This window comes from Salvelinus alpinus, chromosome 7 (genome assembly GCF_045679555.1).
Source record: "Salvelinus alpinus chromosome 7, SLU_Salpinus.1, whole genome shotgun sequence".
NCBI classification, from domain to species: domain Eukaryota; kingdom Metazoa; phylum Chordata; class Actinopteri; order Salmoniformes; family Salmonidae; genus Salvelinus; species Salvelinus alpinus.
In genome coordinates this window covers 34,716,058-34,860,236 of record NC_092092.1, presented here as the reverse complement: position 1 = coordinate 34,860,236, position 144,179 = coordinate 34,716,058, and the positions used below count along the sequence as shown (strand labels likewise).

Genomic DNA, 144,179 nt, shown 5'->3' with positions numbered 1-144,179 from the left:
GTTGTCCTCACCTGACTGAGTGGCCCCCACAGAGGGTATTGATGGAGCCCTCTGTGCAGCCAAGGAAATGCAGCACAGAGAGAGTCATCAGAACAAAACAGTCTGTCCAAAGAGAGACGACGATTTGTCTTTGGCCACCAATAAAACGGTCTCTCGCACGCTTTCTTTCTCTCTGTATTTCAGTTTCTCCTTCCCTGTCTCTCTCATGATCGGTGCCTTTCAAAAATCTATTTACAGTGTCTCGCTCTTCACTTTGGTAAACACTGTATCACCCTCTTGACGATTGTAACTTATTTTATTATGGGTCGTAAAAGTGTGAAAAGTCAGCCAAAGGAGAGCGCTCTTGTTAATGTAAACAGCCTTGCAACTTATGGCCATTAGTGTCTTGGTATTACAGCTTCTGTTTTAATTGCTGAAGGTATGGTTGCACTGTTTTATCATTACCCTTGTAGATGAGGGGCAATTCTCTTTTTCAAACTCTTCTGAGGCAGAGACTAATTAGTGCTTCTGTATGGGAAAGGAGCAGAGCAGAGCTTGGGAGCTGTTTTCGAATTCTCCTGCCTGCCTCTCTCTCTCTCTAGTGGGTAAACATCTAGACTCCAGATATTTTGTGCTGTAAATGTTCATTTATTATTAAGCGTCACAGAGTTGAAACTTCAGCACCTTTTGAGTTTAGTTAATTGATAAGGAGGTGATTTTATTCAGACAAAGCTATGGTTTTGCATAACTATACATTTGTCTGCTATGTTTGAGGCTACAAATATACACTAGATATCCAAAAGTATGTCGACTCCCCTTCAAATTAGTGGATTCAGCTATTTCAGCCACACCTGTTGCTAACAGGTGTAAAAATCAAGCACACAGCCATGCAATCTCCATCGACAAACATTGGCAGTAGAATGGCCTTACTGAAGAACTCAGTGACTTTCAACGTGACACTGTCATAGGATACCACCTTTACAACAAGTCAGTTCATCAAATGTAGAGCTGCTCCGGTAAGTAAGTGCTGTTATTGTGAAGCGAAACCTTGAGGAGCGACAACGGCTCAGCCTCAGCCTGGGAGGCTACACAAGCTCACAGAATGGGACCACCGAGTGCTGAAGCGTGTAGTGTGTAAAGATCGTCTGTCCTCGGTTGCAACACTCACTACCGAGTTCCAAACTTCCTCTGAAAGCAACCGTCAGCACAAGAACTGTTCATCGGAAGCTTCATGAAATGGGTTTCCATGGCTGAGCAGCCACACACAAGCCTAAGATTACCATGCGTAATGCCAAGCTTCGGCTGGAGTGGTGTAAAGCTCGCTGTCATTGGACTCTGGAGCAGTTGAAACGGGTTCTCTGGAGTGATGATTCACACTTCACCATCTGGCAGTCCGATGGAAAAAATCTGGGTTTGACGGATGTCAGCAGATTGCTACCTGCTCCAATACATAGCGCCTACTGTAAAGTTTGGTGGAGGAGGAATAATAGTCTGGGGCTGTTTTTCATGGTTCAGGCCCCTTAGTTCCAGTGAAGGGAAATCTACAGCAAACAATGACATTCTAGACCAGGGGTCGGGAACCTATGGCTCCCGAGCCAGGTGTGGCTCTTTTGATGATTGCATCTGGCTCGCAGATAAAACAAAATATTCTCACTTGTTTTAATCCATCCATCGATTTTTCACTGCTCATGTCCTGTTCAGGGCTGCAGGAGCAATTGTCCATTATTTTAATTAAATGATACTGGCCTACGTTGGCCGTTGCTAGGTAAAACACCTCCTTCGCCTCCTTTTGAATCAGTCTGCTCGGTCATTAGCTCAAAGCTAACCCTTCGACGAAGAAGATGGCGAAAAGAAAAAAAGATGACGAGTATCGTACATTTCAGGACGAATGGACCGAAGAATTCGCCTTTGTGGAGAGAGCAGGTTCTGCGGTGTGTCTAATTTGCAATGACAAAATTACATCGATGAAACGGTCGAATGTAAAGCGGCACTTCGACACGCGCCATGCTACCTTTGCATCAAAATACCCTGCGGGAGACAGCAGAAAGAAAGCGTGCCAAGAGCTACTGAGCAGGGTGCAAGCTAGCCAGCAGCAACTCCGCGTATGGACCCGGCAAGGTGACTATAATTCCGCTAGCTTTGCTGGATCTTTAGCAATAGTGAGGAACGGAAAACCATTCACAGATGGCGAGTATGCTAAAACGTGCTGGATGTAGCCAATTAACTTTTTGATGATCTTCCGAACAAAGACAAGATAATTAAACGGATACAAGACATGCCTCTGTCGGCAAGAACTGTTCATGATCGTACCATCGTGATGGCAAACAAAGTGGAGGAAACGCAAGTGAAGGACATAAATGCAGCGCCGTTCTTTTCCCTGGCTTTGGATGAGTCAACAGACGTGAGCCATTTGTCGCAGTTCAGCGTGATTGCAAGATATGCTGTTGGTGACACACTGCGCGAAGAAAGTCTTGCAGTTCTGCCATTAAAAGGGTCCACAAGAGGTGAGGATTTATTTAAGTCTTTCATGGAGTTTGCTCAAGAAAAAAATCTACCTATGGATAAACTTCTCTCAGTGTGTACTGATGGTGCTCCGTGTATGGTGGGGAATAAAAAAGGATTTGTGGCGCTTCTCCGTGAACATGAAAATAGACCCATCCTAAGTTTCCATTGCATTCTACACCAGGAGGCACTTTGTGCTCAGATGTGTGACAGGCAGTTTGGGGAAGTGATGTCGCTGGTCATTCGTGTGATCAACTTTATTGTTGCTCGAGCCTTAAATGATCGCCAGTTTAAAACACTGCTGGATGAAGTTGGAAATAACTATCCTGGTCTGCTTTTGCACAGCAATGTGCGTTGGTTGTCAAGAGGGAAGGTGCTTAGCCGTTTTGCGGCTTGCCTGAAAGAAATCCGGACTTTCCTTGAAATGAAAGGCATCGAGCATCCTGAGCTAGCCGAAACTGAGTGGCTCCTCAAGTTTTACTATCTCGTAGATATGACTGAACATCTGAACCAGCTCAACGTGAAAATGCAAGGCATTGGAAATACAGTGTTATCGCTTCAACAAGCTGTGTTTGCTTTTGAAAACAAGCTAGAACTTTTCATCATGGATCTTGAAACAGGTCGTTTACTACATTTTGAAAAACTGAGCCAATTTAAAGATGCATGCACAGCAAGTGAGCCTATTCAAAACTTTGATCTCCACCAGCTAGCTCGCTGCACATCCAGTCTCCTACAGTCCTTCAAAGCACGCTTTGGAGAATTTCGTGAGCACACTCGTCTTTTTAAGTTCATCACCCTTCCAAACGAGTGTTCACTGAACACAGCCGACCTGAGTTACATTCCTGGTGTCTCCGTCAGAGATTTTGAAGCAGAAGTGGCTGACCTGAAGGCCTCAGACATGTGGGTGAATAAGTTCAAGTCACTGAATGAAGATTTGGAAAGAATCACACGACAGAAAGCGGAGTTGGCGAGCAAGCACATGTGGACAGAAATGAAAAAACTTCAACCCGAAGACCAGCTGATTCTCAAAACTTGGAACGCGCTTCCTGTCACATACCACACACTGCAGCGTGTGAGTATTGCTGTATTGACCATGTTTGGATCTACGTATGCATGTGAGCAGTCATTCTCACATCTTAAAAACATCAAGTCCAACCTACGATCACGTTTAATGGATGAAAGCCTCAACGCTTGCATGAAGCTTAACCTCACCAAGTACCAACCAGACTACAAAGACATCAGCAAATACATGCAGCACCAGAAGTCGCATTAATGGTGAGTATTATAACAACATTATTTAAGAATAAATTCAGAGGCTTATTATACTGACATTTAGTTGAATTCACTTTTAAAATATATTATATGGCTCTCACTGAAATAAATTTCCAAATGTTTTGCTTTCATGGCTCTCTTAGTCAAAAAGGTTCCCGACCCCTGTTCTAGACGATTCTGTGCTTCCAACTTTGTGGCAACAGTTTTGGGAAAGCCCTTTCCTGTTTCAGCATGACAATGCCCCCGTGCACAAAGCGAGGTCCATAAAGAAATGGTGTGTTGAGATCAGTGTGGAAGAACTTGACTGGCCTGCAAAGAGCCCTGACCTCAACCCCATCAAACACCTTTGGCCTAATCGCCCAACATCAGCGCCCGACCTCACTAATTCTCTTGTGGCTGAATGGAAGCAAGTCCCCGCAGCAATGTTCCAACATCTAGTGGAATGCCTTCCCAGAAGAGTGGAGGCTGTTATAGCAGCAAAGGGGGGGACCAACTCCATATTAATGCCCAGGATTTTGAAATGAGATGTTCGACGAGCATGTGTCCACATACCTTTGTCATGTACTGTATGTGTGTTTGAGGCTACCACCTCTTCCTTCATTTGGCCATACAGTTGCCATTGTGTCCATAGTGACCGTAGATGTTTCCAGAGTGGTGGGTTTACTGATTTCCATAGTTGTCTTTGGCCCTGGTAATGACCTTTGTTCTCTGAGGCGAAACTTGAACCTCATCTGTCACTCCCTGCAGGACGTGCCTACTAGAAAATGAATTGAAAATGCCACATGTAAGAATGGTTTATTGATTTTTTATCATCTTTACAATGACATTCAGCTCCATAAGTATCTGGGGAAATTCCAAGTGCCATTTATTTTTAAAATGTCATGATCAGTAATTTTTTCCATCAGGGAATAGAATGTTATTACACTGAACAAAAATATAAATGCAACATGTAAAGTGTTGGTCCAATGTTTCATGAGCTGAAATGAAGGGTCCCAGAAATGTTCCATAAGCACAAAACATTTATTTCTCTCAAATTTTGGGTACACATTTGTTTACATCCCTGTTAGTGAACATTTCTCCATTGACAAGATAATCCATCCACCTGACGTGTGGCATATCAAGAAGCAGATGAAACAGCATGATAATTACACAGGTGCAGCTTGTGCTGGGGACAATAAAAGGCCACTCTAAAATGTGCAGTTTTGTCACACAACACAATGCCACAGATGTCTCAAGTTTTGAGGGAGCGTGCAATTGCCATGCTGACTGCAGGAATGTCCAACAGAGCTGTTGCCAAAGAATTGAATGTTCATGTCTCTACCATAAGCTGCCTCCAACGTCGCTTTAGAGAATTTGTCAGTATGTCCAACTGGCCTCACAACCACAGACCACGTGTATGGCGTTGTGTTGGCGAGTGGTTTGCTGATGTCAACGTTGTGAACAGAGTGCCCCATGGTGGCGGTGGGGTTATGGTATGGGCAGGCAATAGCTACGGACAACGAACACAATTGCATTTTATCGATGGATTTGAATGCAAAGAAATACCGTGACGAGATCCTGAGGACATTGTCATTCAATTCATCCGTCGCCATCACCTCATGTTTCAACATGATAATGCACGGCCTCATGTCACAAGGATCTGTACACCTACACAAATTATTCATGATACAAAAGAAATTAGCAAGACCTGCTCTAATTACCTGGCTCCATCTGCACCTTTGTTTAAGAAACTCAATATCATGTCTATTTACGACATTAATGTAAGCCAATTATGCACTTTCATCTACAAATACTCGTACCTCCTAGACAGTTTACCTAAACCCTTCAATTGATTCTTCCAGGTTAATTCTGAAATCCATCTATATAACACAAGACACTGAGATAACCTTCTCCTTCCCCACAGCCGCACCTCACATAGTCAATTGTCTGTCAGATACAGAGGTACAATACTCTGGAATTCTTATCTTCACATTGCCAAAACATCATCAATAACTTCAAGCAAAGACTGGGAGTCAGCCTGATGAACCAAACTATTCAGTAATCTCCTTCTTATAGGCTGACTCTCACACACTCACATGCACACAGACATTAAACTTCTTTTTATTTTGCGATCACTGATCAATTCATTTATACAGTTGTACATTTAATGAACCTTTTTTATTTTTGTACTTATGTATTGTATATTTTGTTTGTGGTGTGGTTTTCATATAAGCCCTTGGGCTTCCAACCACACCTGCACACCATACTTAAAAAAAACATTATCTGTATTTTTGTCTATGACTTTCTTTGATGCAAATATATAAAACGTTCAAATAAACATTTCCGGAAGCTGAAAATGTCCCAGTTCCTCCATTGCCTGCATACTCACCAGACATGTCACCCGTTGAGCATGTTTGGGATGCTCTGGATTGACATGTATGGCAGCGGGTTCCAGTTCCCGCCAATATCCAGCAACTTTGCACATCCATTGAAGGGGAGCGAGACAGCATTCCACAGGCCACAATCAACAGCCTGATCAACTCAATGCGAAGGAGATGTGTCACGCGATATGACTGGTTTTCTGGTCCATGCCCCTATTTTTTTTTTAAGGTATGTGTGACCCACAGATCCATATCTGTACAGCACTCTGTGACATCAGCTGATGTAAGAAGGGCTTTATAAATACATTTGATTTGATTTGTATTCCCAGTCATGTCAAATCCATAGATTAGGGCCTAATTCATTTATTTAAATTGACTGATTTCCTTATATATGAACTGTTGACTTAGTAAAATCGTAGAAATTGTTGCATGTTGCATTTATGTTTTTGTTCAGTATAATTTTGAGAGGCATAAAACAGCTGACTGCTCAGAAGCCCTTCTTCTGAATTATGTTATTAATTAACCTCTGTCATTATAGGACCCCAGTTTCACTGGGATCTCTGGATGAGGAGGGGGGTGGCACTCCACTAAGCATTTACCAAAAGGTGTCTTATTTTGGTACTGTCTGGAACATAAGCAGTGGTGGAAAAAGTACAAAATTGTCATACTTGAGTAAAAGTAAAGATACCTTCATAGAAAATTACTCAAGTAAAAGTGAACGTCACCCAGTAAAATACTACTTGAGTAAAAGTCTACAAGTATTTGGTTTTAAATATACTTGTATTAAAAGTACATGTAATTGCTAAAATATACTTAAGTATTGAGAGTAAAAGTATAAATCATTTCAAATTCCCTATATTAAGCAAACCTGAAGGCATAATTTTCTTGTTTTTTTATTTACGGATACCCAGGGGCACACTCCAAAACTCAGACATACTTTACAAATGAAGCGTTTGTGTTTAGTGAGTCCACCAGATCAGAGGCAATAGGAATGACCAGGGATGTTCTCTTGATAAGTGCATGAATTTGACCATTTTCCTGTCCTGCTGTAACGATCGTTGTTGGAAGGATGGTCGGACCAAGATGCAGCGTGGGGTAGGTTAATCATTTTTATTTCTGATAACCGGCACAAAACAAGAAAAAAGATACAAACGAACCGTACAGCTTTGTAGGGCTAAAAAGCAACAATACAAAATCAAGATCCCACAAACAACAAGTGGGAAAAGGCTGCCTAAATATGATCCCCAATCAGACAAACGATAGACAGCTGCCTCTGATTGGGAACCATACCAGGCCAACGTAGAAATACAAAAACTAGAGTACTCACCCTAGTCACACCCTGACCTAACCAAAATAGAGAATAAACAGGCTCTCTAAGGTCAGGGCGTGACACCTGCTAGCCATTCAAAATGTAACAAGTACTTTTGGGTGTCATTGGAAAGATGTGTGTAGTAAAAGGTACATTATTTTCTTTAGGAATGTAGTGAAGTAAAAGTAAAAGTTGTCAAAAATATAAATAGTAAAGTACAGATACCCCAAAAAACTACTTAAGTAGTACTTTAAATTATTTTTACTTAAGTACTTTACACCACTGAACATATAAGTCTTTTTTTTGTCTTCTTTTGGTGCAGTCCCAACTGTCCTAGATTTCAACGTCCATGGATGTAGATTTTCTGAACCAATCATAGACGTCCATGTTCGGTTCAGATTTGGTCCAGTCCGGACCGGCCTATATATGGCCCAAACATAGACATTTGGGACAAATAGACGACCGCACAGCACAATACAGTACAGTAGAGCACAGCAGAGTACAATGCATTACAGTACAGAAAAGTAGAGTATGGTACAGTAGAGTACAGTAGAGCACAGTAAATACAATACAATAAAGAAAAGTACTGTATCCTACTAAACTGTACCGTACTCTACGTAATGCAACTCTACTGTACTGTACTAAATTAAACTATACTGCACTGTACTCTACTGTACTGAATTAAACTATACTGCACTTTACTCTACCATACTCTACTGAATTAAACTCTAATGTACTGTATGTACTCTACTCTACTTAATTAAACTATACTGCACTGTACTCTACTGTACTGAATTAAACCACACTGTACTCTACTCTACTGAATTAAACCATACTGCACTACTCTACTGTACTCTACTCTACTGAATTAAACTATACTGCACTGTACTCTACTGTACTGAATTAAACCACACTGCACTCTACTCTACTGAATTAAACCATACTGCACTACTCTACTGTACTCTACTCGACTGAATTAAACTATACTGCACTATACTCTACTCTACTGAATTAAACTATACTGCACTGTACTCTACTGTACTGAATTAAACCACACTGCACTCTACTGCACTCTACTCTACTGAATTAAACTATACTGCACTATACTCTACTGTACTGAATTAAACTATAGTGCACGGTACTCTACTGTACTCTACTGAATTAAACTCTAATATACTGTATGTACTCTACTCTACTGAATTAAACTCTAATGTACTGTATGTACTCTACTGAATTAAACTCTAATTTACTGTATGTACTCTACTCTACTGAATTAAACTCTAATAGAGCACAGCAGAGTATGTACTCTAATCTACTGAATTAAACTCTAATATACTGTATGCACTCTACTCTACTGAATAAAACTCTAATGTACTGTATGTACTCTACTCTACTGAATAAAACTCTAATGTACTGTATGTACTCTACTCTACTTAATTAAATTATAATATACTGTATGTACTCTACTCTACTGAATTAAAATCTAATGTACTGTATGTACTCTACTCTACTGAATTAAACTCTAATGTACTGTATGTACTCTACTTAATTAAACTCTAATGTACTGTATGTACTCTACTCTACTGAATAAAACTTTAATGTACTGGATGTACTCTACTCTACTGAATAAAACTCTACTGTCCTGTACCGTACCGTATCATACCATACTCTTGTCTGAGTCGTGTGTATAGGTGGCAGGGAAGTCAGGCGCAGGAGAGTCAAACGGAGTGTAAATGGAGTCTTTTAATATATGTCCACTTAACATGCTACAAACACTAAAATGTACATACATAAAATAAACATGGGTACGAGGACCCGTCGCACACCTATACAACAAGAAACAACACTGACATAAAACAATCTCTGACAAAGACATGAGGGGAAACAGAGGGTTAAATACACAACAGGTAATGAATGGGATTGAAACCAGGTGTGTGGGAAGACAAGACAAAACCAATGGAAAATGAAAAATAGATCAATGATGGCTAGAAGACCGGTGACGTCGACCGCCGAGCACCGCCCGAACAAGGAGAGGCAACGACTTCGGTAGAAGTTGTGACAACTCTACTGCTTTGCACGTGTTTGTTATACAGTCAGTGTATTCATCTAAGGTAGATAAACAACATATCATAGTCATAGCAAGAGTAAAAATATCTGTAACCGTTACTGAGAATGTTATTGTAGTTAAAGTGTTCTGTTAGTTTATGCTCTAGGTTTTAAACATGCTGTAGGTTTTAAACATGCTATAGGTTTTAAAGCTTTTGAAAAAGCTAACGTAAGTGCATGCGGAGGGAGCAGGCCACAGGGGAGTACCATCACCGACCTCTGGGTCCTGGGCTTCCAAGTGTCTGCTCGTTCTGCAGATCCAACACCAGTTCCAGCACCAGACCCAGTCACAGCACCAGAACACTGGAAGAGGCGTGGCGGAGGGACCAAACAACAGAACTTCCCCCAGCACGAGCAGACCATAGGGGAGTTCCACCACGGAGCCCCAGGTCAAGGGCTCCCTTCTGTGCCTGCTTGCTCCTCAGGTTGTCCTTCTTCCCCTCTGCAGATCCAGCAACAGTCCCAGCACTAGCATCTACCCAGTGACCGGTTTCCAGCACAAGCCCCAGCACCAGACCACCAGATGAGGCGCGGAGGAGGGGTCACAGATAAGGCCTTCACCCGGAGCGAGCAGGCCACAGGGAAGTACCACCATTGATCTCTAGGTCTAAGGCTCCATTGTGTGTCTGCTTGCTCCTCAGGTTGTCCTTCCTCCCCTCTCAGCCCCAGAGCCCAACGAGCACCTGCAGCAGCCCCAGTTACCAGCACCAACCCCTGGTTTCAAGCCCTGGTCTCTGCTGGACACAGCACCGACCAACCACAACTGCCACTTCCATCGAGCAACTGCCAGCCCAGACCCCCTTCCCCTCCAATAACACAAAGACAGACACATTGTGGACTGACTGGCGGACTGATTGACTGACGGACTGATTGACTGACGGACTGAATGACAGATTCAATGGATTGCTTATTGTCGGAATTATTTATTATTTGGAATTTTAAATGAATGATGTATTGAGTTTAAACGTATTTAATATTTTACCTATAATTTTTTTTTAAATGAAAGTGCATGTGAAAGATGGCGTAATAATAAATATTCTGTTGCAATCTTTAGTTGGCTCCACTTACCTATATTAAGAGCCTTGGAAATGATTGTGATATAATGCTTACTTCATTGAGAATGTACAGGTAACTGCCAAAATAAAGGAAACACCAACATAAGGTGTCTTAATAGGGCATTGGACCACCACGAGCAAGAACAGCTTCAATGCACCTTGGCATAAATTCTATTTGTATTTATTTATTTAACCTTTATTTAACTAGGCAAGTCAGTTAAGAACAAATTCTTATTTACAACGACAGCCTGCCAAAAGGAAAAGGCCTCCTGCGGGGATGGGGGCTAATAAAAATAAATGTCATTAAAATATAGGACAAAAAACACATCACGACAAGAGAGTCAACACAACACTACATAAACAGAGACCTAAGACAACAACCTACCATGGCAGCAACACATGATAACACAGCATGGTAGCAACACAACATGACAACAACATGGTATCAACACAGCATGGCAGCAGCAGCACAACAGCAGCACAACATGGTAGCAGCACAAAACGGGGTATAAACATTATTGGACACAGACAACAGCACAAAGGGCAAGAAGGTAGAGACAACAATACATCACGCAAAGCAGCCACAACTGTCAGTAAGAGTGTCCATGATTGAGTCTTTGAATGAAGAGATTGAGATAAAACTGTCCAGTTTGAGTGTTTGTTGCAGCTCGTTTCAGTCGCTCGCTGCAGCGAACTGAAAAGACGAGCGACCTAGGGATGTGTGTGCTTTGGGAACTTTTAACAGAATGTGACTGGCAGAACGGGTGTTGTATGTGGAGGATGAAGGCTGCAGTAGATACCTCAGATCGGGGGGAGTGAGGCCTAACAGGGTTTTATAAATAAGCATCAACCAGTGGGTCTTGCGACAGGTATACAGAGATGACCAGTTTACAGAGGAGTATAGAGTGCAGTGAGGTGTCCTATAAGGAGCATTGGTGGCAAATCTGATGGCCGAATGGTAAAGAACATCTAGGCACTCGAGAGCACCCTTACCTTAGGCTTTATTTTCCAGGTCTTTAACCTTTTTCCAGATCTCCTTGGGGTTAGACCCACAGAGAGAGAACTGCTCCTTAAAGTAACTAACTTTGGCCTTCCAGGTAGCCTGAGTGCATTTGCCTGAACGAGAGCCAGTCTTGAAGTGGAGTAACTCTGCAAGATCACAGTCGAACCAGGGGCTGAACCTGTTTTAATTCTCTTTTTTTTTATGGGGGCGTGTTTGCTAACAATATCAATTAAAATATAAAAAAAGAAGGTCCGTATTCGACAGAGGGGATCAAGCTGATTCTATACCAATTTACAGAGGCCAGGTCATGAAGGAAGGCTTGCTCATAAAATAAAATGTGCAAGCGTCTATAACAAATCAGGACAGGTCGTTTCACTGAGCAGCCATTACGAACACAGGCTGTAAAACAGTGATCACTAAGGTCATTACGGAAAACACCAGACTGATACCGATTTCCCCTTATTTGTGAGGATAACATAGTAGCCTTTTTTGGGTGTTTGGAGTCATACCTTGTGGGATTGGTAATAATCTGAGAAAGATTGAGGGCATCCAATTGCTTTAGGACTTGGTCAGGTGGTTTAAGCATGACCCAGTTTAGGTCACCTAGCAGGACAAATTCAGACTTAGTGTAAGGGGCCAGGAGAGAGCTTAGGGCAGGTAAGGTAAAGGCCGGTGCTGATGGAGGACGATAGCACCCAGCAACAGTCAATGAAGAGCTATTTGAAAGTTTAATGCTTAAAACCAGCAAATCAAATTGTTTGGGGACAGACTTGGTGGAGACAACCGAGCATTGAAGGTGATCCTTGGTAAAGATTGTCACTCCCCCACCTTTGGAAGATCTGTCTTGCCGAAAAAGGTTAAAACCAGAAAGGTTAACATCAGTATTCAAAACACTCTTCCTTAACCACATCTCAGTAATGACCAACACATCTGGATTGGAGCTGTGAACCAACACTTTCAATTGATCCATTTTATTTATTAATAAGCTTCTAGTGTTAACGTGCAGAAAACCCAGGCTTTTACGAGAGCAGAAATCAGTGAAACAGATATCAGAGTACAAGTCAGAACTGGGGCTAGCAACTGTAGATGGGTCAGGGTGTACATGCACATTTACAGATATCATCAACTGTAATACAATCAAGGCACGACAGAGTACAGGGAGAGCTCTGCAGTGTTGATTTATGACATTTGAATGTGCAATAGATGGCAACAAGATCATATTACACAGCAATTTCATCAGATAACATGAATACAAAGCCGGCGAGAGGTGGTTAGAATAGGATGGGAGGCCAAAAGTCTGTGTAACCAATAGAGAGTCAGAGTCCCGAGTGTGGGAACAAACATAGTCTGTCCCACTGTTGGGTAAACAAGAAAGTTCATAGTCAACAAAGCATGCAGGAGTCATGAGGCAAATAGCAAAATGCACAAGAAAAAAAATATAACGACTTGGGACTGTGTGCTGTGTGCTGGAGGCGAACAAAATCTCAGGGAGTGGGGTGGGGGTACCTGTACCAGACAGGGGGAGACAACCAGGGCAGACAGTGAACAGAGGGGGGAGTGTGGTGGGGGTACTTGTACCAGACAGGGGGAGACAACCAGGGCAGACAGTGAACAGAGGGGGGAGTGTGGTGAGAGTACTTGTACCAGACAGGGGGAGACAACCAGGGCAGACAGTGAACAGAGAGGGGGGAGTGTGGTGGGAGTACTTGTACCAGACAGGGGGAGACAACCGGGGCAGACAGTGAACAGAGAGGGGGGAGTGTGGTGAGAGTACTTGTACCAGACAGGGGGAGACAACCAGGGCAGACAGTGAACAGAGAGGGGGGAGTGTGGTGAGAGTACTTGTACCAGACAGGGGGAGACAACCAGGGCAGACAGTGAACAGGGAGGGGGGAGTGTGGTGGGAGTACTTGTACCAGACAGGGGGAGACAACCAGGGCAGACAGTGAACAGAGAGGGGGGAGTGTGGTGGGGGTACTTGTACCAGACAGGGGGAGACAACCAGGGCAGACAGTGAACAGAGAGGGGGGAGTGTGGTGGGAGTACTTGTACCAGACAAGGGGAGATAGACCAGGGCAGACAGTGAACAGAGAGGGGGGAGTGTGGTGGGGGTACTTGTACCAGACAGGGGGAGACAACCAGGGCAGACAGTGAACAGAGAGGGGGGAGTGTGGTGGGAGTACTTGTACCAGACAAGGGGAGATAGACCAGGGCAGACAGTGAACAGAGAGGGGGGAGTGTGGTGGGGGTAACTGTACCAGACAAGGGGAGACAACCAGGGCAGACAGTGAACAGAGAGGGGGAGTGTGGTGGGGGTAACTGTACCAACCAGGACAGACAGTGAACAGATCGCCAGGTGGAATCCAAGCAGCAGTGCAGCAGGTAACGGGAGTAGGGATACGACACCATTCTTCCACAATACATTTTATAATTTGGTGTTTTGTTGATGGCTGGTGGAAAACGCTGTCTCAGGCGCTGCTCCAGAATCTCCCATAAGTGTTCAAATGAGTTGAGATCTGGTAACTGAGACGGCCATAGCATATGGTTTACATTGTTTTCACGCTCGTCAAATCATTCAGTGGCCACTAGTGCCTGTGGATGGTAGCCAACATAATGCCCAAAATAATGGCCTGCCCAGCATTTTTATACATGACCCTAAGCATGATGGGATGTTAATTACTTAATTACATCAGGACACACACCTTTGTGGAAGCCAACTTCCTCGTTTACTCAATTGTTTCAATTATTTTGTCAGTTACCTGTACGAGCAGTCGAAATTTGGCCATAGAATTAATGACCGAAAAATACGTATTTTTTACGCCCGGAATATAGATATTTTTAACGTTCGGGAAAATATGTCTCTCGATGTCCAGAAAATATGTATTTTCGAAGTCTGGAAAACACGTATTTTCACCTTTCATTCAGCACCTAAAATGCACCTGACGTCAACATCTGGAGAATACGTTGAAAATACATATTTTTTGCTTACTGGGACTGGCTCACTGTTTTCCATCTGTGGCTGAACACTACTGGGTGTTCACATTCTAATCATCTTCAAAAATATTTCAATTTCATTCATCGCCTCTCGCTTCCCATTCAGTGTCTTGAAAATGTGATCGCACACATTTATTTGAGAACAATGTTGACTGATCCTATGCCAACAATCATTCCCCTTTTGTCTGGCAACCGATTCATCACCCAATGAATGTACTGTAACAAAACAAACGGCACAACACATTGAAATGCCCAATCACACACACAACAAACAAACACATATGGATGCACACAAACACACACGCACACACAGCAGCAGCATCTCGGAAGCAAAGTCCACAGCCTATCTTTGGGGGAAAACTAGTAAACGTCTACTCCATTCTTCCTGTCACATTTTCCCTGGTGCTGTGGTTTCCCCACAAGGCCTCGCTCTCTTTCTGACAGGTCACTTGATTTTTGAAGTTCAACATGAACATCTCTGACAGAATTAGAACGTTACCCTTATTTCTCGTGACAAATCACCTCATCAGTGAGGTAAATGCCGTACCTTGCTTTTCATCCCGTCTCAACAGAACAGACTGAAGGAAGCAGCCACGGCCTCATGCTCTCTCTGTCTCCAAACAAGGAGATTTGGGGGGGGAACACGAGTTCAGTGGGGCAATCATTTACAAGAGCTTGAATGTGATATTTTGAAATGCAGAATGTAACAAATAACTTCATTTCACATCATAATTCATATCTGCTAGTACAGCTGGGTAGAGGTACATGAAAGGGGTCAGGTTATGATATATATTCAATATACTTTGTTCTGGAGTCAGACAACAACATGTAGGCCTGCTGTCATTTCATGGGAACTAAAGTAGGGTTATTTCCTGGCCTAGGATGATATGCATATTTTCAGTTTAGTGGTGAAGCACAAAACCCTTGAAACAATATGACAAAATGGAATTTCCTCTTCACATATCTTTGATATAGCATCATGCATACTGTATATACACGCATACCGTATATAGTCAAGCATGCTGTGCTTGACTATAAACCAGAGGGTCATAAAATGTGATAAACGTTCTGATAGCCATAATATGCTTTACATGTCAGATACAGTGTTTGAATTGGCGTTCTAAAAGCGATATGGTGAGAGGTCAATCAGACTAAACACAAACAGAAACACAAATCAGACGACACTTGAGGTTGTAGAATTCAGCGATATCAGTCCAAGACAAATAGCAGCCTGACAGTTTGGCATTGCTGATTTGCTAAGTCCAGACATTAATGAATCACTTTGTCCTCATAGCTGGGTGATTAAAGTGATGAAAGGAGAACAAAGGCAAAGCACTGGTACGTCCGCCTCACCTCTCAATACGGACTGATTGACAACCACCGCTTTGATGGATTGGAGAGGTCAGAGAAAAGCGGCAGGATCGATAAATATTAAAGTTGATGGCTCGTTTTTCCTCAGGCCAAGTCCTGTACAATAGGAAAGTCTAGGTATGATTCCATCTCACAGTGTTAGATTGGTTCTCTGTCTAGAGGACCAAACCTGAGTCTCCATCAAATTAATACCAGTAGTTGTTTTTGAGGGATAGCGAAAGACTATATCTCCCTAGATCTCAATAACACTTCATATTTTATCCCAATCAAATCATTTGAATGTCCAAATATCTGCTCAAGGAGCCATTTTAATAATTTGGGGCTATATCTGTGTTGTTTGTGTCGGGGAACACGAGGATTGCCTTTGACCTTATTGTGGATTCTGACTGTTTGACATTTGAGAGGGGAACTCAAGGGGTGTGCCAGGGTCCACAGAACTTTTTTTTCACTCAGCGCCACACTGAATTAGAGCTGTGTTACTGGCTTACATGCATTTTCCATGGCTCCTGTGATTGTGACGGTACAGTAGAGCAGAAACAAAAGCCCTTACGGGATGACGGATGGACAGTTCTGGAGCACGTCACTGGCAGAGGGCCAAGCACGCCTGACCCATAGCATCATGTCATATCACACATGTTCAGGCACATTTAAATAACACGTAAACAAATGACTGTCTAAAACATAGCCTTTATAAGCTACACAATCAGGAAGTTGCATAGATACGTCTCTAAGGGTGCCTGAGTGCCTGATCACCTGTCCTTTTGCTTTTCTATAGAAAAGTGTCCTTTCAGATTGGTAGCATTTTTGTAATTAATACATTTTTATTTTACTTCTAGTCTCTTTTCTCTCCTGTTCTGTAAATAATTGCCAATCAGACTAGCTAATTTCTCATTTTAGAATCTTGGGAAATTCCTCCTTCCCCGGTTCCTCTTCCCGCACGCGAGCGCCAACTGCTCTCGTTCTGCTATTGCACATGCAGAAACTACTGGTGGCTAGCGGTGGTATGAGTAGTAGCACTGGCACACTGGATACAGTCAATATGGGGAAGGAAAAACCCTGAGTATTCTGTACCAGGATCAGGGAACACCACACAGGAAGGTATGACCACTCTGACATGTTTGCCAAGGTAGCCCCATTACCACCAGACAAAATGTCAATAGGCACAGTATCTGTATCAGCTGGGAATGACAAACAGCTCTTACACAAAAAAAAGGGCATTGTCATCATTTTCACAATTTCACAGTATTATTCCAACCTCATAGTGTGGAAATATATATACAATGCATGACTGTTCTATTCTACACTGTAGTTCCTGGTCTGATCCTCTTGGCAATGAGCGACCGTTCTCCTGTTTGCATGATTAGCATGCCAGGGTTGCTTAGCCAGTGGCGGTGCCAGTCCCTGGCTCACTGCTGTCTCATCACATTGTTCCTTCCTGGTGGAGGGAGGCTGAGGATGAAGCTGAGGCTGTTGACAACTAAACTGTTAAGATAGAAAGACTCAGAACACCATCATTGTGTAGTAAAACCATGAAAAGTAGTGCACCTAAGCTGAGATCTAGTGTTTGGAGGTTGTTTGAATGTAAACCCTATGTAAGTGTCATGATATACTCAATGTATTTCAAAGCAGAATGGAAGTATTCTAAAACAACCAAAGGGGCTCGTCAATCTGAATACGTGTGTTTATGAAAGAGTGTTGTGAAAGGTGTTGGTGTTTCAGTGCATGTCCAGTAAAAGTCTCATATAATCAAATGTTTTTTTAAATGCATATGATTTATAGCATACATTTTGATTGATTATAAATATTGATTGAGAAGGTGGATGTGAACCTGGATCTCCTGCTTATCAAAACACTGCCATAGTCCACTCAACCAGTCTTCAGGACTAAACTGTTTTGCTGAACCACCCTTGTTACACTCAGCACATGGGGCTCCATTCAGATTTGAGATAAGTAGACTTAATATGGACTATATAAAAAATGTACTATAGCAAAAAAAAATGTATATGTCCATGTTAAATCAACTTATCTCATGTCTAAATAGGGCCTAGGGAGAATGTTATTTTGTGAAAATTAACATTTGTTTTTTTTATACCTTCACATCAGAAGACAAATGTTTAGATTAAAGGCTAAATGTGAACATCAAACATTGTTCTGCTGTACTGTTCAGAAATCCCACAATCTGAAGCATGGAGGTGGAGAGAGGGCATTCGTGGCAGGTGTGCCCTCTAACAAACTCTATGGTCAAGTGTAAAAACAGGCAAGTTTGCTGTTGACTCGTCTATATTCGTGTCCTTCACGACAGATGAAAGCACACCGGACGCTCAGATGAAACGCTCCAAAACAATCCAAAAAAGTACATGTCAATGAAAATGTGAGTACAAAATGATATCACATTGAAGAAGGAAATAGAAAAGGAATTCACTCAATAAGATCATTTGTTTTGTGTAGCATTTTCGCCCGCTAATGCTAATATTCCAAGTAAAACAGCCATTTTGTTTAATTGATGAGTTATCTTGATGCTATATTTGCATAGCTTAATCACATACATGCTTTCTGCATATTGGTATTGATTTGTACTTGTATTCATATTGCAATTTATTAATATTATAGCATTTAAAATGTAGTTATACATTCATGTACTATCATTATTGTTAATTATTTGCTATTTCTGTCTCCCTGCAGAAAAACACGCAGACATACTACGTTACTCACCGGCTGGCCAATCCTAACCAAAGCCAATCAAGACCAGGATCACTAGACTAATGTCAACTGAACTGTCAACTGTCAAGCATATCATCTAACTCAACTGTACTGTGATTCAATTCATCTGAACAACCTTCCATGACATGTACCATCACCATCTGAATGTAAAGACTCAGGTCAGGACATTAGCATAACGGATGATTGGTGGACCGCATTGAGCCATTGGGCTGTTTTGTATGTGTGCTAGCAGTCGTTGCCTTTTTTTTTTTCTTCATGAATGTGAAATATGCCACATTTCTGTTGATTTTGAAGAATAACATGATAAATACCTTACAGATCTTTGAACGGTTTGTTTCAATATAAAATGTGAAAGACCTCATTTGCGAAGAAAAGATAAAGCATTTCAAGCTTCAATTATGTCTTGAAACATTTTTTTTTTTACCCATGAATCATTATTTAGAAACTTATAAGAGTATTTGGAAACTTGAGAAGAAGGGATCTAATTCTGCATTAGACAGGACTTGAAACACACTAATAGTCTTTTCAGACTTTAATTACTGCTCCCAGTCTCTGGCAAGGTGGTGCACAACTCTTGATTAAGTGGCGTTACAACTATTGGAGGCTGCTGAGGGAGGACGGCTCATAACAATGGTTGGAATGGTATCAAACACATGAATGTGAAATATATTTTTAATAACCAAAAATATTGTATTTTCACCGTTTCAAGCCAGTGTACAAAACTGAAAGTAAAAGAAAAATGAAACTAAAGAACATGAAGAATATACATTTTGCACATAGAACAGATCTACCGCTTCTTAGACTTGCTTGAAAATGAGTATGACAGATCTATAACTCCTATTTCTATATGAATTTGGTCAGGTCACCAAAAAAGTTACATATTGCAGCTTTAACTAAATGTAATCCTAACAATGGTCCTTTGGAGGAAGGATTGTTGACATATATTTGACATTTGTAACTAAAAGTATAATTGAGAAATAATTATTCAAAGTCAGCATATTTTGAATTATTTTCACATTTAAAACTAGCAGAGATCCCACTCGGGAACTTCGATATGCCCATAGAGTATATTATGTTCAATATATAGAAAAATGTGCCAAATCAAACATTTAATATTTTCAATATTCATGTGTATTTATTTCAATATTCATAAATTAATGTCAATATTTTGGGGGGGATATCAAAATACTAATATTTCAGAGAAACCGTACAGCTTCATATGAAACATTTGTAGCAGATGAAACATGGACTCTTAAAGGAGGTTTGGGTAAAGCCAAAATGTCATAAATATGCCAAGTTTGATTAATTATTTCTCAATTCTGCTTTTAGAGACAAATGTCAAATATATAAAATGTCAAATGTAATTTTCCACACTGAGGTCGAAATAACACTGACATTGTGAACATTTTGATAATGCCCTTTTAGTGTAATAGCTTTAGGAAAAAAAATTAAACATACAGCGATGATAAAATATAGATATACAGTACTGCATTGGGGCTTTAATAATTCTTCCTCCAAAGGACCATTCCATGGATAGTGAAAATCCTGATATTCTTTGGTCATGGTTTCGTATGGGAATCACATTTATAAGAAAGTGTCTGGTGTTGACCGATCTGGACACCCCTACCAGAAGTCCAATATGACTTCAGGCACGTTCCTCTGGCCAGAAGTTGCTTACACATGCCAGATCTTACAACTCCTGGATAGATATTTTAATTATCAGTTTAACCACATCACATGTTATAGCAATCTGTCAGTCGATGACGTGGCACGCAACCATTGGTTGATGCATGCAACGTCTGAGCAGGGAAACATTACCCTTATCTGGAAGGGAGGACTGCTCAAGGCTGACCTCTGACCTCTATTGCCTCTGACACCAGCCAATAGAAGGCATCATACTTCTATCCCAGCATCATGCTCCCTCCAGGTCTTCAACACATGAATAACACCACAACCTTCTGGGACATTTTATGGCACACAGTAGATCATTTGTCATATCATGCCTGTTATTGGGATAATGGATAACAGAAACAGGGGAGTCATTTGAGTTGAAGTACTCCAGGGGTCTACATGATTATTCAATAAGATATAGCTCGGTTTGTACAAATGTATGCGTCAAAAGTCTCCTACGTGTGTGTCAAAAGTGCATCTGCTGGGAAAGGATTTGACTGCAAAACTGAAGTGCAGGTGCGTAAATACATTTCTCTCTAACCTGCTGTTCAACTGAAGGCTAACAACCTAGCTAGCCGATTGTAACGGGCTAATGTGATGCTACATTAGCCGTTACAGGTTAGCTTATACAAGACTCCTGTTAGGATTTATGTTTATGCACTATAGCCTGTTAGCATATTGTTTGAAGATGAATATTGTTTTGTTACACACACACACAAACAATACAGAGGGGGGTGTGTGTGTAGGTGTAAGGACTGACCAACACAGGCCATAAAAGCTGTGGACAGTCTGGAGAGGGGAGGGGTGCATCTCTCTAGGGCAACCAGGAGGTTAGAATACTGGACAATACCATATTAGGAACTGTTTCAGTGTAGAATCGACAGACACAAGACGGATCTAATCTACCCAGCAACCAGATGTGGACAAAGGGAAGCGTCAAGGGGCTTGGACAAATCCGAGGGCCAGCAAAGGCGGGGCAAAGTCTAAACCGCGCCCAGCCTCTACTGTGATAGGCCAACAGGCGCGTTGGAACTACGTCATCACGGTATAAGAACAGCTGTTTACGTACTTCCTGCCAGTTCCCTGTTAACCCTGCGTGGTGATACAGCGAACCCGTATATACGAAAATTGCATCTGCCATTCATTGTTTGCGGTAATTAAACATAATTAAAGAAAGTTAGCAGACCTTGCTTTTTATTTATCCTGACACCGGATGTGTTACACGCAGCGTTCACACCACCATAGATTTTCAACTAACCTGCCCTTGGCAATACTGTGTCCAGTTGCAGGTGGTTCTACAAAAACCAGAGAAAACTCAAAGATATGAAATCCATGTTTAGTATCAAGTGATTAATGTCTCTTGCCTCTTGCCTTGTGTAGATCTTAGATTTGGTCGCACTGTGTGACACACTGTCCTCTACTTCTACACGTGGCCGCACATCGAAATTACTAGTTCCTGCAAAGATGCTGGGAAATTCTAGATGTGCGGCAGCTAACGTGTCAAGGAACCTCCTCGCATGGTAAAAAACATGTTTAATATCTTTTAGATTTTTTTTCTGGTTTGTCTAGTACAGTACGTGCCGGTAATGCACCGTCCATAACGTTGGATGCCAACCGCTGATAAACCTGACAGAAGAAGAAGAAGTGATGGTGACAGTAGCTAACAAGCTAGGACACCGGTAGTCAGTGTCCTTTGCCAGCATGCAAGAACCAATGAAATGCTTGAGGGGGAACGCCTACATGCAGGAACGTCACGAATTGCGAACAGTAATCACACATTCTTGAAATGTATCAGTAATGCAAAAAAATATGTTTCTAGCAAAGCGAGATGTTTTACTCTGCCCAATATCTGTCCATAAAAATAAGCCAAGAAGGAAGGACTTTTTGTATGGAGGTCAATGAGAGTGTGTCGCATTTGGTCAACAAAAAATTGTAATTGCTCATTTCTTACGTGAGGCTTATTTGATTGAATAGATGTTTCGTCATGATTAGGTTGTTAAGAATGCACTGATCTAAGTGGAGGCACGTGGCATTTTGGCAACTTAGAAAAAACATCTTTATACCGGAGTTGTGTCTGTTGTCATAGAGATAGATAGAGGACTCATCATGGATATAACCTGTTTTAGCTTGGACAATGCCACTGAGGGCTTCCACCATTTTAAAGTAGTCAACTGGGTGGGGATGTACTATTTTAAAATGGAGATAGCATGGGCAGTGTCATTGAGGCAGTGTCATTGAGGCAATCACAGAGCTACAATGGCACAGGAGTCCTCTATCTATCTTTATGACCTGTTGTTCACGTATCTGCCCTCTCATTGACTAGAATGGTCCCACCTGATATTGCCTCCTCCCGCCTGCCTTCCATCTTTGAGGACATGTATTTTAATTGTTAGTGGTCACCCAAATATCTTGTCCATATAATAGACCATCTTTGATGAAAGTTCATCTACCTGCCATTGTGTTGAAAGGCAACTTCTGGATTTTCAATTGGTGGCCATGTTGGTTTTCGACAGTTAACGTTGGAGAAACCCATAAGTTGCCTTTCAAAACAATGGCGTGTAGATTGGGGGAGAGAAAATCTGTCCAAAACATTGACTGTATGGTATGACTTTAATTGGACAATTTATGCCATTACTTGATGCTGATCTACCAAGAATCATAATTGAAAGTGTGCCTAGTTAGCTTTTTTTTGAGTAGGCTAATACAACAATACTCCAGCAGTTCAGTTCACATAGTGAAATCACCCCCACTACCTTTCCAAACACAGACAAACACAGAGCCAGTAATTGGACTGTTGCATTTGTTTCCCCATGAAGATTCAAGGTCTCGCCACAAAACGAAAAAAAACACAACATAAAACACATTTAAGAAATTAAATTCCTGAGCATGTTTGTCAACACATTTTGAAGGCAAGGCGAGGGAGTTGGGATATTGTACAAAGTCACTGGCAGTACAATGTTCCCCTGGAGACCCGCGCCTGAGAGTAAAGCAGGCAGCGGACGGCCTCCATAATTCTGAAACGTTCAATTAAATCAGACAGAATCATTACATAAGAGCTGTCAGGAGGTGATACGTATTTGTCAAATGTCATTCTTGGGGGCTCAGAGGGCACACTGAGTGAATTAAAACGCTTGGCTTTAAAGAGCAGGGGAATAATAAAATATCACCCCCACAGCGAATTTCTAAACTATATCATATGCATTCCTTGTTGTCCATTTAGCCAGGCTTGCAGTAGATGGAATCATTCCCCAACAGTACAGATATTTCCCCTTCTTACTTACAGAGACAGCATTAGGATTCTAATATGTGCATTCTTAAGGCCTGTTTGTGCTCACAGTTAGGTTGTGAATAGGCCAATAAGACTACACATCACCATCCATCTGCATTTAAAAACATCTTAAGTGTATTACATGTTCCACTGGCACTGACTAAACTAATCAACTATCTTGGGTCTGATTGATACTGTATGTTTACTCTGGTTTCAGTGTTCTGGCGCCACCAAGTGGATACACCCTACAGAGCACTTTCAAAACACAGAAATCATCCCCACATGATGTATTATAAAATCAAGTCAAATCCAATTGTATTGGTCACATGTTATTGCGGGTGTAGCGAAATGCTTGTGTTCCTAGCTCCAACAGTGCAGTAGTATCTAACAATTCACAACAATACACAAGTCTGAAAGTAAAAGAATGGAATTAATAAAATATATCAATATTAGGACGAGCAACGTTAGATTGGCATTGACTAAAATACAGTAGAATACATTCTATACATATGAAATTAGTAAAACAGTCTGTAAACATTATCAAAGTGACTAGTGTTCCATTATTAAAGGGGCCAGTGATTCCAAGTCTATGTATATAGGGCAGCAGACTCTTAAGGTGCAGGGTTGAGTAACCGGGTGGAAGCCGGCTAGTGATGGCTATTTAACAGTCTGATGGCCTTGAGATAGAAGCTGTTATTCAGTCTCTCGGTCCCAGGTTTGATGAACCTGTACTGACCTCGCCTTCGGGATGATAGAGGGGTGAACAGGCCGTGGCTCAGGTGGTTGATGTCCTTGATGATCTTGTTGGCCTTCCCGTGACATCGGGTGCTGTAGCTGTCCTGGAGGGCAGGCAGTGTGACCCTGGTGATGCGTTGGGCAGACCGCACCACCCTCTGGAGAGCCCTGCGGTTTGGGCGCTGTAGTTGCCGTGCCAGGCGGTGATACAGGATGTTCTCAATTGTGCATCTGTAAAGGTTTGAGGGTCTTAGGGGCCAAGCAAATGTCTTTGTCAGTGATGGGTACGCCGAAGAACTTGAAGCTTTTCACCTTCTCCACTGCTGTCCCGTCGATGTGGATGGGGGAGTGCTCCCTCTGCTGTCTCCTGAAGTCCATGATCATCTCCTTTGTTTAGTTGACGTTGAGGTGATTTTCTTGGCACCACTCCACCAGGGCCCTCACCACCTCCCTGTAGGCTGTCTCGTTATTGTTGGTAATCAGGCCTACTACTGTTGTGTCGTCTGCAAACTTGATGATTGAGTTGGAGGCGTGCGTGGCCATGCAGTCATGGGTGAACAGGGAGTACAGGAGGGGGCTGAGCACGCACCCTTGTGGGGCCCACGTGTTGAGGATCAGCGTAGTGGAGGTGTTGTTTCCTACCTTCACCACTTGGGGGTGGCCCGTCAGGAAGTCCAGGACCCAGTTGCACAGGGCGGGGTTCAGAGCCATGAATATTTGTGCAAAATATAATTTCCAGACAGAATATTAAAGTTATGTCTGTATCCGGTGGATAGTTATCAGAACTGTTTTACAGAAGAAGAAAAAAATGTCCAATCTGGTCTCTGAATACAGACATAATTTAGAATTACTGAAAGATAAGTATTCTAATGGCACTATTTATGTGCTTCAGTTACTTTGTATACCCAAATTTGTGTATCAGGAATGCACTAGGCTATAATTAACATTGCAATAGCGCTTCAGAAAGCATCTCGTCTGAATGGTGGAAGCAGTTAACTGTCAGTTAAACTGTGGTTTGTCTCCCTAAAAGCGCCTCATTTCTTCTGACTGAATGGGAGTACTGTAATCGTCCTAGTCTGGGGCGGGAAAGAAAACCCCAACAACTTGAAGACGAGTCCTATGACGCAATGTCATTCAAGGCAGCCTACAGCAACATTAAACATCTTGCAGGGGAATTTCAGAACAGCTGACTTCATGCTAAAAACAGATATTACAGCGCTACTAACAATACATTTAATTAACAGATTCAAAAATATGACATGGCAATTGTATATTAAGCTTACTCGTGTGTTGCATCAAGGTCCAAATGAAACTGGTACGATGAAATATTCACCTTAATCTCCGCTCCTCATAAATAGCTAAACCCCAACCGGCAGGCAGGTAGCACCTGCAGACGGTGACTATATAAGGCCAGACAGTTCGCCAGCCACAAGTTGGGTTCACAAGTCTGGCTAATCATTAACCTCCACAGCTCTCTGGTACTGTATCTGGTGACGCATTTCACCGACTGACCCACTTGTGAGAATCATGTCTTCATATGACTTTGAGCCTATGCATGCATTGAAAAAAGATCACCCAGTCATGTCTGTGCTGTCTGTGTTCTGTCACAATCCGGATTCCATGGCTTCCAAGCATAATGCATCTTGGACTTAAAACATCTCTGCCCAGTGAATTGAGAGAGAGAGTGATCGTATCATTGCTCTGGGGTTGCGTGTCGTGGCATGGCTGTGGTGACATAAAGCAGGGTGCGTGTCACTGTCACTTCTCTCCTCCCAGCGACATGTCAGGGCTAAGACCCGGATTCTGTTGCTCCTTCCCCCCTCAGTGGTAAGACCCTGGCTGTCTGGAGGAAACATGGTCACCTCTGACCCTTAACATGCTGCGAGAAGACTATTCAACCTTCAGGAGCACCAACTCCTCCGGCGGTAACCTACTTCTGTCACATTCACAGTTCTCTGTTGTATACTGTTCATTCGTGTAATTTCATTTAATGTCTTTTTTTGATGGTGCTGAAACCAGAGAATTGCTATATTGTATTATATGGTAGCTATAGAGACAAGGTAATAGCAGTAAATAAAAAAAAATGTCATTGAGCTAGAGACGGAAGCCAAACCCGAGGCTCTAGTCAACAATTCCCTCCTTTTCGGCACCTCCGTTACACTGTAAGCTACAGGTTATTCTTTATTCAGTCTGCACATGAAGGAAAATAGAAGTGGGGAGAACATACATGGATTCAAAGACCACAACAAAAAGATAAAAGAACCCGAATTTCATTGGGAATTTTATTAGTAATAATAATAATCTGCCAAATATACAGCCATTATTGAATCTCTCTACCTATTATACATTCTCATATAAGTCATTTACAAAAAGTAGTAATTAGTCATCAATTTCGATCCGATCAGATATGAGAGAAAAACAGCAGATACACGTCATCATTTCCCCTGCATATCATGTTACTGTATACGTCAGAACTGAAGAACAGATCAGCCTTCCCCCGGGATGGACAGACAGCAGAACCAACGGGAGGAGGAGATACAACATTCGGACACCACTGATAGTATACTCTACTATACTGGTGCTCCTGAAGGAAGAAGCATGAGACCAGCCAAGGCTCAATGAAACCCAGGACCTGTATTTACAAAGTGTCTCAGAGTAGGAGTGTTGATCTAGGTTCAGGTCCCACATAATCTTATTAATTATGCCAAATGTAGGCAGAACTGATCCTATGTCAGGGCTGCGTTTAGTAGGTTTTGGAACGTTCAATTGAACGGAAACGGTGCTGTACTGAACGACCAGTTCAAACGGGGAGGGGTTGGGTTGTGGAATGCTGTCAGCATGGCCACTGCTCTTTAAATACGTCACTCATTGCTACAAGCCACACCTCACCACACCCACCAAACGGGAGCAAGCGTACCGGCCTTTTTAAAAGCGTACAATAATGTTTTGGGGAAATGTGTTGTTTAGTACAAACCGTTCCGCAACGTAGCAAACGTTCAAGCGAACTGAATACGCCTCCGCACTCATACTCTGAGAATATGGCTGCGTTTAAACAGGCAGCCCAATTCAGATGTTTTTCCACCAACTGGTCTTTTGACTAATCACGTCAGATAATTTTTCAGGACTGATCTGATTGGTTAAAAGACCAATTTGTAAATAAAATTCTGAATTGGGCCAACTGTCTATATGCAGCCTTTGTAAATAAGGGTTCAGAACAATAATTACAACAAGCTGGAAAATAAGTTGTTGATTCACTACCAAATCAATCTGATTACTTAGCTACAGTTTGTTGAAAAAAAATCTGAGAGAAATTGAGTTTGTCCTGTATATACAATAATGATAACTCACTTCTGATTAGCTCAAGTCGAAAGACAAAATCCAGTCTTGCCAAATGCCACACGAGTGTTTCAATACACCAACTTAAACATTTCAGTCAGGTATTATATAAAACAACTGTGGATAAACGAAACAACATTCCCACAATGGGAAAGTCATTGGTTAGTTCACAGCAAAGGGACAGACTTTATACATTAGCGATATTCATTTGTTTTTCAGTGCATTATTTGTTGGTTTTTTTAAGAATAGCAGACTTCAGCAAACACAAAACAAAACCATTTTTGTTAACTTCTTGCCCACTAACTATATGAAGACACCGTTTACCCAGAAAATAGAACCGGTGTGTAAACAAGAGATTTCAATTCATTGTAGAACAAGTCGGAATTTGACCTCACCCAGACGAAACGTAAAGTCCTATCTACCCGTTATGGCTCTAATGTATTACAACTTCCAGAAGAGCTGCAGAGGGTGTCAATAGTAAACAACCATCTTAGAGGTACATCTTAGAGGTACCTTACAGTAACGATTGACATTACTGTACCTCCAGAAACAGACCACTTATAGCACATCTATAAAACACAATGTTATGAAATGTTTAAAAAGCCGAAAGTGCTTATAGATGGGTTATGAGTTACTTAAATGAAGATAGTGTCACTGTAATGGAAATCATTACCACCCGTTGTTTACCTACAATTTGGAAAATTTTACTAACATAAACAATGCCCTGTTGCAAAATGCTGAAGCTGGTCGCTTGCTAAGGAGTTGCTGGAACAATAAAATGAAGACATTTTGAGTAAATGTAAAGCTGCCAGAATGATGAACGTTTTGAAATGAATATATGGAATAGAAAGAAATAAGGCAGTGATATTAACAGTCAAAATATCTTCAAAAGACTGTAAACATCTCTCAAAAAAGGTTGTTCCTCCTTACCATTTAAAATATGTACTAAATCGTCAAGTTCTTCTGACTGATAAGACTATCATCCAAAAATCATTTGTCTTTTGGTATTAGTTTTAAAATCAACCATAAAAATGTAGCACGGTCAGCGCATCTGTGAAAATATCTGCATATCTTCTGTTAAAAGAATACATCAAACATTCTATAGCTATCAGGGTTAAGAAGAAGCAAATGACAACAACATCTCTCTCCACTTAAACGATTGACAATATCTTGATAGAGGTCACACTGCGGAAGCATTGTCGGGGTAGAGACAACACCACGAGGATCTAATCTACCTCCAGGCCTCCAAGTTTAGAACTCTATCCAGACCTTGCTCCCTCTCCAAAAAAATGTAAATGAAGACCAGTACTTTGGCATTCTAATCCTCTGAGCATGAATCGCAAGATAAAACAAAACTCAAAATCTCTCTCTGGTCAGTTTGTTAATTCATTGTCATCACAGCAGCGTATTGCATTTCTTCACAATTGAACAGACCATGACACACAGCGTAGTGGGCAGAGGGAGGACAACCTACGTTACACAGATCGTCTTCAGCTCTCGTTGGAAAGACGCACGTAACAGAAACGGTAGTAGCATCTGTCGACAGACTTGTGCGGGATGTGATGACTTACGAGGAACTCTTTTTGTGCTATGCTGATTTTTGTGTCACTAATCGTTTGGACAAATCACGATTTCACAGGTGCTCGGATCTTTCGAATTTCGGGGAAGGGGACATTTGGCCCATAGGCTTGCCTGAAACTTGCAGAGTGTTTCTGTTTGGGAGGGGGGAGGGTGGGGGGGGACTTCACAAGTCGCGCTAGTATCTCTTAACATCTCCCCCGAGAACTTAACAGAGCATCTGACATAATTAAACAAGACTTTAGTTCTTGTTTTCCGAGATTAATATAATCTTAAAAGTCAATCATGAACAAGTACCACTGCAAGGATACAGGTTAAGAAGAACAGGTAAGGCAATTTGGAAGCAAAACATATAGCCAGATAGAGAACAGCAATGCTAAAAGTACTTACCCTTTACTGAGTATAACTTAAAAATGGATAAATACAAATCATTCTGGGACAATTTAAAAGACAAAAGGATCTGAAATGAAACAAAAAGACACTTTAGGCACATTATATAAAACCTACGACATATCATATGCAAGCCAACAAAACGAGGGATAATCATTTGAGTATTGATTACAGTAGTTTACCTGAGTTAGATACCTGTTAACAGTGGTTAGAAATCATGAAGCACATACGTAGGACAAAGAGTTATGGAGAAATGACTTCATTGATATAGTGCATATAGTGCAGTGAATCACGGGGCAAGGGGATGAGGGACTGGGACTGTAAAACACAGATTAGGTACACTTGACCAATGAGAGACAAACCACTGGAGAGAGAAGGTTATTGGTGGAGGATCTGCTGCAGCACCTCCAGCAAGTGTTTCAGGCCGTAGACGTAGCCTTGGTCCTGGCTCTCGCTGGGGAAGACGTGAGCAAAGTCAATCATCCTCACCTCCACTTCGCTGGCCCTCTGCTCTGGCTGCGGCTCACCCCGACCTCCCTCCCCCACTTCCTCTTCTTCCAGTTGGGCTTTGACACCGTTGCCGTTGGGCTGCTCCGACGACACCAGACCTGGGCACTTCCACGTGCTGTTGTGCGCCTGGGGGTTGGGGTCTGTCGTGGCGTAGCCGCCGGTGGCGGTGACGTTGCCATGGTGACCCCGGGTGCAGCCCTTCTTGTGCATGGCGTACATGGTGGACAGGCTGTAGTCGAGCGGCACGGCAGCGCAGACGTTGTTGTTGTGTTCCAGTACGTCCTCGTTGGGCTCGCAGCAGGCGGCAGACGTGGTCTTCTCTGGGAGGCCCCTGGGGATGTGGCCCTCCGGGTTGGGAGGAGGCAGGCCCTCGTATACAAACAACAAGGAGCTAGCATAGAAGGTTAACTGGATCTGGCCCTCGAACCATCTCAGGATGTTCTGGACCTTGAGGATACTGGCAGTGATGGCGTCTTTTCTCAGACTCGTCCCATTATAGAAGAATTTTGATAAACCTGGGAGAGGAGAGGAACGGGAGAGGTAATTATTGTTGTTGTTGAGGAATACAATATTTTCTGATAAGTAATGACGGCGATGATTTAATCTGTTTAGGAAACCGCGTCGGGCATCGTCTAATTGAGAGCAAGTTTGGCTAGCAACTACAAGTGAAACCCTGTGGAAATAGACAGAAGGGTAGACATGTTGTTTATTTTGTGCCGGGGTTATTATTGTTTCAGGAGCTCACCGTCTTTGACGGTGTCCTTGAGGAGGCCTCGTCCGTAATGTTGGTCATACGAGTCATAGCCGTCAGAGTTCACCTTGTACACCTGGAGGGTTCGAAAGACAGAAAGGAAGAATGACATTTATTTAACTAGGCAAGTCAGTTAAGAACAAATTCAAATTTTACAATAACGGCCTACCCCGGCCAAACCCTCCCCTAAACCGGACAACGCTGGGCCAAATTGTGCCCAGCGTATGGGACTCCCGATCACGGCCGGTTGTGATACAGCCCGGGATCGAACCAGGGTCTGCAGTGACTCCTCTAGCACTGGGATGCAGTGCCTTAGACCGATGCGCCACTCGGGCGGCCAAGAAACAGTTAGACGCAGCACATAGGCCTATTGTTTGTTCTCATATGGAAGCACTAACAAGCCATGCTTAACTTCAAAAAGGAGATGACCCGTCTCCATATAACAAACTCAAAGTGATTACAACCATGGGTGGAATACTCCCTCTGGTGGTGAAATTATTTTTACACACAATTTGCTCAAAACATTTCGAATATGATGCACATATATATGTGACATAATATGATACAGATTTTTCCCGGTGATATTAATAGCAATGTGAGTCGAAATCAGAAGTCTGTGAGGACTCCGAGATAATTCCATTCCCACGCTGAGAGGAGCAAAACTGTTATCTACACCAGAGGGATTCCTCCCTCCATCACTGCAATCCAGAACATCATTATCAGTAATTAGTCTTATCGCTCTGTGGTGATCAGCAGATTTTTCCATGCTCCGTGCCAGAAAGCCTTTGACCCTGGGGCAAACACAGGGCATGTCAGTGGACGACCCTCGCGCTGAAAGGTCTGTGTTCTTACAAAGCCTACACTATGATGAATCTCCTTCACTTACTAGTCTACCTGATTGACTAGTAAGAGGAGCTGTAAGATGGGTGAGAAGACAACCTGGTATGGCAGAGCTGGCCAGTGCAGGTCCTAGGTCATATGGAGGGAAAGATTCCAGAAGTGAAAAATACACCGGTGGTCCTCAACATCCATTTCCCAAAGCAGAGTGTGACAGGCACTAATACGCATTCATTTGCCGATTGACATTTGAGTTAATATTATAGAGTTTGTATTTGAAAAGAGACTAAATTGTAGCACGTTCCCGGTTTACTCCACCGCGTGGGACTAAAGGAGATGAACAGTTATGTTATCATGACCCTCGAGACCTGTGAGGAACACCCAAAGGAGGGGAGGGCATAATGGTGATTGGGGTAAAGGAAAGGTCCTAGTCAACAGATCTGAGATCAGTCAGATAGAAGCTAGCTCCATCCTGTTCTACTGATAGCTAGAGGCTTCCTATTACTGACCTCCCAAGAGGCTGCTGTTCGGTAACCAAAAGACAAACTCAAAATGTCGTCGCGCACAGAAAAAGGGAACAAATGAGTCACTGACAAACACAAAACAGGTGGGGTTTTGAAGGGGTTCTAAAAGGCATCAATGTGGGTGACTACTGGGTGCTGGCCAAGCAACTCCAGTAGGGTCTTAAAAAACACCCACCATGGACGCCCACTGGATTTGCCTGAGAAAAGACAAAATTAAAAAAATTAAAATTAGGATAGGAAGTACCAATGGAAAACTGCCAGGTGAAGGCTTTGTTCGGCTCTCTAAGGTGGAAGAGCTAACGTGAGGTGTAGTTCTCCCAACATCTCCTCTCCAACTGATGCACTGGGCCAGCTGGTCTTAAATACCAGCTGGGCCTGCGCAGGTGAAACACATCCTGACTAACGAGGTGCTAGGTTACACACGCTAAAACGGAGAGAAAAACCCTCGCCTGTAACACTACAAATACTGAACACGGCTTAAATTTTTACAACAATTAGTACTACAGAATTAGTTACACAGGCAAGATAATAGACCAGCAAAGTGGGGCGTTTAACTGATTAGACTATTTGCCATGCATTCAAATACCTTTTTTGTCTGCGTGTACTTTTCAGGTATGTACAGTGCATTCGGAAAGTATTCAGACCACTTTCCTTTTTCCACATTTTGATACGTTACAGCCTTATTCTAAAATTGATTAAATTGTTTTTTTCCCCCTTCATCAATATACACACACAGTAACCAGTGATTAAAGCAAAACGTTATTCATTTTTATTAAGTGAAATATCATATTTACATAAGTACTCAGAACTTTGTTGAAGCACCTTTGGCAGCGATTACAGCCTCAAGTCTTCTTGGGTATTATGCTACAAGCTTGGCATTTAGGGAGTTTCTCCCATTCTTCTCTGCAGATCCTCTCAAGCTCTGTCAGGTTGGATGGGGTCAGGATGGAGTCAGGATGGCACAGCTATGTTCAGGTCTCTCCAGAGATGTACGATCGGGTTCAAGTCCGGGCTCTGGCTGGGCCACTCAAGGACATTCAGAGACTTGTCCCGAAGCAGGAGCAGGCTTTCATCAAGGATCTCTCAGTACTTTGCTCCGTTCATCTTTCCCTCCATCCTGACTAGTCTCCCAGTCCCTGCCGCTGAAAAACATCCCCACAGCAGGATGCTGCCATCACCATGCTTCACCGTAGGGATGGTGCCAGGTTTCCTCCAGACATGACGCTTGGCATTCAGGCCAAAGTAATCAATATTGGTTTCATCAGACTAGAGGATCTTGTTTCTGACAGTCCTTTAGGTGCCTTTTGGAAAACTCCAAGCGGTCATGTGCCTTTTACTGAGGAGTGGGTTACGTCTGGACAGTCCTTTAGGTGCCTTTTGGAAAACTCCAAGCGGTCATGTGCCTTTTACTGAGGAGTGGGTTACGTCTGGACACTACCATAAAGGCCTGATTGGTGGAGTGCTGCAGAGATGGTTGTCCTTCTGGAAGGTTCTCCCATCTCCACAGAGGAACTCTGGAGCTTTGTCAGTGACCATCGGGTTCTTGGTCACCTCCCTGACCAAGGCCCTTCTCTCCTGATTGCTCAGTTTAGCCTGGCAGCCAGCTCTAGGAAGAGTCTTGGTGGTACCAAACTTCTTCCATTTAAGAATGATGGAGGCCACTGTGTTCTTCGGGACCGTCAATGCTGCATAAATGTTTTGGTACCCTTCCCCAGATGTGGGCCTCGACACAATCCTGTCTCGGAGATCTACGGACAATTCCTTCGACATCATGACTTGGTTTTTGCTCTGACATGCAGTCAACTGTGGGACCTTATATAGACAGGTGTGTACCTTTCCAAATCATGTCCAATCAATTACATTTACCACAGCTGGACTCTAATCAAGTTGTAGAAACATCTCAAGGATGATCAATGGAAACAGGATGCACCTGAGCTCAATTTTGAGTCTCATAGCAAAGGGTCTGAATAGTTATGCAAATAAGGTATTTCAGTTCATTTACTTTTAATACATTTGCTAAAATTTCTAAAAACCTTTTTTCATATTGTCATTACAGGATATTGTGTCTAGATCGAGAATATTTGTATTTATTTAATCAATTTTAGAATAAGGCTGTAACGTAACAAAATGTGGAAAAAGTTAAGTGGTCTGAATACTTCCGTATGCAGTGTAAATATGCTGACGTGTAAGGCCATGTTCAGTTCAGTGAATTGGTCAATAAAACTATATAGCACGTGGTAGTATTTTGCAGTCCAGCTGTATTGAAATCTTGCGAATGGCATGACAGTTTAACAAAGTTTGAGGAAAGAGAAGCGTTGAGTTTTCCATATACCAAGGCAACACTGAAAGCTGCTCTATACATCTGCTAACCATGTGTATGTGACAAATAAAATTTGATTTGATTTGATTTATACTTAATCCATGATGTCAATGTAAAAGCATAACAATCCTGCTGTTGAGGGGGCCAATCAACTAGATTACTATAGGCTGGATTTGGTCCTTGGGGTAGAGATGACGACTCTCCTGTAAGTCATTATGGAATGGAAGAATAGTGGTATGTTGGTTTTAGCCCTGTGTGATTGATTGGTCAGTGACGACCAACCCTGTGTTCAAACAGAGAGACTTCAGAATGGACCCGGATGAGAAATGTAACTCTTCACATAAACATTAACCTAAACATGTGTGAGGTGTGAAGCCAGTCAGACAGTAACTGGGAAGTAGGGCATTGGAACAGGTGATGTTGGACTAATGAGATGCATCCACAGTGCATTCGGACGGTATTCAGACCGCTTCACGTTTTCCATATTTTGTTACATTACAGCCTTATTCTAAAATGTATTAAATGAAACATTTTCCTCATCAATCTACACACAATACCCCATAATGACAAAGCGAACAGGTTTAGAAATTTTTGCAAATGTATTAAAAATAAACAGAAATACCTTATTTACATAAGTATTCAGACCCTTTACTGTGAGACTCGAAATTGAGCTCAGCTGTATCCTGTTTCCAATGATGATCCTTGAGATTTCAACAACTTGGAGTCCACCTGTGGTAAATTAAATTGATTGGACATGATTTGGAAAAGCACCCACCTGTCTATATAAGGTCCAACAGTTGACAGTGCATGTCAGAGCAAAAACCAAACCATGAGGTCAAAGGAATTTCCATGCTGTGAGGATGTTTTTCAGCGGCAGGGACAGGGAGACTAGTCAGGATGGAGGGAAAGATGAACGGAGCAAAGTACAGAGAGATCCTTGATGAAAACCTGCTCCAGAGCACTCAGGACCTGTGTGCTTAGGGACAACGACCCTAAGCACACAGCCAAGAAAACGCAGGAGTGACTTCGGGATAAGTCTCTGAATGTCCTAGTGGACCAGCCAGAGCCCGGGCTTGAATACGATCGAACATCTCTGGAGAGACCTGAAAAAAAAGCTGTGCAGAGATGCTCACCATCCAACCTGACAGAGCTTGAGAGGATCTGCAGAGAAGAACGGGAGAAACTCCCCAAATACAGGTGTGCCAAGCTTTTAGCGTCATACCCAAGAAGACTCGAGGCTGTAATCGCTGCCAAAGGTACATCAAAGTACTGACTAAAGGGTCTGAATACTTATGTAAATGTGGTATCCGTTTTTTTTTGTGTGCAAACATTTCTAAAAACCTGTTTTTGCGTACATTGATGACGGAAAATAAGTCTCTAACGTAACAAAATGTGGAAAAAGTCAAGGGGCCTGAATACTTTCTGAAGTTATCCTATCAGTCTCTTTTTTTATTTACTTTAAAAAATATATATATTTGTTACGTTTTCATCAGGTTATTACAAGTCATGGTTTACAATTTCAGATTACTTCATACAGTTAGTTACCTCAAATTATTGGCAACCTTGATTTAGATGAGCAAAAAATACTAAAATAAATACAAATATTGAGCTATATTGTATGCTAAAACAATGGGGAAATGATATTATTTTAGACTATGCCTTGCAGAGGCATAAATATCATACCCTCCCTCCAAAAAAAAAGCTAGCCTCCCGTTATTGTTAATGGTTAGCATGTCTTGGGGTATGATGTTTGTGCCTCTCCATTTCTCACTAATCATTATTCACGATTCATTGAAGATTATCAGCAATCATGGTAGCATCCACCTCAATGTATAAGTGTTCAGAAACATATCATATTCGTATTTAGAATAAAAGTTACTCCAAAATGACAAGTAAAATATTACTTGTTAAACAAAATCTCTTTATCCGTGCAATTGTATAAGTATTCAGAGACTTGTCCCAAATCCACCCCTGCATTGTCGTGGCTGTGTGCTTAGGGTTGTTGTCCTGTTGGAAGGTGAACCTTCACCCCATTTTGAGGTCCTGAGCGCTCTGGAGCAGGTTTTCATCAAGGATCTCTCTGTACTTTGCTCTGTTCATCTTTCCCTCCATCCTGACTAGTCTCCAAGTCCCTGCCGCTGAAAAACATCCCCACCTCATGATGCTGCCACCACCACCATGCTTCACCGTAGGGATGGTGCCAGGTTTCCTCCAGACGTGATGCTTCAAGCCAAAGAAATCAATATTGGTTTCATCAGACTAGAGAATCTTGTTTCTCATGGTCTGAGAATCCTTTAGGTGCCTTTTGGCAAACTCCAAGCGGGCTGTCGTGTGCCTTTTATTGAGGTCGGTCAGAACCAGGGCAAAGAAACCCCACTCAAAAGGTACATGGACAAGTATGGTAGCAGATTCTCAGCAGGACCAAGCCAGCCATACAGAATGGAGGCAAATCAGATATTTAAAAATAAATAATAACAAAAGCAGCATCAACAGTCAAGCAAGCAATTTACAAGTCGAAAGGGGAGGTCTGGCCTCTGGAGAAGGAATGATATACATCATTTTGGAATGAAATACACTTTGAAAGGGAAAACGTATGTAACATACTTTTTCTAGTTTTACAAAGTGAACCAAATCCTGCAGCCATCAATTGTGCGATGATGGGTGAACGTTTTCCCACTCAAGGTCTATGCGTCTCTTGGATAGGACACTAGCAAAAGCGATTGCATCCTGCATTGCCCGGGCACCGTTAAACCAGTAGGTGGTAGACCAAAAAGGGCGAGCAGAGGGCACACTTCTACATTGACTCTAAACATAAGGCACTGTTGCAAAAACACTTGACCTAAACACAACAATCTTTGAATCGTCCTTCTAGCTCTGGTTCGGCTGCCCAGGCAGGTTTATCAACACCTGGTAAAAGCCCTTGGAGGGATTATTGACATTGCGTTCCTGTGATTACAATGTTAACGGAAAACAACTAGTCTGATTACGGAGATGAGGTCATCGGGTATTGATTCTACTTGTTCAATACTAGTGAGTGTACAAAACAACAGTGTACAAAACAGTAGGAAGACCTTCCTAATATTGAGTTGCACTCCCCTTTGGCCCTCAGAACAGCCTCAATTTGTCGGGGGATGGACTCTACCGGGTGTTTAAATGTTCCACAGGGATGCTGGCCCATGTCGACTCCAATGCTTCCGACACTTGTGTCAAGTTGACTGGATGTCCTTTGGGCGGTGGGCCATTCTTGATAGACATGGGGAAACGGTTGAGTGTGAAAAAGCCAGCAGCGCTGCAGTTCGCCTGGCACCTACTACCATACCCCGTTCAAATGCACTTAAATCGTTCGTCTTGCCCATTCACCCTCTGAATGGCACACAAACACAATCCATGTCTCCATTGTGTCAAGGCTTAAAAGTCCTCCTTTAACCAGTCTCCCCCCCTTCATCTACACAAGTGGATTTAACAGATGACATCAATAGGGGATCATAGCTGTCACCTGGATTCACTTAGTCAGTTCCTAAGGTTCAGTACACTCAGCGTATTGAGTTGAGGTCTGGCAAAAGTTTCTTCCTTGAACTTGATTTTTTTGACCATGACAACCTTGACATAAAAGATAAACTATTAATATAATGAAGACAGTGAATATCAATAGTGCTCTAAATCTACCCTTCATATTGAAATAACCTCATATCCTGCCCTTCTCTCTGCCTTTACTTTCTCAAAATGGTTACTAATGCCAAGTAACCACATACGATGAGCAATTTAGTCATTTCAATAACTTCCTTTCAATAAAACTTTGAACCCACCTGTCGCTGACTTTTCCTAAATATCTGTATTGTACAGTCTAGCAGTACTTTGAGATCCAACAGAATAAAAATGACAAACTTTCTGAGCATTTCTACCTCAAAGCGCCATGATGATCAAGTTGACCATATCAATGCATTTGGAAAGTATTACGACTTCTTGACTTTTTCCACATTTTGCTACGTTACAGCCTTATTCTAAAATGGATTAAATTGTTTTTCCCCCTCAAACTGTGGGAGCTTATTTTGATACTGTAGGTGTGTGTCTTTCCAAATCATGTCCAATCAATTGAATGTACACAGGTGGACTCCAAATCAATTTCGAGTCATAGCAAAGGGTCTGAATAGGTAGGTAAATAAGGTAAGATTTTTTAATTTTCTATAAATTCGCAAAAATGTCGCAAAACTGTTTTCGCTTTGTCATTATGGGGTATTGTGATGTCATTATGGGGTATTGTGATGTCATTATGGGGTATTGTATGTAGATTAATGAGATTTTTTATTTAATCCATTTTAGAATAAGGCTGTAACGTAACAAAATGTGGAAAAAGAGAAGGGGTCTGAATACTTTCCGAATGCATTGTAAGCCTATTTAACACTACCAATAGCCACCAATGCCTAATTTAACTAATAATAATCTATTTAATATACAGTTGAAGTCGGAAGTTTACATACACCTTAGCCAAATACATTTCAACTCAGTTTTTCACAATTCCTGACATTTAATCCTAGTAAAAATTCCGTGTCTTAGGTCAGTTAGGATCACCACTTTATTTTAAGAATGTGAAATGTCAGAATAATAGTAGAGAGTGATTTATTTCAGCTTTTATTTATTTCATCACATTCCCAGTGGGTCAGAAGTTTACATACACTCAATTAGTATTTGGTAGCATTGCCTTTAAATTGTTTAACTTGGGTCAAACGTTTCAGGTAGACTCCCACAAGCTTCCCAAAATAAGTTGGGTGAATTTTGACCCATTCCTCCTGACAGTGCTGGTGTAGCTGAGTCAGGTTTGTAGACCTCCTTGCTCGCACACGCTTTTTTAGTTCTGCCCACAAATTCTCTTTAGGATTGAGGTCAGGGCTTTGTGATGGCCACTCCAATACCTTGACTTTGTTGTCCTTAAACCATTTTGCCACAACTTTGGAATTATGCTTGGGGTCATTGTCCATTTGTGACCAAGCTTTAACTTGCTGACTGATGTCTTGAGATGTTGCTTCAATATATCCAAATAATTTTCTTTCCTCTTAATGCCATCTATTTTGTGAAGTGCACCAGTCTCTCCTGCAGTAAAGCACCCCCACAACATGATTCTGCCACCCCCATGCTTCACGGTTGGGATGGTGTTCTTTGACTTGCAAGCCTCCCCCTTTCTCCTCCAAACATAACTATGGTCATTCTGGCCAAACAGTTCTATTTTTGTTTCATCAGACCAGAGGACATTTCTCCAAAAAGTACAATCTTTGTACCAACGTGCAGTTGCAAACCATAGTCTGGCTTTTTTATGGCGGTTTTGGAGTTGTGGCTTCTTCCTTGCTGAGCGGCATTTCAGGTTATGTCGACATAGGACTGTTTTACTGTGGATATAGATACTTTTGTACCTGTTTCCTCCAGCATCTTCACAAGGTCCTTTGCTGTTGTTCAGGGATTGATTTGCACTTTTTTCACCAAAGTACGTTCATCTCTAGGAGACAGAACATGTCTCCTTCCTGAGCGGTATGACGACTGCGTGGTCCCATGGTATTTAAACTTGAGTACTATTGTTTGTACAGATGAACGTGGTACCTTCAGGCATTTGGAAATTGCTCCCAAGGATGAACCAGAATTGTGGAGGTCTACAAATTTTTTTCTGAGGTCTTGGCTGATTTCTTTTGATTTTCCCATGATGTCAAGCAAAGAGGCACAGAGTTTGAATGTAGGCCTTGAAATACATCCACAGGTACACCTTCAATTGACTCAAATTATGTCAATTAGCCTATCAGAAGCCATGACATCATTTTCTGGAATTTCCCAAGTTGTTTAAAGGCACAGTCAACTTAGTGTATGTAAACTTCTGACCCACTGGAATTGTGATACAGTGAATTATAAGTGAATTATAAGTGAAATAACCGGTCTGTAAACAATTGTTGGAAAACATTACTTGTGTCATGCACAAAGTAGATGTCCTAACCGACTTGCCAAAACTATAGTTTAACAAGAAATTTGTGGAGTGATTGAAAAATGAGTTAATGACTAAGTGTATGTAAACTTCCGACTTCAACTGTACACCATCACAAAGAAACCCATTATAATTTTGTTTAGGTGGGTCTTAAGTGGGCTCCCGAGTGGCACAGCGGTCTAAGGCACTACATCTCAGTGCTAGTGGTGTCACTACTGACACCTTGGTTCGAATCCAGGCTGTATCACAACCGGTCGTGATTGGGAGTACCATAGGGCGACGCACAATTGGCCCAGTGTCGTCCGGGTTTGGCCAGTGTAGGCCATCATTGTAAATAAGAATTTGTTCTTAATTTACTTGCCTAGTCAAATAACGATTAAATAAAAATAAAAAATGTATTAAGAATCATTATGATGTTAAGAAAATGTATTTCAAAAGAACAGAATAGCATATTTTTAGTATAATTATGTTCTCTTATTACGTCTGTAGACTAGGCTATATTGCTATGCCGTGCCAATGAAATCAACTAGTTTATTTAGCAGCCAAGACACGTTTAAATTCCCCTGTCCTTATGACAATCAACACATATATTTTACAATTAGAATATAATAGAAAAAAATTTATCTTTTCCCCAGACAAGCTATTGCTGAGTGTCGCTAGTATTCACATGTTGAAAACATGTAAACATGGTGATTCTACAAAAAAGTGATATTCTGAAACAGAGCCCAACCCCTTATTTTTTTGTGGTTTGGCAAATGTACACTACCAATCAAAAGTGGGCTAATTGATCATTAGAAAACCCTGTAAGAAAACCCTGAGCCTGTAATCGAACCCACAAATTCTGATGCTCCAGATACTCAACTAGTCTAAAGGCTAGTTTTATTGCTTCTTTAAATCAGAACAACAGTTTTCAGCTACGCTAAAATAATTGCAAAAGGGTTTTCTAATGATCAATTAGCCTTTTAAAATGACAAACTTAGATTAGCTAACACAACATGCCATTGGAACACAGGAGTGATGATTTCTGATAATGGGCCTCTGTACACCTATGTCGATATTCCATTAAAAATCAGCCGTTTCCAGCTACAATAGTCATGTACAACATTAACAATGTCTACACTGTATTTCTTTTTTATTTATTTATTTTTTATTTTTTTTATTTTTTTTTATCCCCTTTTCTCCCCAATTTTCGTGGTGTCCAATCGCTAGTAATTACTATCTTGTCTCATCGCTACAACTCCCGTACGGGCTCGGGAGAGACGAAGGTCGAAAGCCATGCGTCCTCCGAAGCACAACCCAACCTAGCCGTACTGCTTCTTAACACAGCGCGCATCCAACCCGGAAGCCAGCCGCACCAATGTGTCGGAGGAAACACCGTGCACCCGCCCCCCTCGGCTAGCGCGCACTGCGCCCGGCCCGCCACAGGAGTCGCTGGAGCGCGATGAGACAAGGATATCCCTACCGGCCAAACCCTCCCTAACCCGGACGACGCTAAGCCAATTGTGCGTCGCCCCACGGACCTCCCGGTCGCGGCCGGCTGCGACAGAGCCTGGGCGCGAACCCAGAGACTCTGGTGGCGTAGCTAGCACTGCGATGCAGTGCTCTAGACCACTGCGCCACCCGGGAGGCCTACACTGTATTTCTGATCAATTTCATGTTATTTAAAATGGACAACAAAAATGTGCTTTTCTTTCCAAAACAAGTACATTTCTTGTGACCCCAAACTTTTGAACGGTAGTGTAGGTGTTAGAAAATTTAGTATCTGCTCTTTCCGGTGGTATATAGGAATCAAAACTCTTGGACTGCATGTGGCTCTGTAGGAGGATTGGAAAAATCTATTTTTCTGGAGAGAAAAATATTTTTAAGCATGCGCTCCTTCACAAACTGTGCAGTTCATCAGTCAACTTCAGAACGGAATAGGCATTTACTGCAATTTCAGGTACAAACTCAATAAAACATGGAATACATTTCAGCTGTTTCAAAAACATTGCTCTGTTATTAAGATCTTTTACTGTACGAGTACTTCGCTTGGAGAGACAATCATGTTTACATCGGAGAGGGGTTACTCTTGGCCGAGTCTCACCCGCAACCTCCACAGGTGGCACAGAGGACGGGACAATTTCTCAGCTTTACACTTCAGTAATAAGTAGTCGCAAGTATTTTCTTCGATGCCGCTCAATAACTGCAGCGTAAAAACGGCCTAAGGTACTGCCTCCAAGGTCTCATATAGCCCCTCTCATTAACATGAATGGCAGTAGCAGTTAAGAGAGGCCTTTTCAACCCAATGGGAGGGGCTCATAGTGAGGCTGAATAGGGAGACTCACCCTCATTCCGAGGACCAGGAAGCCAATCTCCTCCATTAGCGGGTACTTCTTGATCTGCTGGTCCCGCTTCTCGTAGGAGGCGTAGGGGTCGTAGCTCTTCTGGCCTATCTTCACGTCCATAATACAGGGCTTCTGAAAGCGCCGAGTCACGTCCTCAAGTTTCAGGTACAGCTCTGTGATGTCATCAGAGGGCGGCGCAGAAATAAGGCGTGGGGGAGAGAGACATTTTGAAATAAATCAACACATTTGGCCACTAGAATGATAGACGAGGCTTTGTTTCACCACTACAGTGTCATGTTTCTAGTAGCAAAGCAGAACACTGTCATGATTGTTTACATTTAACAGCTGGAGAGCTCCGCTGTGAAACCATCAGAATGACAGAAGTCTTTTTTGAAAGAAGTGCTGACCTAGGATCAGTTTAGCCCTTTAGATCGTAATGACTAACATTTTATGGGCAGGGAGGACCTGTTTCTAGATTAACACTTCTCCTCTGAGTTTATTTGGGAATACAGGCCCTGGTACATGTTGAAATAATATCCCAGGTAGGTTTAAGGATTTTTCTATGTGCTGGTGTTTACCGTTAGGAGATTCAGGAGAGGACCAGGTGCCAAAGTATTTGGGGAGGTGATGCTGAAGGACCAACAGACACGGATCACAGCAGTCCTCGGCGTAGACCTGTCAGAAGCAAAGGACGGTTAGGACATACTTCATACTGGTTGAAGAATCATATCAGCTCCGTTGAGGGAACTATTCACCATCTCTATGTGGGAATGTCTGTCTTTATTGATTGGGATGTTGTTTTACCAACATGTCGCATGGAGAACAAATATTAAGAGTCTTGCGATAGTACAAAAACAAACATTATTTTCCTTCCCTTTCATCGTTCACTACAGTGAAATGATGGTGGTGAAAGTAGCCAAGTTTGTAATAGGTGATTCCTCTATAAGAGAGTATATCCAAAGCAACCATTTCATCCTGTGTACATTTAGTCCACTTCAACAATAGTAGAGTAAGCGGTGCCAGTGGGAAATCTCTGATAATGCTTTGGTTAAATGTTGTTGCAGTGGACATGCTGAGGCAAACACCTTTCTTAAGCCCTTAAATAAACAGATAGCCCTCTGGTTTATACGTGGGGAGTGTGCTGACCTTGCCCATTGATTGAGCTAGTAGAGATGTTGTGGACTACATTACTGTGCCCAGTATTGCCATAACAAAGGCCCCCAGAGCCACTGTAAAGGGGACAGGCGGCTAGGCTTCCTTAAGAACTATTCTGGGCGATTGAACGATAGAACGGTTTAGGAGTAATCGCTCACTTTTTGTTAACTCTTTTAAATCTGCACGTCAACTTGAACATAAACTTTGTTCAAACTGACATGGGAGAATTGCTCCCTAGTAAAAAAAAAAAATTGAAAGTGATGCAGAACAGCAATTTCATAGAGCGCACACTGTACAGTGAAAATGATTGTACCTTCAGACAATAACATACATATCTTTTTGTTTTTTGCATCAAAAGGTGGATGGTTACCATGCTGTAGAACTGCATCTCTCTAGGACCTCGGGGAGGGGGCTGTAGCTGTTTGAGTACTGTGCCATCAGGATGTTGCAATATGCCTGTTGGGAAAGAAAAGGTGTGGGCCATTCTGACACTTAGCAAAGATCTAGTACTGGTTGCAGCATAAAGGTCAAAGTCAGAATATCTCAAAAAGACATCCTTCCAGCTCAATAATCGATGATCAGACATGACTGGATTGGAGGATGTGACCGAGAGCGCCCTGGCGTTCCCAATTGTGCAACCATTTTACAACTGCAGCTTCTTCAAGAGAGAAAGAATGGAGGCCTTTCTAAAGTATTCAGACTGGGCCAAACAGCTTGCCAGTCATACCCAGCTGAGAAGTGCAAAGGTTAACTTGTATTTAACGTGAAGTCATAAAAAACACCCGGGCACCAGTATCATATATAGTAAGACACTTTACACGCACTCTGAGTCTTGGCTCCGATATTAGATAGAATGGAGTGGGGAAAGAATGGACCGCAATCCACTCAACTAAATGTTACTGCCTCAGGCACAGATTGAACCTTACAACTAAAATCAGTTGAAATAGTGAAATTGAAAGCTGAGAAGCACCGGCATGTTTCTGTACGTTACGTCATATACAGTAGGCTATGCTGATTAGAATATGCACCGGTTGGTTGTGGGATTGGGGATTACAGCTAGCGATACTGTCTATGACAAAGAATTTACCCCAGCCTGGCCTTCCCACTGGTAGGAAATGAACACTCCAAGCGTCAGCGTTTAATCAACTCAGAGGTTAAACGTGTGTCAAGAGTCTTGACCTAAATACGAGTCCGACACCCAAGCCCTGGCTGAGGGTAGGATTCAACTGAAAGGCTCTTAGCAGAGAGACAACGAGGATTACATCCTACTGACACTGGCGCTCTGTCACTGTCTCCAAGGACAGAAATAATACATTGGCCCATTCAGCTAAGGGAGTGTTACTTCAAACATTGGATTTGTAAGCCTAATTCATGATTTAGGCTATAGCCACTGGTAAGTTGCTTGGTGAGTTTGTAGGTTACAACTAAGTGGATGATCAAGCGTGATAGTGGTGATAGAAGCCAAACTGGGTTTCAGTTGCTTGATAACAATAGGAGAGCAGATACTACAGGCTTCAACTAAAGTACACAAAAGGCTACAAGCAGGTGCTCTATTCTGTTATTGACTGCCATTATGAAACCTATCACCCATGGCTTGTTTGCTCCATAGCGTTGTCCTGGTGATAAAGAATCCTGGGGGTGAAAGTTTAGCCAACTTCTGTCAGCTTTTCTGAGGTATTGTCATTGAACAAAAAGGGAGCTATTCTACCATGCAGACCAAGATTGCACAATTAAATGTAACTCAGTAGTGGATAAACAACATGCACCGTGGCGGCGAAAGGAGAACATATTTGATAAGTCCAGTCACTGACCTACTTTATCAACGCCATACTTATGACCGGCCACCTGATGGGAGAGTGGCACACATCCGTTCAGGTGCGCCGCCTGCGATCCTCCCTGAGCGGTCTTCTCTTTCACTGAGCCGGAGAGGCAAGTTCCCAGGTTCAGCATGGGACTATTGATTTCCAGTCTTCCCAAAGCTAAAGATGAGTCCACTATCTGACGTTGAGTTGACATTAGCAATTCAATGGTTTTCAAAAAATAAAATAAAAATAGTCAATCTATAATTCACATGTTGATATTATGTAATCAGAGCGACCCCAGCACGATTTCGAACACCGAGGGATGTCTTCATCGAATTCGTCAAATGGGCTCGCGTTAATAAGCACCAAGTCTAACCTATTATTTACAATGTAGCGAGGCTCCAAAAGCACTGCTACAATGATTTTCATATCTTCGTCGGCAACATTAATACACTCTGGCCACATCCCACTTCCTCACAAGGGAGACGTACACACTCCTCTCACAAAAAAATGTTCTGATGACACAAGACCGATATCCGCATGCAATCTCGAAAAATGTTTGTCTCTTCGAAACTACCTCGAGCGCGACCGTATCTTTGGCTATTTGGGATACATACACAAACAAGCCCCGTTGTTGTCTGCTTACATTTACACGTCCCACAATGCTAAAATACAGGCTGCTAGCGGTGACATCACATCTGACACACAGGCTCCTCAACGCGAAATTGTTTCTCAATCAAAAATAAGCACGGGAAACAATGTAATGACGGACACACTATCGATATCTTTAAATAGTTGCAATGACGTTCACATTCGAACAGTACCCAATGTGGGCGGCTATCAACATGTCATCTTGCTGGCTACCTACCTAACCTACACTTGCGACACTGCCCCTACTGTCGCAATTCTCTCTACTTCTGGCAACAGCTTCAGTGCAGTGGCTTTTCCATCACTGTCGGAAAAAAATGCCTAAAAATTATAATGTAGACTACGCCTACTTTCTAGATGAGTAAGGTAAAACCATGATTTGATTTAATGTTTTACATTTGCATGAGGTTTATCATCACTGTGCACAAAGGAATTTAATGTAGTTGATGACTTTATCATTCTGAAACTTCAAGTTGTATTCGTCGTATGTACGGATATACGCATGATATACACTCATGGTAAACTAAATGCTTACATGCCGGTTTCTTCTCGGCAATGCAAAAACAAAAGGAAATAATAAAATATATGAATACGAACATAAAGTAAAAGGAGTCATGGTACGTTATCACTAGTTTTCTTTCCAGCGCTTTGATTGACGTCACATCCTGTAAATAAGACTCAAGAACAAATCACACTGGCCCTATAGTGGTAATTATAGGCATTATCTGTTGTAAAATCTTCGTAATTGAGCCACATCTTGTAAACATGGTTGGTTTCTAAACAAGTTAATTGCATTCGAGATTTCCACTCAGCAATCATAACTTTGGAGATAATTAGTATACTGTTTATAGACCCACCCATAATGCATAATAGTCATTTAATTTAATCATAATGTTTAGATTATGTAAACAACACAACACACATGGAACAACACAAAATAGACCCCCCCCCCAAAAAAAAAAACTTGAAAACAACATGTAAAGAACAATGTGGTGTCTTGTCCACCAGATGGCAGAGGAGACCAGGGCAATCTGTATCAATATGGAAGAAACGCTACATCAATCTCCCAGCCCCCCATTTCTCTCTCCCCCTACCTCTTTGCCTTTTCTCTCTCCCGTTCCCCCTCCTTTTCTCCTCTCTCTTCCCTTCCCTCTGTATCCCTCGTTTTGTGTCAACGGTGCCAATTGGAATAAAGGTATTTAAAGGTGTGTGTGTGTGTGTGTGTATGAATGCGTGCGTGCGTCTGTCGACTTGTGCGTGTGTGTGTGTCATCACAGTTATGTGTGCCTGTCATCCTGCTCTTCTAGATCAATGGAACACAGTTGCGTAGCAACCTGGTGATGGGAGGACAAAGAGTAACATAGATTAGATAAAGACCGAGGAAGGGAGACAGAGGGACTCAGAGGTAGGGAGGGAGGGAGACCTTCACAGTGGTCTCTGGAAAAGTAGGAAAAAAGGCTGTGAGAGGGGTAGTAGGCGACAAATGTGTTTGTATGTGTGTGTCAGGGTTGGGGTCAATGCCATTTAAATTCCAGTCAATTCAGAAAGTGAACCAAATTCCAATTTTACATTTTCTTAATTTAAAAGCATTTAAGAGAAATGGGATTTCAGTATACTTCCTAAAATGACTGGAATTTAAATGGAATTGAACCCAACCCTGGTGTGTATATGAGAGCAGCCCAGAACTTGGTGCGAACTCGTGATGCTCGGAGCCAGAGCGTCAGACCACTGCGCTTTGGCAGTTCACAATGCTCTAGCAAGCCGTGAGAATACTTGATGATACTTAATGGCGGGGCCACACACCCCAAAACTCTGAGGAGTCACAAAGTAGGTGACGGTGGCTTGGGGGTGGAGAATATGCATAAATTATGCTTCATTCTATGTCAAATATGTGTCAACTTTTCTGCATATCTAAGCATACCTCTTGAGCTGTCTGTATCCTTCTGACTGGTGCTTCTTTTTTAAAGACACTACATACACTCTGCATCTCTGCTAAAGTCTGGGTTAAAGATGGAAAGGAATGTGAGTCTTATTCAGTTAATTTAGTAATTGCTTGCTTTTCTAAAGTCTCCCAACCTTGCCAGCAGGCATGCCAGGTAAGATACACTATAGGACCAAGTATATGGACACCTGCTCGTTGAATATCTCATTCCAAAATTATGGGACATTAAATATGGAGTTGGTCCCCCCTTTGCTGCTATAACAGCCTCCACTCTTCTAGGAAGGCTTTCCGTTAGATGTTGGAACATGGCTGCGGGGACTTGCTTCTATTCAGCCACATAAGCATCCGTCGGCACTGATGTTGGGCGATTAGGCCTGGCTCGCAGTCAGCGTTCCAATTCATCCCAAAGGTGTTCAATGGGGTTTAGGTCAGGGCTCTGTGCAGGCCAGTCAAGTTCTTCCACAGAATTAATGCCTAAACTGTTAACATTTGAGTTGTTTCTGTTTTAACACTGTAACCACGCAGAATTAACAATGCAACCATGCAAAATGAATGCATCAAAAATAGATGTTCATTAATAATATGTCACATTTCCAGATCTTTTTTTATGAGAGATGGGGTACATTCTGTGTGTCTTATGTTTTTGGGGTGTCCACACAGCCTTGTAGGTAGAGTGTGAGAGGAAATGATGGTTATGTGCATAGAGATATGGTTGCTATGACAACATCTATTAGTCAGAAGGTCACTAAGTGTCCATTCTCTCTCCTCCATAAAGTTTAACAGCCTCTCAGTTCCCTGGTGTTATTGTAACACTAGACACCACACACACATAAACACACACACTCATACATACTCACACACTATCTCTCCCTCACACAGAGATACAGGTAGGTGTGTGTGTGTGTGTGTGTGTGTGTGTGTGTGTGTGTGTGTGTGTGTGTGTGTGTGTGTGTGTGTGTGTGTGTGTGTGTGTGTGTGTGTGTGTGTGTGTGTGTGTGTGTGTGTGTGTGTGTGTGTGTGTGTGTGTGTGTGTGTGTGTGTGTGTGTGTGTGAGAGAGAGAGTATGCTTTCAGCCACTTTGCTTGGAACAGATAAAGATAATTAAATGAGCAGCTAAACAGAGTGCTGCTGGCGTCACCATGGTAGCACTTTGATCTGCTACGTCTCTGTGATAGTATCATCAACTCATCGGTCTACACACACACACACACACACACACACACACAGAAATAGGGCACTTCCTGTAGATATACTCTTCCCAATAGCCCAGACAGCCCTTCTTCCTGAAGTTTGCACTTGTTCACTTCCCCCTCGCTGAAGTGTGCAATTATTGAACTGGTGGAAGAAATATGGTGTGGACTCCATCTATTCTACAGTCTACAACAATCCAATGCTTTTACGTTTTTAAGTCCTTGAGGGGGAATGAATGAATGCACACTTCAGATAACAGGCGGTAGGTGTTGGATTTGGGCTATAGTGTTTAATTGGCACTGACCTCTAACCTCTAAGCCCTGACTTCCAACATTCACCCCCACCCCCACACATACACACGCACACAGTGCCTTGAGAAATAATTCATACCTCTTGACTTATTCCACATTTTGTTGTGTTACAGCCTGATTTAAAAAAAACTCTCAGCCATCTACACAAAGTACCCCATAATGACAAAGTAAAAAACATGTTTTTAGAAATTGTAGCTAATTTAGTATTCACACCCCTGAGTCAATACTTTGTAGAAGCACCTTTTGCAGCAACTACAGCTGTGAGTCTAACTGAGTAAGTCTCTAAGAGCTTTCCACACCTGGATTGTGCAACATTTGCCCATGATTCTTTTCAAAATTCTTGAAGCTCTGTCAAGTTGGTTGTTGATGATTGCTAGACAAACATTTTCAGGTCTTGCCATAGATTTTCAAGTAGATTTAAGTCAAAACTGTAACTCGGCCACTCAGGAACGTTCATTGTCTTCTTGGTAAGCAACTCCAGTGTAGATTTGGCCTTGTGTTTTAGGTTATTGTCCTGCTGAATGGTGAATTTATCTCCCAGTGTCTGGTCGAATGTAGACTGACCAAGTTTTCCTCTAGAATTTTGCCTCTGCTTAGCTCCATTCCGTTTATTGTTTATCCTGAAAACTCACCAGTCCTTAACTATTACACGCATACGCATAACATGATAAAGCCACCACTTATTTTATTTATTTTTTATTTCACCATTATTTAACCAGGTAGGCAAGTTAAGAACAAGTTCTCATTTACAACTGCGACCTGGCCAAGATAAAGCAAAGCTGTGCGACAAAAACAACAACACAGAGTTACACATGGAATAAACAAACGCACAGTCAATAACACAATAGAAAAATCTGTATACAGTGTCGTGTCTTTGCTATCATTAAATTGAAGACTTATAGTTTTTATCAAAGATTCCTGTAATTAGGGATTACGCGATCAACTGATTAATAACGTAACTAATTAACTATGGATTTGGGGGCACCAAGGAAAAATATTCGGATTACAAAGTTATCATTTCCTAAAATAACTTTTCAGATATTTTATCTGATCAATTAGTCTTCAAATTAATTAATTATTTACTTTACCTCACGTTAGTCTCATTCCAAACGTCGTAAATTGTTGGTTATCTGCACGAACCCAGTCTTTACTATGAGTCATCCATACATCAATTGTCTTAAATCATTTATTTATTACTAAATAAGTCATTCACAGAAATGCATAAACAAACAAACAAACTTAAAATGGTTACATGAAATGATGGGAGAAATATGCCCTAGTGGGCTGAACCGGCATGGCGGCTTGTTAGACAAAGGGAAAATTGGGGTCGACTAAGAAGTCACTACAGAGTTCATAACTATAACAATTGACATGCTAATCCTTTACACATGAACGCTCACTCATTCGGGAACAATTGCAATCAATATATATATATTTACGCTCAGTGTGTCGTCTTGATCACTGGAGAAAAGTTAGTTTTTGTTGGAGAGTTTGGTCCGTCTTTCTGTCTTGGTTATTGTGGATAGTTCAGAGTGACATTCGTTATAGAATGGTTGTTTCGGCGGTTGTCGTTCTTCGAGTTCAATGATACCGAATTCCTAGCTGCAGACTAGTAGTCAATATCAAAGACTTGTTCTTATTCGTCTAAGAGTTTAACCACGTGGTATGGTTAACAGATTCAGCAATGGTACTCAACCTTCGTTCTCCTCCTAATGGAGAAAAAACATGGTCTGCTGATAATTTCTCAAAGTTGGGTTTTATTCGGAATTGCAGAAAGGGGCTGTCCCAGGATGTCTGACCCAACTGCCTCAGGGGCGGGTCCTCGGATTTAGTTCAAATCAAAAGGGATTTGTATTTTTCTTCATTAAACAGTCCAAAATCATATTACACAATTATACAAACAGTATCATACTCACTCATTCATTTTATACAACAATCAGATGTAAACCTCATATCTGAGGTTATTATATAAACAGCGGTATGGTAATGTAGCCACACAGTCTCCCATGAGTTTCCCACGTGGTGACAAACGGGCATGTCAATAGCTGGAATCTTCACCGATCTTTTATACTTTTTCCGGAAGATGAAATCTGTTCGTACCTCAAGCTCTGTGAGGTGGAAGAAACCTCTTTGTCCTGAAAGTTTACCCTCTCTCTAATACTGTTTGGCCATGAGGAGATTCTCAGTAATTTACGACGTCTCTCTGTGACCACAGCATGGGTTGTAGGGGGCAGGGAGAGGCAGGGAGAGGGGGATGGGGCTTGCTATACCCAAGCAGGCAACGTCATGACAACAGTGTGTGCAAATGAAGTAAGGAGGTAAGGCAATAAATAGGCAACAGTGGCGAAGTAATTACAATTTAGCAATTAACACTGGAGTGATAGATGTACAGATGAGGATGTGCAAGTAGAAATAGTAGAAATACTGGTGTGCAAAAGAGCAGAAAACAAAAACAAATATGGGGATGAGGTAGGTAGTTGATTGGATGGGCTATTTACAGATGGGCTGTGTACAGCTGCAGTGAACGGTAAGCTGCTCTGACAGCTGATGCTTAAAGTTAGTGAGGGAGATATAAGTCTCCAACTTCAGTGATTTTTGCAATTCGTTCCTGTCATTGGCAGCAGAGAACTGGAAGGAAAGGCGGCCAAAGAAGGTGTTGGCTTTGGGGATGACCAGTGAAATATACCTGCTGGAGTGCGTGCTACGGGTGGGTGTTGCTATGGTGAACAGTGAGCTGAGATAAGGTGGAGCTTTACCTAGCAAAGACTTATAGATGACCTGGAGCCAGTGGGTTTGGCGACAAATATGTAGCGAGGACCAGCCAAAGAGAGCATACCGGTCGCAATGATGGGTAGTATTTGGGGCTTTGGTAACAAAACGGATGGCATTGTTACAGACTGCATCCAATTTGCTACGTAGAGTGTTGGAGGCTATTTTGTAAATGACATCACCGAAGTCAAGGATCGGTAGGATAGTCAGTTTTACAAAGGTATGTTTGGCAGCATGAGGGAAGGAGGCTTTGTTGCGAAATAGGAAGCCGATTCTAGATTTAATTTTGGATTGGAGATGCTTAATATGAGTCTGGAAGGAGAGTTTACAGTCTAACCAGACACCTAGATATTTGTAGTTGTCCACATATTCTAAGTCAGAACTGTCCAGAGTAGTGATGCTGGACGAGCGGGCAGGTGCGGGCAGCGATCGGTTGAAGAGCATCCATTTCGTTTTACTAGCATTTAAGAGCAGTTGGAGGCCACGGAAGGAGTGTTGTATGGCATTGAAGCTCGTTTGGAGATTAGTTAACACAGTGTCCAAAGAAGGTCCAGATGTATACATAATGGTGTCGTCTGCATAGAGGTGGATTAAAGAATCACCAGCAGCATGAGCGACATCATTGATATATACAGAGCAAAGAGTCGGCCCGAGAATTGAACCCTGTGGGCACCCCCATAGAGATTGCCAGAGGTCCGGACAACAGGCCCTCCGATTTGATGCACTGAACTCTATCTGAGAAGTAGTTGGTGAACCAGGCAAGGCAGTCATTAGAGAAACCAAGGCTGTTGAGTCTGCCGATAAGAATACGGTGATTGACAGAGTCGAAAGCCTTGGCCTGGTCGATGAAGACGGCTGCACAGTACTGTTTTTATCGATGGTGGGTATGATATAATTTAGGACCTTGAGCGTGGCTGAGGTGCACCCATGACCAGCTCGGAAACCGGATTGCATAGCGGAGAAGGTACGGTGGGATTCAAAATGGTCGGTGATCTGTTTGTTCACTTGACTTTCGAAGACTTTAGAGAGGCATGGCAGGATGGATATAGGTCTGTAACAGTTTGGGTCTAGAGTGTCTCCCCATTTGAAGAGGGGGATGACCGCGGCCGCTTTGCAATCTTTAGGAATCTCAGACGATACGAAAGAGAGGTTGAACAGACTAGTAATAGAGGTTGCAACAATGGCGGCGGATAATTTTAGGAAGAGAGGGTCCAGATTGTCTTGCCCAGTTGATTTGTAGGGATCCAGATTTTGCAGCTCTATCAGAACATCAGCTGTCTGGATTTGGGTGAAGGAGAAGTGTGGGGGGGGGGGGGGGGCTTGGGCCAGTTGCTACGGGGGGTGCAGAGCTGTTGGCCGTGGTTGGGTTAGCCAGGTGGAAAGCATGGCCAGCCGTAGAGAAATGCTTATTGAAATTCTCGATTATCGTGGATTTATCGGTGGTAACAGTGTTTCCTCACCTCAGTGCAGTGGGCAGCTGGGAGGAGGTGCTCTTATTCTCCATGGACTTTACAGTATCCCAAAACCTTTTGGAATTAGTGCTGCAGGATGCAAATTTCTGTTTGAAAAAGCTAGCCTTTGCTTTCCTAACTGACTGTGTATTTTGGTTCCTGACTTCCTGAAAAGTTGCAGATTGCGGGGACTATTTGATGCTAGTGCAGTACGCCACAGGATGTTTTTGTGCTAGTCAAGTGCAGTCAAGTCTGGAGTGAAGCAAAGGCTATATCTGTTCTTGGTTCTACATTTTTTGAATGGGTTCATGCTTATTTAAGATGGAGGGGAAAGCACTTTTAAAGAACAACCAGGCATCCTCTACTAACGGGATGAGGTCAATGTCCTTCCAGGATACCCGGGCCAGGTTGATTAGAAAGGCCTGCTCGCAGAAATGTTTTAGGGAGTGTTTGACAGTGATGAGGGGTGGTCGTTTGACCGCGGACCCATAACGGACACAGGCAATGAGGCAGTGATCGCTGAGATCCTGGTTGAAAACAGCAGAGGTGTATTTAGAGGGCAAGTTGGTCAGGATGATATCTATGAGGGTGCCCATGTTTACGGATTTGGGGTTGTACCTGGTAGGTTCCTTGATAATTTGTGTGAGATTGAGGGCATCTAGCTTAGATTGTAGGACGGCCGGGGTGTTAAGCATATCCCAGTTTAGGTCACCTAACAGTACGAACTCTGACGATAGATGGGGGGCAATCAATTCACATATGGTGTCCAGGGCACAGCTGGGAACTGAGGGGGCTCTATAACAAGCGACGATAGTGAGGGACTTATTTCTGGAGAGATGGGTTTTTAAAGTAGTAGCTCGAACTGTTTAGGCATAGACCTGGATAGTATGACAGAACTCTGCAGGCTATCTCTACAGTAGATTACAACTCCGCCCCCTTTAGCAGTTTCTATCGTGACGTAAAATGTTGTAATTGGGGATGGAAATTTCAGAATTTTTGGTGGCCTTCCTAAGCCAGGATTCAGACATGGCTAGGACATCAGGGTTAGCGGGGTGTGCTAAAGCAGTGAATAAAGCAAACTTAGGGAGGAGGCGTCTGATGTTAACATGCATGAACCCAATGCTTTTACGGTTACAGAAGTCAACAAATGAGAGTCCCTGGGATACACAGGGCCTGGGTTATTCTCTACATTACCAGAGGAACAGAGAATAAAAGGAGCAGAATTCTGGGCGTGGTAGGATAGATTCAGGGCATAATGTACAGACAAGGATATGGTAGGTTGCGAGTACAGTGGAGGTAAACCTTGGCATTGAGTGACAATGAGAGAGGTTGCATCTCTGGAGGCGCGGTCTCAGCATGTGTGCGGGGTGGGACAGAGGAGCTATCTGAGGCATGTTGAGCGGGACTAGGGGCTCCGCAGTAAAATAAAACAATGAGAGCTACCCTAAACAACAGTATACAAGGCATATTGACATTAGAGGGAGGCATAAAGTAATCACAGGTGTTGATTGGGAGAGCTAAGACAACAACGGTGTCACATCAATTGACGCTGGAGAGACGAAGCAGGTACGGGGAGTAACATTTAATAAATAACGGACATTGAACTAGACAGGAACAGCATCAGCAAACAGAATACAAAGACAAAAAACAATCAATGCAGCAGTGGGGAAAAGAGCTGGGGAACTGACAAATATAGGGGAGGAAATAAACAGGTGATAAGTGAGTCCAATAACGCTGATGCGCGTGACGAGGGAAGGCAGGTGTGCGTGATGGATGGCAGGAGTGCATGATGCAAGGCAATCTGGCGCCCTCAAGCGCCAGGGGGAGGGAAGAGCGAGAGCAGACGTGACAAACGGGTTAAGACAACAACGGGTAAACAGCTAAGACAACAACAATGGGTAAATGCCGTAAATGGGCAGAGAGGGTCAGTTAGCTATACACAGGGTCTGAGTTCGAGGCTGGGGCCGACAGATAAACAAAATGAAGTACCATGTTAATGAACAGTCCAGCAGGCATCAGCTGTGAAGCCGAGTGATCATAGGGTCCAATGAGCAGCAATAGGTGAAACAGGGAGCCGTTCGGTAGTCGTTACTACGCTAGGCGAGCGGGAGACACGGTGTTCAGGAAGCTAGCGGGCCGGGGCTAGCAGAAGGGTCTTCACCGACATCCACAACACAGAGGCCGGTTGAGAGCACATCGGCCAAATTACGTCAGCAAACCAGTCGTGATGGATCGGCGGGGCTCCGTGTCGTCAATGGGTCCAGGCCAATTGGCAAGAGAGGTTTTGTAGTTGATGTACTTCACTTGCTAGCCGGGAGATGGGCCTAGTTCGAGGCTAGCTGGTGCTTGCTTCTGGACAAGGGCGTCAGCCACAATAGCCACTCGGTAGCAGTTAGCAAGCTGCGATGATCCGGTGTAATGGTCCAGAGCTTGCGGCAGGAATCCGGTGATGTAGTGGTAAAAAAGCAGTCCGATATTCTCAGGGCTGATATCGCGCTGTGCAGACTGGCAGGTATTATCCTTGCTATCCGGGCTAAAGCGGCTGGTGTCTGAGCTAAAGGTAAAGACCGCTAGCAGTGGCTAACAATGACTAAAACGCTAGTATCTAATTAGCTGGCTAGCTTCTGATGGCTAGATTCTGATGGAGGTTCCAGTTATAAGGTCTAAAAAATAGCAGATCCATACCACATTGGGTGAGGCAGGTTGCAGGAAAGTATATTTAATTCGTAAATGAAAAAAAGATAGAAATATATTGAAATGTATACAAAATAAATGAAAAAACTCAATATGTACATGGGACAAAGACAAACACATCTTACTTCTACGCCATCTTGGAACACTATGCTTGAAAATATGTAGATGTAAGAGGTGCGTAACTGGCTGCAGGGAAGTCAGGCGCAGGAGAGCAGACACGGGTAACAACTGGAGCAGTTTATTTAGGCAAAACAAACTGCACCCAGAAACAACAAAATACTGGTTGAAATAACCTGTCGCCAACCAGTCAGAAAAGCAGATACACTTTACAACAAACAATTCCACACACAGACATGGGGGGAACAGAGGGTTATATACACGTCACGTAATGAGGGAATGTAAACCAGGTGTGTGGGAAAACAAGACAAAACAAATGGAAAATGAAAGGTGGATCGCGATGGCTAGAAGACCGGTGACGTCGACTTCGGCGGAAGTCGTGACAGTACCCCCCCTTGACGCGCGGCTCCAGCAGCGCTCCAACACCGGCCTCGGGGACGACCTGGAGGGCGAGGCACAGGGCGATCCGGACGGAGACCGTGCAACTCCTGCAGCATTGACGGGTCCAACACGTCCTCCACCGGAACCCAGCATCTCTCCTCCGGACCGTACCCCTCCCACTCCCCGAGGTACTGAAGGCCCCTCGCCCGACACCTTGAATCCAGTATGGAGCGAACGGCGTACGCCGGGACACCCTCGATGTCCAGAGGGGGCGGAGGAACCTCCCACACCTCAGACTCCTGGAGCGGACCAGCCACCACCGGCCTGAGGAGAGACACATGGAACGAGGGGTTAATACGGTAATCGGGGGAAGCTGTAACCTGTAACACACCTCGTTCAGTCTCCTCAGGACTTTAAATGGCCCCACAAACCATGGACCCAGCTTCCGGCAGGGCAGGCGGAGGGGCAGGTTTCGGGTCGAGAGCCAGACCCGGTCCCCTGGTGCGAACACCGGGGCCTCACTGCGGTGACGGTCTGCGCCGGCTTTCTGGCGCAGCACGGCGCGCTGAAGGTGAACATGGGCGGCGTCCCATGTCTCCTCCGCGCACCGGAACCAGTCGTCCACCGCAGGAGCCTCGGTCTGACTCTGATGCCAAGGTGCCAGAACCGGTTGATACCCCAGTACACACTGGAAGGGGGAGAGGTTAGTGGAGGAGTGGCAGAGTGAGTTTTGGGCCATCTCTGCCCAGGGTATGAACGCAGCACACTTCCCCGGCCGGTCCTGGCAATATGACCGCAGAAACCTACCCACATCCTGGTTCACTCTCTCCACCTGCCCGTTACTCGCGGTGTGAAAACCTGAGGTGAGGCTGACCGAGACCCCCAGACGTTCCATGAACGCTCTCCAGACCCTGGACGTGAACTGGGGACCCCGATCAGAAACTATGTCCTCAGGCACCCCGTAGTGCCGGAAGACGTGTGTGAACAGGGCCTCCGCAGTCTGTAGGGCCGTAAGGAGACCGGGCAAAGGGAGGAGACGGCAGAAAACCGATCCACAATGACCAGGATCGTGGTGTTGCCCTGTGAGGGAGGAAGATCCGTCAGGAAGTCCACCGACAGGTGCAACCACGGCCGTTGTGGAACGTGTAAGGGTTGTAATTTCCCTCTGGGCAGGTGCCTGGGAGCCTTGCACTGGGCGCACACCGAGCAGGTAGGAAACATAAACCCTCACGTCCTTGGCCAAGGTGGGCCACCAGTACTTCCCACTAAGGCAGCGCACCGTCCGACCGATGCCAGGATGACCAGAGGAGGGTGACGTATGGGCCCAATAGATCAAACAGTCGAGGACAGCAGACAGAACGTACAGGAGCCCAGCTGGACACTGGGGGGGAGTGGACTCTGTGCGTAACGTCCACTCGATGTCCGCGTCCAGCTCCCACACCACCGGTGGCACCAGGCAAGAGGCCGGAAGTATGGGAGTGTGATCCATGGACCGCTCCTCTGTGTCATACATCCGGGACAGTGCGTCTGCCTTAGCGTTCTGGGAACTTGGTCTGTAGGATAGAGTGAAAACAAAACGGGTAAAGAACATAGCCCATCTTGCCTGGCGAGGGTTCAGTCTCCTCGCCGCCCGGATGTACTCCAGATTGCAGTTGTCAGTCCAGATTAGAAAAGGGTGTTTAGCCCCCTCAAGTTAATGTCTTCACGCCTTCAGAGCCTTGACAACAGCCAACAGCTCCCGGTCCCCCACATCATAGTTTCGCTCCGCCGGGCTGAGCTTCTTCGAAAAGAAATCACAGGGGCGGAGCTTTGGTGGCGTGTCCGAGCACTGAGAGAGCACGGCTCCTATCCCAGCCTCGGACGCGTCCATCTCCACTGTGAACACCAAAGAGGGATCCGGATGAGCCAGCACAGGAGCCGAGGTAAACAGAGTCTTCAGGTGACCAAACGCCCTGTCCGCCTCAGCCGACCACTGCAGCCGCACCGGTCCCCCCTTCAGCAGTGAGGTAATGGGAGCTGCTACCTGACCAAAACCCTGGATAAACCTCCGGTAGTAGTTGGCAAACCCTAGAAACCGCTGCACTTCCTTTACCGTGCTGGGAGTCAGCCAATTACGCACGGCTGAAATGCGGTCACTCTCCATCTCCACCCCTGACGTGGAAATGCAGTACCCTAGGAAGGAGACGGACTGTTGGAAGAACAGACATTTCTCAGCCTTGACGTACAGGTCATGCTCCAACAGTCAACCAAGCACCCTGTGCAACAGGGACACATGCTCGGCGCGTGTAGTGGAGTATATCAGAATGTCGTCGATATACACCACTACACCCTGCCCGTGCAGGTCCCGGAAAATCTTGTCAACAAAGGCCTGGAAGACTGATGGAGCATTCATCAACCCGTACGGCATGACAAGGTACTCATAGTGCCCTGAGGTGATACTAAATGCTGTCTTCCACTCGTCCCCCTCCCGGATACGCAACAGGTTGTAAGCGCTCCTGAGATCCAATTTTGTGAAGAAGTGCGCCCCGTGCATTGACTCGATCGCACTGGCGATGAGAGGCAGCTGATAGCTGTAACTCACAGTGATCTGATTGATACCTCGATAGTCAATACACGGGCGCAGACCGCCATCCTTCTTTTTCACAAAAAAGAAACTCGAGGAGGCAGGTGAAGTGGAGGGCAGAATGTATCCCTGCCCCAGGGATTCGGAGACATATGTTTCCATAGCCACCGTCTCCTCCTGTGACAGAGGATACACGTGACTCCTGGGAAGTGCTGCATCTACCAGGAGATTTATCGCACAATCCCCCCGTCGATGAGGTGGTCATTTAGTCGTCCTCTTCTTACAGAAGGCGAGAGCCAAATCGGCATATTCTGAGGGAATGCGCACGGTGGAGACCTGGTCTGGACTTTGGTCTGCACCGATGGGAACCCCCACACACCTCCCTGAGCACTCTCGTGACCACCCCTTGAGAGCCCTCTGTTGCCACGAAATAGTGGGTTCATGACAGGCCAACCAGGGTAAGCCCAGCACCACGGGAAACACAGGAGAATCAATAAGGAAGAGACTGATTCTCTCCTTATGACCCTCCTGTGTAACCATGTCTAGTGGAGCGGTGGCTTCGCTAATCAGCCCTGACCCTAATGGTTGACTATCTAGGGCGTGCATAGGGAAGGGCATATCCACAGGAACAAGGGGGATCCCTAAACTATGGGCAAATGAACAGTCAATAAAATTCTCAGCTGTGCCTGAATCTACTAGCGCCTTATGCTGGGAATGCGGGGAAAACTCAGGAAATGAAATAAACACATACTTGTGAGCAACAGGGGGCTCTGGGTGAGCCTGGTGCCGACTCACCTGGGGTGACACGATAGTGCCCTGCCTGCTGCCACGACTCCCTGAGGAACCCCCCCCAGCACCGACCAGCAGTGTGCCCTCTGTGGCCACAGATGGTGCAGGGAATGGCCCCTCCTCCGGTCGCCCTAAGTGCAGCACCTCCCAGCTCCATTGGCATCGGAACGGAGGTGCCGGGGGATGGAACTGACAGGCCCCGATCTGGACGTCCACGGGCAGTCAGCAGGTTGTCCAGCCGGATGGACAGGTCCACCAGCTGGTCCAATGTGAGGGTGGTGTCTCGGCAGGCCAACTCCCGACGGACGTCCTCACGCAGACTGCACCGGTAGTGATCGATCAGGGCCCTGTCTTTCCATCCCACGCTGGCGGCCAGGGTCCGGAGGTCCAAGGCGAAATCCTGCGCGCTCCTCGTCCCCTGCCTCAGGTGGAACAGACGTTCACTCGCCGCTCGACCCTCAGGCGGGTGGTCGAACACTGCCCGAAAGCGGCGGGTGAACTCTGCGTAATGGTCCAACGCCGCGTCTCCTTCACCCCATACGGCGTTGGCCCACTCCAGGGCTTTGCCTGAGAGGCAGGAGACGAGGGCGGACACGCTCTCATGCCCCGAAGGAGCCGGGTGGACGGTCGCCAGGTAGAGCTCCAGCTGGAGTAGAAACCCCTGGCATCCGGCAGCCGTCCCATCATACTCCCTCAGGAGTGCGAGTCGAATTCCACTGGAACCGGGTGAAGGAGGGGTGGACAGTGGGACCTGCTGTAGTGGGGCTGGTGGAGGTGCTGGAAAACCTCCTCCTCTCTCCCAACGATCCATCGTCTGCAGCACGCAATCCATGACGGTGCCCAGACGTTGCAACATGGTCACGTGCTGCTGAACTCGCTCCTCCACTGCAACAGGGAGGGCGTCTGCTCCTGCTGACTCCATTCTTCGGGTGAGTGATTCTGTAAGGGTCCTGTGTGTAGCTGGTGTAGAGAGTCAGGCTCAGGACAGCAGATATGAGTAATCAACGTATTTTACTCAAAAAGACAAATTTACAAAGTAACATCACGAGCCCACAAAGACGGACCGAATTACAATAAACAATCACTCACAAACACAACATGAGGAACAGAGGGTTAAATAATAAACAAGTAATTGGTTGAGTGAAACCAGGTGTGTAAGACAAAGACAGAACAAATGGAAAATGAAAAGTGGATCGGCGGTGGCTAGAAAGCCGGTGACGTCGACCGCCGAACGCCGCCTGAACAAGGGGAGGGACCGACTTCGGCGGAAGTCGTGACAGGTGCCTTATTGCAAACAGGATGCATGTTTTGGCATGTTTTTATTCTTCTTTTCACTCTGTCAATTAGGTTTGTATTGTGGAGTAACTACAAAATTGTTGATCCATCCACAGTTTTCTCCTATGACAGCCATTGAACTCTGTAACTGTTTTCAAGTCACCATTGGCCACGGTTTCCTTTCTCTCTGTCAACTGAGTTAGGAAGGATACCTGTATCTTTGTAATGACTCGGTGTATTGATGCACCATCCAAAGTCTAATTAATAACTTCACCATGCTCATAGGTATGTTCAATGTCTGATATTCAATGTCTACCAATAGGTGCCCTTCTTTGCGAGGCATTGGAAAACCTCCCAGGTCTATGCGGTTTAATCTATGTTGGAAATTCACTGCTCCACTGAGGGACCTTACAGATAATTGTATATGTGGGGTTGTTATTCAAAAATCATGTTGAACACTATTATTGCACAGAGTGAGTCCATGCAATTTATTATGTGACTTGTTAAGCACATTTTTACTCCTGGACTTATTTACGCTTGCCATAAGAAAAGGGTTGATATTTCAGCTTTTTTATTAATTAGTAAACATTTCGAAAAACATCATTCCACTTTGAAATTATGAGATACTGTGTGTAAGTGAGTTGTAAAACAACACAATTTCTTATCCATTTTAAATTCAGGCTGTAACAGAACAAAATGTGGAAAAAGTCAAGGGGTGTGAATACTTTCTGAAGGCTCTGTATACAGTATATATACAGTCAGGTCCAAAATTATTGGCACCCTTGATAAAGATAAGGAAAAAATACTATCAAATAAAAAATACAAATACTGAGCTATATTGTATGCAATTAACCATTAATGTGTGCTTGGGGTTATTGTCTAGTTGGAAGATCCACTTGTGGCCAAGTTTCAGCCTCCTGGCAGAGGCACCCAGGTTTTTGGCTAAAATGACCTGGTACTGGGTAATGTTCTAAAAGCTTGGCCTAAAATAGTGTATGAGATCATACAAAATATTTTTCTGTGACTCTTATGTGTATGCAACCAATATTTTTTGGTCTGATGTGATTAATAAGGAGCATCCAGATGCTGCACTTGACTTCTTCCAATTATTAATAAACATGCACCTGTTAAGAAACGGACTGTTAGAACTGTTAAGGCTCCATGTATTGATGAGGAATTGAAAGAGATGGGGCAAAGGGAGTGGCTAATAAGTCCGGCTGCACATCTGACTGGCTGACTTACTGATATTGAGAAATGATGTGACTAAACTCAACAAAAAGAAGAATAAACTGTATTATAAAGCCAAGATCAATAATACATAATTATACATTAATCTACTATGTTTGAGGCTATCAATATACACTATATATACAAAAGTATATAATTAGTGGATTCAGCTATTACAACCACACCTGTTGCTGACGTGTATAAAATCGAGCACACCGCCATGCAATCTCCATAGACAAACATTGGCAGTAGAATAGCCTTACTGAAGAGGTCAGTGACTTTCAACATGGCACCGTCATAGGATGCCACCTTTCCAACAAGTCAGTGTGTCAAATTTCTGCCCTGGTCAACTGTAAGTGCTGTTATTGTGAAGTGGAAACATCTAGGAGCAACAATGGCTCAGCCGTGAAGTGGTAGACCACACAAGCTCACAGAATGGTAACGCCGAGTGCTGAAGCGCGTAGTGCGTTAAAAAAAGTCTGTCCTCAGGTGCAACACTCACTACCGAGTTCTAAACTGCCTCTGGAAGCAACGTCAACACAACTGTTTGTCGGGAGCTTCATGAAATGAGTTACCATGGCTGAGCAGCCACACAAGCCTAAGATCACCATGCGCAATGCCAAGCGTTGGCCGGAGTGGTGTAGTGCTCTGGAGCAGTGAAAATGTGTTCTTTGGAGGGATGAACCACGCTTTACCATCTGGCAGTCCGACGGACAAATCTGGGTTTGGCCGATGCCAGGAGAACGCTACCTGCCCCAGTGCATAGTGCCAACTGTAAAGTTTGGTGGAGGAGGAATAATGGTCTGGGACTGTTTTTCATGGTTCGGGCTAGGCCCCTTAGTACCAGTGTAGGGAAATATTAACGCTACAGCATACAATGACACTCTAGACGATTCTGTGCTTCCAACTTTGTGGCAACAGTTTGGGGAAGGCCCTTTCCTGTTTCAGCATGACAAGGCCCCTGTGCACAAAGCGAGGTCCATACAGAAATGGTGTGTCGATTGGTGTGAAAGAACTTGAATGGCCTGCACAGAGCCCTGACCTCAACCCCATCGAAAACCTTTTGGATAAATTGGAATGTTGACTGCGAGCCAGGCCTAATCTCCCAACATCAGTGCCCGACCTCACTAATTCTCTTGTGGCTGAATGGAAGCAAGTCCCTGCAGCAATGTTCCAACATCTAGTGGAAAGCCTTCCCGGAAGAGTGGAGGCTGTTATAGCAGCAAACGGGGGACCAACTCCATATTAATGCTCATGATTTTGGAATGCGATGTTCGATGAGCAGGTGTCCACAAGTGTATAAAGAATGATGGCAAAAAAACGTATTTAAATTAAATTATGGGCAGAAAGACATTCAACTCCATCTTTCATCGAATCAGATGGTCTATTCATCACAAAACCATTTGATGTTGCCAATTATTTTAATTATTACTTCATAGGCAAATTAGGTACACTTAGGCAGGGAATGCCAACAACTAACAGTGAGCCATCGTATTCATGCATAGAAAAAACTAATAATGAAAGAAAAGCATTGGAAGTTTGAATTTTGTAAAGTTAGTGTAGCAGAGGGGTCATTTTTTACATTATCGATCAATAATGACAAACCTCCTGGCATTGACAACTTAGATGGAAAGCTACTGAGGATGGTAGCTGACTCAATAGCCACTCCTATCTGTAGTATCTGAGTATCTGAGCCTAGAGGAAAGTCTTTGTCCTCAGGCCTGGAGGGAAGCCAAATTCATTCCACTACCCAAGAGTGGTAAAGCGGCATTTACTGGTTCCAACAGCAGAACTATCAGCTTGCTGCCAGCTCTTAGCAGACTGTTGGAAAAAATTGTGTTTGACCAAATACAATGCTATTTCTCTGATAACAAATTAACAACATACTTTCAGCATGCTTATAGAGAAGGGCACTCAACATGTACTACACTGACACAAATGACTGATGATTGGTTGAAATAAATTGATAATAAGAAGATTGTGGGAGCTGTACTGTTAGATTTCATTGCAGCCTTTGATATGATTGACCATAACCTGTTGTTGAGAACTTATGTTTTATGGCTTTTCAACCTCTGCCATATCGTGGTTTCAGAGTTATCTATCTTATAGAACTCAAAGCGTTTTCTTTAATGGAAGCTTCTCTAACGTCAAGCATGTAAAGTGCTGTGTGCTGCAGGGCAGCTCTCTAGCCCATCTACTCGTTTCTATTTCTACCAATGAGCTGCCACTGGCATTAAATAAAGCATGTGTGTCGATGTATGCTGATGATTCAACCATATACGTGTCAGCAACCACAGCTAATGAAGCCACTGAAACCCTTAACAAAGAGTTGCAGTCAGTTTTGGAATGGGTGGCCAGTAATAAACTAGTCCTAAATCTCGAAATCTAAGAGCATTGTATTTGATACAGATCATTCCCTAAGTTCTAGACCTCAGCTGAATCTGGTAATGAATGGTGTGGCTGTTGAGGAGAATAAATGACTTGGCGTTACCTTAGATTGTAAACTGTCATGGTCAAAACATATAGATTCAATGGTTGTAAAGATGGGGAGAGGTCTGTCAATAATAAAGAGATGTTCTGCTTTTTTGACACCACACCCAAAAATACAACATGCCATGAAAAGGCACGGGGACGAAGCCCAAAACAAACACGTAAACAAAAACACAGGGATGTAACCCAAACAAAAGAGCGAGGATAAACCTCTAATAAATACAAGGGACGAGGCCCAACACTTGTTGTGTGTATGTACTGACATGTACTGTATGCGCAACTGATAGATGCACACACACACACACACACACACACACACACACACACACACACACACACACACACACACACACACACACACTACATGTTAATGTTTTTAAATGTATGTAAATAAAAAAATATGATGTTTTGTCTGTAATGTATTTTTCGTTATGTGTCGGACCCCGGGAAGACTAGCTGTCGCCGTTGGTGTCGGCTAATGGGGATCCTAATAAATCAAATCAAATTTACCTGCAGGCGCCTAAGTGGTCTGAGGAAGGTTCTAATGAACTATAGATCTATAGTCTTTCCGTTAGGATACACCGACACACACGCACATACACAGGTCTCTCTGCTCTGCTGTCAGTCTCTATCTGTTGGTCAGGTGATCAATACTAATATCTGTAGAAGGTTGTAATGAACTATAGATCTATACCTAACATACTGTCTGTGTGTGTGTGTGTGTGTGTGTGTGTGTGTGTGTGTGTGTGTGTGTGTGTGTGTGTGTGTGTGTGTGTGTGTGTGTGTGTGTGTGTGTGTGTGTGTGTGTGTGTGTGTGTGTGTGTGTGTGTGTGTGTGTGGTTGCGCATGTGGGTGTACGCGTTAATGTTATTTGCGTCTAGAACTTGCAGTCATTCGATAATGTTGCCGATAGTATCATTATAAATGAGAGTTTGGCAGAAGAAGGGTGACCTCCACTACCACACACACACACACACACACACACTCAACACACACAGGTGCACACGTAGCTGTTTGCACTATTGGCAAGTGGAATGAGTGAATATATGAGCAACACAAAAACTCATTACAACACGATTAGAAGCCAACCTCAAATTTAATCTCATTTACAGAGGGCTGTTTGCCTGTCAGATACACACACACAGGGGCGGACTGGGATCCGAAATCGGCCCATTATTTTCCTTGAGGCCCCCATTATTAGCCAGATAAATATAGTTTTGCGCAAAAATCTAAGTTAGGCCCACTGAGCTAAAAATGGGCCAGCTCATCTGGCATTTGCCCAAAATGCCAGATGGCCAGTCCGCCCTTGCACAAACACACACACAACACACACCTCCCTCTCTGTCTCTCACTCTCTTTCTCTCTCGCTCTCTCTCCATCTCTTTGTGACCACCCATTGAGTCTCATTGAGAGTGGGTGTATCTGTCTGACCCATATAGACCTGTGCACCGCTAAACACCTGCATATGGCATTTACACACAGACACACACACACACACACACACACACACACACATACTGGCACTCACTCTGTATGCTGACAGCTGAGGTTTTATTTTTGGCTGTATTTTCTCTCTGCCGGCAATTCACATAAACACACACACGCACATACACACAGACACACACACACAATAACACATACACAAACAGTGTGCCCTGACCTTCTCTCTGCTGAGTGGGCAAAGAGTCAGGGGTCACTGCTCACTGTCAGCCTGTCAGAGAGAAGGAGGGAGGGAGGGGATGGGATGGAGGGAGAGGAAGAGGGGTGGAGGAAGGGAAGGAGGGAGCGGCAGGGCCAGGGAGAGAGGGGAAGGAGAGGTAGAGAATGTTAAGCCAGTGCAAAGCCAGTGTTGATGCTGAAATGTAGGAGCTTATAAAAGGCTGTGGCCACATAGACATTTAATTACCTGTCAAAAGCGCTTTTCCACTTCCTGTCCCACAAGCTTACCGGGAGTTCTCGTATCAAAATGGCCGTAGGGTGATGGCGTGCATACAGCATCAATAGGAACACATAATTAGATACTTCCAAGCACAATCAGTCATCGTGTGTGTGCAGCTGTGCATGCAGCTCAAAAGAGTGGGCAGCAGCTGGGGTATGGTACCCAGAGAGACCGTTCTGATGGACAAGACTCAGCTGGGACTCCCTCTCTGGAACAGATAGGCCTACACAGATTAATCCGAAATGCACACCTCACTGTAATAAACAAGTTGGAGATACAGTTGGAGGTGTGTGTGTGTGTGTGTGTGTGTGTGTGTGTGTGTGTGTGTGTGTGTGTGTGTGTGTGTGTGTGTGTGTGTGTGTGTGTGTGTGTGTGTGTGTGTGTGTGTGTGTGTGTGTGTGTGTGTGTGTGTGTGTGTGATGGGGAGAGAAATAAGAGAGAGCGAGATAATTGACGGCAGGAGCAGAAGGGAGAACGCCGCTTGTGCGTGACGTGCAAACACCACTGTTGTTTTTCTCCCGCAGTTTTCTGTCTCGAGCCATGAATGTTCTCTCTGTTCAGAAGTCTCTCTTGATCAATCAGTGATTACTTCATGACTGACGATTAATCACCTTAGATTCTCTGCAAATACTTTATCACACCGACAGTCATTATCATAGCAAATTGGGTAATGACTCGGATGTTGCCGCCGTATTCCGTGAGTCCTCTCCGGTATTCAGACAGTGAGCGCGCGCTGTCCAAGGTGCCGCAGCAGAGCGGCCCCGCCCATCCTCTCCTCCTCTTCTACCCCCTTCATCATCCACGTGATGCACGGAGCAGCAGACTGCACCTTCGCCTCCTCGGTAGAGAGAGAGAGAGAGATGCGTTTGGTTCCACTGGTCTGTTTGATCGAGAAGAGGCTGTGATTGTTTCGGTAGGCCTATCTAACAGGTATTTACCGGGAAAGATTTGGCTGCACTCAGCATCTCCCCTCACAACGCGGTGATTGTTATCAGATGACAAGGAGAAAATCGATGAGTAGCCACAACACCGACCAGAAGATGTGTGTAAGGTAGGCTGAGACGTTTTTATCTCGGTGTGTGTGTGTATTGTATTAGGTCTTTGCTGTAGGCTATATATATCTATTTTATTAGTGGCTTAATATGGGCGTTTTCTTGCAGCAGTGTTTTTGGTGTATGGATTCTTACGCACAGGTGAGGTAGATGGAAACTCGGAGTAGCGGGTGAGTTCGAGCTCACAGGAGGAGAGGAATAGCCTACGCACGCACACACACACACACACACGGAGACTCTTAGGAGGGGGAGAGGAGAGAGGAATGGCCTTTGATCGATAATCGATATTTAAACCTGCTCTCATCTCACCGCGTCTTTCAATACTGTGATTTGGAACCCTAATCTCAACCACATCACTAGAGAGACAGACGCCGGAGAGGTGTGAGGCGCTTTTTCCCCATGGTGCGAAAAAGGGGATAATTCGATAAACAAGGTGCATTTGAGTCATCCTCCGCATCGCACGAGAAACCGTTCTTTGTGGCGCTTCCGAGTCCCTTGCGGAGGCACGAGGTGGGCATGTTGGAATGTCTTTTGCCGTCAGTGAGGTAAAACGTGAAGAACGTTGTAGACATTAAGGTAATGAGTCGAGCTAAAATTATACCCTTCTACCTGACTGACAATAAGTTCTATACAACACATGAAATGCATCTGAATATTCTGTATCTTTCTGAAAAGACTCACTGGTATATCACATGGTGGTGGTGATAGGAGAACTGTCTGGAAAGACTCTGCGTGTGAGAGAGAGAGAGAGCGAGAGAGAGAGTGTGTGTTTCCATGTATGTATCTGACCCAGGGTGATAGTGCTGTCTCTTCCCTCTGTAGGTCACTGGAAAGAAAAGAGTGATGGCGCGACAGTGAGGGACACACTCACAGTGCTCAACCCACAAGCCCCGCTGATAGCGACAAGAAAGAGGGGGAAATGCTCTGATAGTCTCTCTCTGTTTACGGTGTGTGACAGTGTATGACCATATTCTCCCTCTCTCTCTGAGGGGAACGGGCACTAACGAAGACACCGATATGGTTCTCACACTGCACCCCTCATTTCTCTAACACACACACACACACCATTGAAGGAAGACAGCGGAGGAGGAACGAGGAGAGACAGAGACGAGAAGATAGAAGACTAACATTGGGAACACTTGGAACTCTGTAAGGAGCCAGCTCCCTCACTTGACTGGCAGACAAAGGAACACCTATGGAGGGTGTAGGGTGCTACTAACGGGGCTAAGAAGACTGTAGGGTGCTAGGAAGGGCCCTAGGAAGACTGTAGGGTGCTACAAAGGGCCCTAAGAAGACTTAAGGGTGCTCTCAAGGATGTTTGCGCCATGAGCTGTAGAGTAGTTCGTGCTGCCCAGCTCTAGCCTTTGTGTCTGCGTGTGTGTGCGTTGTGTGTATGTGTTTGCGCGTGTGTGTGATGGCGGTGTGTGTGTGGGCCGCGGCCCCCCTGCTGTGTGTCTGGCTGTGCCTCTGTAGCCTTGGGGGATCCAGAGGGGAGGTGCTAGAGTTTGGGGGGGTGTCGGGACAGTGGGGGCGGTTCCCGGTGTGGAACGCGTGCTGCGAGAGCATCCTGTCGTTCAACGTTAGAACTCACAGTGAGGACGGACTGCTGCTTTACCTTGACGACGAAGGATTCTGCGACTTCCTGGAACTATTGTTGCTACGTGGGAAACTCCGCCTACGATTCTCCATCTTCTGCGCCGAGCCGGCTGAGGTGAGTTCCGGGGTCGCCGTGAGCGACGGAAACTGGCATGTGGTTCGTGTGAAACGGGACTGGAGGAACACAAGTCTTGAGGTGGATGGAAGGATGGAGGGATGGGCGGAGGTGAAGAGCAAACGGAGAGACATGACAGTGTTTAGCCACACCTTTGTGGGCGGGGTTTCCCCGGAGCTCCACGCCTCCCCTCTCCGCCTCACTTCCCCTGGCGTCAGAGACCACGCCCCCTTTTCTGGCTGGCTCACTGCGGTGACCATCAATGGATCGGCGGTTGTAATGGAAGGATCGGATGGCGTTACCGTGGGGGGAGACGGGTGTGGGCCGGACCACGTGTGTCAGAATGGAGGGGTGTGTTCTGTCGTCGAGCGGAAGAACGTTTGCGACTGTACCGACACCGGCTACAAAGGCAACGACTGCAGCGAAGGTAAGGCCCAACCCAAACCCTACCTTGAAACATTGTGATTTCATCTCGCACACACATTTAAAAACACACACACAGGGCCGGCTCTAGCCTTTTGGGGGCCCTAAGCGATATTTGGTTGGGTGGTGCCCTACCAAGTGGAAAACAAAATAATTGTTGCGAAAAATTTTGCCGTTTTAAAGCAAGTTTTCTGCAGTTCTACACATTTTATCATGGGACGGAGAGAACATTTAGCAATTCTATAACACATTTCATGCAATTCTGGTTATTTTGCCATGGGGCAGAGAGACATTTTTGCAGTTTGAAAGAATTTTCTGCAATTCTACACATTTTGCCATGACTTATGCCATGTAAATGATATCTGAGTGAGAGTGACTAACAAAATCAATGGGGGCCCCCTGGAGGTCAGGGTCCCTGGGCAAGTGCCTGACGTGCCTGATCGGTATTCAGACATGATTCCTACAAGTTTAGATAACTGGCTAGACTAACTTACCAATCTAAAAATTGTTAGCTGACATGGCAAAAAATTGCTGATGCACAACCAAATTTCCAACCTTGTGTATTCTACTATTCTAACTCTCAATAGTAAGTTGAGACCCCGACGGAGGCCCTAAGCGACCGCTTATGTCGCTTATGCCATGAGCCAGCCCTGCACACACATACACACAGACCTCCCCCACACACAGGTTTAAACTACTGGTGTCCTCTGTTATTTGTAGTATATAGTGTAGAACATTGAAACGCATATCTTTAATATGACTGTTACATAGTGAATCACAGCACCAGCCATTCTCCCTTTCCTATACAGTGGTGGTTAGTAGATCCTAGTGGTGGTCAGTAGATCCTAGTGGTGGTCAGTAGATCCTAGTGGTGGTCAGTAGATTCTAGTGGTGGTTAGTAGATCCTAGTGGTGGTCAGTAGATCCTAGTGGTGGTCAGTAGATCCTAGTGGTGGTTAGTAGATCCTAGTGGTGGTCAGTAGATCCTAGTGGTGGTCAGCAGATCCTAGTGGTGGTCAGTAGATCCTAGTGGTGGTTAGTAGATCCTAGTGGTGGTTAGTAGATCCTAAGATCCTAGTGGTGGTCAGTAGATCCTAGTGGTGGTCAGTAGATCCTAGTGGTGGTTAGTAGATCCTAGTGGTGGTCAGTAGATCCTAGTGGTGGTTAGTAGATCCTAGTGGTGGTCAGTAGATCCTAGTGGTGGTTAGTAGATCCTAGTGGTGGTCAGTAGATCCTAGTGGTGGTCAGTAGATCCTAGTGGTGGTTAGTAGATCCTAGTGCTGGTTAGTAGATCCTAGTGGTGGTCAGTAGATCCCAGTGGTGGTCAGTAGATCCTAGTGGTGGTCAGTAGATCCTAGTGGTGGTCAGTAGATCCTGATGGTCAGAAGATCCTAGTGGTGGTCAGTAGATCCTAGTGGTGGTGGGTTGATCCCAGTGGTGGTTAGTAGATCCTAGTGGTGGTTAGTAGATCCTAGTGGTGGTCAGTAGATCCTAGTGGTGGTCAGTAGATCCTTGTGGTGGTGAGTTGCGTTCAGAAACAAGCCTGTTTGTGTTCATCAGCTCCCTGTGTGTTTGTGTTTGTGTGTGTGTGTGCGCGCGCGCGTCTTTAGTCTGAGATCTAGGCCCCTCCTTTGTCTCCATAGCAACCCTGTCCCCTTTCTGCTGAACAAGTTACCATGGAGACAGCAGGGCTCTGAAAGAGAGACTCAGTTACATATGCTGCCCTATGCCTCCATCCCTCTACCTATTTACCTATCACACCCTCGATGTATCCCTCTTTACAGTTTAATCCTTCTCTAATAGGGTGGTCAATCGATCAAAAAATAGTTGATTCATTTGGATTAATTGGTTGGTAAATCTCGGTTGGAAACGTAGTATGTTGTCATAAGAACGTGAAATATGTGGCGAGTGTAGTGTGTTGATTAGTGTGTTGGGTGTTGGAAAGAAGGCAAGTGACATATGTTGGCGCGACAATTGTTTTGACAATACTGCAGCGCGGAGCACATTTTCGAACACCGGGACTGAAGGTGAAATTGATGTCACATTGCTTAAACCTATCCAATTATTTCAGATCGACGGGTAGGGACTGTACCAGGCCTTTAATTAGTCCAACTATTAGCTTTTCCTTTCACTAATTAAAGGCACAGTGCAGTCAAAAACGTGTTTTTCCTGTGATATCTATATTTCCACAGTATGAGGTTGGAATAATATTGTGAAAGTGTGAAAATTCTGATCTTTGAAAAGACCACCTGAAATTTCATCTCGTTTTGGTGGGATGGAGTTTTGACCTGCCTGGTGACATCACCAGTTAATAGTTCTAAACCCCTCTGCCAATAACAGCTAGTTTTCAGTTTTCCCTTCCCCCCACTCCCAGACAGTCCTAGCTAAATTATTGCTTGAGAAAATACGCTTTACTAAGAAGCTATTTATTTTCTTTTTGACCATATTAATTGAAAACAATCACAGTAAGGTACTTAAATGTTACCCAGAAATGATTCAATTTTGAGATAAAAACGGCTGCATTGGACCGTTAATAAGGGACAGAGGAAAGGGACATTTGGTTCCGAAGACACACACACACTCCAGTACTGACCCCAGCATGTTTCCCCCCTGCACTGCTGTTTTCTATCATCAGTTACCCGTTATCCATTGATCTATTCATTTACTGCAATGGTCAATGTGTGTGTGTGTCTGAGTGTGAGCGTGAGTGTGAGTATGTGTGTGTGTGTGTGTGTGTGTGAGAGAGAGAGAACATGTGCGTGTATTCTGTGCTCTGGTACAGGAGGCTGTAAGGTAAGTTCTGGGTGAATAAATGTTCCAGATTCCAAACACACAGGTAGGAGCGTCCGCTTTCATCCACCCTGGCCACTGTGTGTGTGCGCGTGCCTGTGCGTGTGCCTGTGTGCGTGCGTGCGCTTGGTTTGGGGCAATTCAGTCGATTCCGTGTATTGAAATTCAAGTAATGTATTGAAAATCGACTATTGTGGAAGATTTTTCAATTAACTGAATTTCGATGAACTTCCGGAATTGAATAAATTGGCCGCAACCCTGACGTGTGTGTGTGTGTGTGTGTGTGTGTGTGTGTGTGTGTGTGTGTGTGTGTGTGTGTGTGTGTGTGTGTGTGTGTGTGTGTGTGTGTGTGTGTGTGTGTGTGTGTGTGTGTGTGTGTGTGTGTGTGTGTGTGGAAGAATGTAAGGCTATCAGTGCCACATGGTATCATGGTGATGTCTGGGTGGATCTGCATGTGTGTAACCAAGGTAATGGTGTGGGTGTGCATCTGTGTACCCGTGGTAACAGACGGCTGTGCATGGCGTGTTAATGAATGTCTGTCTCTCTCTCTCCTTCGTCTGGACGCTCCCAGAACACTACAACCCAGGTGGGTCTCTCTCACTCGCTTTCTCTCATCCCCCTCTCTTCTTCTTTACACCTATCCCATTCCTTCTTCCATGTCTGATTTGGGCACCGAAAGGTGTGTGGGTTGTGTGTGTGTGGGTTGTGTGTGTGTAGGTTGTGTGTGTGCTGTATGTGGGTTCCAGTCTGACGGTAAGTAGACTCCCTTCATGGACATATACCGGAGGTTTCAAGTGGCTCTCCACTCAAAGATAGAAACGGGCAGTGTAATAATAAGGTTTGATAAGAGGTTAGAGACTGACAGAGTAATAATAATAATACATTTGATTTGATACCCTAGGACAATTACAAGATTCCCTAGGACAATTACAAGATACCCTAGGACAATTACAATATACCCTAGGACAATCACAAGATACCCTAGGACAATTACAAGATTCCCTAGGACAATTACAAGATACCCTAGGACAAATACAATATACCCTAGGACAATTACAAGATACCCTAGGACAATTACAAGATACCCTAGGACAATTACAAAGTGTAAATGTGATAAAATAGCAAATATAAACATGATATTACTAATGTCAAAGTGCAAAAAAGCAGCATGGCACCAAAGAATAAACAAACAATTCAGGGTATAAAAAGAAAGGTCATCGGAAGGCAGTTGAAATAACGAGGCTGACTAACTCAGCACCCCCTTCGCGAATGATAGATACAATATTTGTTTTTTAAACGGATAAGAGAGCAAGACCAGTGTACATTGTGTGTGTGTGTGTGTGTGTGTGTGTGTGTGTGTGTGTGTGTGTGTGTGTGTGTGTGTGTGTGTGTGTGTGTGTGTGTGTGTGTGTGTGTGTGTGTGTGTGTGTGTGTGTGTGTGTGTGTGTGTGTGTGTGTGTGTGTGCGTGCGTGCGTGCGTGCGTGCGTGCGTGTGTGTGTGTGCGTGTGTGTGTGTATGATTCCGCAGTTATTTGATATATGTAGAAGCTACACACACATATACACCAACATGAGCAGACAACAAGTTTAAACATGGTGTGTGTCTTAGACGTGTGGGTGGCAGGGTTTGTTGTAGAACCCCCTCTGCCAGCGGATGGTGCTCCACACAGATCAAGGGTGCGTTCAAAAAGACTTTCATTTGCAGTGAACTCTCAGCTTGTAACAGTTACAGTTGAACGATTTGAATGAACGTACCCACACTTTACAGGAATGCGTCACTAGGTAAGGATAACTCTGGTAGTGTCTGCAATTTATTTGTCTACAAATTCCAAATTGTAATTTATGTCTACAATTTAAGTATCTCCAAACTGAGAATCACTGTGCTATTCTAACTATATACAGTATTTAATAGAAAGACTACATTTTAATCTTATGTTCACCGCACACTAGCATCACTGTGAGCAAATGTTAGCAACGGTCGCTATCATGATTGTGTGTGAGTGTGTGTCTACGTGTGTATGTTTGAGCGGGTGTGTGTGGGCACATGTGTGTGTATGTATGTGTGTGTGTGTGTGGACAAAATCACGTCATGCTCCTCTGCTGTGCTGACTGTGCTCTTGTCTTCCTTTAAGGTCTGGCTCACCTGATGATCGGCGACCAAGGTACGACCTATTACATCACTATGACATCACTTCCCGTTCCTGCTGCTCCCCATCACCTCCCCACCTCCCCACCCCCACCACACCCCTCACCCCAAACCTCATCATTGCCGGACCCTAGACGCTGATCCAAGGTCAGGTTTGATTTTTGTCTATATTGGGTTATTTTGGGTATATTAGGATTTGGAGAGGCTTAACTGATCCCAGATGTGTGGTTAAGGTGAGGATATGGGTTTAGTGTTAGGATATGAACTGATCCTAGATCAAGGTCGGGTTCCGTGGATGGTTTGTTGTGTGTGCGTGTGCGCATGTGTGTGTGTTAGTGATGCGTGGGTTGACTCATAACCCACAGTCCCCCTGGTTATATCTGCGGGTTTAGGGTCTTGAAATATTGTATGGATGAAGGGCGGGTTGAATAAAGAGAAAATAATACATTGAAATGTCATAAATGTATAAATCTTGTCCAGTTCATATCTACAGGCTACATTGAGGTTTTTATTTCATTATTTTGATTTGCCTTTAGTGCGTAACCTAAGCCTAAGCTTTAGGACCTAACAGTACGCTCGCCAAATACACAGCAATTGCCAAATGGTTTCTGGAACTTGGGCAGAAAAAGTTAACGTCAATCCACTGAGGCAAAAAGGACAATGTCGGAGTTGAATTCAATAAGAGAAAAGCTGCGAAATGTAGAGTTGAAAATAAATAGAAGGAGGGTCAGAACAGTAGCATGATGTCTGGGGAAGATTTGGTGAAGTGGTGAAAGAGGATGATTGCAGTGGGTTAAATGGAATAGTAACTGAAATCTGGACACTGACTGTAGTTCTATAACCTCTCGCATAGCCTAATGTAATATTAACTCCTGCAGAATTATGCATTTCTTGCAGTAAAATGATACACCAAATGTACATTTTGACTCGGGAACAGGAGTGGAGAAATATGATTTCTTTCAGCATCTTGAGAGAATGACTGCACGGTTAGGGACCGTCTGTAAAAGTGCTATCGTTATCAGCATCATAAAAGCTGGTAGTATTTCAACCATAAAATATGCATCCAAACCGAACTGAATTCTTATTAGGAACATGTTGGGTAGTTTTCACAGCTTTTAATTTCCTTAAAACCGGTCAAAGGGAAAATCATTCAATTTTCTTTGTTATTGAATTTTCTCCCCGGTCTCTAAATGTCTTTGCTGCATGAGAGAAGCAGAGATGAAAGAAAAAATATTACCGATGTCAACTAGATTCAAGGCTTCATTCTATCGATTTATGACATTATTCTGGTGAGCGAAGGTTTATTTTGTATTCTAGGGCAACAAGTAATGACAGAAGAGAAGCTGCATGTATTTAATTACAAACAAGTTGACTAACAAATAGCCACTGCAAATAAAATGTCTTAAATTAAAAGCAGGAACATAGGCTTATCTAAAAGGCCTGTCAGAGAATTGCTCCGCCATCTCTGTACAGCGCATTTTCTATTTTCTGCTGCTTAGGGTCGGGTTCGGACCTCAGATTTTCACTCTATCACATATAGTCGGGCGGTTGCGGATGGGTTATTAGCAATTGCGGGAGGGTGCGAATGAACAAACAGCTTACCCGCGCATCACTAGTGTGTGTGTGTTGTTGTGGCTTGTATGTCTGTTGCAGGTTTTTGGTGCCTCATCCTAACCCCTCCCTGCAGCAATCCCTTCCCCTCCCATTGCCTGCCTCCTGCACATGGGAACTCCCCTCTTATTGGCCAGTTCTCTGTTCATGTCATTTTTAACAGTGTACTAAAATAAACAAAAGTGTATAAAAGCAGTGCTGTCAAACACACCGCTGTAGCTCTGTCCTATCTGTAAAGGCACGTGACAACTACACAAACACACCGCTTTAGCTCTGTCCTATCTGTAAAGGCACGTGACAACTACACAAACACACCGCTGTAGCTCTGTCCTATCTGTAAAGGCACGTGACAACTACACAAACACACCGCTGTAGCTCTGTCCTATCTGTAAAGGCACGTGACAACTACACAAACACACCGCTGTAGCTCTGTCCTATCTGTAAAGGCACATGACAACTACACAAACACACCACTACTACTTTTATTACTTATACTACTATTACCACTGCTCACTTTAGTGGTACTGTACTGTACTGCAACACACCACTTCAGACTCAGAGGTAAATCAAACACAGTTTGGAATGTATCGGTGACAGAATTGAGTAGTTTGTCTCTTACATTCTAGAACTTCATACAGCATACTGTAGTTGGTGGTGGGAGTGCTACTTACCACTGCTACGTGCAGTGTGGTACGCATAGAGATATATATAATACAATACGGTGTAATAGTGTTCTTAAAAACTCGTATTCTGCTCCGTTGGGAGTATTTTGGTCTTGTTTGACGCCAGTGCTGCTTTTCTATCTTTTCAAAATGGTTCCCCTTTGCTTTCTTAGTTTCACACAAACAACTTACTCTCTCCCTCCTTCCCTCTTCCCTCTTTCCCTTTCTCTCTTCAATATCTGACTGTAGGAAAGCTCAGAGGTATACGATTCCTTCTTGCTTATGGCTATGTATGGCTATGAGCTCGAATGTATGGCGGTGAGCTATACTGAATGGCCACACACTGTAATAATGTAAGATGCTGTATGTGTGTAGAATTGGAATGTTTCTTTGTCCATGTAGCTGCTGTACATGCAGGTGGTGTGTGTTCGTGTGCGTGTGCGTGTGCGTGTGTGTGTGCGTGCGTGCGTGTGTGTGTGTGTGTGTGTGTGTGTGTGTGTGTGTGCGTGCGTGCGTGCGTGCGTGCGTGCGTGCGTGTGTGTTCGTGCGCGTGTGCGTGTGCATGTGCGTGCGTGCGTGCGTGCGTGTGTTCGTGTGCGTGTGTGCGTGCGCGTGCGTGTGTGTGTGCGTGCAGAAATGTAAAAGCAGTCAGAGGGGGCTGAAGTGGTCGTCGGCTCAGAGTAAAGAAGCTTTCTGAAGCTGACTATCTGAAATGTGTTTCTCTGAAGAAGCGGGGAAGGGGGGGGGGTTGTCTGTGGGTGTGAGAGAGGGAAGGGCTAGATAAAGAGCGAGAGAAGAAGTGAGAGAGGAAGGGAGAGAGAGAGAGAGAGAGAGAGAAATGTTAAGTCCTTAGATGTCTAGGGTCTGTATCTCCAAAGTGCCAGTCAGTCAGTCCTGCTCCAGTCAAACTCACTCTGACATCAATGTGTGCGTGCATGCATTCGGGCATGTGACTGGTGTCTGTCTCATCGGTCCCAAGGAAATGAAGTGTTTTGGATGTTGTTTAGAAGACTACTCTCGTGTCATGATGCACAACTCAAGTGTGTAATTACATTCAGCTATCTAGACAGCATATCAAACACAAGCAAGACACAGACACACAGTCTAATTAGCGATTTGATGTTATTTTTGAATAAACATTGCGAACATTGGCTAAGCAGGAGGCAGACATGCAGTCAAAGTAGTAGTGGCTAGTAGCTACGATACGGCAACAACTCCAACGATTAGCTGACATCATCACACGAAATGCAATGTGACTGAAATATCCGTTACAACAGACAGAGAAGGTTTATTTCAGCTGTATGAGACAGAAATACAAACCCCATCTCCCCTCAATGAATTTCATTCCTTCATTCATTCATTACGATTACAGGAACATTGACTTTTTACAGTATATACAGCCAATGTTATGGTATTGTACTGTTTCCTTGCACAGTACTTGCTTTGATACTGTGTTTAGATTACAGTAGGTGTACTGCAATATGAAATAGAGTAACTTACCACTAGCTGCCTGTAAGTTACTGTCATATTCATGGCAACCCCTTTACAGTGTGGCTGTGGTTAGCTAGTATAGGTGTGTGTGTGTGTGTGTGTGTGTGTGTGTGTGTGTGTGTGTGTGTGTGTGTGTGTGTGTGTGTGTGTGTGTGTGTGTGTGTGTGTGTGTGTGTGTGTGTGTGTGTGTGTGTGTGTGTGTGTGTGTGTGTGTGCTACAGAGAGGACAAACCAAACCATATCATCACACAACAAGCGTTCTCTAAACATGACCTTTGAGACACACACACACATGCTCACAGACACACACACAAATAACCTTTATCGAGTGCCTTCTTTCTGTGTGTGTTGTGTGTAAATATGCATGAGTAAGGCTGCCTGTGCATTCTCTTCACGGTATGTGTGTGCATGCATGCATACATGCATATGTGTGTGTGTGTGTGTGTGTGTGGGGGGGGGGGGGTTATGCACTGCAGGCGCGTGAGTCGGTATGTGTTAAGAAGGAGGTGGATTGTGACTCATCACTTTTGACTCATAAAGCGTTGGCAATCAAAGGAACTCATTTTACACACACACACTCACTCACACACACACACTACTAACCCTCACCACTACATAGACCATACACACACCAGACCGACAGAGAGAGGGGGAGGGCGAGAGAGGGCAATGGAGAAAGGGAAAAAGGAAAGAGGGGGGATGTATAGGGAAGTGTTTCAGAGGAGCAGAAAGAAAAAATAATGCAATTGGGAGATGAGAGGGAGAGGGAAGGTCAGAGATAGGAAATAAATGGGCAGAGCCCTGATGTACCTGAGAGAGACAGAACAGCCCTTCTGATACGAAGGGGGAGACGAGAGGGGAGAGAGAGAGAGAGAGAGAGAGAGAGAGAGAGAGAGAGAGAGAGAGAGAGAGAGAGAGAGAGAGAGAGAGAGGGGATAGACAAGGTACAGTATTTATCTGGGCAGAGATAGTCTACACCAGTCTATACACCATAGAATAACAGGCTTGGCTGTCCTAGTTGGCTGTCCTCCCAAACACACACAGACACAAACACAAACATGCACTGCACTTATGCTGCATCCACATAGGCAACTCATGGCGGCAAGACGGAACTGGATGTCATTGTTTTCAATTAAACATCGACAGCGAATTCAACCGAGGCAGGTGGAAACAATAAAACAACAAACGTGTGACTGATGTTTTACTCTCAGGTTAAGTTTAGTAGAGCTTTCAGGTTGATAAGAAAACAGGCTTTCTTATCTTTTCCCAGTCAATGAATCTGTGGATGGAATTTAGAAATACTGTGTTATACCATTCATCTGTCATCTGGCTATAGTTACTACCTACTGGCAGCTTCATCTTCCCTGTGGTTTCCCTTACTTCCTTTGTGCTAGCTAAATAGCTAGTTACTGGGCATAATCAGCCACCAAAGGTAAAGTTCTGTTTCATGGCTGACATAGCTAGCCCCCAACTAACTCACAACTTTATTGTAATCTAGAATATTAGCAAGGTTCAATTTGGGCCAAGTGCCTAACCAATAGACCTTATTCACACAGGGGATTGCATTTTTTAAAACAACAACATTGTTGCCTATGCGGGTGCACCATCCTTCATTGCACTTGTCAGTTGTAACTAGGCCAGCTGAAGTAGCCAGACCATTAATTATAAACCCATTCTGTTATTGATGCCCATTCCGAAGCTGTTTCTGACTTTATCATCATTTCTTAATGACCTGCGTTAAGGGGTTTGTGTGTGTGTGTGTAAATGAGTGTGTGTGTGTGTGTGTGTGTGTGTGTGTGTGTGTGTGTGTGTGTGTGTGTGTGTGTGTGTGTGTGTGTGTGTGTGTGTGTGTGTGTGTGTGTGTGTGTGTGTGTGTGTGTGTGAGTCTTGGGATAAAACTGATCTTATCTAGCTTAAGACAAAATACTGGGCTTTAACTGGAGAGATTGTCATGGCAACAGAGAGAGAAAGAGAGAGAGAGAGAGAGAGGTAGGGGGGGTTTGAGACTAGGGGTAAAGAGAAAGGCTATAGGTAACAGAGACCAGTCTGTAGGTGTTAAATAGTGCTAGAAGCTAGTGTGCACTATATATTTTAAGGGTTTTAGTTTCAGGGTGGCAGGTAGCCTAGCGGTTAGAGTGTTGGGCCAGTAACCGAAAGGTCACTGGTTTGAATAACCGAGCCGACAAGGTGAAAAATCTTTTGATGTGCCCTTGAGCAAGGCATTTAACCCTAATTTGCTCCAGGGACGCCGTACTACTATGGCTGACTCTGTAAAACAACAAATTTCATTGCACATATCCGGTGTATGTGACAATAATATATATACACTACCAGTCAAAACTACGAAATAAAACATATGGAATCATGTAGTAACCAAAAAAGTGTTAATCAAAATATATTTGAGATTCTTCAAAGTAGCCACCCTTTGCCTTAATGACAGCTTTGCACACTCTTAGCATTCTCTCAACCATCTTCAACTGCAATGCTTTTCCAACAGTCTTGAAGGAGTTCCCACATATGCTGAGCACATGTTGGCTGCTTTTCCTTCACTCTGTGGCCTGACTCTTCCCAAACCATCTCAATTTGGTTGAGGTCGGGTGATTGTGGAGGCCAGGTCATCTGATGCAGCACTCCATGACTCTCCTTCTTGGTAAAATAGCCCTTACACAGCCTGGAGGTGTGTTGGGTCATTGTCCTGTTGAAAAACAAATGTTTGTCCCACTAAGCCCAAACCAGATGGGATGACGTATCGCTGAAGAATGCTGTGGTAGCCATGCTGTTTAAATGTGCATTGCATTCTAAATAAATCACAGACAGTGTCACCAGCAAAGTACACACACACCATAACACCTCCTTCTCCTCCTCCATACTTTACGGTGGGAAATACACCTGTTCGCCCACACTGCATCTCACAAAGACACGGCAGTTGGAACCAAAAATCTCAAATTTTGGACTCCAGACCAAAGAACAAATGTCCACCGGTCTAATGTCCATTGCTCATATTTCTTGGCACAAGTAAGTCTCTTATTCTTGTTGGTGTCCTCTAGTAATGGTTTCTTTGCAGAAATTCTACCACGAAGGCCTGATTCACACAGTCTCCTCTGAACAGTTGATGTTGATTTGTCTGTTACTTGAACTCTGTGAAGATTTATTTGGGCTGCAATTTCTGAGGCTGGTAAATCTAATGAACTTATCCTCTGCAGCAGAGGTAACTCTGGGTCTTCCATTCCTGTTGTGGGCCTCATGAGAGCCAGTTTCATCGTAGCGCTTGATGGTTTTTGCGACTGCACTTGAAGAAACTTTCAAAGTTCTTGAAATGTTCCATATTGACTTTCTCTTTGCTTATTTGAGCTGTTCTTGCCATGATATGGACTTGGTCTTTTACCAAATAGTGCTATCTTCTGTATACCCACCCTACCTTGTCACAACACAACTGATTGGCTCAAACGCATTAAGAAGGAAAGAAATTCCACAAATGAACTTTTAATTAGGCACACCTGTTAATTGAAATGAATTCCAGGTGACTACCTCATGAAGCTGGTTGAGAGAATGCCAAGAGTGTGCAAAGCTGTTATTAAGGCAAAGGGTGGCTATTTGAAGAATCTCAAATATAAAATCTATTTACATTTTTTGGTTACTACATGATTCCATATGTGTTATTTCATAGTTTTGATGTCTTCACTATTATTCTACAATGTAGAAAATAGTAAAAATAAAGAAAACTCCTTGAATGAGTATGTGTTCTAAAACTTTTGACCGGTAGTGTATATATATTTTTTTAAGAGGCGATTTGCCTGGCTACCCATCCACATCGCTCCGGCTAACTGATGTTTCGTCTCCATGATGAGTCTGGATTTGCCGCCCTGTCTAACGATTTCTAGAATGTGAACACAGTCTTACCATTCTGATTGGTCCCAGAAACCGTTGGGTTGGGCCTGCCTTCATGATGATACCATCAACTTTGATACTCTGATTAGTTTTATATACTGCTCAAAAAAATAAAGGGAACACTAAAATAACACATCCTAGATCTGAATGAATGAAATATTTACATTGAATGTGCTGACAACAAAATCACACAAAAATTATCAATGGAAATCAAATTTATCAACCCATGGAGGTCTGGATTTGGAGTCACACTCAAAATTAAAGTGGAAAACCACACTACAGGCTGATCCAACTTTGATGTAATGTCCTTAAAACAAGTCAAAATGAGGCTCAGTAGTGTGTGTGGCCTCCACGTGCCTGTATGACCTCCCTACAACGCCTGGGCATGCTCCTGATGAGGTGGCGGATGGTCTCCTGAGGGATCTCCTCCCAGACCTGGACTAAAGCATCCGCCAACTCCTGGACAGTCTGTGGTGCAACGTGGCGTTGGTGGATGGAGCGAGACATGATGTCCCAGATGTGCTCAATTGGATTCAGGTCTGGGGAACAGGCGGGCCAGTCCATAGCATCAATGCCTTCCTCTTGCAGGAACTGCTGACACACTCCAGCCACATGAGGTCTAGCATTGTCTTGCATTAGGAGGAACCCAGGGCCAACCGCACCAGCATATGGTCTCACAAGGGGTCTGAGGATCTCATCTCGGTACCTAATGGCAGTCAGGCTACCTCTGGCGAGCACATGGAGGGCTGTGCGGCCCCCCAAAGAAATGCCACCCCACACCATGACTGACCCACCGCCAAACCGGTCATGCTGGAGGATGTTGCAGGCAGCAGAACGTTCTCCACGGCGTCTCCAGACTCTGTCACGTCTGTCACATGTGCTCAGTGTGAACCTGCTTTCATCTGTGAAGAGCACAGGGCGCCAGTGGCGAATTTGCCAATCTTGGTGTTCTCTGGCAAATGCCAAACGTCCTGCACGGTGTTGGGCTGTAAGCACAACCCCCACCTGTGGACGTCGGGCCCTCATACCACCCTCATGGAGTCTGTTTCTGACCGTTTGAGCAGACACATGCACATTTGTGGCCTGCTGGAGGTCATTTTGCAGGGCTCTGGCAGTGCTCCTCCTTGCACAAAGGCGGAGGTAGCGGTCCTGCTGCTGGGCTGTTGCCCTCCTACGGCCTCCTCCACATCTCCTGATGTACTGGCCTGTCTCCTGGTAGCGCCTCCATGCTCTGGACACTACGCTGACAGACACAGCAAACCTTCTTGCCACAGCTCGCATTGATGTGCCATCCTGGATGAGCTGCACTACCTGAGCCACTTGTGTGGGTTGTAGACTCCGTCTCATGCTACCACTAGAGTGAAAGCACCGCCAGCATTCAAAAGTGACCAAAACATCAGCCAGGAAGCATAGGAACTGAGAAGTGGTCTGTGGTTACCACCTGCAGAACCACTCCTTTATTGGGGGTGTCTTGCTAATTGCCTATAATTTCCACCTGTTGTCTATTCCATTTGCACAACAGCATGTGAAATTTATTGTCAATCAGTGTTGCTTCCTAAGTGGACAGTTTGATATCACAGAAGTGTGATTGACTTGGAGTTACATTGTGTTGTTTAAGTGTTCCCTTTATTTTTTTGAGCAGTGTATATTAGAGACCATCCAATCGCTGATGAATTTGTTTTATACAATGCCCCTCATTTTGAAGTCAAACAAACGACTTCTAGGATGACCGTTTCAGACTGAATGTATGTAGCTATCGATAGAGCAGTGGGAATAGATTCAGGGTGATTCGTCAGGCAACTAGGCCCTATGGTGTACGTGTTAAGGGGATAGGATATAAGTGTAAAGGGTTTAGGGTGTAACTTGGCTGTATGTACCAGACTGAAGGTTAATATCTGGAGTCTGCATGTATTAGCATACATTAGCATCACAGGCGGCTAGTGGCACATTATTAATTGGGGAGGACAGGCTCATTGTAATGGCTGGAATGGAATAAATGGAATGGTATCGAACACATGGTTTCCTTGTGTTTGATACCATTCCATTCAGTCATTATTATGAGCCGTCCTCCCCTCACTAGCCTCCTGTGGTTAGCATACATTCTAGAGCTGGACATCCATTTGTATGTGTGGGCGAGTGTCTCAACAAATGCGTGTGCTAGTATGTACACATGGTGTATGTACGATGTGTAGACTTGTATGTGTGTGTGCAGGCTGGAAGGAGCTGATAGAATAAGTGCATGGTTAGCTGAAATGAGGTGCAGGGTGTTATCTCCACGGCTACAGGACTACTACTGTGGATTTAGATACACCAGCATATGTCTCTCTCTCTCGCTCTCTCAGGTAGTGTTGTCAGCCTGCTGTTTCTCTATCCGCCATTTTGATTCAGTACAGCTGTCCCTGATAATGTACTGTTCACTCAATCACCCTCTCTCACAAACGCACACACGCACGCACGCACGCACGCACGCACGCACGCACACACACACACACACACACACACACACACACACACACACACACACACACACACACACACACACACACACACACACACACACACACACACACACACACACACACACACACACACACACACACACACACAGCTGTAGCCCTATTGCACAGGGTTACCATGGAAATGGCAAATGACTATGTGAGAGGCTGAGAAGGAGAGAAGAGCCACTACATCAACTGCAGTGGGTGTGTGTGTTTGTGTATGTGTGTGTACGTGTGTGATAGAATAGTGAACTGGCCCACAGATCGATGTAGAGATGTTTTATGTCCTGCTGTCTGATCTAATGACATGACTGTAAATAAGAGCCAAAATGGCAGAATGGTTGCCTGAAATCGAATGGCATGACTGTAAATTAGATCTAGAATGGTGGTGGAAGGGTCTGTGTTTTCTTCATTGTGAGAAGTTGTCTCCTCTCATACTCAGCCCTGTCATTTGTGTGTGCGTACGTGTGTTTCCTGCTCACTCTCGCTCTCCCTCCACGGTAAAGACTCGCTGCAGGCTCTGAGTTGGTAATAGCTTTCCTGACTCAAATACACCAATATTTATACACACACACACACACTCTGGGAGGGAGGTAATTATACCCAGAACACGGTCACACCCATGATGACATGCTGGCAAAGACATTTCTGTTCCCACTTACATCCTGGCACACATACTGGCATACAATTGATTCTATTATGCTAAATTATAATCTATATAAGAATGTTAAATTATATTCGATATAAGAATGTTCAATTATATTCTTATCGCTACATTTTAATGTATTGTATTACATTGTAGATCGTTACATTCTATTGTAGTCAGTGGTGACGTGTAGAGGATGCTGCCAGTGCCAGAGGCTCAGGGGGTTGCCTTAGATACTGCTGGAAGGAGGACAGGAGAGGAGGGAGGTGTGAGAGATAACAGAGAGAGTGATGGAGGAAGCGGAGAAGGATGACTCGGAGAGGGGAATTGGTGTGAAAGAAAGATAGATAATGTTGCCTCACTCATCTCTTCCCGGTGTGTCTGTGTGTGGTTGTGTGGGATGTGTGTCTGCCTGCATGCGTGTGTATGCAATGAGATAGTCTAGTGTCCTTGAGGGTCAGTAAAGGTGGACATGGTAAGTAGCTATATTGGCTTGAAGCTGTCTGAGCTGTGGTTGGCTGTTCTGGCTGTCTGCGCTACTGGGCTGGCATGGCTAGTTGCTGATAGGTGCTTAAGAATACATCACTTCACACTACACAGCATTCCTCTGTTAAGAAGATGACAGATTTCATTTTTTATTTATATATATTTTCATTTAACCTTTATTTAACTAGGAAAGCCTGTTAAGAACAAATTCTTATTTTCAATGACCCCGGCCAAACCCTCCCCTAACCCGGAAGACGCTGGGCCAATTGTGCGCCGCCCTATGGGACTCCCGAACACGGCCGGTATACAGCCTGGGATCGAACCAGGGTCTGCAGTGATGCCTCTAGCACTGTGATGCAGTGCCTTAGACCGCTGCGCCACTCGGGAGGCCAAATGATTGTTGAATGCATAATGACTGCTGAATTCATCAGAAAGTGAAGTATCACGACAGATCCATATGGTTCAATGTCAACTCACTCATGAACGATGCAGTCAACTCATTCCAGACTACTGGATGAGCAACCAAAAAGTTAGATGTAGAAATGCCTCCGGTTATTAGGTTTCCGTTTGTCACTAACATTGCTGTTCACACATTCAAAATGGGGCTCTTGATATCATATTATAAATATTATTACACATTAAAAACAAACATGGAATGTTTTCTGTTTCTCTTTCTCTCCACTTCTCTCCCAATCCCTTCCTCCATCCTTCCTTCCTTCCTTCCCTCCCTCCCTCCCTCCCTCCCTCCCTCCCTCCCTCCCTCCCTCCCTCCCTCCCGACCTCCCTCCCTCCCGACCTCCCTACCTCCCTCGCACCGTCCCTCCTACCCTCGCACCCTCTCCCCTCCAGCCCGTGAGGACTTCTTAGCAACATTTAAGGGATCAGAGTATTTCTGCTATGACCTGTCTCCCAGCCCCATCCAGTCCTCCAGCGATGAGATCACCCTGAGCTTTAAGACCCTGCAGAGGAACGGCCTGATGCTCCATACAGGAAAGTCGGCTGACTACGTCAACCTGGCCTTAAAGAACGGAGCCGTGTCACTGGTCATCAACCTGGGGTCCGGGGCTTTCGAGGCCCTGGTGGAGCCGGTTAACGGGAAGTTTAACGATAACGCATGGCACGATGTCAAGGTCACGCGCAACCTGAGACAGGTAACCTGGCAACAGCAGGGGAGGGGGATGTGGGAAGGAAGTGGGAGAGGGGAAGGGAGAGGGGGTTATAGAGAAAGGGAGGGAAAAAAAGGGATAAAGAGGGTGAGAGGGAAAGACAGGCTGAGAGAAAGAGGGTGTTTGTGTGTGAGAGATCGAGAGAGAGAGAGAGAAAGAGTGAAAGAGGGCATATCTTCGCTAAACTCACTGTATGTATGTACAGTATGCGTGTGTGTGTGTGTGTGTGTGTGTGTGTGTGTGTGTGTGTGTGTGTGTGTGTGTGTGTGTGTGTGTGTGTGTGTGTGTGTGTGTGTGTGTGTGTGTGTGTGTGTGTGTGTGTGTGTGTGTGTGCACTTGCGTGTGTCTTTAGCGCCAAGGCTGGGGGTACTATGGTGCTGCTAACTGTAGTCTTCTGCTGTTTGCCTGTGTGTGTACCAACTACTAACTACTAACTGTACTTACTAACCTGCTAGTAATACTAACTAACCTCCATCCATGGAATGTGTCATACTACTAACCTGTTGCCTTCTCCACTCCTCTCTAACCTCCACTGGCCTTCTACCTTTTCTTTTCTGGAAGTTGTTCTGTTCACACTTTTTGCTTTCCTTTCTCCCCGTCTCCCACAAAGCACTCAGGCATTGGACACGCTATGGTAAACAAACTCCATTGTTCGGTAGATACCATTCTAATCGTTTCTTCGTTTGGGTTTGTCTATTTTCTTTTTCTGAGCCGTAGAACAACTAAAACTATACTAGAACAGGATGACGGCGGTTGGTACTCTACGCTTATCACTCCCCTCCTAGCCACACAATTTTTTTTATACCTTTCCTTTGACCTTTTTCCAACATTCACCCCATCTCCCTGTGGTTGATATGTAGGCGTGTCCTGATTGGCTCATCCCTCACTTGCACGCGACTGGCCGCTCCCCATGCATGGTACAACTTCATGGTGCCTCTCTGATTGGTCCATTAGACACAGAGAAAGGCCAACCCCCCCCCCGTTTTTTTTATCCTAATCTCTCTCCATTCCTCCTCTGTATGCTGTCCATCCTGCTGCTGAGCCCAGGCTCTTCTGTTGTCATTCGTTTTCTCGTTCCTGTCTTCCTCCTGCTGTTGACTGCATGCAGAGAGAGGAGGCTGCATGTGTGTAGAATGACATGACTAACCCATCTAACGCTCTGCGTGTCCGTGTGTGAGTCAGTATGTGTGTCACATCATTCAGACCTGCTGATCTGACTAACTCCCCACTCCACACACTCACATACGCACCCACAATCTAACCCGTCACCCCTACCCGCTCACACACTGTAACCCCCAACACCATCATCACTACTAACGTCTTGTTTATCACTAAACTCAACACAACTAACCCCAATGACACCATTTACTAACACACTACAAACTACTATTCTACTAACCTGGAACTGACTACTAACTACTAGCTAACACACTAACAGCTGCACGCTAACTAACACACTAACTGACTGTGGCTGCTGAGCCTCTGTTGAGGCCTTACGAACACTTGCCTGATTTACCTGGTTAGCTACTGATGCTAATGCTATATAGTCAGGGTAATCCTTGTTAGCTACTGATACTAGTGCTATATAGTCAGGGTAATCCTTGTTAGCTACTGATACTAGTGCTATATAGTCAGGGTAATCCTTGTTAGTTACTGATGCTAGTGCTATATAGTCAGGGTAGTCCTGGTTAGCTACTGATGCTAATGCTACCTATAGCCACGGTAATCCTGGTTAGATACTAATGCTAATGCTCGCTATAGCCTGAGCTAGCTACAGTACACATGTTACTCTAAACTACCCGGTGGGTTAGCCGTTGTTGCTAATCAACAACAAGCTTGTTTGCGTTTTATAGAACCAATGTTCATCATTTGGTTGTACTCACGGCAGATCGATTACAATTGGTTGTGGCAAAAAGGTCAAGAGGTGTTGTGGAATCACTGACAAAGAAGACTGAGTGCTGCTTTTCTTTAGCATCAACGTTGCCATAAGAAGTTAAAACTCGCCACATATCTTATTACTGCTTGAACTGGAGCCTGAAAATGATTGAAAATAGCATTTATTGGGTGACTAGATTCCCTAATGCACAATAGGGGACATTGATTTGGAGCAAATTCCGCCATCCCGTTGAGCTCAATCCACCCACTAGGGTTGGGTGGTATCCAGATTTTCATACCGTCATTCAGTTTCTGTATCATATCGGAGTATTTGCTATTACCGTAAGTGCACACACTATACACACTTTTTTATTTACAATTTAGTGCAACGGGGATCTTGATCCAGGAGTGGATTGAATGCTTCTAATCTGGGTACCAGTCTTTTTAGCTAACATTCCACTCCTTGCCACTCCATGTCATTGCCAAAGATACTGGCCTTTCGGCAATCTCAACGTTCAATATGTAGCTGGATTAACGGTGGAGTTGCTCATTGCTTGTTTGAAATAACATTAATATTTTCCATGACAACATGCCGAGCCTCAAAAATCGAAATAAAAATTATAAAATCAAAAACAAACATTTAGCTGTTAGCTAGGCAAGTTGTTGTATTTTGAGGCTTAAAATCAAAGCAAATAGGTTTTGTGGTTGGAATTTCAGTAGCCTGTATATTTAGTTTGAGGATTTAGACTACTTTTGACAGACTAGTGTCATCTGGACAAACAGAAAATGGTTGCTTAGCAACCGTATACCAACGTGTTCCATGGAGAATAAAGTGACCAATATTTGGATAATCATTGTGATTGGAGGATAGCTGTGAGAGCTATCAATTAGGATCAGGATCAACTCCTCTATTCTCCTTGAGCTCATTAATGATAGAATGTTCATATTTGAAAATTGCAGAAAGGCCAGTCTCTTTGGCAATGGCAAGGAGTGGAATGTTAGCTAAAGAGACTGGTAGTCAGGCTAGAATGTCCTGCTGTGACCAAGAAGCTTGTTCTTGACATCTAGCCACTTAGCTAGCAAGTTAGCAAACCAAATGCAAAGCTGGATACCTGAGCTGAACATAATTTATTTGACACATCTTAGTTTTCTTAAAGGTATACTTATAGTTTTAAGCACTGGTGTAGCACACACTCCTGCTGGGGTACCTCCAACGGTATTGAAAATCGTACCGTCGATATTTCGAATTACCCCGGTATATGGTATAAAGGGTTATTGCTTAAGCCTAACACCTACTCTCTTGCCTTGTGCTCGTGGTGATATTTAGGCAGAACAGCGGAGAAGTCATGCTTTTTGCGTTATTCAGAGTGGAGATACAGAATTGAGGCAATGAATCTACACGAAACACTTCCCCCAATTCGTCAACCCACCATTGTCTGTGGATGAAATGGGGAGTTCCACATTTCCTCCATGCAATGCTCCACGCAAGAAGTATAAATTGCCTACTAGTCAGCTAGTTTTAACTAGGGGGCAAGCAATGCTAAGCTAATACCATAGCTGGCAAAATAATGAACATAGATAGCTAGCATGTACCTAAATATTGGAACTGACTGTTAAGATGCATATTGCCATGAGGAACTAAATGTATGGGTGAAGGTCACCCCCAGGGCAGAATTGATATGCATAGCATCTTGTCCATGATGCCCTGAGGGCAAATGACTTCAAGCACAAATTAGTAAAATGCTTTTAGGGCAGTTTTATGTAATAATCGAGTCCAGGACTCTACGATTTCCATGACTTGGAGCTTCACTCAGACTTGGCCATTGTTGACTTGAACTTGGACTCTGACTCAAAGACTTGTGACTTTGTCAGGTAAAGTCCCTCCCTATCATTACATGTATATCCAGTACAACATCTTAGCTACAACAGCAAATGTTAGGTAGCTACAGTATTAGCAAAATATTTAAAATGATAAACTTCTCTTGAAAGTTCTTTGGACCGCAGCCTGTAGCACTAACAAGGGAATTGTAACTCGACTACAGCTTGAGTATAAAGGACACAGACTTGGACTCAGATTTGCATTTGCTCTACCTCCATGACAGATCTGCCCTGAGAACGGAATTGGTTCCATAATACTCTAACGAGCCCAAACCACCTCATGACACAGACAGGAAACATGTCCCTTCACAGCTAAACCAATGACATCACAGAATAAACACAGTTAGACCAATCAAATCACACAAACCAAACACAGCTAGACCAATGAAATCACAGACCAGTCCCAAACAACTGACCAAACAATCCAATCCAGCTGACCAACCAATCCACTGACCAACCAACCACAGCCAAGACCAGACCAGACCACCTCCCCAGACCCTACCAAGCCAGAAAGGGGCAGACTAATTCGGCTGGCTAGCGCGTAGCGCTGCATTTGGTGTGAGTATAGCGTGTCCTTTCCCTGTGCTTTGTTGCATAGGTGACCATCTCTGTGGACGGCATTCTGACCACTACGGGCTACACCCAGGAAGACTACACCATGTTGGGCTCAGACGATTTCTTCTATGTGGGAGGAAGTCCCAGTACTGCCGACCTCCCTGGATCTCCTGTTAGCAACAACTTCATGGGCTGCCTCAAAGAGGTGGGGAGCACACACGTACACACTAACACACTTGTACACATCTACACGTCATACACATGAATACACACATCTACATATGCAAATATCATTCATATACAGAGCTAGGCCTACAGGCTAATCTACACACTCATGATCTCATACTGTATACAGTAGTAAGGGACAGCGAGATACACACACATTTGGCTGCGACACACAAACACACACACACACACACACATTTGGCAGAGGCACACACACCCACCCTCCCTTGTGCAGGCTGCAGCATCAGAGAGAATCAGAGATGAGTGTTGCTGAGGGAGCAGATGCAGCGCTAAGCGCTAACATGCTAATTAGCTCTGCCACCGAGACCCTCTATCCATCCGCTCTGCTCCAAAAAAGGGCCAACAGCACACACACACGTACACACATAAACACTGACATATGCACAAAAATGCATGTGCACACACACAAGTAAACAGACACATAAAAACTCACAAACAAACTGACAGATGATGTGCCAACAGAGTGGCATCAGTATTATTAGCGTGTGTGGGGGGGGGGGGGGGGACACCTAAAATCCCCACAGTTCACCACAACGATAGTAAAACAAGGAAAATGCTCCCTAGTGAGGACATTTCCCACATCCTCATGAGGAAAAAGGATATTTTTAGCTCAGGGGTTAGGTTTAGGGTTAGCATTAGGGTTATGGTTAGAATTAGGGTTAAGGTAAGGGTAAGGGGTTAGGGTTAGGAGTTAAGGTTAGGGTTAAGGTTAGGGAAAATAAGATTTTGAATGGAAATCGTAGGTCCCCACGAGGATAGAAGAACATAACGTGTGCGTGTGGTTGATTGGAACTGATGTGTTGTAGGCAGGCTGCTGTCAGAGAGACATTTACATATCTAATGTGATCATATGCTAATCCATGGGAAATAATTAAGATGTACGACTGAACACACTCGCATGACTGATCATCAGCCCTGTACAACATTTCATGCACACCAACACCAACACCCAAACCCATGCACATACACACACGTATATACACACAAACACATTCTTTCTCTCCCACACACACACACACACACACACACACACACACACACACACACACACACACACACACACACACACACACACACACACACATAAAAGGGTATTTCAGTGATGCGTTTAGCTGAGTTCTGCACAGTTCACAGACAAAGGTCTGATGTATGAAAGCAGAATGTGTGTGTGTGTGTGTGTGAGTGACATTGCAGCCATGAAAATGCTGCTCACACACTTGGAGACAAAGATGGAGAGAGAAAGCGGTTCTATATTGAACCCTAATGAACAGAAGCCTTTTGCACTGCACCTCATAAGTTCTTCCTCTCCTCGTCTCCTCTCCTCGTCTCCTCTCTTTTATCTAGACTGGTATGACAACACACGTTTGGAGGAAGCAACATAAGAGGGCTACCTGAGGTTTCGCTTCTTCTGTCCAACTAGCTCTGAACATTGTGACTGAAGGAGAAGAGACAAGGAGAGGGATATACCAGACTATTGATTGCTCTCTTCCTTTAACTTCTTACCCATGACCCTTGCCCTGACCCCTCAACCCTGACCTCTAGGTGGTGTATAAGAACAATGATGTACGGTTGGAGCTGTCTCGGCTGGCTAAGCAGGGAGATGCTAAGATGAAGGTAAGACACCATAGTTTCTTATTCACTGGTCTCAAATCACATCCTAAACCTTCAGTAGTCTATTGCCGCACAGCTCTATTCCTCGCTGTTTCACTTTATTTTGTTGCGTCTATTTGATGTAAAATTTGTTGCATTTTAAATGCACTTCCCCATCCATCAGGTGAGCGGTATGGTGGCGTTTAAGTGTGAGAGTGTGGCGACCCTCGATCCTGTGACCTTTGACACCCCGGAGTCGTTTGTGGCATTAAGCAAGTGGAGCGCCAAGAAGGCGGGGTCAATCTCCTTTGACTTCAGAACGACAGAACCCAACGGACTGATGCTCTTCAGCCACGGGAAACCACGGCAGCAGCAGCGCAAAGACCCACGCACACCCCCCACGCTAAAGGTAAGGACACACACACATTAACCACCCACCGACCCTCGCACCTAACGCACCGTAAAGGTAATGACACACACACGCATTCATATCATATTGATCTTTATACTGTTGTTGGTGTTGATGTTGATGTTTATATTGTACTGTTTTTTTCTATTGTTGCCGTTACTGTTGCAGGTGGATTTCTTTGCCATCGAGATGCTGGATGGTCACCTGTACTTGCTGCTGGACATGGGCTCAGGAACCACCAAGACCAAGGCCATCGACAGGAAGGTCAATGATGGGGAGTGGTACCATGTCGACTTCCAGAGGGACGGGCGCTCAGGTATCTGATTTATTTATTTTATGTAACCAGGTCTAGGTGCCGTTTATCATGTTTTGTGTTATGTTTATTTCATCCCTATATCTACCTATACTTACATTATATATAGAAAAGTATGTGGACACCCTTTTCAAAATGTGTTGTTTCGGGCTATTTCAGTCACACCCGTTGCTGACAGGTGTATAAAAATCGAGCACACAGCCATGCAATTTCCATAGACAAACATGGGCAAACTGTGACTTTCAACGTGGATCACAAGATGCAACCTTTCCAACAAGACAGTTTGTCAAATTTCTGCCCTGCTAGAGCTGCCCCGGTCAAGTGCTGTTATTGTGAAGTGGAAACATCTAGGAGCAACAGCGGCTCAACTGCGAAGTGGTAGGCCGCACAAGCCAACAGAACGGGACCGGCGAGTGCTGAAGCGCGCAGCGCTTAAGAAAATTCTGTCCTCAGTTGCAACACTCACTACCGAGTTCCAAACTGCCTCTGGAAGCAACATCAGCACAATAACTGTTCTTCGGGAGCTTCATGAAATAGGTTTCCATTGCCTAGCAGCCGCACACAAGCCTAAGATCACCATGCACAATACCAAACGTCGGCTGGAGTGGTGTAAAGCTCGCCGCCATTGGACTCTGGAGCAGTGGAAAAGCGTTCTCTGGAGTGATGAATCACGCTTCACCATCTGGCAGTCCGACAGACGAATCTGGGTTTGGTGGATGCCAGGAGAACGCTACCTGCCACAATGCATAGTGCCAACTGTCAAGTTTGGTGGAAGAGGAATAATGGTCTGGGGATGTTTTTCATGTTTCGGGCTAGAACCCTTAGTTCCAGTGAAGGGAAATCTTAACGCTACAGCATACAATGACATTCTAGATGATTCTGTGCTTCCAACTTTGTGGCAACAGTTTAGGGAAGGCCCTTTCCTGTTTCAGCATGACAATGCCTCCGTGCACAAATCGAGGTCCATACAGCAATGGTTTGTCGAGATCGGTGTGTAGAAGAACTTGACTGGCCTGCACAGAGCCCTGACCTCAACCCCACCGAACACATTTGGGATTAATTGGAACGCCGACTGTGAGCCAGGTCTAATCGCCCGACATCAGTGCCCGACCTCACTAATGCTCTTGTGGCTGAATGGAAGCAGGTCCCCACAGCAATGTTCCAACATCTAGTGGAAAGCCTTCCCAGAAGAGTAGAGGCTGTTATAGCAGCAAATGGGGGCCCAACTCCATTTTAATACCCATGATTTTGGAATGAGATGTTCATGTAGTGTACCTGTTTAGCACCTGATTTGTCCTCATTGATTATATCTTGCTGCCAAGTGATTGTGTGGGTGGGAATTAGTCTGCCTGGGAACATAGACCATTTTTAACCGTATCTTACTCTTTTTGTTTATGACAATGACAGAAAAAGAGAAGGGAAATAAATGGACTAAACTTATTCTTGGATTTCTCTCTTTTATTCGATTGTGTGTTGGAATTATCCCCAGGTCACTACCCAGCAAGCACATTTCATGGGTGTTGTGGGAACATACGTTTTTTGTGTCTGATTTGTTCTGGGAACGAATGCATACGTTTCCTGACCGGTAAATCCGTTTTTTAAACGTTCTGAGAACAGAAGTGAACGTTTAGCCTGTTCTGGGAACATTCATTTTTAGGTTGCAGGGAGGTTCTGAGAACGTTTTACTCTGGTTCCTTGAAAGTTTTCCTGGGAGGTTTTATTAACTCCCTGAGAATGGAAATTATAGGCTAGTTGGAGGTTTTTGAATAACTTCCTTAAAACTTTCACTGAATGTTTCAATAAGATTTTTAATAAAACTGCTAACTCCAAGCACAGATAGGACACATGGAAATTCCTTTCCTTAGGCATTAATCATGTAAACACATTTATTTTTTTATTTTGATACGGCATCAGTGAGATTCAAACCAATAATCTTCTGTTCTTTATAGATGGAATTAGTTCATTGCGCCACCAGGATGGAGCTAGCATGCCATGTGTTTTAACTTTTCATTTTATTCTATTCAAACAGACCCCATTTCAAAGGAAACAAGCACTCATTAAGATCAGTTGTGGACAATTCTCTGAAATAATTTTCTTGTGGTTTTTATGGAATGTTTTCTTAACCTTCTCAGAACAATTTGAGAACGTGACATTTAATAGAACCACGAGGAAACCTGTAGGAAACATGCTGACGTACTGAAATTCCCACAAAAGAACATTGTTTCTTAATGTTCTCGGAACTATTTGAGAACATTGCCAATGTCAAACCAGTCCAACATTTTAAATTAAATGTATCCATGTTTGAACTTTTAGGAAACATTAAAGTGCCTCGTCACTTTAACCCTACCTATATGTACATCGCTACCTCATTTATCGACTGGGATGTAGTGCAATACTCATTATTGTTATTCGTTATTCACTGTGTATTTATTCCTTGTGTCACTATTTCTATTTTATCTTTAACTCTGCATTGTTGAAAAAGGACCCATAAGTAAGCATTTCACTGTTAGTCTACATCTGTTCCCAGAAAGTTGTGGGAAGGTTGTATGCAAAATAATCATTGGACAACCACGCTCTCACCAAGCTCTAAGAAACATATGGTTCTCAGAACGTTATGTGCTAGCTGGGTAGTAAGTGGCATCATAACCTTTTTGGTATTTGCCATTACACAAGGCAAGTAAATTAAGAACAATTCTTTATTTACAATGACGGTCTGGCAAGTGGCGAGGGGCAGAGGGGAAAGGTCTCTTAACATTTACATTTGAGCCATTTACCAGACTCTCAACTTACAGTCAGTGCACCCTAATCATTGACCTCCCTTCACCCTAACCTGCGTGTGTGTGTGTGTGTGTGTGTAGGTACTATCTCAGTGAACTCACAGCGTACAGCGTACACGGCTCCAGGGGACAGTGAGATTCTAGACCTGGATGATACTCTGTACCTAGGAGGATTACCAGAGGATCGCCAAGGACTCATCTTCCCTACTGAGGTGTGTGTGTGTATGTGTGTGTGTTCGCACACTTGAGTGTATCGTGTGTGTGTGTGTGTGTGTGTGTGTGTGTGTGTGTGTGTGTGTGTGTGTGTGTGTGTGTGTGTGTGTGTGTGTGTGTGTGTGTGTGTGTGTGTGTGTGTGTGTGTGTGTGTGTGTGTGTGTGTGTAATCTGTCTGTCTCTCCTCCTCTATGTAGGTGTGGACAGCGTTATTGAACTACGGCTATGTCGGCTGCGTGAGAGACCTGTTTGTGGACGGTCAGAGTAAGGACATCCGTCGTCTGGCTGAGGTTCAGAGGGCTGTAGGGGTTAAACCCTCTTGCTCCAGAGAGCCTCCTAAACAGTGTCTGTCCAACCCCTGCCAACACAGCGCCACCTGCAGGTACTACTGTACTACTTCATCGCCACTTACTCAAGTCAAGTCTACTGTCTACTGTACTATTTTGCCGTCTGCCTGACTGTTTCTAAAGGACTGCCTGCACGTTTAACTGAGGTTTAGGCAGAAAGAAGACATTATCTAGACATATTTACCGAATGTATTAAAAAAAATTATAACAAAAATGTTTTATTGTCACATACACCGGATAGGTGCAGTGAAATGTGTTGTTTTACATGGTAGTATGCGACCCTGGAGCAAATGAGGGTAATTAGGGTTAAGTGCCCTGCTCGACAGATTTTACACCTTGTCGGCTCAAGTATTCGAACCAGCGACCTTTCGGCCCAACCGCTAGGCTACCTGCTGCCCCGTTGTCAATAAAGCACCTTGAATTTATATATTTAATTTAGCAGACAGTTTTATCCATATCGACTTACAGTCATGTGTGCATATATTTTACGTATGGATGGCCCTGGAAATCAAAACAACCCTGGCGGTGAAAGTGCCATGCTCGACCAACTCGACCAACAGGACCCTTCGCTAAACCCCCGCCCCAGAACTTTGGCCAACCAATCGCAGCGCTCCATTGGATAACAACTGTCGCTAACCAAGCTCGAGTACAGTGCCTAGGACAAGCTTTAGTGAAGGGTGAATTGAGGAATTCCAGTGTCTGTAGACTGATCTACTCTGGCATGACCCTTGACTTGACCCTTGACCTTTAACCCTAACCTCTGATCTCTGCAGGGAGGGCTGGAACAGATATGTGTGTGACTGCTCTGGGACCGGATACCTGGGACGGGCCTGTGAGAGAGGTGAGCGGATGGGGAGAGATGGAGAGAGGGGGAAGGAGGTGGTGTGGTTTAGTCTCTGGTTTATTAAAGCATTGTCTACTGTATAGTTACTTCCCCTGAACAGCCATACTGAACCAATATAACATATAAAAAGAGACAGACCGAGAGAGATGGAAGAAGGTAGAGTGAGTGAGTGATGGATGAAGTGAATCCCTTAGAGACTTATTGGAAAGATGAAGTGAGAGACAGATGGAGAAAAGAAAGATGAGTCAGAGAGGGAGGAGAGCGAGCATGTTGTCATGGTGAAGCAGCTGATTCTGTTACCATGGTAATTCATTTTCTTGCCAATGTCTAACAAACACACACACCTCAGATCTGTCCATAATAGGGAGATTAAATTGAAAAGAGAGAGAGAGAGAGAGAGAGAGAGAGAGAGAGAGAGAGAGAGAGAGAGAGAGAGAGAGAGAGAGAGAGAGAGAGAGAGAGAGAGACTCAGTAACTGGTGGTTCTGTGGATTAAAGGATGGACAGATGGAGAAACAGATGGAGAGAGTGATTTGCCATGTTTACTCCTACCTGCGGTTCTACCTCTTTCTTTCTCTATCCCTCTCACTCTCTCCATTTCCCTCACTCTCTCTCATCTCTCTCTCTCTCTCTCTCTGTTCCCAATATTCTCACAGATCTGTTTGTTTCTTCAGTTTTATTCCAGAGCAGTCGTCACAAGGACTCGTTCAGACATACTGCCTTCATTATCATCCCTCCTTCTCAATCTCCCTCTTTCTACGCCCCTCCTCAGTCAGGTGCTCTGCTGAAGTGCCATTTTAGCGTTTCAATTAGTCAGCTGTTTAGAAATTACTCAGGTGTGTGTGTATGTGCACTTAGTGTATGTGTTAGTTAGTTATGTTTTCGTGATGTAACAGGCTAACCTCCAGTTAATGAGGATTCATTTGCATTTTAGCCAAAAGCTTTTCTCCCGCTCTTCCACTCTCTTCCTCTCTCGCCTTCTCCCTATCACTCCTTTGCTCTATCCTTCCTCGCTTTACTGAACACTCCTCTGTTCCCTCTGAAATTCACTCCCTTATTCACATTCACACACACACAAACACACACTGAGCTCATTAGTATTCATGAGGCCTCTCTCTTCCTGTTCTCTTGTTTTCGCCTCCAACGGTCTTCCACGGAAACAGAGATAGGAGGAGTGAGAGAGAGATGAACGAAGGATCAGAGAGAGGTAGAAACAGAGAAAAAGGATAGAACCATCTCTCTCAGCCGTCTCACGGAAAATAAGCAGCTTTCAATTTGATTTCTTTTCTGGCATTTAAATCAAACTGCAGACACTGGTTTGATTTGGTCTCATCTGGACTGGTCTGGACTAGTCTGGACTTGTCTTTTCTTGTCACTGGCAGATATTCATGTCTTCTTCTGGTTCCCTCCTTTCTTCCCTCTTTTCTTCCCTCTTTTCTTCCCTCTTTTCTTCCCTCCCTCCCTCCCTCCCTCCCTCCCTCCCTCCTCTAGATGCGACCATCCTGTCCTATGATGGTAGTAAGTTTATGAAGGTCCAGTTGCCCGTAGCGATGCACACCGAGGCGGAGGACGTGTCGCTACGGTTTCGCTCCCAGCGGGCCTACGGTGTTCTCATGGCAACAACATCCCGGAACTCAGCCGACACGCTCCGACTGGAGCTGGATGGGGGCCGTGTCCGTCTCACTGTCAACCTAGGTACACACACATACACTGTCAACCTAGGTACACACACATACACTGTCAACCTAGGTACAAACACATACACTGTCAACCTAGGTACACACACACATACACTGTCAACCTAGGTACACACACACACCTACACTGTCAACCTAGGTACAAACACACCTACACTGTCAACCTAGGTACAAACACACCTACACTGTCAACCTAGGTACAAACACACCTACACTGTCAACCTAGGTACAAACACACCTACACTGTCAACCTAGGTACAAACACACCTACACTGTCAACCTAGGTACAAACACACATACACTGTCAACCTAGGTACAAACACACATACACTGTCAACCTAGGTACAAACACACATACACTGTCAACCTAGGTACAAACACACCTACACTGTCAACCTAGGTACAAACACACATACACTGTCAACCTAGGTACACACACACACCTACACTGTCAACCTAGGTACAAACACACCTACACTGTCAACCTAGGTACAAACACACCTACACTGTCAACCTAGGTACAAACACACATACACTGTCAACCTAGGTACAAACACACATACCCTGTCAACCTAGGTACACACACACACCTACACTGTCAACCTAGGTACAAACACACCTACACTGTCAACCTAGGTACAAACACACCTACACTGTCAACCTAGGTACAAACACACATACACTGTCAACCTAGGTACAAACACACATACACTGTCAACCTAGGTACAAACACACCTACACTGTCAACCTAGGTACACACACACACCTACACTGTCAACCTAGGTACACACACATACACTGTCAACCTAGGTACACACACACACCTACACTGTCAACCTAGGTACACACACACATACACTGTCAACCTAGGTACACACACACACCTACACTGTCAACCTAGGTACAAACACACATACACTGTCAACCTAGGTACACACACACACCTACACTGTCAACCTAGGTACACACACATACACTGTCAACCTAGGTACACACACACACCTACACTGTCAACCTAGGTACACACACATACACTGTCAACCTAGGTACACACACACACACCTACACTGTCAACCTAGGTACACACACATACACTGTCAACCTAGGTACACACACATACACTGTCAACCTAGGTACAAACACACCCACACTGTCAACCTAGGTACACACACATACACTGTCAACCTAGGTACACACACATACACTGTCAACCTAGGTACAAACACACCCACACTGTCAACCTAGGTACACACACACACCTACACTGTCAACCTAGGTACAAACACACATACACTGTCAACCTAGGTACAAACACACCCACACTGTCAACCTAGGTACACACACACACCTACACTGTCAACCTAGGTACAAACACACATACACTGTCAACCTAGGTACAAACACACATACACTGTCAACCTAGGTACAAACACACATACACTGTCAACCTAGGTACAAACACACATACACTGTCAACCTAGGTACAAACACACATACACTGTCAACCTAGGTACACACACACACCTACACTGTCAACCTAGGTACACACACATACACTATCAACCTAGGTACAAACACACACAAACACTGTCACCGTGGTACAAACACACACATATACTGTCAACCTAAGTACACACACACATACTGTCAACCTAGGTAAACACACACATACTGTCAACCTAGGTACAAACACACATACACTGTCAACCTAGGTACACACACACACCTACACTGTCAACCTAGGTACACACACATACACTGTCAACCTAGGTACAAACACACACACATACTGTCAACCTAGGTAAACACACACATACTGTCAACCTAGGTACAAACACACATACACTGTCAACCTAGGTACACACACACATACACTGTCAACCTAGGTACAAACACACATACACTGTCAACCTAGGTACACACACACATACTGTCAACCTAGGTACAAACACACCTACACTGTCAACCTAGGTACAAACACACACATACACTGTCAACCTAGGTACAAACACACACTGTCAACCTAGGTACACACACATATACTGTCAACCTAGGTACAAACACACATACACTGTCAACCTAGGTACAAACACACATACACTGTCAACCTAGGTACACACACACATACTGTCAACCTAGGTACAAACACACATACACTGTCAACCTAGGTACAAACACACATACACTGTCAACCTAGGTACAAACACACATATACTGTCAACCTAGGTACACACACACATACACTGTCAACCTAGGTACACACACATACACTATCAACCTAGGTACAAACACACACAAACACTGTCACCGTGGTACAAACACACACATATACTGTCAACCTAAGTACACACACACACACTGTCAACCTAGGTAAACACACACATACTGTCAACCTAGGTACAAACACACATACACTGTCAACCTAGGTACACACACACACCTACACTGTCAACCTAGGTACACACACATACACTGTCAACCTAGGTACAAACACACACACATACTGTCAACCTAGGTAAACACACACATACTGTCAACCTAGGTACAAACACACATACACTGTCAACCTAGGTACACACACACATACACTGTCAACCTAGGTACAAACACACATACACTGTCAACCTAGGTACACACACACATACTGTCAACCTAGGTACAAACACACCTACACTGTCAACCTAGGTACAAACACACACATACACTGTCAACCTAGGTACAAACACACACTGTCAACCTAGGTACACACACATATACTGTCAACCTAGGTACAAACACACATACACTGTCAACCTAGGTACAAACACACATACACTGTCAACCTAGGTACACACACACATACTGTCAACCTAGGTACAAACACACATACACTGTCAACCTAGGTACAAACACACATACACTGTCAACCTAGGTACAAACACACATATACTGTCAACCTAGTTACACACACACATACACTGTCAACCTAGGTACACACACACATTCACTGTCAACCTAGGTACACACACATATACTGTCAACCTAGGTACACACACACATATACTGTCAACCTAGGTACACACACACATACTGTTAACCTCAGTATACACATACACACACTTTTAATCAAAGCACATACACACATATTGTTAGCCTAGATGCACACAGACACTGTCAACCTAAGTACACACACATAACCTGAGAACAGGGTGCACATATACATTTACACCAAAATCTGATATTACACAAACACTCACATCCACACTATTGTGCTGTACTGTCTGTCTGTCTGTGTATTGTCGAACAGAGGGTTGGTCCTCACGGTCCGAGGCTGCATTCCCTGCTTACTCCCAGATGACCACTGCACCCCGAAGATCACACACACACACATGCAGGGGTGTGTGTTGGTCTCTGGCTGTAGCATCTGCGTCTCTGCTGTGGTTGACCACACCCGACACACTGAGGTATTAGGGGAACCATGACCTCTGACCTCCCATTAGCCTCTGCTCCACCAGGGGCGGGATTTGGTACTCTGTTGCTAGGTGATGGAAATATGGGGCCACGCCGACCTCAGTGTCCTGATGTTATGGATGTCATGGTCACTGAGGCCATCACTCTGACCAGAGTAGCCAATGACACACTTATACTGAAACCTCTCACTCTCCCTCAGCCAATTACAGAGCAAGCCAATTCAGAGATCAACTAATCTTATCTGCTGGATTCACTGTGCTGTTATGCCATTTGCTCAGAGCAGATTGCAGAACGCCATATCCTCTGCTCTGATTGGCCCGTAACCCCCTCCCAGCTTGCCCCCAGGAGGTGGGGAGAGTGTGTGTTCTCAGTGAGGTGTGTAGCGTGTGTTGGTGTGTTGGTCCCCAGCGCGTGGTATTGTGTGTTTGTGCAGCGTTAACCCTCTGCTCTGCTCTCCCTCCAGACTGTATCAGGATTAACTGTACCGCCAGTAAGTCACACCCCATCTCACACTACCTCTCAGTACGGGTGTGTTTGTGAGCGTGTGTGTGTTTGTGAGCGTGTGTGTGTTAGTGAGCGCGTGTGTTTGAATGCGTGTGTGTGTGTGTGTTCGTGGATGTGGGACTGTATGCTTCTTCTAGAATCCAGGGTTACTAAGGCAGCCATTTTAGAGAAAAGGCAAGAGAGAAGAGCGAGAGAGGAAAGAGGGGGGTGGGGGGTGTTAGTGAAGGAGGCAAGGGGGGAACAGGAAAAAGAGGTACAGAGGGAAGACATAGAAGAGCCAAGGGAAAAGAGAGAGTGAGAGAGAGATGTACAGAGGAGTGTGAAGGTGTGGAGTTCCATCACGGGGATTGACTGGAAGCTTCTTAGGGCTTCTGGGTAATTATGTCTCCTTCACGCTGGAAACAAAAGACTCTATCCCTCCATCCCTTTACATCCCTCCATCCATCCCTTCCTCTCTCCCTCTGTCTGAGGGCTTGGTTTGTCTGGATGTTGTTTTCGTGACTTGAGCTCTGTGTGTGCGTGTGTGTGTGTGTGTGTGTGTGTGTGTGTGTGTGTCCTTTCACCACGGAAGACGACTCTATGACGGTATCCTGGTACTCTCAAAGGGAGAAGGTGTTGCCATAGGAACAATACTAGCTGACTTTCTTATCTCCATCTGCAGTATGTAACATAATGCTTTTTATAAGCATATAAACCTTCAAATGGATTATGATTTTCTAATGATCCTGAGTTATCAGCCATTTTGAGTCTAAAATACTGCCATAGAAAGAACTTAATATTCTGAGTTGATTATAAAACATAACAAGAGTTCATACCATTCAATAACTCAATGATAATGTCACCATTGAGTCTATGGGCGTGCAAAAGGACAATCAATTATATTACATACATTTGATTTGTATAAGTTCCATAGACATTGGTTCCGCAATTAGCCTCTCTTCCATGACCATATTTCATGGTCCTGTGAGTGTGTGTGAGTGAGTGTGTGTCCTGGCTGTTCTCGAGTTGACATGGATCACTGCCTCATACTCACATAAGCCCATTCACCCCATCTCATACACACACGCACACGCACACACGCACACACACACACACACACACACACACACACACACACACACACACACACACACACACACACACACACACACACACACACACACACACACACACTCAGGCAGTGATCCATGGTAACAGGATGAGATGCTCATGCCCAGAGCACAGCTGAGACTCCTCAGGGGAGCCCTCTGTCCTCTCCTGAAAACTAATCACACTTAACACACCTCACACACACACTCACACATGCATGTACACACAGAGAGAGACCTCACACATGCAGCAATATGCTATGTGTATGTGTGTGTGTTTGTGTCTGTGTGTGTCATGGTGCTGACATTTCCCACAGCAGAATCTGTCAGGCTGTTTACCTCTCGCCTTATCATCACTCCTATATGTCAACCCCCCCAACCCCCCCCCCCCCCCCCCCCACACACACACACACACACACTGACACGCGGGTCTAGCCTGGCGAGTTTTCACTATTTGAGAGAGAGAGAGAGAGAGAAGAAAGACTGACAGGGGGAGACAGAAAATGAGGAGAGATGTACAGAGACAGAGAATGAGAGGGGGGATGAAAGGACTGACAGAGAGAGAGAGAAACAGAGAGAGAGAGATGGACAGTGAGACAAAGAGGGAGAGAAGAGGGGAGGGAAAAAGAGAGCGATGGATGGAGAATTTTCCTCCTGCTGTATGCCAGCTCTCCATCAAGCCCTTCTAGCTACAGGGCTGAATATCTAGTGCCACCATGTGGCTGAAACGGTAGGACTCAATGGCAGGAGACATGGGTGTGTGTGCCTACCTACCTGTGTGCCTGTGTGTGTGTGGGTGTGTGAAAGTATGTCTAAGGTGTTTGTCTGTGTACAGGTATGTGTGTGTATTAACTAACTGGAATGTGTGTAGGTAAGGGTCCAGAGACCATCTTTGCGGGGGTGGGGCTGAATGATAATGAGTGGCACACGGTCAGAGTGGTGCGTCGTGGGAAAAGCCTCAAACTCACCGTCGACGACCTGCAACCTGTAGAAGGTAACCATAGCATCCCCCCAACACTGTCAACCCTGACTTTTCAGCCCTAACCTTAACCACTGTCCTCAAACCCATAACCTGCAGACCTGGCTCAAATACATACAAGCACTTGAAGTGCCTTGTATTTAGCTTACCTGGTCCAATGTAACTAATGGAATATTCCCAAAAGTGCAAACTCCACTCACCCGAGACTCTGGTCAAGCTAAATCAAGCGCACCTCAAGTGTTTGAATGTATTTGACCCCGGTCTGCTAATCTCTCCCCTGACCCCTGACCTCTAACCCCTCCAGGTCAGATGGCAGGCGACCACACCCAGCTGGAGTTCCACAACGTGGAGACAGGCATTGTGACGGAGAAGCGCTTCATGCCCGCTGTACCCTCCAACTTCATAGGGCACCTGCAGGGCCTCACCCTCAACGGGATGCCTTACATAGACCTCTGTAAGGACAGAGTACACACCTACACACGCCTTACACCAGGGGTGTCAAACATACAGCCCGCAGGCCGGTGGTTTGAGTAAGAAATAATAATAAATATATATGTGTACAAATACAAAACATTAAGGACACCTGGTCTTTCCATGACGTAAACTGACCAGGTGATTCCAGGTGAAAGATGAAAGCTATGATTGCGTATTGATGTCACTTGTTAAATCCACTTCAATCCATGTAGATGAAGGGTAGGAGACAGGTTAAAGAAGGATTTTTAAACCTAAAGACAATTAAGACATGTATTGTGTCTGTGTGCCGTTCAGGGGGTGAATGGGCAAGACAAAAAATGTAAGTACATTTGAACAGGGTATGGTAGTAGGTGCCAGGAGCACCAGTTTGGGTCAAGAACTGTAACGCTGTAGAGTTTTTCACACTCAACAGTTTCCCTTAATGGCCATGTGGTATTAAGTATTCACCCCCTTGGCATTTTTCCTATTTTGTTGCCTTACAACCTGTAATTAAAATGTATTTTTGGGGGGGTTGTATCATTTGATTTACACAACATCCCTACCACTTTGAAGATGCAAAATATTTTTTATAGTGAAACAAGAAATAAGACAAAAAAACTGAAAACTTGAGCGTGCATAACTATTCACCCCCCCCCCCCCCCCCCCAAAGTCAATACATTGTAGAGCCACCTTTTGCAGCAATTACAGCTGAAAGTCTCTTGGGGTATGTCTCTATAAGCTTGGCACATCTAGCCACTGGGATTTGTGCCCATTCTTCAAGGTAAATCTGTTCCAGCTCCTTCAAGTTGGATGGGTTCCGCTGGTGTACAGCAATCTTTAAGTCATACCACAGATTCCCAATTGGATTGAGGTCTGGGCTTTGACTAGGCCATTCCAAGCCATTTAAATGTTTCCCCTTAAACCACTCGAGTGTTGCTTTAGCAGTATGCTTAGGGTCATTGTCCTGCTGGTAGGTGAACCTCCGTCCCAGTCTCAAATCTCTGGAAGACAGAAACAGTTTTTCCTCTAGAATTTCCCTGTACTTAGCGCCATCCATCATTCCTTCAAATCTGACCAGTTTCCCAGTCCCTGCTGATGAAAAACATCCTCACAGTGAAACATGGTGGTGGCAGCATCATGCTGTGAGGATGGTGTCCTCGGGTGATGAGAGGGGTTGGGTTTGCGCCAAACATGTTTGCTTATTTTTTTCTTTAAGCAATGGCTTTTTTTTCTGGACGCTCTTCCGTAAAGCCCAGCTCTGTGGAGTGTACAGCTTAAAGTGGCCCTATGGACAGATACGGCAATCTCCGCTGTGGAGCTTTGCAGCTCCTTCAGGGTTATCTTTGGTCTCTTTGTTGCCTCTCTGATTAATGCCCTCCTTGCCTGGTCCGTGAGTTTTGGTGGGGGCCCTCTCTTGGCAGGTTTGTTAGGGTGCCATATTCTTTCCATTTTTTAATAATGGATTTAATGGTGCTCCGTGGGATGGTCAAAGTTCCGTATATTTTTTTATAACCCAACCCTGATCTGTACTTCTCCACAACTTTGTCCCTGACCTGTTTGGGGAGCTCCTTGGTGTTCATGGTGCCACTTGCTTGGTGATGCCTCTTGCTTAGTGGTGTTGCAGTCTCTGGGGCCTTTCAGAGCAGGTGTATATATATATATATATACTGAGATCATGTGACAGATCATGTGACACTTAGATTGCACACAGGTGGACTTTGTTTAATTAATTATGTGACTTCAGAAGGTAATTGGTTGCACCAGATCTTATTTAGGGACTTCATAGCAAAAGGGTTGAATACATATGTGCACACCGCTTTTCAGTTTTAAATCTTTTAAAGAAAAATGTAACAAGTTATTTTTTTCATTTCACTTCACCAATTTGGACTATTTTGTGTATGTCCATTACATGAAATCCAAATAAAAATCCATTTAAATCACAGGTTGTAATGCAACAAAATAGGAGAAATGCCAAGGGGGATGAATACTTTTGCAAGGCACTGTATAATCTCCACCAGCACAGCCAGAAGAGGACTGGCCACCCCTCAGAGCCTGGTTCATCTCTATGTTTCATCCTAGGTTCCTGCCTTTCTAGGGAGTTTTTCCTAGCCACTGTACTTCTACATCTGCATTGCTCTTAGGGGTTTTAGGCTGGGTTTCTATATAAGCACTTTGTGACATCTGCTGATGTAAAAAGGGCTTTATAAATACATTTGATTGATTGATTGATATCCCATGTGTATCAAGAATGGTCCAACCCCAAAGGACATCCAGCCAACTTGAGTCAACATGGGCCAGCATCCCTGTAGAACGCTTTCAACACCTTGTAGAGTTCATGCCCCGACAAATTGAGGCTGTTCTGAAGGCAAAAGGGGGGAGGGTTGCAACTGAATATTAGGAAGGTGTTCTTAATGTTTTACACACTCAGTGGGGGAAAACAACTCAAATACTTTACAATGACTAAAACCAAATCGAAACTGTGTAGGAAGGATAATGGACCTATTGTATATTCATACTGTTTATTGACTGCGTACAGCTTGCTAATAATCACCAAAATGAAAGCTAGACAGTCAGGGAGCATCGGAAATTCCCTAAACGATGGATAGAGGACTATTTTCTGAAAATGTTCACAGCGAGGAAATATAGCCAATTTTTTGTGCGGCCCTCCGGACCTTGTTGAAGGCTGAATGAGGCCCCCGGGTCAAAATGAGTTTGACACCCCTGCTTTACACACACCTCACCCTCAACGGCATGCCCCAGACCTCTGTAAGAACAGAGTATTCAACTACCAACACTACTTATACCCACACACCTTCAACATACACAACTGCACTTACGCTGAATGACACGCCATACATAGGCCGCTGTAAAACCAGAGTACAGACACACCTTACATGCACCTCAAGCTGGTAAGCATTCCCTATAGACCTCTGTAAGGATAGAGAACACACGCCTACACACACCTTACACACACATACAGTGCCATCGGAAAGTATTCGGACCCCTTGACTTTTCCCACATTTTGTTATGTTACAGCCTTATTCTAAAATGGATTAAACTCATTGTTTTCCTCATCAATCTACACACAATACCCCACAATGACAAAGAAAAACTGTTTTTTATAAATTTTAATAGATGTATTAATATAAAAAAACAGAAATACCTTATTTACATAAGTATTCAGACCCTTTGCTAGTATACTCGAAATGAAGCTCAGGTGCATCCTGTTTCCATTGATCATCCTTGAAATGTTTCTACAACTTCACTGGAGTCCGCCTGTGGTAAATTCAATTGATTCGACATGATTTGGAAAGGCACACACCTGTCTATATAAGGTCCCAGAGTTGACAGTGCATGTCAGAGCAAAAACCAAGCCATGAGGTCAAAGGAATTGTCCGTAGAGCTCCGGGACAGGATTGTGTCGAGGCATAGATCTGGGGAAGGCTACCAAAACATGTCTGCAGCATTGAAGGTCCCCAAGAACACAGTGGCCTCCATCATTCTTAAATGGAAGAAGTTTGGAACCACCAAGACTCTTCCTAGAGCTGGCCACCCGGCCAAACTGAGCAATCGGGCGAGATAGGGCTTGTTTAGGGAGGTGACCAAGAACCTGATGGTCACTCTGACAGCGCTCCAGAGTTCCTCTGTGGAGATGGGAGAACCTTCCAGAAGGACAACCATCTCTGCAGCACTCCACCAATCAGGCCTTTATGGTAGAGTGTCCAGACGGAGGCCACTCCTCAGTAAAAGGCACATGATAGCCGCTTGGAGTTTGCCAAAAGGCACCTAAAGGACTTTCAGACCATGAGAAACAAGATTCTCTGGACTGATGAAACCAAGATTGAACTCTTTGACCTGAATGCCAAGTGTCACGTCTGGAGGAAACCCTCCACGATCCCTACGGTGAAGGATGGTGGTGGCAGCATCATGCGGTGGGGATGATTTTCAGCGGCAGGGACTGAGAGACTAGTAAGGATAAATAAATGATAAATGGAGCAACGTACAGAGAGATCCTTGATGAAAACTTGCTCCAGAGAACTCAGGACCTCAGACTGGGGTGACGGTTTACCTTCCAACAGGACAATAACCCTAAGCACACAGCCAAGACAATGCAGGAGTGGCTTCAGGACACATCTCTGAATATCCTTGAGTGGCCCAGCCAGAGCCCGGACTTGAACCTTATCTAACATCTCTGGAGAGACCTAAAAATAGCTGTGCAGCGACGCTCCCCATCCAACCTGACAGAGCTTGAGTGGATCTGCAGAAAATAATGGGAGACACTCTCCAAATACAGGTGTGCCAAGCTTGTAGCGTCATACCCAAGAAGACTCGAGGCTGTAATCGCTGCCAAAGGTGCTACAACAAAGTACTCACTAAAGTTTGGCAAAAATTTCTAAAAACCTGTTTTTACTTTGTCATTATGGGGTATTGAGGGTAGATTTATAAGGGGGGGAAACGATGTAATCAATTTTAGAATAAAGCTTCAACGTAACAAAATGTGGAAAAAGTCAAGGGGTCTGATTACTTTCCGAATGCACTATACTTGAATCAATGTGTAGACATACCTACACAGACCTCACCCTCAACGGCATCCCCTACGTAGACCTCTGGAAGGACAGAGCACACACCTACACTCACAACTTATACCAACACACAAACCTTACACATACAATGCCTTCAGAAAGTATTCACACCCCTTGACTTTTTCCACATTTTGTTGTGTTAGGAAGTGGGATTACAATGGATTTAATTGTCAACGATTTACTCAAAATAATCTGTAATGTCAAAGTGTATAAAAAAATGTAACATTAGTAAAAAAATAAAAAATAAATAAAAATAAAACACTAAGATATCTTGATTAGATAAGTATTCAACCCCTCGAGTCAATACAGAATGACCTTTGGCGATTACAGCTCTTGAGTCTTTCTGGGCAAGTCTGGATTGTGCAACATTTGCACATTATTATTTTCTAAATTCTTCAAGCTCTGTCAAATTGTTGTTGATCATTGCTAGACAACCATTTGTAGGTCTTGCCATAGATTTTCAAGGCCATTTAAGTCAAAACTGTAACTCGGCCACTCAGGAACATTCACTGTCTTTTTGGTAAGCGACTCCAGTGTGGATTTGGACTTGTGTTTTAGGTTACTGTCCTGCTGAAAGGTGATTTAATCTCCCAGTATTTGACTGAACCAGGTTTTCCTCTAGGATATTGCCTGGGCTTAGCTCCATTCCTTTTTTATCCTGAAAAACTCCCCAGTCCTTAACGATTACAACCATACCCATAACATGATGCAGCCACCACTATGCTTGAAAATATGGAGAGTGGTACTCAGTACTGTGTTGTATTGGATTTGCCCCAAACATAAGACTTTGTATTCAGGACAAAAAGTAAATTTCTTTGCCACATTTTTTGCAACATTACTTTAGTGCCTTGTTGCAAACAGGATGCATGTTTTGGAATATTTGTATTCTGTACAGGCTTCATTCTTTACACTCTGTCAGTTAAGTTAGTATTGATCCATCCTCAGTTTTCTCCTATCACAGTCATTAAACTCTGTATCTGTATTAAACTCACCATTACCTCATGGTGAAATCCCTGATTGGTTTCTTTCCTATCTGGCAAATGAGGTAGGAAGGACGTCTGTATCTTTGTAGTGACTGGGTGTATTGATACACCATCCAAAGTGTAATTAATAACTTCACCATGCCCAAAGGGATATTTAATGTCTGCTTTTTTCCCCCCTATCTAACCATAGGTTCCCTTCTTTGCAAGGCATTGGAAAACCTCCCTGGGGTTGAATCTGTTTGAAATTCACTGCTCGACTGAGGGACCTTACAATTATCTGTATGTGTAGGGTACAGAGATGAGATAGTCATTCAAAAGTCATGTTAAACACTGTTATTGCTCATTGAGTGAGTCCATGCAACTTATTATGTGACTTGGTAAGCACATTTTTACTTTTACTTATTTATTTACTACTTACATATTTAGGATTACCATATCAAAGTAGTTGAATACTTCAGGTTTTGATTTTCTATTCATTTGTAAACATTTCAAAAACATAATTGTACTTTAACATGATGGGGTATTGTGTGTTGGCCAGTGACGACAAAAATCTAAATTTGATCCATTTTAAATTCAGGCTGTAACAACAAAATGTGGAAAAAGTCAAGGGGTGTGAATACTTTCTGAATGCACTGTACACAACTCCACACAACTCATGCTGAATGACACGCCTTATATAGACCACTGTAAGACCAGAGTACACGCACACATCTCATCCTTGGTCGTCTTGATCCTAGGTAAGAATGGTGACATCGACTATTGCGAACTGAACGCTGTGATTGGTTATAAGAGCATCGTGGCGGACCCGGTGACGTTCAGGTCGCGGTCGAGCTACGTGACCCTGCCCACGCTCCAGGCCTACTACTCCATGCACCTGTTCCTCCAGTTCAAAACCACCTCACCTGACGGACTCGTACTCTACAACAGAGGAGACGGAAACGACTTCATAGTGGTGGAGCTGGTCAAAGGGTACGGCATAATTACTTACTTAACTACCTATTGATACTGTAGTCTGTCTACTACTGATACCGTACAACAGAGGATAGCTAACTACCTAACTACCTATAGCTACTATTTACATTACCGATACTGTACAACAGTGTATAGCTAACTCCCTAACTACCTATAGCTACTATTTACATTACTGATACTGTACAACAGTGTATAGCTAACTAGCTAACTCCCTAACTACCTATAGCTACTATTTACATTGCTGATACTGTACAACAGAGGAGATTGAAATCGTTTGGTGAAGGGACATGTCAGAGTGGGACAATTATCAACTACTCATGGATATACAGTTCATATTCTAATATTCTAATCCTAATCATCCTCCCCAGCTACCTCCACTATGTGTCTGACCTGGGGAACGGGGCACACCTGATCAAAGGGAACTCCAACTCTCCTCTGAATGACAACCACTGGCACAATGTGCTCATATCCAGAGACACCAACAACCTGCACACTGTTAAGATAGATACCAAGGTCACTACACAGACCACTATGGGGGCCAAGAACCTGGATCTCAAAGGTAACACACACACACACACTGTACATACCATACTACCCTTCTACTACTATGGAATCTCTCTGCCTCAGCCCTTGTTCCCTAACAGCAGAGGCCAGTACTGTCAGCTAAGAGAGAGACAGATATTGTTGCACGGAGCTGTCACTCAAGTTATGCTGTGTTCCTATAGGTGACCTGTACGTAGGGGGGGTGGCTAAGGAGATGTATAGGGACCTTCCCAAGCTCGTCCACTCCCGGGAAGGCTTCCAGGGTTGCTTAGCAACTGTTGACCTTAACGGCCGACTACCTGACCTGCTGGCTGATGCTCTAGCTACCACCGGACAAGTGGAGAGGGGCTGTGAAGGTACACACACACACACAGGTACACACACACACACACACACAAACCATGAGTACCTACACAACAAAAAGTATAGAGAGACACACACATACCAGGACTTTCTCCTTACCATTGCATATCACAGCTTTTTTTTTAAACTCATTCCTTCACTATTGCTCCAGCTAACAGCTGTTTTTATTACGTTGGAGATTATCCCCCTTGTTTTGGCATCTGGCTTTCTCTTCCCTCTTTCTCTCTCTCTTTTGCTCTCTCCGTTTTTTTTACAGGCATTTCTATGCTTTGTTTTTACTAACCATCTAACATATTTTGCTTGTCGTTGTTTTGTTTTTGTTTTCGGCTGACGAAAGTTGCATTGATGAAAGCTGACTTGCAAGGTAGATCGCTCTGTGTGTGCGTGTATGTGTCTGTGTGCGCTTGTGAGCGACTGGGTTCGAACCTGGGGTCTCCTGCGCACCACACGTCTGTGTTAGCCTACTAAGCTAAAGTTTAGGCATTAGCTCAGCTAACGTATGTGCTCAGGTCTCAGGCAAGGGTACTCATTACGCAAGCCACCTTGGTTACACGTGTGGGTGCATGTGTGTGGTGTGTTCTGGCGTAACCTGTCCAGGTGGTCACCATAGTGACATCATCCCCTCAGTGACACCATTACTGTTTCATTTAGACCACACACCCTGCACCTCCTTCACTTGGAAGCATGATTCTAACCCCACCCCCTGCTTCTAACCCCACCCTCTTCTGTTTGACCTCTCCCTCCCTGTATCTAACCTAGGGCTGGCCAACCTCATGGACAGCTACAGGATGCCCAGTGAATTGGATTTCCAATTCAACAATCCAAAAGTGCTATTCATTTTCAATGAGGATCAACTCTTAATGGAATGATTCACAAAATTTTGGGAATTAATATATTTTTTCTTGTCGATTTAACCAGAGCAATTTTAAGGGCTTATTCTGATTATTTTCTTACTTTCAGCAGCCTCTGGTTGACATTAGCCTTCATCGTTTAGAAGTTAAAGGATTTGTCTTTCCAGGTCCCAGTACTACCTGTCAGGAAGACTCTTGCGCCAATCAGGGCGTGTGTTTGCAGCAGTGGGAGGGATTTAGCTGTGATTGCAGTATGACATCATTCGGAGGACCGCTCTGCAATGACGGTGAGTCACTTTTGTTTTCTATTCCTATGACCTATTTCCTGTTTACTACATCCTGTTTCTGCTCATTTGACAACAAGTCATGTAAATCTGTTGTCCACAGCGGGGACCACGTATATCTTTGGTCGTGATGGGGGTGTGATTGTGTACACCTGGCCTCCTAACGAGCGCCCCAGTACACGGGCTGACCGGCTCGCGCTGGGCTTCAGCACACAGCAGAAACACGCTACCCTGCTACGGGTCGACAGCGCCTCGGGACTTGGGGACTACCTACAGCTACAGATAGTAAGGATTACATTGTTTAACACTGGCCTCTACAAAATCCCTGTGGAACTGCGCTCTGTCTTCCTCAAATCAGCACTCTGCTACACTACCAACTATAAATCCCTTTCTCCCTTCCTATCCTATCCTCTTTCTCTATCCCTTTCTATCCCTCGATCTCTCTCTCTCTGTGCCTATTTTTCACTCCTTAGGATAAAGGAAATATTAGGGTAGTGTTTAACGTGGGAACAGATGACATCAACATTGAAGAGACTGCTAAATCCGTTAATGATGGGAAATACCACATAGTTCGGTTTACCCGCAGCGGAGGCAACGCAACCCTGCAGCTGGACGACCTGCCAATCATAGAGCGTTACCCCTCAGGTAAGGACCGACCACAGCCTACACCCGCTTGTCACAGCCAATCACACTACAGGGCTTCGCTTTACTTCCTGAATAAAAGGAAGTGACTATATACCGTAACTATTTCTTTCAGTTTTAATATTAGGATGTTGTAATGTTGCTGTTACTGATGTTATTACTACATCATAGCTACGTTACTATTAGGACTTTTGTACTGACTTGCTGAAGATCAAATGGCTATGTTATGATGTAATTTTCCTGTTAAAACATTAAAAAAAAGAAATAGGTAGTAACTTCCCCTGTTGCCTTGACTCCAGGGAGTCTGTACTGACATGACTGGTAATTTATGTTGCTATGTTAAATAGTGTGATACGTAAATGAATCATGTAAACATTTAATACAGGTAGTAGTTGTGTTTTATTTTTAAAAATTAAATAATAGCCATTGGGGCATTTGGCCAAACAGCAACACAATAAACATTTCATTTTCTGAGTAAACTAGACTGAGAAAAAAAAAACAAGAGAAAAAATGATTGTATTTCTTTTTTTTTTTGCATTGGGTTTTTAAACATTTGTTGTTGTTTTTATATAAAAGTAGTAATCATATATTTTCGAGAGTTATTTAGTTAGATGTTAGCTAAACGGCTAAACCCTAGACAGAGAGGTGTATGAGGGTTGATCTGTAAGCTTTAACAATGATTATCGTTATTATTCTGTTGTTTTATCAAACTCTCTAAACTCCTGTCTGTCGGATGATAATTAACTGTTTAAATGTCTCTTTAAATCAAAGCCCATGAACAGAAAGTCAATGTCCGCTCGCTGGTTGCTGCCCCTGATCGTAACTCTTGAAATTAAGACACAGCAACAATGTTCGGACCGACTAACAGGACCTTGGTCAGGACTTTGACTTTCTCTTCATGGCTGTTCATTTTGTTGTCCAGCTCCTGTGCCAGGTGTTGATGTGCGTAATTACTGTGTTTTCATCTTTAAATTAAAGGCAACATTGATAACGAGCGCCTGGCCATCGCTAGACAGAGAATCCCCTATCGACTCGGTCGAGTAGTTGATGATTGGCTATTCGACAAAGGTAAAAACATCATTAAAATTACTTAAAACTTTTAGCTTAAAAGTCAACCTGAAGCAAGTTGAAACTGTGACCATCAACTAACATCTAAAATTATAAATTCATAACTAAGTTTAAACATTATAGAAGCTGTTAGAGTGTAATATTGTCAGACTGTGTAAACTGTAGTGTAACTGTCCTGTTCTGTAATACACTACTTCACTGTAAACTGTAGCTAGAGAGAAAGGTTGATAATACCAGGTTAAAGGGACAATGGGAAGATTAATCTGAATAAATGTGAAACTAGTACAGATAAAAAGGGCTTTATTAAGATTCTGTCACAATGCTGTTTCTCCAATTGTAAACATTTAAAGGCTTCACTTTCGAGTAACTCCTCGTAATAAAGCATTTATAATGGATTAGTAAATAGTTTATTCATCATTTATTAATCATTACTCCATTCGTAAGATGTTTAATATAGGTCCTTATAAACCATTAGTTAATCATTAGATTAGTCTTGTTGCGTGGCCTGATGAAAAGTGTAGAATATTTGTACTTTCTAAATAGTTTATAAATGTTTTGAGTGACCAGTGTAATTTCTCACAAAAAGAGGGACATGCCATTGGTAGACATTCCAACAGTACCTGATGCTCCTTAAAGGTCCAATGCAGTCATTTTTATCTCAATATAAAATAATTTCTGGTTAACAATTAAGTACCTTACTATGATTGTTTTCAATTAAAATGGTCAAAAATAAACAAAAATAGCTTTTCAGCAAAGAGCAATTTCTCAAACAAGAATTTAGCTACGACTGTCTGGGAGTGGTCTGAGTGGGGAGGGGAAAACTGATAACAGTAAGGTACATTGTTACCCAGAAATGATTTTAGGCTGTATTGAGATACAAAATGTCTCCATTGGACCTGTAAATGCTTCCAGTGCTTCAGTCTTTTAACCACAGACTATGTTAACAGATGGCTTTGTTTGGCTGCACCTTAACTGGGCTTTTAAAGGTAGTAACTCTTTAAACGTAATTGAATAGTTCAGCACAATAATGTATTCAGATATTTGTTTCCTTACCTCGTAAGCAGTCTATGGACTGCTCTTCATCTTTCATGGAATCATTCTGCCGTTTAACCGGAATCTACTGCGACGGCATGGAATGTGTAGGATAACAAGCAGCGGTAGTTCTGGTGTTTGGGTTTTCGTCACTGGTTATTTGGCCGTACCAGGATTGGGTGAAAGCGGTGCTTACAATTTGACTGCGTCATGCATGTGGGGGAATTAGCGGGTGGGCCGTTGGCTGAGGGTTTCCTTTTGCGAGGGTGGCGATTTGTAACATGTATGGACCCACGCAGCTGACCAAATTATAAGAGTACACTGCTCTAAGGAGTGACTGCAATCCACTTTGGTTTTGGTAGAAAAGTCACTGCCAAGAAATGCTTATGTTACCATTTTCGGGAGAGAAAAAACATTATGTTACTCAACATAGGGTGTGTCTGAAGTTACACATTACAATTGTGTGACTTTTGGAATAAAATGTTCTATATATCTTCTTGAACATCCTCTTTATTTAATGCTTGTTGTTTAACCACTGATATGTCCCGGGGGCCATTTTGAGACCTTCAGGAGCATCAAGCACTGCTGGAACCAATAGCATGTCCATCTTTTTGTGAGAAAGTACACTGGCCACTCAAAACGTTTATAAAGTATCTATAAAGTATAAATAGCCCACACTTAAGACGAGGCCATGCAAAGAGTTAACTAACGATTAGTTGATTAACGAAGAGTTAACTAACGAAGGGTTTATAAGGACATATATTAAACATCTCCCGAATGATCTTATGAATCATTATTAAATACTTTAAAAGTTGTTTAGAAATGTGTGAATAACTAGGTTACTAAAATGTGCAAATGTGGGAGTAATGATCAATAAATGATGAATAAACGATTTACTAATCCGTTATAAATGCTTTGTTACGAGGAGTTCTTCTAAAGTGATACCACATATCAATGTTGAACATCATGTAGTCAAAGTAAAGTTCATAATCAGATATTACTTGTAAGACTTGAGATGTTAAATGCACTGTTTTTTTATTAACCTCTTAAACTTCAGCAGAGCTCCTTTAAATACCTGAAGTCCCTTTAACAGTGACCAGAGACAGAGCTATGACCTGTGCATGCTTCATAGAGCTTCATATGGCTTTATAATGCTTCATCCGGCTTCTTAGGGCTTCATAAGGCTGTAATAACCATATTTGAGGGAAATCAATCGATATGTCTGATCAACATGACTTGCTCCTGATGCGTCTCCAAGAGCAACCATCTCTCAGCTCATCTCATGTCCTCTCTCTTCATCCTACTCTTCCTTTCATCCTCCTTCATCGTCTTCTTTTCCTCCTCCTCTCTTCCTCCAGCCCCCCATTTCCACAGTACATCTCAGCCTTTGGTCATGTCCCACATCATACTTACAACACGCTAACATTACGATTAACGTGTATATTATCATCCCACCGACGACTCATATGTATGCGCGTGTGTGTCTGTGTGTTTGTGTGTGTGTGTGTGTGTCCAGGCCGCCAGCTGACCATCTTCAACAGCCAGACGACGGTGATGGTGGGAAGAGGAAAGGAAGCAGGTCAGTTCCAGGGTCAGATGGCCGGTCTCTACTACAACGGACTGAAGATACTCAACATGGCCGCCGAAGGACACGCCCACATCCGCCTGGAGGGCAGCACGCGATTGGTTGGGGACATGCCCTCCTCCATCACGCCCCAATCCAGCGCTGCCGCCGGGGCAAACCGATCAGACCCCGCCGCCAATGCCGGCGACATCACCACGACAACTGCCACAAACAGGAAGCAAGGAGGAGGAACTACGCAGCAGGTAGGAAACTAACTATGACACTAAGGCATAAACAGGCTAATTGAGCAATTCATAACCTCACAGATATAGATACTATAAACTGTATCTGCTATCACCAGTCAGGAGGTTATGGTGAACAGGCTCTCTTTGTTTGTGTGTGGAGAGGGATTCTGGGTTATGAAATAGTCTGTCGCACTCTGAAAAAGAATCATTTCCAATGATGCGAGTTGCCATGGAGATAGTGAACCGTCTTAGGTATTCTCTCTCTCTCTCTTTCTCTCACTCTCTCGTGCTCCACAGTGTATAGCTCCTTTGTGTATACCTCAGACATAAATAATGGAATGCAGAGCTGTGAGCAGAGCCTCAGGCATCAATAATAGATCTAGATGGATGGAGGGTTTGAGTGATGGAGTGAGACACAGTGTTCCTTTTTACACCTCACGTGTGCGTGTGTGTAGTTGGTGGTGTAACTGGTTTGCAGAGAGCATTGCAAATGAGTCAGTATCCCAAGATGGGAACTAGGTCAGACAGAATGTATGCTCGATATGCTGCAGTGTGTGTGTGCATGCGTGTGTGTGTGTGTGTGTGTGTGTGTGTGTGTGTGTGTGTGTGTGTGTGTGTGTGTGTGTGTGTGTGTGTGTGTGTGTGTTGCAGTGAGTGTGTGTTTAATAAGAAACACTGATCTCCTGCTGGGGTTACCTAGCAACCAAGCTGTATTCAACAAGTGTCCATGGACACACACAAACATATAGAGATAACATGTAGGCTGTACTTAGTTACAGTCGGTTGCAGCAGAGGGAGGAGCAGTGAAACCACTTAATGGTGGATCAGAGCAAGCAATCGATTCTGTGACTGTGCGCGTGACGTGTGTGTGTACATGTGACGTGTGTGTGTGTGTGTGTTTGAGTGTGTTTGATGTGTTTCTTCCTGCTGCCCTGAGTTTAATGAGACTCTCTCCTAGGAAGTCAGAGTTATTAATAATGTATAAGAGTGTGTGTGCTTCAGGGCTCTGTGTTTTGCTACAGTCTGCTCTGACTCACTTTGCTCAGTTTAGTTTGGGTGTTATCGGTGTGAGTGTGTGTGTGCGTGCGTGCGTGCGTGTGTCTGTGTGTCCATGTGTGTTATATGGGTAGAAGCAACTGTAGCAATCTGTCCCTCCCTCCCTCCCTCCCTCCCTCCCTCCCTCCATCTCTCTCTCTCAGCAGTGGTAGGTAGTTAGTGTATCAGTACATATGCAGAATAGCTCCTCTTCTCTCCTCTTCTCTCCGTGCTGACAGAGCTGCAGCCAACAGAGTGTATGTGTTGAAGTAGAACAATGGCTGCACGGTGGAAGCAGTAGAGCAGTGTGTGTACACCGTGTGTGTGTGTGTGAGTGTGTGTGTGTGTGTTATGTGTGAGCTAGGCAGTCAGGCAGGCATGGACGCTCGCTGGCATTGTTCGGCTGCTCAGGTACTGATTTTACTACTTCAGCATGATACCATCTTCGCCTTCATCTCTCCATCTCTCTCCTTTCTCTCTCCCGCTTTCTTTCGTTATCTGTCTCGTTCCTTTTCGATGTTCTCTTCCCCTCTTTCTTTATCTCTCGCTCTCTACCTTTCTTCATCTGTGCTGGAAGGTGGCATGCATCGCTGCTAGACAAAGAGAGGGAGAGATAAGGCTGTAGAGGAGAGACGGAAGACGGAGAGAAAAAGAGATGAGGCTATAGGATGAGGTTGGCATGCATTGTTCAGGAGTGTGTGTGCATCAGTGGAACAGACTTGGCTCACTTTTAATTGGCAACTTAAAGGGCTGTGGTTTGATTGGCAGGTCTGTAGTTTGATTGACATGTGAGTAGATGTCAGCTGGGGAGACAGTTCCGTTTGGAGTCTAGAATGAGTTGGAGTCATTAGAATCCGTCTGGAATAGAATTTGGAGGGGTTACAGTTAAAGGTGTCGAAAAGGCATTCATCTAAAGATACACGTCTGCTTACAGTCGCTCTCGACCAATCACGCTCAGGCAATTGGGATCATGGGCACCGTATAAGCAGACAGCGTAATGTTTACTTTTCTCCCGGGATTTTTAATTGTCTAATTAGCAAAAGTGAAATCTATCACATTGTTGCAAAAAGTACCTGGCTGATGTAGTCATTAATGAGAGGTTAGCTTCTATAGTGCCTTTTACAATATTCTATAGTGCCTTTTACTAGACTTCTATAGTGCCTTTTACTAGACTTCTATAGTGCCTTTTACTAGACTTCTATAGTGCCTTTTACTAGACTTCTATGGTGCCTTTTACTAGACTTCTATGGTGCCTTTTACTAGACTTCTATGGTGCCTTTTACTAGACTTCTATGGTGCCTTTTACTAGACTTCTATGGTGCCTTTTACTAGACTTCTATGGTGTCTTTTACTAGACTTCTATGGTGTCTTTTACTAGACTTCTATGGTGTCTTTTACTAGACTTCTATAGTGCCTTTTACTAGACTTCTATGGTGCCTTTTACTAGACTTCTATGGTGCTGCATTTCTGTTATCTTGGGATGCATTACGCTAAATGTATTTGCATAGATTTTTGGGTTAGGGTGTTTGTGGGTTCTAGTCCCGTTCTATGTTGGGTTCTAGACCGGTTCTAGATTTGGTTCTGCTGTTCTCTCCAGTCCCCATACTGAGGTTAGTTATGACTACTGCAATGCATCACTCTCCCATTTTAATACACCACGGACTCTCAGTGTGGGTTTAAAACACGCACTCACACTCTCGCTCCCACACAAACACACACGCTTATGCACACACACACACACACACACACACACATTTCTCAGCTGTAAAGTCGAAGCAGGCGATGTTTAACAAACTCATGAATATGCACACTCGATTAGCATGATGTTAGCTTAAGCTGCAACACTTTGATGTCTCCTTCCTTCGCTCCTCGTGCTTTTCCTTGTCCTACCCTTTGTCCCTCTCTCCCTCCATGACTCCTTCTCCATCTCTTTCTCTCTCTCTCTGGGAAAGAACACAGAACGCTAGTCTTCTGTCATATACAGAGTCCAGATTAACGCCCTGATAATCTCTCTCTTTCTGTCTGGTGGTGAGTGCCAGTGTTTCAGGTCTCTCAGTGAAACACGCCCTTCATTTTTAACGGCCTGAACTTAGAGTTGCCATGGCAACAGGCGGGAGAGTAGGAGAAGAGAGAGGGCGCTGCCAAAGAGAGAAAGGGTGGAGGAGGAGAGGAAGTGGAGAGTCATTGTTCGGCTGAGAGAGAGTGAGGAAGGAGGGGGGTTGGCCAAAGGAGCATCTTCCCAACTTGTGTTGCTCAGAGAGCAGGGCATGGACATGAAGGGTTCATAGCATGAAGGGTTACTGCACTGTACTGTACACTGTTGGTTAGTTACTTTATTATAGTTAACTTGTATGTACACACAGTCCTCAGAGATCAGCAATCAGCACATTGGTGGACCACTATACATAGAGGGAAGAGGAAGGAGAGAGGGGAGGAAGAAAGTGGGAAGGAATGTGGGAGAAGATAGAGATAAGGAGGAAGGGGAGAGCCAGAGAAGGAGAGAGGAGGAGGATATGTGATCCCTTGTGATTAGATCCCAGCTCGTAACCAACACCTCTCTCCTCCTCTTCTCTCTCTCACTCTCTATCTCACTTCCGTTCTCTCGCTTTCTCTCCGCCTCTCTATTCACAATTTGGCAGTTTGGAAGTTTGCCAGGACTCAGGGAAAAAAACATAGATTTCTGAAAATCAAAAATGTGTTTGACTTCAAGTCGAGAGTTTTATTGTGTTCTTTTTGCAGAATGAGAGGAGCTCTCTGAAAATACTTCACATGTCAATAACATGTACATGAAAGGCTCCAGTGATCCATAAGTATTACAAAAAACAATAGCGTGTGTTTAATGATATATTGTCTCTCTCCAGTCGACAGACGACCTGCTGGTGGCATCAGCTGAGTGTCCCAGTGATGACGAAGACATTGACCCATGTGACCCCAGCTCTGGTAATACATACCATATACAGTACATACGACTACTGTACTACCACACTACTATCCTCACACACTAACAGTATGGCTAGTAGACTGGAGAAACATTTACTACCCTGACACACTAACAGTATGGCTAGTAGACTGGAGAAACATTTACTACCCTGACACACTAACAGTATGGCTAGTAGACTGGAGAAACATTTCCTACCCTCACACACTAACAGTATGGCTAGTAGACTGGAGTAACATTTACTACCCTCACACACTAACAGTATGGCTAGTAGACTGGAGAAACATTCTCCACCCTCACACACTAACAGTATGGCTAGTGGACCGGAGAAACATTTACTACCCTCACACACTAACAGTATGGCTAGTAGACTGGAGAAACATTCTCCACCCTCACACACTAACAGTATGGCTAGTGGACCGGAGAAACATTTACTACCCTGACACACTAACAGTATGGCTAGTAGACTGGAGAAACATTTGCTACCCTCACACACTAACAGTATGGCTAGTAGACTATAGAAAATGTTACTACCCTCACACACTAACAGTATGGCTAGTAGACTATAGAAAATGTTACTACCCTCACACACTAACAGTATGGCTAGTAGACTGGAGAAAGATGTACTACTCTCACACACTAACAGTATGGCTAGTTGACTGGAGAAACATTTGCTACCCTCACACACTAACAGTATGGCTAGTAGACTGGAGAAACATTTACTACCCTCATACACAGTATGGCTAATAGACTGGATAAACATTTGCTACCCTCACACACTAACAGTATGCCTAGTAGACTGGATAAACATTTACTACCCTCACACACTAACAGTATGGCAGGTAGACTGGAGAAACATTTACTACCCTCATACACAGTATGGCTAATAGACTGGAGAAACATTTACTACCCTCATACACAGTATGGCTAATAGACTGGAGAAACATTTACTACCCTCACACACTAACAGTATGGCTAGTAGACTGGAGAAACATTTACTATCCTCACACACTAACAGTATGGCAGGTAGACTGGAGAAACATGTACTACCCTCACACACTAACAGTATGACTAGTAGACTGGATAAACATTTAGTACCCTCACACACTAACAGTATGGCTAGTAGACTGGAGAAACATTTAATACCCTCATACACAGTATGGCTAGTAGACTGGATAAACATTTGCTACACTCACAGACTAGCAGTATGGCTAGTAGACTGGAGAAATATTTACTACCTTCACACACTAACAGTATGCCTAGTATACTAGAGAAACATGTATTACCCTCACACACTAACAGTATGGCTAGTACACTGGAGAAACATTTACTGCCCTCACACACTAACAGCATGGCAAGTAGACTGGAAAAACATTTGCTACCCTCACCAACTTACAGTATGGCTAGTAGACTGGAGAAACATTTACTGCCCTCACACACTAACAGCATGGCTAGTAGACTGGAAAAACATTTGCTACCCTCACCAACTTACAGTATGGCTAGTGGACTAGAGAAACATTTACTACCCTCACACACTCACAGTATGGCTGGTAGACTGGATAAACATTTACTGCCCTCATACACAGTATGGCTAATAGACTGGAGAAACATTTACTATCCTCACACACTAACAGTATGGCTAGTAGACTGGAGAAACGTTTACTACCCTCATACACAGTATGTCTAATAGACTGGATAAACATTTGCTACCCTCACACACTAACAGTATGCCTAGTAGACTGGAGAAACATGTACTACCCTCACACACTAACAGTATGGCTAGTAGACTGGAGAAACATTTACTACCCTCATACACAGTATGGCTAATAGACTGGAGAAACATTTACTACCCTCACACACTAACAGTATGGCTAGTAGACTGGAGAAACATGTACTACCCTCACACACTAACAGTATGGCTAATAGACTGGAGAAACATTTACTACCCTCACACGCTAACATTATGGCTAGGAGACTTGATAAAAAATTTTACCCTCACACACTAACAGTATGGCTAGTAGACTGGATAAACATTTCCTACCCTCACACACTAACGGTATGACTAGTAGACTGGAGTAACATTTACTATCCTCACACACTAACAGTATGGCTAGTAGACTGGAGAAACATTTACTACCCTCATACACAGTATGGCTAGTAGACTGGATAAACATTTACTACCCTCACACACTAACAGTATGGCTAGTAGACTGGAGAAAAATGTACTACCCTTACAGTATGGCTAGTAGACTGGTTAAACATGTACTACCTTCACACACTAACAGTATGGCTAGTAGACTGGAGAAACATTTGCTACCCTCACACACTAACAGTATGGCTAGTAGACTGGATAAACATGTACTATCCTCACACACTAACAGTATGGCTAGTAGACTGGAGAAACATTCACTACCCTCAGACACTAACAGTATGGCTTGTAGACTGGAGAAACATGTACTACCCTTACACACTAACAATATGACTAGTTGACTGGAGAAACATTTAGGTTTAATGTGCAGCAGGTTTATCCTGAGATCACACACTTGCATAATTGCTGCAAGTGAAACTATAGAGCACTGTTCTGTATTATTTCCATGAATAATACTAATAATACATGGAATTTATGTAGCGCTTTTCAAGAATCCAAAGCAAAAACAACTTCAGACTAAACAGAAAGATGGACAATGATGGCAACTAACATAGGGAAAAATGTTGGACTTTACAGACAACTCTCACTGTCCCCCTCTCCCTCTCCCTCTCCCTCTCCCTGTCCCGTCATCCTCCCTCCAGCAGCCCACCCCCCTCTCCCGGAGGTCAAGCCGTTCCCGGGGACATCAGAGGTAGTGAGGGAGTCCAGCAGCACCACGGGCATGGTGGTGGGCATCGTGGCGGCCGCCGCCCTCTGCATCCTTATCCTGCTCTACGCCATGTACAAGTACCGCAACCGCGACGAGGGCTCGTACCACGTGGACGAGAGCCGCAACTACATCAGTAACTCTGCCACCCAGCCTAACGGCAGCACCAAGGACAAGCCACTGGGCATCGCCAAGATCTCCAAGAACAAGAAGAACAAAGACAAGGAGTACTACGTGTGAGGAGGGGAGGGACACCCTTATGACATTTACATATACACATCTACTCTTATACAGACATATGCACACATACAGGAGGACATGCCCTGAGACGCACACATACACACACACACACACACACACACACACAGAAAAGAAACACACAGAGACAAAGAGACTGCCATGAGGGCAGAGACCCATACTGTACAGTAATAGTAACCACTAACCACAGCCTCTCTGTGTGAGGCCTGTGTTCGACCAGAATAACCGTAATGACAAGCAGAGTAATCACCAGGTAGACTCCTAGTACAGGACCAGTAAAGAGAAGTTATTTTCAAGGACCAGCCCCCTGTCTCTCCCTGCTATAAACTGTCCTGTAGACTCAGAGAGAGGGGGGGGGGGGGCAGACTGGGAAAGAACACCAAAAAACAAACGCTAGTGTTCTGTCGTACGGAGTCAAAATCAGTATATCCAGATTAACACCCTGATAAACTCCCAGTTTCAGTTTTGTGTAAGGCTGGTGTTGTCCAATGGGGGGACACCAGATTACCTGAACCCTGCCCCTAACCCTAGCCCACCAGTCAGCAGAATGGACGTTACCACGCCAATAAGCCCGGAAGAGTCACACCCACCAGGGTTGCCATGGTTGCTCTGTTTGCCCGACTCGCTGGGGAGGGATGGAGTAGGGCGTGTACGTGGACTAAGGAGCTGTGTGTGTTTGAAATGTTGCTGGGACATTTATTTTCCAACGTTATACAACGTACGTTACAACGTTGTATCAACCCATCCAGACTATGAAAACGAGAGACTTTGACTCTGGAGAGGAGACCAGAGACACCAGAACTACCTACCTACCTACACAAAACACACAACACACACACACACACTCACACACACCTCCTACAACACCACAAGAGCTTCATTACCAGAGCTTCATCCCTGACCGGTGGCAACGATATCTGCGATAATGATGATATTATTATGACAATGCTGAAGTCGACGATGAAGAAAAAGAAGAATGATGATGAACATGTGGGCAGTTTAGACTCTTTGGGGAAATTGTTGCACGTTGAATTATCTTACTCCATGTGTTTCTAACAGAGCAGAGACGACAGGGGTTACTCCTAAACCCAGCACAGCCATAACCTACCACCTGGCTCACCGAAGCCTACCACATGATCCACCACCTGGGCTTATAATAACCTACCACCTGGCTCACCGAAGCCTACCACATGATCCACCACCCGAGGGCCAATTATTACAGGGCTTAATAGTGACAGACAGACAACACATAACAGGATAAGCTAACTTCAGAACTAACATCATATAGCAATCATCAATAAGAAGACAGGACAAATGCTGTACACACAACAACGTTCCATCGTCTCCAACACACAGCAGATACAACTGACTAAAAGAGTGTGACCAGGCTCCAGGGTCTCTGAGAGCCAGGGTGGTGTGTTTGTTTTGGGTTGTGGTTTAGTGAGTAACCCTGGTGTAAAGGCTGGGTATGTCCTCCTGCCACAGGCCCAGCCCTGTTTTAAAGCCTGTCCTATAGACAACTATACGTGCTCTGATGATCGTTTTATATTACAAAAAAAAAATGTCTGTAAAATAATCAAAAACAGAATACTAAGTGTTATCATGTGTTTCTATAATGATAGAGCTGTTCATGATGCCATTGGCTAATAGAATTTGAGTTGCTTTACTTTCATTGGCCCTCCCTCTCCGAGCATCCTGTGTGTTCACATTGGTTGATTGTCCCTCTCGTTGTCCATGTGATCAATTCCAGCCAGGCAGGAGTGGGGGGGGGGGGGCGGGCTCTGTGGAGAAGGTTAAAGGTGTGACTATGATGTCATTCAGTGCATGTAAGACTGTGTATGTCTCAAATGGCAGATGTTTAAAGTAGTGCCCTATTAGTGCTGACCCTAAACCTTCATGGCTCTGATCAAAAGTAGTGCACAGGAAATAGGGTGCCATTTGAGACACATAGCCACTGCAAGAACAGAGTAGATAGAAATTCACTGTCCAGAACAGCCAGTAGTCTCCATTGTGACTAATCTGGACATTGTATTTCTAGCTTTTGTCGGCAAGCACGCTCCCCCAGGTCATCCAAGCAATATTGCCAACCAATCACATGCATGGGAATCAGACTGGGGGCGGGACATAAAGCATTAAAGACATAGTAGTAATAAAACCTAAAGATTAGACAGAAAAATGTAACTAATTGATTCCTTCTCTTTATCTATCCCTTTATCCCTATTTCTCTCTGTTCCTCTCTCCCTCGCTCTCTCTTTCTCCCTTTCTCCTCTCTCTGTTTCTATCTGAAGTGAAGGAGGAGCATTGAACTGTGGTGTTCTTCATCTAAGTGTTCATTTAGCCTTTTGATTTTATATATATACAATTTTTCTACAGTATTTTACTTTTATTTTTATTGTTACAGTTCTTTGAAGAACATAAAGTGGAACTTTATTATGAAAAATAGTTTTGAAGATCAAACGAGTCAATAAAATATTACCCAAGTGAAGTTACCTTGACTTTTATTCTATTCTATTCTCTTCTATTCAAAAATATGACATAAGTGAAGTTATTTAGCAAATTTCCTACACAACAATATTCCTTTATCCCTCCCTCTATCCCATTCTCTCTCCCTCTTTTTGGTTCCAGGTAGAACCCTTTTGGGTTCCATGTAAAAACCCTTTACACAGAGGGTTCTACATGGAACCCAACATAGTACTCCCTGGAACCAAAAAGGGTTACTACCGAATAGAGGTCGACTCGGAATATCCGATTAATCGGGGCCGATTTCAAGTTTTCATAACAATTTCCGAATTTGTTTTTTATTATTATTATTTTTTTTTTTACACCTTTATTTAGTCTTTATTTAACTAAGCAAGTCAGTTAAGAACACATTCTTATTTTCAATCACGGCCTAGGAACGAGGCAGAACGACAGATTTTTAACCTTGTCGGCTCGGGGGATCCAATCTTGCAACCTTACAGTTAACTAGTCCAATGCTCTAACACCTGATTACATTGCACTCCACGAGGAGCCTGCCTGTTAGCGAATGCAGTAAGCTAAGGTAAGTTGCTAGCTAGCATTAAACTTATCTTATAAAAAACAATCAATCAATGACTGTCATTGCTCCAATGTGTACTGAACCATAAACATCAATGCCTTTCTTAAAATCAATACACAAGTATATATTTTTAAACCTGCATATTTAGCTAAAAGAAATCCAGGTTAGCAGGCAATATTAACCAGGTGAAATTGTGTCATTCAGGGTATATGCAACAGTTTGGGCCGCCTGGCTCTTTGCGAACTAATTTGCCAGAATTTTACGTAATTATGACAACATTGAAGGTTGTGCAATGTAACAGGAATATTTAGACTCATGGATGCCACCCGTTAGATAAAATACGGAACGGAATAAACGTTTTGTTTTCGAGGTGATAGTTTCCGGATTAGTCAAAGGTATATGGTTTAGAGAGAAATAGTCGACGCGTTATAATTCCTGTAATAACTTGCGGCTGAACTTGAAAGGGATTCCTTCGTTATTTTACCGTTCATGTCTTCCATAGAGAATGTCTTGATCTACTTCAAATAAGGTCTGTGTTTCGTGCAGGCTTAAACCGCCTCGACGTTTTGATACCCGTGTAAATCTCACTAGGATAAGGTAACGTTTGTCAAAATATTTTCATAAATCCACTCTACAAAAAAATGTATCTTCGCTTATATTTAGCCAATATTGATCAGAGTTACCTTGTCCTATGGATATCTACACAGTTATAAAATTGGCACGGTGATGTAAGCCTACACGAAACACAGACCTTCTTTTAAGTGAATCTAAAAATATCCTATGGAATAAATGAAGGAACCGCTTTTCAGATTTTGCTAGATGTCATGGGAATTATGACTCGCACTTTGTTTGTCAATTCTTACTATGCCCATTATTAAAATAGGATTTCCTGCATATAGAAATTAAAGTTTTTGTTTTCAACATTCATCACAGGTGACTTAAACTCTATTTTTATTCAAACAGTTGAGAGTATTTGTCTCCTAAGCAGACTCTTCAGTATCATTGTCACTTCAGAGTTGTGTGTGTGTATTTATGTATTATATTAAGTTAAAATAAAAGTGTTCGTTGTTCATTCAGTATTGTTGCAATTGTCATTATTACAAAAATGTGTGTGTGTGTATGATATACAGTGGGGAGAACAAGTATTTGATACACTGACAATTTTGCAGGTTTTCCTACTTACAAAGCATGTAGAGGTCTGTAATTTTTATCATAGGTACACTTCAACTGTGAGAGAAGGAATCTAAAACAAAAATCCAGAAAATCACATTGTATGATTTTTAAGTAATTAATTTGCATTTTATTGCATGACATAAGTATTTGATACATCAGAAAAGCAGAACTGAATATTTGGTACAGAAACCTTTGTTTGCAATTACAGAGATCATACGTTTCCTGTAGTTCTTGACCAGGTTTGCACACACTGCAGCAGGGATTTTGGCCCACTCCTCCATACAGACCTTCTCCAGATCCTTCAGGTTTACGGGGCTGTCGCTGGGCAATACGGACTTTCGGCTCCCTCCAAAGATTTTCTATTGGGTTCAGGTCTGGAGACTGGCTAGGCCACTCCAGGACCTTGAGATGCTTCTTACGGAGCCACTCCTTAGTTGCCCTGGCTGTGTGTTTCGGGTCGTTGTCATGCTGGAAGACCCAGCCACGACCCATCTTCAATGCTCTTACTGAGGGAAGGAGGTTGTTGGTCAAGATCTCGTGATACATGGCCCCATCCATCCTCCCCTCAATACGGTGCAGTCGTCCTGTCCCCTTTGCAGAAAAGCATCCCCAAAGAATGATGTTTCCACCTCCATGCTTCACGGTTGGGATGGTGTTCTTGGGGTTGTACTCATCCTTCTATTCCTCCAAACACGGCGAGTGGAGTTTAGAGCAAAAAGCTCTATTTTTGTCTCATCAGACCACATGACCTTCTCCCATTCCTCCTCTGGATCATCCAGATGGTCATTGGCAAACTTCAGACGGGCCTGGACATGCGCTGGCTTGAGCAGGGGGACCTTGCGTGCGCTGCAGGATTTTAATCCATGACGGCGTAGTGTGTTACTAATGGTTTTCTTTGAGACTGTGGTCCCAGCTCTCTTCAGGTCATTGACCAGGTCCTGCCGTGTAGTTCTGGGCTGATCCCTCACATTCCTCATGATCATTGATGCCCCACGAGGTGAGATCTTGCATGGAGCCCCAGACCGAGGGTGATTGACCGTCATCTTGAACTTCTTCCATTTTCTAATAATTGTGCCAACAGTTGTTGCCTTCTCACCAAGCTGCTTGGCTATTGTCCTGTAGCCCATCCCAGCCTTGTACAGGTCTACAATTTATCCCTGATGTCCTTACACAGCTCTCTGGTCTTGGCCATTGTGGAGAGGTTGGAGTCTGTTTGATTGAGTGTGTGGACAGGTGTCTTTTATACAGGTAACGAGTTCAAACAGGTGCAGTTAATACAGGTAATGAGTGGAGAACAGGAGGGCTTCTTAAAGAAAAACTAACAGGTCTGTGAGAGCCGGAATTCTTACTGGTTGGTAGGTGATCAAATACTTATGTCATGCAATAAAATGCAAATAAATTACTTAAAAATCATACAATGTGATTTTCTGGATTTTTGTTTTAGATTCCGTCTCTCACAGTTGAAGTGTACCTATGATAAAAATGACAGACCTCTACATGCTTTGTAAGTAGGAAAACCTGCAAAATCGGCAGTGTATCAAATACTTGTTCTCCCCACTGTATATATATATTTAAAAAATATATATATATAAATCGGCCGATTAATCGTTATCGGCTTTTTTTGTCCTCCGGCATTGAAAAATCATAATCGGTCGACCTCTACTACCGAATAACCATTTTAAGAGTGTTGTGTTAGAGAACATAATGTCCACATTGTTCCCCTCAGACACACACATACAAACAAACAGACTATACACACTCCCTGGTCGCAGTAGATATCCACAAGATCCTCTGGAGTTAGGGGAAGGGGACAAAGGTCAGGGGTTAGGGATCCAGGGGATTGGTGGACAAGTGAACAGTTTATCCAACCCCATCTCCCAAGGTCTATATTACACTGTGACCACCATCACACACACACACAACACTACAGGAAGAAACAGCAGCCTCTTTCTGTCTCTCTTTAACACACTCTCTCTCGCACACTCTTACTCTCAAACTCATGCACACACACTGCTGACCAGAGAGAGACGGAGAAAGGAAAGGAGAGATGAGTTTCTGGGAAGAGAGGAGTGAGGGCACTGCTGAAGCACCTGTGTGCATGTAAACATTGGTGGAGGAGATGTGTTGCTGATTGAACATGGAGATCAGGGCAGGGACATGACGGGTTCAAAGTTACCACACTGTAGTGACTGTTGGTTAGTTACTCTGTTATAGTTTATAATATTTTCCACATTTCTGTTATGCTACAGCCTTATTCTAAAATGGATTACATTTATTTGTTTCATCATCAATCTACACACAATACCCCGTAATGACAAATCAAAAACAAGTGTGTGTCCAGCTTGCTAATAATCACCAAAATGAAAGCTAGACAGTCAGGGAGCATCGAAAATTCCCAAAACGATGGACAGAGGACTATTTTCTGAAAATGTTCACAGCGAGGAAATATAGCACATTTTTTGTGCGGCCCTCCGGACATTGTTGTCACGTTGGTATAAAGGGATCGGGAGACAGGCGCAGGAATGCGTAATAGGGGTTTTTATTGACCCAAATTACAGCGTGCCATATAAAGGCACGGGGACGAAGACCAAACAAACACGTATAGAGCGAGGAGTACCTCTAATAAATTCACGGGACGAGACCCGAACACACACAAGCGCACAATGATTATCACAGGGGACGAGACCCTTCATCATCTGCGCAATACAAGTGGAACGAAAGGCAAAACAACACAGCACAGGTACTCACACGACCAACGGACATAGGAACAATAATCGACAGGACAATGGTGAACAAAGGGCACACTTATACAATTACTAATCAAATGGGAATAGAGACCAGGTGTGCATAATGACAGTTCCGGAAGGATCCGTGACACTTGTTGAAGGCTGAATGCGGCCCCCGGGTCAAAATTAGTTTGACACCCCTGCTTTACACACACCGCACCCTCAACGGCATGCCCCAGACCTCTGTAAGAACAGAGTATTCAACTACCAACACTACTTATACCCACACACCTTAAACATCCACAACTGCACTTACGCTGAATGACACGCCATACATAGGCCGCTGTAAAACCAGAGTACAGACACACCTTACATGCACCTCAAGCTGGTAAGCATTCCCTATAGACCTCTGTAAGGATAGAGAACACACGCCTACACACACCTTACACACACATACAGTGCCATCGGAAAGTATTCAGACCCCTTGACTTTTTCCACATTTTGTTATGTTACAGCCTTATTCTAAAATTTATTACGTCCATTGTTTTCCTCATCAATCTACACACAATACCCCACAATGACAAAGCAAAAACAAGGTTTTAGAAATTGTAACAAATGTATTAATAATAAAAAATAGAAATACCTTATTTACATAAGTATTCAGACCTTTTGCTATGAGACTTTTACGCTTCTGCCACTCTCTGTTCATCATATATGCATAGTCACTTTAACAATACCTACATGTACATACTACCTCAATAAGCCTGACTAACAGGTGTCTGTATATAGCCTTGCTACTCTTTTTTCAAATGTATTTTTGCTGTTGTTTTATTTCTTCACTTACTTACCTACACACACACACACAAACCTTTTTTTCACATCATTGGTTAGAGCCTGTAAGTAAGCATTTCACTGTTGTATTCAACGCACGTGACAAATAAACTTTGATTTGATTTAATTTGGTTTGAAATTGAGCTCAGGTGCATCCTGTTTCCATTGATCATCCTTAAGATGTTTCTACAACTTGATTGGAGTCCACCTGTGGTAAATTAATTTGATTGGACATGATTTGGAAAGGCACACACCTGTCTATATAAGTTGACAGTGCATGTCAGAAGAAAAACCAAGCCATGAGGTCGAAGGAATTGTCCGTAGTGCTCCGAGACAGGATTGTGTCGAGGCATTGATCTGGGGAAGGCTACCAAAACATGTCTGCAGCATTGAAGGTCCCCAAGAACACAGTGGCCTCCATCATTCTTAAATGTAAGAAGTTTAGATCCACCAAGACTTTTTCTAGAGCTGGCAGCCAGGCCAAACTGAGCAATCGGGGGAGAAGGACCTTGGTCAGGTCGGTGAACAAGAACCAAATTGTCACTCTGACAGAGTTCCAGAGTTCATCTGTGGAGATGGGAGAACCTTCCAGAAGGACATCCATCTCTGCAGTACTCCACCAATCAGGTCTTTATGGTAGTAGCCAGATGGAAGACACTCCTCAGTAAAAGCCACATGACAGCCTGCTTGGAGTTTGCCAAAAGGCACCTAAAGGACTCTCAGACCATGAGAAACAAGATTCTGTGGTCTGATGAAACCAAGATTGAACTCTTTGGCCTGAATGCCAAGCGTCACGTCTGGAGGAAACCTGGCACCATCCCTACGGTGAAGCATGGTGGTGGCAGCATCATGCTGTAGGGATGTTTATCAGCAGCAGGGACTGGGAGACTAATCAGGATCGAGGGAAAGATGGAGCAAAGTACAGAAAGATCCTTGATGAAAATCTGCTCCAGAGCGATCAGGACCTCAGACTGGAGCGAAGGTTCACCTTCCAACAGGACAACGACCCTAAGCACACAGCCAAGACAACGCAGGAGTGGCTTCGGGACAAGTCTCTGAATGTCCTTGAGTGGCCCAGCCAGAAGCCGGACTTGAACCTGATCAAACATCTCTGGAGAAACCTGAAAATAGCTGTGCAGCAACGCTCCCCATCCAACCTGACAGAGCTTGAGAGGATCTGCAGAGAAGAATGGGAGAAACTCCCCAAATACAGGTGTGCCAAGTTTGTAGCATCATACCCAAGAAGACTGAGGCTGTAATCGCTGCCAAAGGTGCTTCAACAAAGTTCTGAGTAAAGGGTCTGAATACTTATGTATATATTTCCGTTTTTTATTTTTAATAAATTTGCAAGCATTTCTAAAAACCTGTTTTTGCTTAGTCATTATGGGTTACTTTGTGTAGATTGATGAAGAAGAAGAAAAAAAACAATTTAATCTATTTTAGAATAAGGCTGTAATGTAACAAAATGTAGAAAAAGTCAAGGGGTCTGAATACTTACCGAATGCACTGTATGTACACACTTGTCAGACATCAGCACATAGGTGGACCACAATACAAAGAGGAAAGTAGGAGGGTAAGAGAAAGGAGAGATGGGGAGGAAGAAAGATGGAATGAATGAGGGAAAAGATAGGAAAAAGGAGAGAGGAGATAGATAAGTGTATTACTCCCTTGTGATTAGATCACAGCTCGTAACTAACACCTCCTCCTCTCTCTCTCACTTTCTTTCTCACTTCCTTTCTCTAGCTCTCTCGCCTATGTCTTCACAATTTGGCAGTTTTCCAAGACTCGGGGCAGTAACAGTGTGTGTGTGTGTGTGTGTCATGTTCATGCATGCGGAAAATCTGAAAATCAATATATGTTTGCCTTCAAGTTGAGAGTTTTATTGTGTTTGCAGAATGAGAGGAGCTTTCTGAAAATACATAACATTTACATTAAGTTACAAAACCCATAACTAGCCTACGGATATTGTTGTACTCTCTTTGTCTAGGGGTCCTAGACCTAGTTACATGGTCTGTAACCTGTATGGATTTGTGCATTTATGTGAGAAATCAGCATTTGAGGACCGTGTTAGATGCACAGGAGACAACAATTTACTGAGTTCAGGGCCAGCACCGTCTTGACCTCTTGATCGGCCAGTCCAAGCGGATTATAATCCCGTGTAGCTCAGTTGGTAGAGCATGGTGCTTGTAACGCCAGTGTCGTGGGTTCAATTCCCACAGGGGACTAGTATGAGAAAAGAAAAGTTGGAAAATGTATGCAGTCACAACTGTAACTTGCTCTGGATAAGAGAATTTGCTAAATTACTAAAAATGTCAATTATTAGTTGTTCACATGGTGTTGAAAATAAACATACAAAACAGAAAACTACAAATAGGCATGCCCAAACTAAAGACTCAAAACCAAATAAAAGGCCTCATGGCCGCCAAACAAAACCCCCAACCTCACGGCTTGCAAACTGGAACACTGACTAACAATCCCCTAATTCAGGCCTGGGCGACCTGATTCAATATGGCCCGCGGAATCATGCTCAGATCACATAAAGAATTTGCGATTAGTAAAATATTTGTTAAAGATTTCAAAGAAAAGGATAGTAGACAATGAATGTAGGGTGTTCCAGCAAGAGTGGACATCGAAATATTTCTTTATTGAGGTATCGGGGAAAGCTGTGTGCTTAGTGTGCAAAGAGAGCATCGCTGTCTTGAAAGACTACAACTTCTCCCAACACTTCCAGATGAAGCATGTAGAGAAAGATAGGAATATGTCTTCTGAGCAGAGGGCAAGTGCATCGAAATAGTTGCTTTCTCAGGACTTTTCACAAAACTGCATTCGGCAAACAACGGAATTGCGAGAGCTAGCTATGTACCGTCCCACAAAATTTCCAAACATAGCAAGCCATTCGCTGAGGGCGAATTCATTAACTAATGTTTAATTGACTCTGCAGCAATACTTTGCCCCGACAAGAAAGAGCTGTTTGAAAATGTTTCCCTGTCAAGACGAACATTGACACGGAGTGTTGAGGACATCGCAGAGAATATGGAACAACAGTTGAAAGACAAGGTAAAGGATTTCACCTATTTCTCCTCAGTGCATCTCCACTGAGAGCAGTGATGCACGTGACACAGCACAGTTGTTGATATTCTTACGAGGCATAACCCCAGACTTTGAAATTACAGAGGAGCTTGCTTCAGTGCAGTCAATGAAGAGCACAACCACAAGGAAATATTTATTGGAGGAGATGAATAAGTGTGTGGCATAGCCCCGAATATCTAACAGGTACCGTACACATCAAGTGCATTCGGAAAGTATTCAGACCCATCCCCTTTTTCCACATTTTGTTACGTTACAGCCTTGTTCTATAATGGATTAAATAATTTTTTCCCATCATCAATCTACACACAATACACCATAATGACAAAGCAAAAACAGTTTTTTAAGACATTTTTGCACATTTATAAAAAATGTAAAACTGATGTTGGCAGCGATTACAGCCTCGAGTCTTCTTGGGTATGATGCTACAAGCTTGGCACATCTGTATCTGGGGAGTTTCTCCCATTTTTCTCTGCAGATCCTCTCAAGCTCTGTCAGGTTAGATAGGGAGCGTCGCTGCACAGCTATTTTCAGGTCTCTCTAGAGATGTTCGATCGGGTTCAAGTCTGGGCTCTGGCTTGGCCACTCATGGACATTCAGAGACTTGTTCCGGAGCCACTCCTGCATTGTCTTGGCTGTGTGCTTAGGGTCGTTGTCCTGTTGGAAGGTAAACCTTCGCCCAGTCTGAGGTCCTGAGCTCTCTGGAACAAGTTTTCATCAAGGATCTCTCTGTACTTTGCTCAGTTCATCTTTCTGTCGATCCTGACTAGTCTCCCAGTCCCGCTGAAATTAAATTGACACTCTTGAGCATGAAAAACCCAACACCATTGCTGTTCTTGACACAAACAGGTGTACCTGGCTAGGGCTGTTGTGGTGACCTTCTTAACTCCACACATGGCGTCAGTCATGAGTCATGACCACAGTGAAATTACACGTGACCATTTGTGCATCCTGAACATACTTTGATAATACCCATTTTGCTTACAACCATCATGTCCTAATAACCTGGTTTTAGGGCTCTATTGTCCCTCTAACCACTCTGACATCGGGTGCGTTCGTAAATTCGCTCTGGCTATCAACTCCGATTTCAGAGCACTCTCGTCTGAGTGTGACAGAGCGCAGAATAACTGATGAATTTACAGAACGCTCAACACCCTTTGAATATGGCCGGTGTCAGTAAACGTCAACAAAAAAGCGTCGTTACATTGTTGCCAGCAGCACAGTTACAGTCACCAACACTCTGGATAACATGAAGACAGACTAACCAGCTAGTGCGAGTAAAATGGTCAGAGTGAGGTGTTCTTTCATTTGTGTCCAGAAGTAGCTAGCAAGCTAGCCGACGTTAGCCAATTAGCTTGGGTGCTTGACTGCCATTGTGAGGTCAGAACGCTCGGATCAACCCTACTCGGCCAGAGCGTCCAGTGTGCGCTCTGAATGCCTCGAGAGCAAAACGCTCTGAATTTATCAAAGGACAATCTGACAACTCTCTGAATTTATTAACGGGTGTTGCGCGTTCGTAAATGCATCAGTTATTCTGCACTCTGGCACACTCACACGAGAGTACTCTGAAATTGGAGTAGATAGCCAGTGAATTTACAACGCAAACTTGGTTTCCCAAATGAAGCACTGGGTAGCTGCAGGAACAAGGTTGGAGAGCCCATGGCAAACAGAGTCTGGGCGGAATATCACCTCTCGGCCAGCAAGAGCATGCTCCTCAAACAGTGGTTGATGCGTAGCGTGAAATAAGTGTTCTTGTATGTATTTCTCAGCTGCTCATATTAGGCACATGCTCTGCTATAAATCCGAAGTAGCCTACAAAACGGACCAGCAGGAAAGCGTGGCCTTCATTCGCTATTCGAGTGCACTGCATACAGATAACTTGTATTTTTCCCCCTGCCCATTAAAATATGGGCCATTTGAAAAACGAATTTTACAAAATAATGTGGACACCCCTTCAAATTAGTGGATTCGGGCTATTTCAGCCACACCCGTTACTGACAGATGTATAAAAACACACAGTCATGTAATCGCCATAGACAAACATTGGCAGTAGAATGGCGTAACTGAAGAGCTCCGTGACTTTCAACGTGGCACCGTCATAGGTCAGTTTGTCAAATTTCGGCCCTGCTAGAGCTGCCCGGGTCAACTGTAAGTGCTGTTATTGTGAAGTGGAAACGTCTAGGAGCAACAATGGATCAGCTGAAAAACCGTCTGTCCTAGGTTGCAACACTCACTCCTGAGTTCCAAACTTCCTCTGGAAGCAGCGTCGGCATAAGAACTGTTTGTCAGGAGCTTCATGAAATGGGGTTGAGCAGCCGCACACAAGAGCAGTGGAAACTCGTTCTCTGGAGTGCGACGGACGAATCTGGGTTTGGTGGATGCCAGGAGAACACTACCTGCCCAAATGCATAGTGCCAACTGTAAAGTTTGGTGAAGGAGGTGCAGTTTGAGGAAGGCCCTTTCCTGTTTCAGCATGACAATGACCCCATGCACAAAGCGAGGTCCATACAGAAATGGTTTGTTGAGATTGGTGTGGAAGAACTTGACTGGCCTGCACAGAGCCCTGACCTCACCCCATTGAACACCTTTCAGATGTATTGGAATGCCGGCTGCGAGCCAAGCCTATTCGCCCAACATCAGCACCCGATCTCACTAATGCTCTTGTGGCTGAATGGAAGCAAGTCCCCGCAGCAATGTTCCAACATATAGTTGAAAGCCGTCCCAGAAAAGTGGAGGCTGTTATAGCAGCAAACGGGGGGACCAACTCCATATTAATGCCCATGATTTTGGAATGAGATGTTCGACGAGCAGGTGTCCACATACTTCTGGTCATGTAGTGTATGTTCTGATTTATTAAATATTCTAAGGTTTGTTTCATTCACAACTAAAGTTGCCAAATAACTCTAAAAATGTAATATTGGACCTGTTTCAAACGATCACTTTTATGCTCAACAGAGCTACTCCGTAATGGGAAACATATCCTTTCTATTTTATTCAGCTAAGTTAAATCATATTATTCTTACTATAAAATCATGTTGAATAAAATAATGACACACGACTTATAAGCATATATTGTCAGCTAAATGAACAAGCCTACAGCCTATGGCATGGAGCATAGCCAGATAACATAGGCCTACAGTAGGCCAACTCATATTCTGTTCTTCTGAAATACATTTTCTTCATATCAAAATGTTTCTTTAGATCTGACTTAAATAAATACTGGATTTACTGTGATGGTGTGTATTACATTAATTTGTTAGAATGTTTTTAATGTAGATGTTCCAAAGGTGGGGATCATCTGCTTGTATGTGTGGAGGCCTGGAGATGCTAAACATGTTTATGTTAATTAAAGGTGTTTTAACATGAGAAGGCAGTCTTTTGCATGACCGCCACAGCGCTATGCCTGGCACCTCCTACCATACCCCCTTCAAAGGCACTTACTGTAAATCTTTTGTCTTGCCCATTCACCCTCTGAATGGCACACATACACAATCCATGTCTCAATTATCACAAGGCTTAAAAATCATAACTTTCACGTGGATTCACCTGGTCAGTCTATGTCATGGAAAGAGCAGGTGTTCTTCATGTTTTGTACACTCAGTGTATACTGTATATACATCAGGACATGTACATAGTGAACTCATACACATTGTATAAATGAAAATAGAATACAGTATTTCAGAACGGGACCTACCACTTGCATGTCAATATCAGACTGGGAAGAATTTACATTTGCGAAACCCCCCCCCCCCCATCTGCAAAACGTAATCAACCGATAGGAATACATAAACATCAAATACATATTTATCCAGTGTCAAGTGGAAACATGTTACACCAACCATGTTACACCAGCACAACATCAGTATTAGGGTAGAATAGTTGAACACGCATAGAATAGTTGAACACGCATGCACAGGCACAGAGATTACATTTAGAACAATATCTAGCCTAATAGAAAGAAATATGGCATAACCCTCAACCTTTGCACAGTGACCAGACCGTACAAATGTACCGAGCTAGGAATCCAATATTGCGTCACGCCTATAATTTTGTGAGATTGAAATGCATCCACGGTCATAATCATAACCAATGTCAATTATGTTACATAGCTAGCTAGTAAAATGATAACAAGTTAGCAGGTGCCAGGCTAACTAGCTAGCCAACTCCAGTCATGTGCTAACGTTTTCTGGTAAACCTAGCTTTAGGTGGCTGTTTGTAATGTAGGTTGCTGTTTAGTAGCTATATCTATGACTACAAAGAGAAGAGGTTTTACAATCGAGGTACAATAGATATCTGATTGTAAAACCACTTCTATTTTTAGCCATAGATATGTTTACCTGTAGTTGTTTAGCTAACTTAGCTAGCTAGCTACCTAAGTTAGCAAACAGAAACATAATTTGATTTCACCCCACTGTAACACAGTAGTATGTTAGCCAGCAATACACAATATGGGTTTCAGTAGATAAACTGAAGTTACCTAGCTAGCTAGGTGGCTTGCAGGAAAAAGGACTTTCTTAGCTAGCCACCGTATTTGTCATCTGCCCTTTTACAGTAGTGCTGGACTCAGCTGTAGCTGAGCTTCTAGCTAAATCCAACTCTTTGTTTCAAATCCTTTTCGATTTATTCTGATTGAAACGTATGGTTGAATGTCACCATGTAGTTAACAGAACATCAAAAAATTCTTCATTGTCGAATTTGTGTTGATCAGAGGTGTCACGTTCATCATAATGATTGGACCAAGGCGCGGCGTGGTATGTTTCCATCCTTTTATTTGGAATAGAAAAGTCAAAGGGAAAAAACAATAAAGCGAACAAACGAAACGTGAAGCTCAAAATAGTGCTCACAGGCAACTATACCTAGACAAGATCCCACAAAGCACAATGGGGAAATGGCTACCTAAATATGATCCCCAATCAAAGACAACGATAAACAGTTGCCTCTGATTGGGAACCATACCAGGCCAACATAGACATATAATTCCCCTAGATAACCCACCCTTAATCACACCCCGACCTAACCAACATAGAGAATAAACAGCTCTCTATGGTCAGGGCGTGACAGTACCCCCCCCCCCCCCCCCCCAAAGGTGCGTGGATCGTTGCCGGAGGAACCGGGCCATGGTTCGTCGCTGGGGACTCTGGACTGGGTACCCCCACTGGAGGCTCTGGACTGCAGACTGTCGCTGGAGGCTCTGGACCGCAGACCGTCGCTGGAGGCTCTGGACCGCCGACCGTCGTTGGATGTTCCTGACCGCCGACCGTCTCAGGAGGTTCCGGACCGTGGACCGTCTCAGAAGGTTACGGACTGTGGACCGTCTCAGGAGGTTCCGGACCGTGGACCGTCTCAGGAGGTTCCGGACCGTGGACCGTCTCAGGAGGTTCCGGACCGTGGACCGTCTCAGGAGGTTCCGGACCGTGGACCGTCGTTGGAGGTTCCGGACTGTGGACCGTCGTTGGAGGTTCCGGACTGTGGACCGTCGTTGGAGGTTCCGGACTGTGGACCGTCGTTGGAGGTTCCGGACTGTGGACCGTCGTTGGAGGTTCCGGACTGTGAAACGTCGCCGGTAGCTCTGGACTGGGGACTGTCGCCGGAAGCTCTGGACTGGGAACTGTCACCGGAAGCTCTGGACTGGGAACTGTTGCCGGAAGCTCTGTGCGTGGGGCCGGCACTGGTGGTACCGGGCTGGTGACACGCACCTCAG

The 144,179-nt window shown here is 43.9% G+C and overlaps 2 protein-coding genes, 1 long non-coding RNA gene and 1 other non-coding gene across 30 annotated transcripts; 3 read left to right on the top strand and 1 right to left on the bottom strand.

Annotated features, from left to right (window-relative positions):
- Positions 1-29,640: 29,640 nt before the first annotated feature.
- ipmkb (inositol polyphosphate multikinase b) lies at positions 29,641-46,220 on the bottom strand. Its single transcript, XM_071410009.1, has 6 exons — positions 45,845-46,220; positions 44,404-44,489; positions 43,457-43,553; positions 42,879-43,051; positions 30,906-30,987; positions 29,641-30,675 (listed from the first exon to the last, which is right to left on the bottom strand). The coding sequence occupies exons 1-6, from the start codon at positions 46,047-46,049 to the stop codon at positions 30,029-30,031; spliced, it is 1,290 nt and encodes a 429-aa protein (XP_071266110.1). The 5' UTR covers positions 46,050-46,220; the 3' UTR covers positions 29,641-30,028.
- Positions 46,221-68,199: 21,979 nt separating this feature from the next.
- Positions 68,200-130,109, top strand: LOC139580875 (neurexin-1a-like). Of its 27 annotated transcripts, none has more exons than XM_071409967.1 (27): positions 68,341-68,673; positions 69,497-70,812; positions 74,169-74,183; positions 75,730-75,759; positions 87,875-88,176; positions 88,802-88,825; positions 92,543-92,704; positions 94,288-94,359; positions 94,520-94,744; positions 94,898-95,060; positions 97,916-98,046; positions 98,245-98,429; positions 99,168-99,235; positions 100,729-100,932; positions 104,848-104,874; positions 106,848-106,970; positions 107,260-107,409; positions 113,712-113,943; positions 114,315-114,505; positions 114,672-114,863; positions 115,871-115,990; positions 116,091-116,272; positions 116,461-116,632; positions 117,608-117,697; positions 120,246-120,556; positions 124,435-124,513; positions 127,305-130,109. In XM_071409967.1, the coding sequence occupies exons 2-27, from the start codon at positions 70,068-70,070 to the stop codon at positions 127,604-127,606; spliced, it is 4,497 nt and encodes a 1,498-aa protein (XP_071266068.1). In that variant the 5' UTR covers positions 68,341-68,673; positions 69,497-70,067; the 3' UTR covers positions 127,607-130,109. The 27 variants fall into 27 exon arrangements, with proteins under 27 accessions (XP_071266084.1, XP_071266083.1, XP_071266086.1 ...); XM_071409971.1 differs by having other exon boundaries at positions 68,343-68,673; positions 114,672-114,845; XM_071409965.1 differs by having other exon boundaries at positions 68,343-68,673; positions 127,302-130,109.
- On the top strand, positions 100,941-102,595 carry LOC139580878 (uncharacterized). Its single transcript, XR_011676111.1, has 2 exons — positions 100,941-101,804; positions 102,476-102,595. It is a non-coding gene; the product is annotated as an uncharacterized lncRNA (long non-coding RNA).
- Positions 130,110-137,542: 7,433 nt separating the features above from the next.
- trnat-ugu (transfer RNA threonine (anticodon UGU)) lies at positions 137,543-137,616 on the top strand. The gene has a single exon. It is a non-coding gene; the product is annotated as a tRNA-Thr (tRNA).
- Positions 137,617-144,179: the final 6,563 nt, after the last annotated feature.

Excerpts from the sequence above, each read along its gene's own strand:
- ipmkb (XM_071410009.1), bottom strand. The coding sequence starts at position 46,049 with ATGTCAACTCAACGTCAGATAGTGGACTCATCTTTAGCTTTGGGAAGA. Across the intron at positions 43,052-43,456 it reads CTCTCCTGAATCTCCTAACG|AGCTGTACCTGAAACTTGAG; the intron begins GTAAACACCAGC and ends ATGACATCACAG. Across the intron at positions 30,988-42,878 it reads TCCTGGTCCTCGGAATGAGG|GTGTACAAGGTGAACTCTGA; the intron begins GTGAGTCTCCCT and ends CGAACCCTCCAG.
- LOC139580875 (XM_071409965.1), top strand. The coding sequence starts at position 70,068 with ATGTGTTTGCGCGTGTGTGTGATGGCGGTGTGTGTGTGGGCCGCGGCC. Across the intron at positions 99,236-100,728 it reads GGGACGGGCCTGTGAGAGAG|ATGCGACCATCCTGTCCTAT; the intron begins GTGAGCGGATGG and ends TCCCTCCTCTAG. Across the intron at positions 104,875-106,847 it reads CAGGATTAACTGTACCGCCA|GTAAGGGTCCAGAGACCATC; the intron begins GTAAGTCACACC and ends GAATGTGTGTAG.